The 143,763-nt window shown below is 36.7% G+C and overlaps 6 protein-coding genes and 1 long non-coding RNA gene across 10 annotated transcripts in view; 3 read left to right on the top strand and 4 right to left on the bottom strand.

Moving 5' to 3' along the window:
• Nucleotides 1-10,984: 10,984 nt before the first annotated feature.
• On the top strand, nucleotides 10,985-12,355 carry LOC308694076 (uncharacterized protein). The gene is made up of 3 exons (XM_081371335.1): nucleotides 10,985-11,051; nucleotides 11,178-11,290; nucleotides 11,448-12,355. The coding sequence occupies exons 1-3, from the start codon at nucleotides 11,049-11,051 to the stop codon at nucleotides 12,106-12,108; spliced, it is 777 nt and encodes a 258-aa protein (XP_081227461.1). The 5' UTR covers nucleotides 10,985-11,048; the 3' UTR covers nucleotides 12,109-12,355.
• Nucleotides 12,356-20,440: 8,085 nt separating this feature from the next.
• On the top strand, nucleotides 20,441-23,797 carry LOC308693709 (uncharacterized protein; the record flags this gene model as incomplete). The annotated part of the gene is made up of 3 exons (XM_081370808.1): nucleotides 20,441-20,491; nucleotides 22,823-22,944; nucleotides 23,067-23,797. The coding sequence occupies 3 exons, from the start codon at nucleotides 20,441-20,443 to the stop codon at nucleotides 23,677-23,679; spliced, it is 786 nt and encodes a 261-aa protein (XP_081226934.1). The 3' UTR covers nucleotides 23,680-23,797.
• Nucleotides 23,798-42,090: 18,293 nt separating this feature from the next.
• epha4l (eph receptor A4, like) lies at nucleotides 42,091-82,709 on the top strand. The gene is made up of 17 exons (XM_081371334.1): nucleotides 42,091-42,327; nucleotides 43,214-43,281; nucleotides 48,094-48,757; nucleotides 63,252-63,407; nucleotides 64,840-65,175; nucleotides 70,343-70,467; nucleotides 70,689-70,848; nucleotides 72,304-72,418; nucleotides 72,742-72,794; nucleotides 72,895-73,008; nucleotides 73,091-73,276; nucleotides 78,110-78,171; nucleotides 78,618-78,827; nucleotides 79,389-79,538; nucleotides 79,738-79,931; nucleotides 81,006-81,167; nucleotides 81,265-82,709. The coding sequence occupies exons 1-17, from the start codon at nucleotides 42,231-42,233 to the stop codon at nucleotides 81,377-81,379; spliced, it is 2,967 nt and encodes a 988-aa protein (XP_081227460.1). The 5' UTR covers nucleotides 42,091-42,230; the 3' UTR covers nucleotides 81,380-82,709.
• A 173-nt stretch (nucleotides 82,710-82,882) lies between these two features.
• Nucleotides 82,883-92,557, bottom strand: LOC308693710 (NACHT, LRR and PYD domains-containing protein 3-like; the record flags this gene model as incomplete). Its single annotated transcript, XM_081370809.1, has 8 exons — nucleotides 82,883-83,039; nucleotides 83,164-83,337; nucleotides 84,385-84,558; nucleotides 84,672-84,788; nucleotides 84,875-85,031; nucleotides 86,076-87,433; nucleotides 87,929-88,171; nucleotides 92,505-92,557. 8 exons carry the CDS (start codon nucleotides 92,555-92,557, stop codon nucleotides 82,883-82,885), a joined length of 2,433 nt encoding a protein of 810 aa, XP_081226935.1.
• A 2,548-nt stretch (nucleotides 92,558-95,105) lies between these two features.
• LOC308693711 (uncharacterized protein) lies at nucleotides 95,106-120,380 on the bottom strand (the record flags this gene model as incomplete). The annotated part of the gene is made up of 23 exons (XM_081370810.1): nucleotides 95,106-95,301; nucleotides 95,453-95,626; nucleotides 95,706-95,876; nucleotides 96,376-96,549; nucleotides 96,687-96,779; nucleotides 96,876-97,046; nucleotides 97,265-98,948; nucleotides 99,959-99,993; nucleotides 100,182-100,289; nucleotides 103,621-103,767; nucleotides 104,479-104,649; nucleotides 104,734-104,907; nucleotides 105,021-105,137; nucleotides 105,240-105,381; nucleotides 105,921-107,278; nucleotides 113,892-114,032; nucleotides 114,180-114,353; nucleotides 114,877-115,050; nucleotides 115,750-115,917; nucleotides 116,030-116,194; nucleotides 116,269-118,023; nucleotides 120,002-120,106; nucleotides 120,328-120,380. 23 exons carry the CDS (start codon nucleotides 120,378-120,380, stop codon nucleotides 95,106-95,108), a joined length of 7,650 nt encoding a protein of 2,549 aa, XP_081226936.1.
• LOC308694078 lies at nucleotides 110,492-111,447 on the bottom strand. Its single transcript, XR_014030552.1, has 3 exons — nucleotides 111,432-111,447; nucleotides 110,796-110,893; nucleotides 110,492-110,540 (listed from the first exon to the last, which is right to left on the bottom strand). It is a non-coding gene; the product is annotated as an uncharacterized lncRNA (long non-coding RNA).
• Nucleotides 120,381-140,601: 20,221 nt separating the features above from the next.
• pxylp1 (2-phosphoxylose phosphatase 1) overlaps nucleotides 140,602-143,763 on the bottom strand; it is a 16,430-nt gene continuing 13,268 nt past the window's right edge. For 3 of the 4 annotated variants that reach the window (XM_081370378.1, XM_081370379.1, XM_081370377.1), the window contains 2 exons: nucleotides 143,648-143,763; nucleotides 140,653-142,768 (listed from right to left, as the gene is read on the bottom strand). The exon at nucleotides 143,648-143,763 is cut by the window's right edge and continues 24 nt beyond it. In XM_081370378.1, coding sequence (XP_081226504.1) covers nucleotides 141,753-142,768; nucleotides 143,648-143,763 — 1,132 coding nt within the window. In that variant the 3' untranslated portion in view covers nucleotides 140,653-141,752. Of the gene's footprint in view, nucleotides 142,769-143,647 lie in introns of all 4 variants that reach the window. The other variant, XM_081370376.1, reaches the window with a different exon arrangement.

Here is a 143,763-nt window from a genome sequence, read left to right on the forward strand (position 1 = left end):
GAGTGTAAATGCAATTAAGAAAAATAACATTTAAATGATCATTTTGCTACAGTTTTTGCTTGAAAATATCTAATCATTTCTGTAATACATTTTCATTTTGCAACATGTTGCGTTAAAATATGTATTCAATTGACATCAAAACCTAGTGTATGAATTGGCAAATGTAAATTATATAATTTCATTTTCATTTTTCACCAAACGTTGCATAAATGTACATTTAAATACAGAAATGCATTTTACATATTGCATTTCAAATTGAATATTGCTACTCATATGCTTCCATAGAATTCATCCACGCTTGAGTAGTCTATAGACCTTATGCGGCAAAAAAACGAGGGCGCCGCCAACTATAGAATATTGTCTTTGAACTTCCGTTTCAGAGTTCAACCAGCTCCGTGGTGGTGCTGTTTACAGGACTTCTGGGTCATCTAAAGAGAAACATCTGACAGCATCCTTATTTACTATTAAAAAGTTTGCTGTATAATTTAGGCTTTTAACTTGTTTGAGTTGGCAAACTTTTTTAAGTGTAGAATGTTTACCAACTAGGCTATATTAATGGGACTCTACAGGTTGAATATGATGATTATGATGCCTAATAAAATGCAAATGAATGGTTTGTTATAAATAAAGACAAAGGAAAGAGTGTTTTCATTTCAAATCAAATCTCAAATCAGTTTGAACAGGTGTGCTGAGCTCCCAACCCAAAGGGGAAACAGGAAAAAGCTGGAATTTACCCATGGCTGGCCAATTTCTTTCAGGAATTACGTTTACACTGAAACACCCTGTTTATCAGGAAACTTCAGGGCTGCATTTCTCAAAAGCATCTCTGTCTTGAATGTAACAAATGTTATGTTTGCTTGTATGGCATGTGAATGTATTACCCAGTTTTAAAGGCAGGGTAGGTGATTTGTTCCAGAAAATTTTTTTGTTATGCTGTTTAAAAAGTCTCTTCACATCCTGATAGCAATTTTTTTAAAACATCTCGCTGCACGGATATCCCTAATGCAAATCATACATAAGTTTGAGACATTAATTTGTCTTAAATCAGATGTGATCTGGTGCTGGAATGTGTTGTTTTTGAAATCATGCCGAGTGTTTGTTGCCGCTGTTATCAGTGGCGCTGATACTGTGTTCTCTTGTGGCTCATGCACACTTCTTTCGCATCTTCCTTCCAGTGAAATCACAAAACAAAATGCACACAAACGTGTCCCTGCTCTTGATATACAATCACTGATGAACATCTTTGATTTTAATGAGAAAAAATATATATATAAGAGGACAGATTTAAACCCGGAACCTCGGACACACTTAACAAAAGTTCTACCACCAGATCATTATAGGAAATACAAACCCTGATTGCGGATCTATGTATTTATTCACTAACATGAAGAATATTAGGACTATATATATATATATATATATAAATGAAACTAACATATTAAACAAGAGTTATGCGTCAATACATTAAACTCAGTGTGTACTATTTAAATTGATTTCTGGACATCATAATGTTATTTTTTGCTACAATTGTTATTGCACACACTTTTGCTACAATTGTTATCACACACACACACACACACACACACACACACACACACACACACACACTTCTGAGTTTGGCCTGTGTGTCACTTCATATTTAGAGCTCAATGAAACAGGAAGTCATGACTCATTACTTACCTGTAAGTGTTCCTGATCACTAAGATGGACATAATAACACACCATATGAATATACAATAACACAATATACAATACAATACAATATTTGTATTTGTTTTATGATAAGAATTTGACTTTAATTAAAGGTTAGATTTGTGTGAATTCTTTTAATGAAAGACTAAGAAGAGAAATTGCAAAAACAAATTTTCACAGTTTTGCTCATAATACAAAAGGTGCCAGTATCTGTGACTGTGGAGCCCACTGTGTCATTAAAGACAAAAGTCTCTTACAATGTTGCCAGAAGCTCGTTGTAACAATTTTTACAACAAACAAAACAAACAAAAAATTCCAGAAGTTCCAAAAGTTTTTGTGAAAATTTTGGAATTAAAAAAAAAAAAAAAAAAAAAAAAAGAAACAAACATTTTTTAATTAAATGTCATTTGAACAAGAACACAGTGGCTCAGATGAGCTTTTGTATCTTTGGCTCCGAGATTAAAAATAATATAATTCATTGTAATAGACATGCACATTCTCAAAAGAGAAACGAATGAAACATGTTGACCGGTGATTTGCTTAATTAGTAAAGACATTCTTTAGTATTAAGGTGGCAAATTATAGCTGATTTGCCCTCAAAAGTATGTTTGTGTTTGGCCATTTGACATTTGGGTGGGGGGTGAATTACTCAGGAGAATTACTCACACAAGGAGAAGTTTAAACCCTGCCAAAGACTTCTGTAAAAGAGAGAGTGGTTATGTGGATACTCTCAGTCCAGGGTCCAGGACTATAAATGACATCTACATCACTTACATCTTCACTCTTGCATCTGAAGAAGACTCACACATCATTCCTGGACCTTCAGCATTAATGGTCAGTAATATTCATATTTTAATACTTAACATGATCAACCTGTTTTTCATTCAATGTGTGTTAGAGGTAGTCATTTACTCTTAAATGATGGCACTGGTGGTTCTATGAAGAACCTTTATCATCCATGGAATCTTTACATTCCTCAAAAAGATCCTTATAATGGATAAAGGTTCTTTAGATTATTAAAATATTCTTCATATTAAGATTTTTTTGTTTGTTTGTTTGTTTTTTAGAACTGTTCTCTGAAAGGTTATTGTTGCAATTACTTGTACTTGTTCAGTACTTGTTGAAATTGAGCCAGACTTTACTCTATGGATCTAACCCTAATTAAAATGTGATTAATTTTGACAGGTACGAGGACAATGTTTAGATCAGTGCTGCTATGATTTTTGCAGCTAAAATTGACATAAGGTGTTTTTTTCTTTTTTTAAGCGTGCACAAGAATTTCCCATTGCTCTTTTTCTCCACAGGGTTGCTGAATGATGCGCCTGCAATAGGTGTTGTTGATGTATTGTTAGTCTTGATAGGGAAAGATGATATTGTGTTTAATGCTGTTGTTTCATTTAGTGTATCTCCATGTGTTCTCTATCCTCTATATCTACCTCTATATACTCAATAGGAATAATAGATGCTGTCTGGAGACTATGCTGAATACATTCAGACAATCGGGTTGCTGTTCTGAGTGACACCTGATGATTAGCATTGGAGAAGCAGCATTCATCAACTTTTCCTAGATGATCCTGGTGTCCTTGCAATATTGGGTGCCACGTCCATTGCAAAGCCTTCTCTTCCTTCATTTGAATCTGACACCTCATCGGCAGTAGTGGGGGTGTGGTACGGCCAAGAAATCCTCTTTTGAAACCCCACTCACGGTACAGGTTTTGTGATAAATTTCCACATTGTGACTGTAATCAAAACGGCATCTATCGATACGCATTTATGCACCTCGTTCCCAATACTTGAAGAAAATGGGTTACTTTTGTATCGTCACCATCGTTATATTCCTCGTCGCCACAGGTCAATCTAATGATGAAGGGCTGATCCAAGTCTTCAAACATTTCCATCCTTTGACTGCCATTCAGGCAGCACACCAGGATAATCTATGGTGGAGATTGCTCAACTACACTGCTGTACATGAAGGGTATTCTGAATGTTATGTATGTGCAAACTCTCCATATTCTACAGACAAACCATTCAGAGTTCAACCAGTGTCCATTCAAGAGACTGAATTCAAATGTTTAATGTGGTTACAGGCAATGATTTATTATCTTCCACAAGTTCCTTGTTCAATTTTGTTGTCTAATATTAGTCATAAACTGATCACACTCGGTATTGACATCGATATTTTTAAAGAATGTGCTTTAACTTGTGAGTATATACACCCCCGTGACTCTGTTCCAGCAAAGGCACACGTTAAAGCTAATAGAGACGACGCCATGCCTAAAGCTATTCAAGTTTATGTTAAACCAAAATTTATAGCTCCAGTGTGTGTGTGTCAAAATTCTGGAATTAAATATAAGTGGATTGGACATTCACGTTGTGCCAAACGATATGTAAATAATAATTCTTTCTGGGGTCCAACAACTTCCTCTGGAAATATGTGGTCAATGACAAAATCTATAAGTTATATTTTAATTACCAATGATGGGTTTGGAAATTTCTCAGTTTACGCCGATTCAATCATTCCAACCTCACAAGAACAGTATGGATTGTTGAATAATAAATTCTGGATTTGCGGTAACAACGCTTACTCATGGTTACCACCGCAATGGTCAGGGTGTTGTTATATTGGCTATCTCTCAACCTCACTGACCTTCATTCCCCCAAATGATCAAATTGTAAATAAGAAGTTCACTAGACAAAAACATGGAACATACAAACCACAACTTAGACTCTCTTCTGGAGGAAAAGTTTTGGGAGGCTTTTTTCCTTGGTATGGAACAGTGCAGAATGCGTATCTCATTGATAATATTAGCATGGAATTGGAATCTTTTGCTAATTATGCTATTGAAGGATTTAATTTACTGACTGATCAAATGAAAAGTCTGAAATTAGTGGCCTTACAGAACCGAGCGGCTTTAGATTATCTCCTTGCAAAGGATGGAGGCGTCTGCGCAGTAATCGGAGATCAATGCTGTACGTATATCCCAGATATAGACCATAACATGACTGATGTGATCGAACATATGACTCGGTTAAGGGATGAAATTGAAAACAGTAGTGAGCCTTCTACTGATACTGATTTATTTTCTTGGTTTGGAAATACGATTGGCAAATCTCTTTGGAATCTTCTTAAAGATTTGGGTGCCTGTTTTGCTTTAATTATCGCCGCTATACTCCTTCTGTATTTCTTTATACGTATTACTATTTGTATTTGTACTACTGGTTTTAAGGAACATGGTTTTTACTCACCTGCTAATACTAACACAAATGATAATGTGTATGAGGAAATGTCCAGGAGGACTTAAGTGTGTGTGTGTGTGTGTGTGTGTGTGTGTGTGTGTATATATATATATATATATATATATGCAAAGCTCATGATTGATGACCAGTTCCACATTTGAGCTAAACACACACACGTATGTATATATATATATATATATATATATATATATATATATATAGACTGATTTATGTATTACCCCTTTGATACTTACTATTAAAAACTGATTATTACTTACAAATTTATTTTACCATTTATTGCTTTATTATTAATGTTATTCTTTACAAAAAAAAAATGTATCCATCACTTCTTCGTGTGACTGGATCTCGGTGCATCAGTTCAAGGCGGCTTCAGTCTGTTGTGGAAAAGCAGAGGCTGACAATAACAGAAATATTTGAGTGTGGGGTTGTTTAAAATGTATTTTCATTCATATGTATCTTCACATTACATTTTAAATCAGAAATGCTGAAATGAAAAAAACTGAAAGCGAAAATTGTTTAGAAAACTTATTGAAATCAGTGTGATTATACTGAATTTAGATGGCAACTCTCTTGTAATATTTACTGAATATTGCTTGATAAAAAATAAATATTTGCTTAATAATTGTTGTGCATTGATTTTATTTCGGAAAAATTCATGAACAAATGCAAACACAGAGTTCTATGACGAATAAAAAGGAAGAGTTATTTGTAGTCTTTCCCAAACTCTCGTCTCAGAAGTGGCGATAATTTCAGAAGAGATGACAGAGTGTGAAAGCCAGTCAGATAGTCATGCAAGTTTGATCTAGACAGGACACACTCGTATCTGAAAAAAATACCTTAACACACATCTGAACTAACGCACATTCTTTCAGGTTAGAAAGTAAATTCTGTTGCACTGAAATCAAAACAACTTATGTTGCGTCACTGTTAAAGGGGGGGTGAAATGCTCATTTTCACTCAATCTCCTGTTAATCTTGAGTACCTATAGAGTAATATTGCATCCTTCATATCTCCAAAAAGTCTTTTGTTTTATTATATTTTTAATTGAAAGATTGACTGTACCGAGTCTCTCCGGAAAAAAACGAGCGGCTGGGGGCGGGCCGTGTGGGCGAAGCTAAAGCTGTGCTAACGCGCCGAGCTAACAACACACAGAGACATTTGTTCAACAGTTTTACTCACCGTTCCAACGCACGACCGCGAACCTTTATCATTGTGACTGCTCGATCCTTAAGCATTAGACGATCTGCAAATCCGTCGATCTGGCGTTTGTTTATAAAACAATCATCGTCGAAATGCAGGGAACAACAGTCTTACACAACTCCGTTTATGCTCAGGAAAACAAACTCCATCCACGGGTCCCTTAACGCCGGGTTCTTTGGGAATCTGTGCAGGGTTGTCTTGCCCTGGCAACCAAAAACACACTTCTTTGGTGACATTGACTTCCCAAAAGCCGGGCAGGGCGCTTTGATGGGCGAACTGCTTTCACTCTCTTGCTTTGGTTTACGAGTGCGCGCGCGCCCGCGATCTTACCGGAGAAGTGCCCTTAGGACCCATATAAGGAAATTCCGCCCTCTCTTACGTAAGACAGAGCCATACTCGAAAAAAACTTTCCGAAACTTGTGACAAACCGGAAGGAGTATTTTTGGAACAAAAATACTCCTTCAAACGTACAACTTAGTTTTTGAAACTTTGTCCATGTTTAGCATGGGAATCCAACTCTTTACCAGTGTAAAAAACTCAGTATGCATGAAATAGCATTTCACCCCCCCTTTAAATTAGCTAAAATTTGCATGCTCTGTATCTTTCTGTATGAAGTCTTGAAGAAATCCATAATTGTTACAGCCGCCTTAACCTAATGTTAGGCCCTGGGGCTGAGAGGTTTTGTAGGCCACCCATCCCCTCGATTTATAGAGTCTCGTTTTAAAAAAGTGTAATATATAGTTAATCTACATCACAGTTGAGAAATTTCAACTTTATGCAAATGAGAAGTTATTTTCGCGAGCGACAACAAATAGGAAAGAAGCCTTTCAGTGGAGCTCAGCTCCCGTCACCGTCTCGAGTGCAGGAAAGACAGAAGAGTTCGAGGGCGATTTCACTGTTTTATATCATTTGACTGTAACTAACCACAAACATGGATATAATAAAATGATGCATGGAAAAGAAACTGTCGACAGTCTCAGTGAGTTTCATTCATACATACATTCATACTTCAAGTGTTGTAGTTTTATGATGCAAGTTTAGCACTGCTGCAGTTCATTTTACAGTTTCCCCTGCATTATGTTGACTATTAGGGACAAGGAAATTGATTATTTGTCAAATTCAGATGACGTTTTAGTAATTTATGACAGAATGAGTGAGTTTAATTTGTAGATTGATCAATCGTCAATCTAGTAAATTATTTAATCCACTGAACACTGCTGTGGTAATATAAAAACTCTCTCCCAACAGCATACTGTTTCTTTTGAGCCTAATTCCTAGTCAAATCAAAATAATATAGTTGTATCACTTGTGATGGTGTTTTGTATAGACAAAGTGGCCAGACGAGCAGTCTACCAATAACATTAGAGCAACAGCACTACGAATGCCCAAGCGACTTCACAGTATAGAGACTAGCGACATACAGTGATAACATCGCTGGCTGTGTGAACAGGGCTTATGGGACTCAATCAGAAGAAATGTAACGTTCGATTAGAGTGATTGACAGAAAACCTGACAAGTTACAGTACAAAACAATATGACCTTTTCAGCTCATCATGAACCTGAACTTGGGAGCCCCCTGTGCTTCAGCCTAGGTAAGCCCATGCATTAATGTGGCCTTGCTTATATTTAGTAGTCCAATTGTGTTGGACTTTCTGATGGACCATTCCTCCGAAGGAATGCAGTAGAGAGGACATAGTAATGATATTTGAGTTCATATTTGCAGACTATAACTGATATGGACTGAATTATATGCAAATGTCAAACAGTTTATTGAACATTCACACAGCCTCGTCTGTTAAAGATTGCAAGTAGTTTATTTGCATATGACTGATCACAGAAAGAATATTCTCTGACTCAGACGGGACCAAACACATCATCTCTGAAGAGCTCAGAAGCGTCTCCCTTCTTCTCTAAAATTCATTATGGTAATTATTTTCATCATGGCTTTTTCTGTTTTGTTGCTTGTGTTCTTTTGTTTATCAGGTTTGTCGTTTTAACTTTAGGCGTCTGGCGCACTGAGGATGTTCATGTTCTGCCTGCTTCATCTGTGTATTCAGTGCGATCAGGAGCAAGTGAACACTGACGTTCTTGTTAAAATGATCCAGTATTTTGATGACAAGTAAGTCTTTATTTGCACAATTACTGTAAAAATAAGTGAAATGTGTTAATGCTGAATGTGCATGTAGCAAAGTTAAAGGCTCAGGGGAAGAAGGAGGCGGGAACCGGAAAATGTTTAACATAAAACTTTAATCCAAAAATAAACAAACTCAAAATGAAGGTAAAGCGGCAGCCCCTCACGGACGACTACCACACAAACATAAAACACAACATGTCGGTTCCGATAGCCTCGTGGGTAGAGCGCCGACATATAGCACCCTTGCACTTCGGGCGACCTGAGTTTGAGTCCGCTGGCTCCTGGACCTTTTCCGATCCTGTCCCCCTCTCTCTCCCAGTTTGCTTCTTGTCTACTCACTGCCCTATTATAATAAAGGCAAAAATAAATCTTTAAAAAAAATAAACCCTCCAGATTAGCTCTACTCCCACGGTGGCCGCAACACCTAGGGGTGAGGACAGACGAAGTGAGAGAAAAGGAGACAGAAGGATGAGGAGAGAGAGGGGAGAGAGTAAAAGAAAAATAAATCTTGGTCCGGTTCCCAAAACGCACTGCCATCCAGTTCCCCACCAGCTGGACGACCTCCTCCACAATCCACAATGTCTGGTGGTGGTGCTGGATAGCCCTCGGTGGACGACCCTCTAACTCCTCAAACACATGATGAGTGGCGACCAAGTCTCAAGTCCTGAAGAGTGAAGCCAAAGCATCTTGATCGCCCCCAGGTGGCTGGTCCCAGTATAGGTCATAAACCCCGCCCACCCCATGAAGTCTAATGGACGGAAACTAAGCAATCAAATTACAGTTCAAATACATTTTTTCCAAAGATATTTTTTCTCATTTTATGTAGTTTTTAACATGCTGGTGTTTGTTAGTGTAAGTGTTTTTTTTTTCTCTTTTTTTTTTTTTAAATAAGAATGGTTTTAGTTATTTGGTGGAATAAAAACGGAAATGTGACGTCATGATTGACACCGACATAATGAATGCAGTAAACCGTTTCTGTGGGAGTGAGGGCGGGACTGTGATATCGGGCATATCGAGGTCGATGTGGCGCACAGGTGACGCTCATAAGCAAACGCACCGCCGGCCCAGCTCTGTTCCCACGGCTCTCGGCCTCGCCCTGCTTGCCAAACATTTTTTTATTGATTCTGTCTCAGAAACAAGTTTTAGTTTTTGAAAACTGCAATATTTGTGATTTTTGTCTTCTAGGTTACAGCCAAGCAACCATGACAGGTCTTATCAGTATTCTGTAGTCATCAGGGTCCCATATCAACAGTGTACAGAACAGTTTAGTCTTGATTCGGTTTTCAACATGAACGAAATGGAAAATGCCTTCGATGATTTCAAGACTAATGGTCAGCGACGGCTTTGTGAAGTCACCCAAGACTTATTCAGTCTCGCTGCTGCAAAGCCGAGCTGGATCCAAATGGCCAGTTCTTCTGGAAAAACATTGCATTCTGAATATATTCTTATCTATCCTATAGATGCCACATATACATCTCCCCTGGACAAAATTTTGAGAATGCCAAATGATGATCAATGTGTTGTTTTGTATACCTACTACTCACCTTGCATAGAAAAGTGCATTAACGATGAAGCTGACACTATTTTGTATGACTTTTCAAACTGGCTAAACACACAGAGAACTGGGATTAAGGCTTTAGTTTTCCAAGAGATCTGGCACAAAGACTGGACTGGTGTCAGAGATCAGTTTGCAAAGATTAATAATCTAGTGCCTCTCTATCGTTGTGTGACGGAAAATAGCCAAATGAAATGCTATAAGTGTGAAGATGCTGGCAGTGAGACGTTAAATCAAAATTGTGTGTCTTAAAAAAACTATTAAATGACAATAATCATACTGCATATTTTCAAATCACTGTATTTCTTGCACCTAAATAAACTTGTTTTGTCCATGCATTAATGGCACGAGATGAAAGATCACTTTGTCTGTGTTCGTCTGAAGAGTTTTGAGTGATTATAATTGTTGCTGCACCTAACTTAATTTCAGAGAGAATCCCATCAGCAAAAATAATACAAAAGTTTTCATTGTAAAGATGACAGGATAGATTATTTTTCATACAATATGATTGGTTCTTCATATATATAAATCAGCAAACCATTCTGTTACTACTGTAGGTAAAAGGAAATCTGGATAACTTAAAATCATGAGTTTATTAATGTAGTTAACTGTCTGGTTTCATTTCCCCTTTTGTTATATTCGGACATGATTCAGACACACACACTCTGACTTTGGCCAAAGGACACTTGGGTTTCAAAAGCATATAAATATTAATCCTGCAAGGAAAATAAATGTTAGTTATGATTAATAAAAAAAAAAATCAACAAAAAAATCAATCACTCTGTACATTAAATAATTGATCAAGTCGACACTGAAAGTGACACAATAACAGCCGTGATTGTGTGAAATAGCCTTGATGCTGCTTATATCAGCCAAAGGTTAAAAAACAACTACAGTGAAACACTCGGTGTATTGTTGCTCTTCAGTGAAACTGAAGGTTGATAAACAGCTAAAGGTAAATATTAATCTTTCTGATTAGTCTCAATGTCATTCAGGTCTAGTGTGAAAATGTTCAGGAACTGATCTGTGCATTCACTCAATCTCTCAACAGTTAACCAAATGTTTGCAATGTTAATTGATTAATCGAATTTGTCTTGACATTCAGGTCTTTATATGTGCTTCATTTCCTCCTGATCATCAGAAGAGAAACAACAGAGCTTCAGATCTGAAAATAAAAGCATCTTCTTCCTCATAATTCAAGCAGTCACAATGGTAAGTTTCAATTCAATAAGTAAACTTTCTTTTCTTTTCTAAACACTCTGGTCCTTCAAATCATCTTCTGCATGAATTTAACTCAAGTTTTGTGCTGAAAATAATGATTTTTTTTTTTTACTTCAGGCATCATTGAAGTGTGTCGTCGTCCTCTGTCTGCTTCATCTGTGTGTTCAAATCATTCAGGGCGATGTAAACCCTGCCGTCCTTGCTAAAATGATACAGTATTTTGATGACAAGTAAGTTTGTTTATACAGTAGTCAAATAAATTAAAATCAATATTTAGTTTTCAGTTAAAATGCATTGTACAAAGTGTTGAGTTGATGAACATAAAAAGGAACAAGGTAAAAAAAACATTATTTCTTGAAAACTGTGATAATGTCTTATGTCTTCCAGTGTCCAGCCAAAGACCAAGCCTGATGTTCAGTACGCAATAGCGATTTTTGTCCCACAGTCTCAGTGCACACAAGAAGGATCTGATATCCAGACTGTGTTCAGCAAGGAGGATGCAGAAAATGTGAGAAATATTCTCACTAGTGGAGAGAAATGTGTGCTCTGCACTCCATCACAAAATGTCATTGCTGCACGACCAACACCAAAACCAGTGGAACATGCTGAGCATTTTCTGCTCTTTCCTTTAGGCAATTCTCCAATGGACAAACTTCTAGCAAAGACAGATCAGAATAGCTGTGTAGTTTTCTATTCGTACAACTCACCTTGTGTGACGAGGTGCATTCAGAGTGATGACAATATTTTGCCAGGTCTGGAAGAATGGAAGAATATCCGAAAAGAGGCAATGAATGTTTTTGTGTTTGAAAAGATCTGGCAGAAGGACACCTGGAGGAAGGATATGGAAAAAGATCTCCTGAAGATTCATGCAGAAGTGCCTCTTTATCGGTGTAACATCAACGATAATGTGATGCAGTGTCAGAATTGTGTGGAGAAAAACACTGGGAAGGTGATTCCTTTCTGTCTGCCTGAAAAGAAATCACTACTTTTCCATTTCCGAAAAATGCTTTTGTCAATGATGAAACGTGCGTGGCGTGTTAATGAATGATTTGAATATCATATCTTTCATTAAACAGTTTTTGCCCTGCAAACATTGATTGGACTATGAAATCAGAATTCTTACTCAGCAAACACATACAGTTTTGCATGATTATTTTTTTAACACATGTTCTGTGTCTAATAAAATGTAATCACACTTGTGTCCTTTGTCTATTGCCAATTTATTATGTAGGCCTGTTATTATGTTATTATATGTTATTATTACTTTGCAAACATTAAATTCTGCTCATGAGTCTAGTTATATAGTTTATTTGCTCTTGCGTGTGGCAATAGAAATGGCAAGTAAAATACTAAATTAGTCCTAAACGTGACATTTTGAAGTAATTGTAAACTAAGACAGAAATATTTTCTTGTAACGTTTTATTTACTACAAAACTGCATCTTCAAAGATTTGGTGCCACTAATTTGCAGTGCAACACAGAGCCTATTAAATCTTAGAGTCAGGAAATGGTCACTAGATGGCAATGAAAGATCAGTGCATAATTCATCGGCCCTTACTTAAATGGCATTATTAGATGACCAAGAAAAAGCAACAAATACAGATATTGACTCATATAGAGAAGTAATCTTATCAATGGAATCAACACATTAAGTGCTATATCAAATTAAAGGCTAGGCTAATAGATAAAGGCTATCACCAAAATCACATTAAATCAAAGGTTTGAATAAACTTATCACAAATATATGCAGATATGTATCATCAAGCATTACGCAATGAATAATTAACTTACAGATGATGCTTTTACAAACTCAAAACAAAGGATGGCATCGAAGTTGAGCAGAAGATGACTGCATGAGAAATATGATTAATTATTTCCTGAACTGCCACTAGAGGGCCACAAAACTATAAAAGTGACACGTAAACTTGAAGCAGAACAGTAGCTTCTAAAAATAGTAAAATAGCAAAACCCAGCTCCTACAGTTTTTTTACAATCACTTTGTTACTTTTCTCAGAACCTTGATGTAATTTTTCACAATTCTAGACACAAAACTCACAACCAATGATCAAAATGCACATTTTTCAAAACTCTAACCCTTTTCTCAATTGCTTGGATACAATACACATAAAACTTAGATCATTTGTTCATTCAACAAAAATCACCTGTTCAATATGACACAACTTAACATCAAAGTACTACTATTTCAAAAGGCAATTCACACATTACATTTCAAATGAGTGTCTATTCATTTCCTTACAATGATCTAACTATCAGTTGATACAACTGCTCAAAATGATAAGTAACTGTTGCATTACTCTTAATGCATAGTTGTATGGAAACAGACAAACAATCTTCCATGTTTAAATCATGAAAGTTTCAAGATAACGAGATTCATTGTCACCAATTAGCATGAACCAATTAGACTACAATATCCATGGATGTAGCCTAATATTTTATCATAATGCTTCATCAGACACTGTGTCTATTGTCTCAAATACTGTACCACCTTTTCAGACTATTTACAGTATTGACAGTACTGCACTGTATAGATGCAGGCGCTTGTAATTGCTTGTCCAATTCTGCCAACTCGTTACTGATGATTGAGTGCACATTGTGGAATGAGTTAAAGAGTTGATTGGGATCCAATTGCAAGAGCATAGTGATACGTAACATGAAGCCAGCAGGTGATCCAGGTCACAATGGAGGTCAAGCAGTGGTGGGAGGAAGACGAGTTGGTCAAAGGAATGGTAGAGGAAAGGCACCACTTCTGAGAGGTGGTCGTGGGCCTCGTTTGAGGCTATGGACCAAGACAGCGGCAACAACAGCATAGTGTCCAATGAAATTCGGGCAATAGTTGTAGACCATGTCATAAATCATGGCATGACAATGACTGAGGCGGCTACAATGACACAACCAAACCTCAGAAGGTCAACCATGGCCTCAATAATCAGAACTTTCCGCAATGAGAACCGATAAGTTATCAGCATGCACTAAACATTATGCTACTCTCAATTGTCAAATGACTGCATACCAATATGTATCACAGAATAGGTGATGTGACCAAGTGTCTTCTTACTCTAATGTGACCTGTAGAATTGTGACCAGGCCAAATAGTGGAGGCAGAGGCCAAATTCTAACTGACCAACAAGAGCAGGCTGTGGTCGATTTGGTTCGGGACAGAAATGATATTCGCCTTACAGAAATTCACCAGCATATCTTGGACAATGAAGACATGTTCAACAATGTGGGATCCATAAGTTTGCCGACTATTGCACGCACACTGAAAAGGCACCAGGTATCTATAAAACAACTATACCGTGTGCCTTTCGAAAGAAATGCAGACAGAGTGAAGCAAATGAGGACTGAGTATGTTCAGGTAAGTTCAGTTTCAAGATGGCTGTTGTAAAAACATTCCCAAAAATTCTACATTGTACAGTATTTCTAAATCTCTTTCCAAAATGTATTTTTAGAGGGTGATGGAGCTGGATGCTGATGACGACCATCACAAATTCATATTTGGATGAGGCAGGTTTTAATCTGGCCAAGACAAGGAGGAGAGGTCGGAATTTCATTGGCCAGCGGGCAACCATCCAAGTGCCTGGACAACGTGGGGCCAACATTAACATGTGTGCGGCTATATCAGAAGATGGTGTGGTGGGACGCAGACCTCATATTGGATCATATAATGCAGCTCTCCTTGTCACCTTTCTTGATGAGCTCGATCAGGTTTGTAGAGCTGAAGGTGTGACCTATGTCATTGTGTGGGACAACGTCAGGTTCCATCATGCTCATGTGGCGCAAGCATGGTTTCAGGCCCATGCACAATTTACCACCCTGTATTTACCCCCATACTCTCCCTTCCTTAACCCGATTGAGGGATTTTTCTCCACATTGAGATGGAAGGTTCATGATCGGCACCCTCATGAACAAGTCACTCTTCTCCAGGCTATGGATGACGCCTGCAATGACATCACAGCAGACCAGTGTCAGGCCTGGATTCGCCATGCCCGAAGGTTTTTTTCAAGATGTTTGGCCAATGAAAACATCCATTGTGATCTAGATGAGAACCTGTGGCCAAATCCACAACACAGAGTTGATGACAATGTAGAAGTACAGTAATCACTCCTGTTTTGTTTCTTACAGTACAAGCAAGTTGAGGAACACTGCATTTGATGTTTTACAGTACGGTCTTTTCTTTTCTATTTCATAGCTAATTATTTTTGCTTTGATTCAAATAAACCTATGTTGTGATTGTACAGTAGTGTTTTGCATCAATATATTACAAACTTTGTTCAATGATTCCACTGTGTCTGTAGTATTCTCTCTAGTACTTTTACAGAGATGTATTTACTGTACATGTAGTACCATAATGAAACCTGTATCACCTATTTTGTTCTACAATATGTAATGATTGTACGAACAATGACACAGTGAAACTATCGGTTGCTTGTGTGTGGGTGATCTATAGTTATGTTTCAATGGTGTTTCACAGTAAATTTGTTTTTTGAACCAATGATTGTGCAAGATTTCTTTAAAGATGTGAATGCACAATGCAATGTTTTGAACATTAGACAGCCTGTGTTACAAGTGATAACCGTTTTGTGTCTAGAGTTTTGAAAAATTATCAAGAAAATCAAGGTTCTGAAAATATTAGCAAAGTGATTGTAAAAAAAACTGTATTAGATGACCAAGAAAAAGCAACAAATACAGATATTGACTCATATAGAGAATCTTATCAATGGAATCAACACATTAAGTGCTATATCAAATTAAAGGCTAATCTAATAGCTAAAGGTGTGTGTGTGTGTGTGTGTTCCACTGGTTTGAGTTAAAGTCTTAGGTTAACTGTAATAGTTATTGTTAGCACAACAGCTTTGAGGGATTTTGGTAATCATAACAAGTAACAAAAGATTTTACATGGGCATCTTTGCAGGACTCTATGACTTCACATCAAAGACATTTTAAAGAGGTCAGTTCTGTTTTATTAAAGTGTGTGGTTAAACTATGGACTATTTTCTAGAAAGATCAGTGTGAGTGGAAACTTCACACATAGTGAGCACTGAGAAGATTCACACTTCAACCATTCACCAAATCATTTGCATGTCTTTAAATAGAATCTTGACTGGTACACAGGTAATTCTCCAACGGACACACTACTAGCAAAGACAGATCAGAATAGCTGTATAGTTTTCTATTCGTACAACTCACCTTGTGTGACGAGGTGCATTCAGAGAGATGACAATATTTTGCCAGGTCTTTCAAACTGGATAAATGTAGGCTACGAAAAGATGGAATGAATATTTTTGTCTTTGAAAAGATCTGGCACAAAGACAACTGGAGGAAGGATCTGGCAAAAGATTTCCAAAAGATTGATGAGAAAGTGCCTTTTTATTGGTGCAACAAAACTGATGTGATGGGATGTAAAAATGTGTGGAACATAATAAGAAGGTCGAGCCTTTCTGGCTGCTCAATTATAAGTTATCACTTATTCTTTTCCTGAAAATGTGTCGTTGGTGATTTCCTCATAAGAAAACACTTCTTTTCCCCCTGATTCAAGTCTCTGAAAGTTCTCTAAGAATGTCAATATACCACATATGATGTATCTTGTGAATCTATGGTCTGAGAAGGTCCAAATCCTTTAAATGAATTTTTTGTAAATTAATTACTTAAAAATCATACAGTGTGATTTTCTGGATTTTTGTTTTAGATTCCGTCACTCACAGTTGAAGAGTACCTATGATAAAAATTACAGACTTCTACATGCTTTGTAAGTGGGAATACCTGCAAAATCGGCAGTGTATCAAATACTTGTTCTCCCCACTGTATGTGTAAGTGAATGTGCTTTGTGGTTTAAAACCTTTCTAATGATAATGTTAGATGATCTATAATGCGTGATGCCATGTTAGTTTGACCCGCAGTTCAGAGAATCGTATCTGCCAGATTTACAACACATCAATTCATCCACTTCTCTCAAAATGCATGAAAGTAAGTGGCCGGTGAACTGGGAAAAGAATAGAGTATACATTATAGTTACACAATGTGTATCTGATATGAATAAAACACCTTGTCAATTTATATTTGAATGGATTGTTATCGTCGCTTCCATAGACATATTTACAAATTGTAAATGTATTGTTTTGCAAGTACTTATGTGTATCACTATAAATAGTTGTGACATGACAGCGCTGAGTGCATCCGTCTCTGGCTCAGTGCCAGCCAAAGCGCGAAAGCATGTTTGCATTTAGCAGTTTATCATGTGATGCACTGAACGTTCTTATCACGCCGGTGTGATCGTACACATCAAAGGTTTAAGTGACTCATTTGGGGGGATTTTTTTTTATTTGAGAGGGAGTTGGGAGGAGCAGTAGCACAAATAAATGCAATAGATTATTAAAGTTATCACTAAAATAAACAGTTCAGTTAGGTCTAACAGCAGTATTCAGGCAAATAATACTACACAAATTGAATAAGGGATCAAATGTAAAATAACTCTGTAATCTTCCCTGAATAAATTAAATACAGATTGATCCTTACAATTAAAGTTACAAAAGTGGTTCAGTCAAGAGCAGTAAGTGATTTTCGCTTTGTCTTCTTGTTTGATTAACATTAATGACATGCATTAGGTATATTGGGCTGCTGTCACTTTAAGACCAAAGCACGGATCCAATATACTGTTACACATACGTTTTCTTTCTCAACTGTTTACGCTTTGAGGGGTGTATGAGTGCACCATCTCTCAGAGAATACACGAGTGCTGGATGGTTTAAAAATGTTTGAATCTTTAAATTGGCGAGATTTAAAAAGATGTGCATAAACATTAGTGACGATGTGACACTGCCCTGATTGTGCAAGTGACAACTCCTTCAACTGTGCAGCTCGCTTAGTGTAGACGCCATGTGGTGATGTGAAGCCATTAGTCCATTTTGAGAGTGAGAGTGCTGCTTCACTCACACTGTTTGTTAGATAACGTCTCACAGAACATTTACTGTTTTGTCAAAAGTTACTTAATTATGTTGTAGGAATTGTACATCACCTTCAGATTTATCATTATTAGACACCGCTGCAAACATGTCATATATGCCATACCTATCCACAGCAATTTGTAACTATGTTTTGCTTAATTAGTGACTAATTCGTATGAATTCGTACGATCTCACTTGCACGTAGGCCTATATGTATGATCTGTTTACAGTTTTTCTCGATTGTTTACACACATTTTTTGGTACTTGAGACACAATGACCACAACATGTAACCCATTCACCAACCCCCTGAACCAATTCTGCTAAACTACAAGCACAATTCCTGCTTTACACTTAAATTGCAGTTCTAAAACACACTTTTTTCAAAACACTACACACAATTTTCTGCTTTTGGCACAATTTTCATGCAGAAAATCTCTTGTTTTCACAAGGAACACACTGCCATTCAGATATGCACACTGACTCATCACACGGGCAAACACCCGTCACACAGTTTTACAATTAGCAATCAGAGCTTTAGCATAAAAGGGCAACAGGTGAGCTCTTCAGTGGAGCAATGGATGCCAACATTGGATTTTTTTTTTACTGTAACTGTATACAGTCAATTCTTCTGTTGTTTTGTATGTAGACCACTGTATGTGCAGCTTTGTGTTGGTTGGGATGTACACTGTGTACATTGTTTTTGTGGGAAAATAAAATATATTCGTTACCGTGTATTTGTGTGTTCCGAGTATAAAAACAATATTCTCAGATATTTTACAACACACTTATGTATGTACTGTCTGTAGAAAGTGTAACACTGAACAAAAAAAGGTCATTATGATGAATGGAGAAGAAGTGTTTTCCATTCATCATAGTGTTTTTACATTGAGCACATCAGTGTTCAACTGGTTCTTATAAATGTCTATTCATATGATGGTTTGTGTGTGTCATTTGAAAACAAAATACCTTTTTGAGAAGAAATAACATTGTTTTGAATGTAAAGTTTCATTTTGCAGGAGAATTGAGGGGTTTTGCCCATTGTGTGTGTTTTTGGATTTGTGTGTAGAGTTCTGAGAATATGAGGCATGCTTTCAGAAAATGTGTGTAAACAATCGAGAAAAACTGTAAAGAAGTGTTTGCCATTTGATGCAAATGCTTCATTCTGACTTGTGTTTATGGCATTTTGAATGCAGTGTTACATTTTGAAGGAGATGTGAGGCATTTTGCATTTTGTGTGTGCATTTTGGGGTATTGTGTGTAGAGTTTTGAAAAAAGGAGACATAGTTTTGAAAACGTATGTAAGCAGTTGGAAAAAACTGTAAGATATTTCTTTCACAGTAATGTCCAAATCCGCAGTATGTTGAATGCAGCTGTTTTTCCCTGATGACCAAAAGGCTTGTGCGGCACGCTTGGTGCAGATGAATATGTCTCTCCTACACCTCATAAAACATTCACTAGACTTAAGAGATAAAACCAGTTTAGATGGAAAGAATCTCAGGCTGACTAACTGAAGACGTTACAGTAGCTTTACCCATTAAGAGACATGCTACTTTTTAATTATACCATGATTTACTCACCCTCAAGCCATCCTATGACTTCTTCATTCAGACAAACACAATCAGAGATATATTTAAAAAATATCCTGGTTCCTCCCAGCTTTATAATGGGAGTGAATGGGGGGTGAGATTTTGAAGCCCGAAAAAATGCATTCATCATAACAATAATCCATGTGGCTTCCAGGGGTTAATAAAGGCCTTCTGAAGCGAAGCGATGGATTTTTGTAAGAAACATATCCATATTTAAAACTTTATTAGATAATAACTAGCTTCCGGCAGACGGCCGCACGCAATGCGTGCGGCGGAAGAGTGACCTTTGACCCGACGCATGACATATTGACGAACACAGAAACGCAGAAATCTTTTTTTTTTTTCTTACACAAACGCATCGCTTTGCTTCCGAAGGCCTTTATTAACCCCTGGAGATGTATGGATTACTTTTATGATTATGGGTGCTTTTTTTTTTGGCCTTCAAAATCTCACCCTCCATTCACTCCCATTATAAAGCTTAGAAGAGCGAGATAGTTTTAAATATAACTCAGATAATCTAATCTATGTTTCTAATGCAATGGCTGAGGGAGTGAAAAAAAGAAAGAAAAAAGATATTGTATGCAATGTGACTGCAATTAGGCCTACAATTACTTAACATTGTTAATTATTAAATTAACAATGTAAGATCATAATTCATTTTCATATTTATGTTCCTGCACATTATTTGGGGCCCAAGGCAATTGTCTGCCTTAAATCCGTTTCCTTGGATCGCTTTACTGGAGGAACCCATGACAGTTTTTAGAGTTGTTGGAGGAATTATTAATTGATTTATTTCTTATTGACCATTTTGAGGAAGTCCAACATACCGTACATGGCGAGACACACAAAGATGCTCAGTGATATCATTAAAGGAGTCAGTGATGTAAGTGTGAACAGTTTTAATTGGTCTTTCATGGTGTTGAAGAAGAGGGCTGGTCGAGTGTCAGAACAAAAAGCATCTTCTTCCTCTTCCTCATCACTCCTGCTTCACTGCAGATTCACACAACATCTCTGAACCTTCTGATCTGAGCAACAGATAACATGGTAAGTCATATTCATACTTCTTCATCTCTTATGCATCATTAGTGGAGTTAAAGCAGCATCACTATTGTTCACGTTGTTTAGAAAACTGGTCTCATCCAAACAATGCTTTAACATAAAAAGCCTTAAAAGAAGACTTCAGAGAAGCACAGAACACAGCAAACAGAAGTACTTGCAAACAGAAACAGAAGTAGTAAATACTTAAAGATAACAAAAGTTTAAAGTACTAGGGGCCTGTTTAGCTTTTGTTTAATGCCAGGTTCTGGGACAACTTACCCAAATATTGTGTACCTTTCAATAATTTGATTATGGTTTCAGCTAAGGGTGCTCTGATCAAGATTTTTGGGCCGATACCGATCAAGAATCTGATCATGGGGTCGATTTGAAGACTTCTTTTTATCATGTATAGCATTATCTATAGTGATGCTCTAATCAGGAATTTACAGACATTTCGTTTTGGAAAATGGGGGGAATTCCCCCCCTTGTAATATATTATAATATAATATATTCTAGGTTACCCCCATGAGTTTTTTTAAGGCTATTGCTATTTTAGATCATATCATCTTGTTCATGGCGACACATAACACACCGTTTTTAGATCTCTTGGAGTTTTCCTTTTTATTCACAATATTCACTAACTTTTTGACAATGTCATCGTCTATGATGTTCCGATTCTCAAATACGTGTAAGTGAATGTTTTTTTTTTTTTTTTACCTTTATAATGATTATGTTAGATGATCTATAATGTGTGATGCCATGTTAGTTTGACCCGCAGTTCAGAGAATCATATCTGTCAGATTTACAACACATCAACACACATTCATCCACTTCTCTCAATACACTTACAAAGTAAGTGGCCGGTGAACTGGGAGAAGAATAGAGTATACATTATAGTTACACAATGTGTATCTGATATGAATAAAACACCTTGTCAATGTATAATTAAATGGATTGTTATTGTTGCTTCCATAGACATATTTACAAATTGTAAATGTATTGTTTTGCAAGTACTTATGTGTATTTAAAAGTCTAAAACCTAAAATAAACCTTATGTGGTTGAAAACAATAAATAGTTGTGACATGACAGCGCTGAGTGCATCCATCTCTGGCTCAGTGCCAGCCAAAGCATGAAAGCATGTTTGCACTTAGCAGTTTATCATGTGATGCACTGAACGTTCTTATCACGCCGGTGTGATCGTACACATCAAAGGCTTAAGTGACTCATTTGGGGGATTTCTTTTTTTATTTGAGAGGGAGTTGGGAGGAGCAGTAGCACAAATAAATGCAATAGATTATTAAATATATCACTAACATAAACAGTTCAGGTAGATCTAACAGCAGTATTCAGGCAAATAATACTACACAAATTGAATAAGGGATCAAATGTAAAATAACACAGTATAATCTTCCCTGAATAAATTAAATACAGATTGATCCTTACAATTAAAGTTACAAAAGTGGTTCAGTCAAGAGCAGTAAGTGATTTTCGCTTTGTCTTCTTGATTGATTAACATTAATGACATAGGCCTATAGTCTCACAGAACATTTTCAAATTACTGATTTGTCAAAAGTTATTTAATTATGTTGTAGGAATTGTACATCACCTTCAGAATTAACATTATTAGACACCGCTGCAAACATGTCATATATGCCATACCTATCCACAGCAATTTGTAACTATTTTATATTTTTCTTAATAGTGACTAATTCGTATGAATTAGTACGATCTCACTTGGCGTATATGTACGATCTTTTTAAATCCAAATTATGGGTACATTTAGGGGCGGGATTAGCGGTGGTCGTAATTCCCAAAATCAGTGCAGAAAATGTTACCGAATTATCAGCTATCATTGAACAAAAGTGTGAACCACACAATCCCACCAATGCACTAATTACTAATTACTTCAACACTAATAGAATTTGTGAATTATAAACTTACAGTTGGGTCCCAATATATGCCTTATTTCCTCATAAGCACTATCAGGAAAGAAACAACTGCACTGCAGCTCTTAAAATATAATAATCTTCTTCCTCATAATTCTTCAGTCACAATGGCAAGTTTCACGTCAATAAATGAACTTTCTTTTCTTTTAAACACGCTGGTTCTTTAGATGGTCTCCTGCATAAATTTAACTCAAGTTTTGTGCTGAAATGAGTGATGTTTTCACTTTAGGCACCTATGGTACGACTGAGAGGTCTCGTCTTCCTCTGCCTGCTTCATCTGTGTGTTCAAGGCGTTCAGGGCGATGTGAACACTGCTGTCCTGGCTAAAATGACACAGTATTTGTATGACAAGTAGGTCCATTTGTACACCACATTACAGTCAAATGAATCAATATATGCAGTTTTTAATTAGTAAAGAGCATTTAATGTTTATTGAGAATTATGATAACCTTATGTTATTCTATGTCTTTCAGTGTCCAACCGAAGACCAAGCATCAAACTGATGCTCAGTACGCAATAGCGATCAGTGTCCCACAGGATCAGTATACAAAAGAAATATTTAATATCGAGGATGTGTTCAGCAGTGATGATGCAAAAAATGTAAAAGTGAAGCTCAGTGAAGGAGAGAAATGTTTACTAAAGGAAGGAGATGGATGCACATCAGGCAATGTCATTGCTACAAGGCCAGATATGAATAAAAAACCAGAGGAGCATGCTGAGCGTGTTCTGCTCTATCCTCTAGGTAATTCTCCAATGGACAGACTTCTAGCAAAGGCAGGTCAGAAGAGCTGTGTAGTTTTCTATTCGTACAACTCACCTTGCGTGCAAACATGCATTCAGAGCAAAGAAAACAATATTTTAGAGGGCCTTTCAAACTGGATAAATAAAAATAAAGATGGAAATAATGCATTTGTCTTCCAAGAGATCTGGCATAAGGACATCACAAAGAATCTGCGAGAAGAATTTCTAAAGATTAATGAGAAAGTGCCTCTTTATCAGTGTAAGATAATCAGTAATGTGATGAAATGTCAGAAATGTTTTGAAAATAACATTGTGAACGCTTTCTGTCTGCCTGGAAAGAAATAAGTAATTTTCCTTTTCTTGAAAATGCTTCTATCAGTGATCAAACTGTGGCATAATAAATCTTTAAAGTATCATTCTTGAACACCTGTTCTGTACCTAATAAAATAAATTATTTTATCCTGTGGAACTGGCATGATTTATACAGTAGTTCACTATATATTATGTTGTGATGCTTTAAAAAAAGCCTATATTGCAAAATATTGTGTTTATAAATACAGTGTATTTTCACTGTATTTTCTTCTAGTCCAGCGTGCAACACATAGCAAAAAATGGCTGATTCTGCTACTCTTGCAGTGTGAATACAAATGTGCCTTTTTGTAGGTTCCATGGAGACAATATTCATGCATTCAGTAGAACATGGTGTCATGTAAATGGCACCAAAGATATTTTGTTTTCCCACTCATTTAAATTTCTGAAGAAGAAGTTGGGTGTGACTGAAAACTGGCAGTGTAGGCTATGTCTCATCCTGTAGTCTCACAGTAATGTATTCATATCATTCACACATACTAAACTGAGTGTCAAACAGACTGCAAGGCCCTGCAACACATTGCAACACTGAACACAAATGCTGCTTGCACAAGGCAAATGTGACATGGAAATAATGTGTTTTATCAGTAACTCATAGCAAGCATTTGAGTAAGTAGAATATAGGTTAATGGGTTCATAGTAAGGTAATTTTGCCATTCTCATAGTTAAATGGTATATATTATGGTTAAAGTTGTTACTGTTAGTTGCAGCAGTTACAGTACAGTACTTTTTTATTTCTTATTTTTCATGTGCAAAATGTCATCCTAACAACAACAGCAGTAAATGTGAACAAGAGTGTTGTAGTTACTAGAGGGCTCCAGCAGGGGGAACGTGTGAGCTATGTTACGGTGCACCTCGCGTCCTCCCTTCAGTCATTACACACATGGGGTCCGTTCTTCGTACGTCGCTAACTCACTTAGCTGGATTTGATTGTTGGCGATTTGGCATGATCTTGGATTGTTTGGTTCTTCAACGCTCATCCTGGACTTGCTGTCATAGCAACATGTGCGCAAACTTAAACCTGCTCGGGAGCAGGCTTATTTCATGTTAACAGGATTAGATCCCGGCTTCATAAACGGAGCTGATAGTGATACGGGAAGTCCAGCGCAGCGCGATAGTGCACTTTCTTTCTGAGATATATATTTTTTCTAGTGATTCGTGAGATTGTCGTTTTTTCGGTTTTTTATGTTTAAAAAACAGTTTTAGGTTTTTTTTTTGTTTTTTTTTTGGCATTTCCAAGCCACTTAAGACCCAATGTTGTAAAGCAGTTTTTTTTTTTTTTTTTTTTTTTTAGGCTATCATAATTTTTTATGAAGATCATACAATCATGACCATGCCGATTACAGATATGTCACTCAGGCTTCACTAACGTGATTTGTACCATAGACTATAGGCTACCATAGATGCCATCAAGGCTATGAAGGGGATTATGTGAACAGAAAGGGGATTCACAATGTAAATGTGCAGCCCAGTTACTATTGTGATTCTTAATATTCCAGATTAGTAATATTATATCAAATAAAAAAAATGCAGTTGACTAAAATCTTCCATATCACAAATGTGAAAGCAAAATGGCCAGGATCTGTGCATGACTTAAGCATTTTCAGAGATTCACATTTATGCCTTATTTGAAAGTGGTAAGAAAAGTTCCACAATTAAATATCAAGCTCACTGTATTACATACACTTATGCTGATCATAACAGAACTGCATTTTTTCATAGGTGATTATGACATGTTCCTGCAGACAGGTGTTTTATGACCCCATTCCCTGACCCAAACCAGTTACAGTGCAGCTCTAGCCAGGACAAGGGCACACAAATGAACTTTGGCTAACTAAAGGGAAAATTTCAGTGTCTGAAAAGTCTGAGGGGTTGCACACCTGACAGGGCCTGTGACATTGTTGCATGTGCCATATTACACAACACTGCAAAAAAAAAAAAAAAAAAAAAAAACTTTTCATTAAATGTTTAATAAAAGACAAATATGCTTAGTTCCTTGAGTTTTATTTCAATTGTTCTTTGTAAAGAAAAGCCAGTGGTCAAGTGCCTGCAACAAGAGATATTAGACACATGCCTCATGCAACAAATAAAAAGGAAAAGTTGGCTATATACTGCCCACCTGTAGGTCTATGTCTCCTCTGTCTGGGCAGACTCTTCTGTAGGCCTTTCTGTAGATGTGGAATCCTACAACTTATATTGCAGCCATAAAGCATACAAGTATAAATTAAGTAAAGTTATTTATGCACTCGTAGGTAGGCTAGTTCCTCCATATGACAGTTATCTGAGAGGGTTTATTCACTGTCCAGTGCAATGGAAACAAATGGACATTACAAAGTCTTATATACTTTCTTTCCTTTGGAAAGTTAGAAAATGTCCACTTACTGCACATATTTCAGCCACCACTTTCTTGGGAACAGATACAAGTGTTGGTGTATTGTGTAAAAGTGCACAAAAGAGGAAAACACAGTGTCATTACAATGAACTACACTGGGGAAAAATGTGATCAATAACTCATGGCAAAATATTTTTACATTAACATAAGTTTATCAGTTTTCACTTTCACAAGTCAAAGCAATTCATCATTACTCAAGATTTAACAGTTGAAATGACTATACGGCCTTAATTTAATGCAGCAAAAATTATTTTACAGTGTAGGCTACTAAGATCTTTTCTATTTTTTTCTCAGCCTTTTTCTTGGTTGCTTTTATAAACCGACAACCATTTATTTAACAGTGCCTTTTATAAAAGAGACTATAATATAACTAAAAATGACCATTATGTAGAATATTTTTGTACTTCACTTTTATTTGTTCCCATGTTCTAGTATGGTGACTGACATTACAATGCACAAAGTAATTATGCAATTATTAAAATACAAAAATATAGGCTAATAAGTGATAAAAACATCTAACATGGCCACTTACGGATTTAAATTGTCTGCTACTTTTTGCCAGCCCTCTCTCCTGGCTTTTGCAGACTTTGAGGTGTCCCCTGGCGTTTTAATTAAACATTAAAATTCCGAATAAACTTCGAATTTTAGTTCTTGCTCTGCTGAGGAGAAAAACTGAGCGCGCTCTTTGGCCACGCTGAGCAGCCAATAGCAGCGTTGCTGATCAATGTTTCTACTATCGATACATATCCCCTTTTAAACCAGCGCATGAACGCGCAATTATCTCAGATAACTCAATCCAGCGATACTAATCATATCCGGCAAGTGTGTTCGAAGAACCGAGTTAGCCAGATCATGATTCGCGCGATGATATCATCTTGGATGTGTCATTTGATCTCGGATGTAATAAGCAACGTACGAAGAACGGGCCCATGATCTGAGGAAAGTTTGTGTCTGTGTTTTTCATTCAACTATTCCCCTTTTCAGGTACAAATTTTTTATAATACGTGTTATTAGTTACCAGGGTATTATGTGAATGTGTACATAGTCGAGGAGAGTGTTTTTAGCACAGTTAGTCGAACATTGTGAAGTTTGGACGTCAATAGGGCTTGGGCGTCGTGACGTCATACTTGGCGTGGCGGCCATGTTGATGGCCTCGCGAATGTAAACATACAGCAAGTCGAACGAGGAGAAGCAGAGTTGGGAGAAAGAAAAAAGATGTTAAAATCCCGAAAAGGATGTGGATTTTACGGGGATACGTTAAATAGGGAAGCCAGGGACCAGTATGTGGACAAAATCGGCAAAAAAAGTGTATATCCTCGTATAGTCCTCGTGACCCACTGCTCTGCACATTTTGTATGTCTCTCTTATCTGACACAATCAGTTCAGTTCATGGAGTCTCTCCTAATGAGCTGATGATCTGGTTCAGGTGTGTTAAATAAGGGAGACATACAAAATGTGCAGAGCAGTGGGTCACGAGGACTGGAATTGGGAACCACTGTTCTAGTGGACTAGTGATGGGGATGAGACCGCCTATGCCGAGTCCGAGTCAAGACCGAGTCTTTGAAGGGTCGAGTCCGAGTCTTTGAAGGAAGTCCGAGACGAGTCCAAGAAAGCAGAAATCGGTCTCGAGACCGGACTCGAGTACTACATCACTAGTATTTACTCTGTAGTTAAAAGTGGGAAATATTTCTACAGGTATAATTGCTGACCAGAGATAATGTTTAGAATTGTATGCATAACGTATGGAATATTATTTTTTTATGTAAACTGTACTGACGTTGCATATGTTTTTCTATATTCAGTCATTACACACATGATCTGAGGAAAGTTTGTGTCTGTGCATCTTTCATTCAACTATTCCCCTTTTCAGGGCTTTTACACAAACACATCCTGATCAGCCTGTCTAAATGGTGCATCAAGAATGTTACTGTTCATACATGAACTCTCTTTCTGCATCTGCTCTTAAAACAGTAGATAGTGTAGTCGATGTTAAAAGATGTTACAATTCTAACAATGTGATTCTTTGTAAAAAAAAAAAAATGTTAGGTTGGAACAAAAATGTGAAATCTACTGATAATAAAAAAATAAATAGAAAAAAATGTCAAAAGTCTGTTAGCTGTCATGACAGTGCAATATCAACTCTAACGATATAATAATAATTATCCACTTTGCTTTTAGTCGTTTAATTGTCACAAGAAGGTTGTGGTTTGAGTCATGCAGTCGCATCATGTGTGGTTGTTGGTTCTGGAATAGCATCAGAGGTGTCAAAAGTATTCACATTCATGACTCAAGTAGAAGTATAAATAGGAGGGTTTAAAAAGACTTCTGTAGAAGTTGAAGTATCAACTCAAGCTTTTTACTCAAGTAAAAGTGTAAAAGTACTGGTTTCAAAACTAAAAGTATAAAAGTAAAAGTAATGTAAGGAAAAGCTTAGGCCCACAGGGGTCTATAGTGCACTATACCCACCTCCTCAAAAAAAAAATTTCTAAAGGCCATAATGACTATAATGTTATATTAAAATGTTAATGTTGAACAATTTGGGATGCGCTAGGCTACCTGTTTCAGCTGCACATATGCCCATTGAAAATGAACACATTTTAGTACAATGCAAACATTAAATAACCATATATGTGTACTACTGATCATTAACGTGTTTGGAAGATATGATGACTAGTTGCCTATAAGTATTGTAGTGGTGCACAGTGTTGCCAGATTGGGACAGTGATTTCCAGCCCAAAAGCTCACCAAAACCAGCCCAATCCAAGATAAAAAAACGCCCAAAATTTTACTGGTTGATAAGCACCATTTTTATCTCCTTAAAACAAAATAACGATGATAAAATATCAAGGAAAACAGATCAAAACAGGGCAATGATTAATGAGAATTAGCAAATATGACTAAAATGTCCAGGTGGACACTGTCAAAACGGCAATCAAGAAATGAACCGATGACTTTAACCCTACATGTTGCAGAACATAACGCAGAATTTAGCAGTCAAAACTGATTCATCATTGATTCAAACTTTTTTCAGCAGCTGCCAGGGACAAGTAGAGTGTATGCAGTCTGGACGGTGTAAAAGTTAGATGTCTGGTTAGGCTAGTGTGCACATGACCATGGACAGGAGTCGTCCCATATTCGATTTCAATTCAAGTCATTCAACTGTGCTCTCCTCTCAGAGTTATATTCACCATCGAGTCATCTCCCACCACGTGTACGGCATTGGCATTAGCGATCACTTAAATATAGAGCTACAATTTATCGCGCTAAATCGCGTCTACCTGCTGATCGCTGATTGGCTAAAAGTGCATGCTCTGTGACGTCAACACCAACGTCAGCTGACTTTGCATGGGCTTGTCACAAAGAGATTTGAAAATCCAAATGCAAGCAAGCAGTTTGACAAACGGGTTGTACAGATGGAAACACTCAAAATGCCACGATTAGCAGGCGGGCGACCTGGAAGCAGATATACAGGAGAGGATGAGTGATATGAATAGTCCTTGAGCGGATGTCAAACGGTAACTGGAAGAAGAGGACTCCAACAATCTCCAGAAGTCTGGAAACACAGACGAGATCAATCCCATTCCATTATTCCTAGCTGCGGAAATAATTCCATCAGGAAACTCAGACACCGGAGCTGGGTAAGAGAGCATACACAAGAGTAACAAGAGTAACAAACTGACAACATGCAATAATCACTCCCGCTAGATATAGGCAGCTAACAAACAGAATTAACTAGCTGCAGCTGCGGACTGATTAAGTGATAAGCTGGTTTCTAAGCAACAAACAAGCAACACACATCCAGAGCCCACACCCACAACCAGATACACAAAACCAGACACTGTGACACTGTGACACGGCTCGGCAGACGTGACGTGAGCAGTCTCCGGCTCGGCAGACGTGACTTTAACAGTCTCTGGCTCGGCAGACGTGACTTTAACAGTCTCTGGCGCAGACGTGACGTGAACTTCAAAGGTGTGCACAGACCATCGACACCATATGGCTGTGGCCATAATGGTTAGTGTAGCAGTCACTGAGGGCTCAGGATTACTCGGCGGCGGCCATCTTGTCCGGAGACACTGGCTCGGTAGACGTGACGAGAAGTGTCTCTCGATGGGCAGACGTGACGAGAACAGTCTCTGGATCTGCAGACGTGACGAGAACAGTCCCCGAATCAGCAGAACTCACCTGCCTCCTCCACGCATGCACAACAGCCAATGCATATAAAGTGAAGACAGCCCTCTTGGCCGTGGCAGGACTGATGGTGGACAGCTCTGGACCAACAGACCTGACGTTAACAGTCTCTGGATCAGCAGACGTGACATGAACAGTCTCTGGATCAACAGACGTGACCTGAACAGTCTCTGGATCAGCAGACGTGACCTGAACAGTCTCTGGATCGGCAGACATGACGTAAACAGTCTCTGGATCGGCAGACGTAACGTGAACAGTCTCTGGATCAACAGACGTGACCTGAACAGTCTTTGGATCGGCAGACATGACGTAAACAGTCTCTGGATCGGCAGACGTAACGTGAACAGTCTCTGGATCAACAGACGTGACCTGAACAGTCTCTGGATCGGCAGACGTAACGTGAACAGTCTCTGGATCAACAGACGTGACCTGAACAGTCTCTGGATCGGCAGACGTAACGTGAACAGTCTCTGGATCAACAGACGTGACCTGAACAGTCTCTGGATCGGCAGACATGACATGAACAGTCTCTGGATCGGCAGATCTAATGATGGTCGGTTCGTTCTGTCACAAAGAGAGTCGAAGATCCAAATGCAAGCAAGCAGTTTATTGACAAACGGGTTGTACAGATGGAAACACTCAAAACGCCACGATTAGCAGGCGGATGACCTGGAAGCAGATATACAGGAGAAGGATGAGTGATATGAATAGCCCTTGAGCATATGTCAAACAGTAACAGGAAGAAGAGGACTCCAACAATCTCCAGAAGTCTGGAAACACAGACAAGATCGATCCTTTTCCATTATTCCTAGCTGGAGAAATAATTCCATCAGGAAACTCAGACACCGGAGCTGGGTAAGAGAGCATACACAAGAGTAACAAGTGTAACAAACCAACAACATGCAATAATCACTCCTATATATATAATCAGTCGCTAGATATAGGCAGCTAACAAACAGAATTAACTAGCTGCAGCTGCGGACTGATTAAGTGATCAGCTGGTTTCTAAGCAACAAACAAGCAACACACATCCAGAGCCCACACCCACAACCAGATACACAAAACCAGACACTGTGACAGGGCTTGTGAGTTTAGTAGGCTAATGTCATGATGACTGATTTTACAATCTCGCGTACAAACCAATAGGTTGTTGGAATGGTATATATTTATACTTCTCATCCAACCACAATCAAATTCCCTCTATCCGGATCGCACAATTTATCTGGATAGTTTTTTTTTTTTTTAATTTTAACGATGACAAGCCGGAATGAAAACAAGCCGAAATGATATAGGAGTAACAAGGCTATTTTTAAAATGTAAGGAGTAGAAAGTACAGATAATTGCGTGAAAATGTAAGGAGTAAAAGTAAACAGTCGGCTGAAAAATAATTACTCCAGTAAAGTTGTAACGGAGCAGGCTCCCGTACCGCCTCCTCTCCACCACCGGAGGTATCCGTCTCCAGAATATTAAACACCCTCATGAACTCAATATCCCATCATGCCTCTCACCTGGGACTGATTGCGCAACACACCTGCACTGCACTGATTGTGCACACACCTGCACCTCACACATAAAAGCTACTTCCACTCTCCACTTCTCTGTGAAGTATTGCATTGCCCCGGCTTTCAATTCCAAGCGTTTATCTCTGTGTTTGCTGATCTGATTACTGACCTTGGACTGTGTATCCCGACCTCTGATTGTTCTCCGCCTGCCTTGACCCGGATTGCTTATTGGACTTTGCCTTTTGCTGCGTGCCCTGACTTCTGCCTGTGACCCAGATCTGCTCTGTGTTCTCTCCGTTGTTCTGTCTGCTGTTGATTTACCCTGCCTGTTGACCATTCTAATAAAAAGCTGCAAATGGATCGCTCAGCGTCTGCGACATCATTACAAAAGTATAGATACCCAAAATTTCTACAGTGCGCAATTGATGTTGAAAAGACATCAAATTGATGTCAAAATCAACGTTAAAAAAAATGGTCAAATATGCAAATCAAATTGACGTCAAAACCAATCCATGACATTGATTTGATGTAAACTGAATGTCAAACATATTGACCTGACTGCTCTCGTCTGCTCGGAAGGACGTTGGGACCGCTCCGATCTCAAATCGGGGATATCCAACATGTTGGATTTTTTTGGCCTGATTTCTCCTCGTGTGTGGTGTCCCCAGGGGACAAACGTGCACGCAGCCTGTGGACTGTGGCATGCAGCCAATCAGAAAGCGAGGTGACGAGGCGGCGAGGAAGCACCGGGAAACAAAATCAAAACAGCCGGCGGCATGGCGCACCAGAAAGTCCGGTGGACGAAACAAACTACAAATTGATTTTGCCGTGTGGCTGACAACCACACACTGTACGACCAAAACTGTTAGACCCGTGATTTTTTTATCGCCGTGTGTGGGGTCTCTCAGGTTTGGAAAATCGGCCGACAATTTTAAAATCGTCCCGTGTGAACCAGCCTTAATTACCACTGGAAGACATTGCCTTTCAAACTGACCTTAAAATGATATGCAGTATCTTGATCAAGTCTTGACTAACTTTTGACGTCAAATCAGAGTGCCTGCTGGTAACGAAGTATATGTACTTCGTTACTTGACACCTTTGAATAGCATTAAATTTTCATGACCCCAGACAAGGTTCATCTGAACATCTCTAAAAAAAACTGACCTTTTTTTTACAGTTCATGCCTTATGGTAGCGTGAATTAATTTATCTCAATTCAATTTAAGATTATTTTCACATTCAAAGCTTATTAACAATTCTACAGCTTTTCTTAGTGCTCCACATTAAGAACTTTGATGGATTAGACATGTAAAGATACAGTGGGCCCTATCTTACACCCAGCGCAATTGACTTTGTACACCGACGCATGTATCATTCCTATTTTGCAACCGCGCACAGCGGACTTTTCCCTCCACAGACGCACGTCGGTAAATTAGGGAATGAACTTGCACTCCCGGGGGTGGTTCAGCGAAAAGAGGAGGCGTGTTCCGGCGCAAACGTTCCCTGGTGCTATTTTGCAGGTTTAGAAAACAATTCCGCCACTGACCAGGAAAAACCTAGTCTAAAGTCAGTGGCGCGTTGAACTTGCGCATGTTATTCATATGCTATTTTAAGGGCGCATGCTTGGCCATAATCAATGTAGCATGTGCACAACGCGCATACACTTTGCTTATCTCATCTACACACAGATGCAGCAGTTCTCATTTTTAGAAAACCATACATTATTACAAGGAAAAATATTAACACACAAGGGAAATCATTGTTGTGTCCATTAAGATGTGAAAAAATAGGTATAAATCTAGCTTACACATTTACCCAAATTATTTTACGCCTGTTTAATTATACGCCTCCTGGTGTGCGCCTGGCAAATCTGGCGTTATAATAGCAATCCGCCATTGAACAAGCGCGTCTGCTCTTAAAGGGAATGTGAGATGTCGCTCTGATTGGTTTATTTCATGTTACGCCCAAACCACACCTATGAATAATGAAGCTACTTCAGACCAACCCATTTTAGATTTGCGTCGGGAACAAGAGTCATTTATCCCGCCGGTATAATAGCAACAGCACCCAAGACCCGCCCACAGAATTACTTACGTTTCACACTTGATACTTGCATTACAGATCGTTAAAATAGGGCCCTGTATGTGTAAAGATATTTCTTTCACATTAATGTCCAAATCCGCAGTATGTTGAAGGCAGCTGTTTTTCCCTGATGACCAAAAGGCGTTTATAATAATAATAGACACTGTTCATTCATTAACATCTAAACAATACCCAACTCCTAACAGCCTATTTCAATGCTATTTCAAATTTTTTCTTTTTGTGTATACGTTTTGTGCGTGTGTGTGTGTGTGTGTGTGTGTGTGTGTGTGTGTGTGTGTGTGTTGTATTTGCTGTAGGTTCTCACTGAGGAGGAGCTTCATTATCATTATGCAAATATTTTTAAAGGTACACTATGTAAATTTTGGCCCTCTAGTGGTTCAAAACAAGCATTTTGCGGAAGAACATTGCTTATGCTTCGGCTCTGCGTGACTGTGCAGATGAATATGTCTCTCCTACACCTCATAAAACATTCACTACTAGACTTAAGAGATAAAACCAGTTTAGATGGAAAGAATCTCAAGCTGACTAGCTGAAGACATTACAGTACCTTTACCCATTAAGAGACACGCTACTTTGTGTCGCTACTTTGTGTCACGGTACTTTGTGCTGATAAGCCTGATGGAAAGAGCTGTGGAAACATGTCTGGTGTTTAACAGTGACACGTGTATCAAGCAGAAGAGCATATTCTTCTTTGGCAACTTGTACACAGACAAAGACATCGTACCAGCTAAAGTCCACGATATACAAAAAATGCCAATCCAGCAGTCATCCTCACACTGGAGGTAGAGGCGTCACAGAGAGGCATTGGTGTAAAAGACAACCGTTGCTTTCGGTTCAAAGACACTGATTGAATGTTAGTCAAACATATAAGTTTAAATATAACTCAGATTGTGTTTGTCTGAAAGAAGATAGTTATATACACCTAGAATGACTTGAGGAGTAAATCCATTTAATAACACTTCTACAAGAGTGTTTCTAAAGAAAATGAAAAAAGATATTGTATGCATTGTGACTGCAATTACAATTACTTAACATTATTAATTATTCAAATTAACAATGTAAGTTCATATTTCATTTTCATATTTATGTTCCTGTGCATTATTTCGGGCCCAAGGCAATTGTCTGCCTTAAATCCATTTCCTTGGATCGCTTTACTGGAGGAACCCATGAGTGTTTTTAGAGTTCTTGGAGAAATTATTAATTGTTTTATTTCTTATTGACCATTTTGAGGAAGTCCAACACACCGTACATGGCGAGACACACAAAGATGCTCAGTGACTTCATTAAAGGAGTCAGTGATGTAAGTGTGAACCGTTTTAATTGGTCTTTTCATGGTGTTGAAGAAGAGGGCTGGTCGAGTGTCAGAATAAAAAGCATCTTCTTCCTCTTCCTCATCACTCCTGCTTCACCGCAGACTCACACAACATCTCTGAACCTTCTGATCTGAGCAACAGATAACATGGTAAGTCATATTCATACTTCTTCACTTTATGACATTATTAGTGATTCTAAAACAGCTTCACTATTGCGTTTTTCCTCCTGTGATCTTCACACAAGTCTAACAACTGATAAAAACTGCTAGATCATTCACATGTACAAAGGTAAATGTCAAACAGAGCACAAGGCGCTGCAATACATTTACTAATACGATTTACTAAATTGTTCCCGCGATTTATAAACCAGCAAATCGATTCAAGGAATAATAAACTGTGTGCACGATTTTTCCTGCATGTCATGTGTAGGGCTCCGTAATTATAGAATACTAATACTAAATAATAATAATATTTTTTTTCTTATAATATAATATAATATAATATAATATAATATAATATAATATAATATAATATAATATAATATAATATAATATAATATAATATAATATAATATAATATAATATAATATAATATAATTAGTCTATGATACAAATGTCAGATGATTCACATGCATGATGCACCAAACCCACTGTCAAACCGGTCCTTTTACAAATCTAACAGCAACATTTTTAAACATATCATTTTTTTTTTCATATTTCATCAATTACAATCAGCATCAGGTATATTATAGGCCTAGTAATACAACTGTGACTCTTCATAATTATCATAATAATAATAATAATAATAATAATTATTATTATTATTATTATTAAAATCTTTTTAAACAATATGCTATTTTAATATTTTAGAATTTTTAATTCCAGGACAGGCCAAAACTACAATGAAAGGGATAACCAGGAGTTATAGAACAATATGTTTTGGAACGTAACAAGGTTGATGTTACGCTGTTCAATGAGAGTTTAAAGCACAAGCCACTTAATACTTTCAATTTTTACTTATTACTTACTGCTTATAGCCTATATATATATATAAAAAAAAATAGCAAAACTTAGCAATATACCGTATAAGTTATGAGAAAAACAATTTAATACAAAATATTACATTTCACAAACTATGTTTCTTGATTAAAAATACTTGTGTAATGTGATATAGATGTGTAAATATAGAGTCATATTTTAAGGATCTAAGTGCATGGTCTAAAGCGTATGGTGCAAGTGCACTTAGTGCGTGTCCTAATCCACTTTTGCTAGTTTAACACGGGAAAATGGTCGGCGCATGTTGTCACTATTCTCTTAAAGAGTAATGGGTTTGTTTTGGGCGTAACGTGAAATAAACCAATCAGAGTTTTATCTCCCATTTCCTTTAAAAGCCACTAGCGCTCGTGCCTTGGCGGATTCGCTATTTACATGATTTGATAATAGAAAAACTGCTTCTCCAGAGTGCAAACGGAACAAGCCGGATACCACAATAATAATAAAATAAAATCATTTTAGTTATTATAATAATTATTATGATATAATAATATAATATAATAATTATTATAATTATCACAGTTTATAATAAAACTACCAAAAAACACTTGCATCGCGCCTGGCGCTGCATTGTCAGCCTGATCTCACGGCAATTCATACGAATTCTACGAGGTGGCTAATTCGACCTCACTCGTACGAATTAGTACGATTTTTGCTAAATCGTACATATTTTACGAATTGCCCAATTCGTATGAATTCATACGAATAACCTACCCCTGACCCCGCCCCTAAACCTACCCATCACGTGGGTTTAGACAAATCGTACAAATTCGTACGAGTGAGGTCGTACGAATTCGTACGAATTAGCCACCTTTTTATCACTCGTACGAATTCATACGAATTGGTCGTGAGATAGCGTTGGCATTGCAGGCCCACATGATAGGGCCCATTATAACAATACTTTAAGAATTGTCTATAAAGAAAGATTAATATTTTTAGCTAATTTGAAAGCTAAATTAATTGAAAATGCCTTTGTCACCTGCAGTAGAATATGTCAGATTTTAATCTCTCTCATAATCATGTAGGCAACTTAACTATTGTGAACAACTCTCTGTTAAACACTGTTATTCTCCTCTGCTCCATATTGTCCATATCCATCATGTTAATGCATGTTCTGTTCTGGAGACAGCAGGTTTGGGTTAGGGTTATATGACAGTTTCCTTTACAAGCATAACACTGATTCTCACTCACAGCAGAAGAGAGGAATATGAGCCACAATCTGCTTAAATTTAGTCGGAATATCTTTTCCAGTGTTCCACCACAGAGAGGAGAGTGGGAAATGGACACGACTCAGATCATTCTATGGCCTTTACAGAAATATTACACTTAAAAAAAACACTTTATGGTTACAATTTCTTTACATTTTAAAATAAACCAATATGTTATTTGAATAATTACACCTTCTTGAGCCATCAATGTGGCAATATTTAATTTTTAATTAATTATATAGAATTCCAAGCCCCACAGAAGTGCTCGTCCCCGGAAAATGCTTTATTTTGAGGTCAATAACAGATTTTTATACCATTTAAAATACAATAATGTATACATAACGATTAAATATATTATGTAAATGACATAAAAAAAAAAAGCCGAATAAATATTATAAAATTTATAATGAAAGTAGTGGTCCCCTGCAGTTGTGTCACTGGTGTTACCGTTAAACAAAAATCTCTTATTTTGAAATAGAAATCACACTGATGACATCACTTGACTTCCTTCTTCCAAATTCCTGAATATCTATGAAGAAAGGCCCTAGTAAATCCACTGTCTCTTTTCAGTTATCAGAAATTTTCTCATTTGTCTCATAATTTCATATGAAGCTTCTAGTTGAACTCACTGGTATGACCTACTTTATTTTTAGGGAATTGTAAAAATTTCGAAGACAAATGAATTATACTACGTAATTTAGTTAGTATATCATGATTAACAAGATGTGGTTTGATACCTTGCAGCAGCTTTTGTTTTTTTTATGAAATTTTCATGTAAATTGTCACTGGTTTCACTTTTCTTATGGGTAACACCAGTAACACCAGTGACCTCCATTTATAGATAAACTTTATTCAAAACTATTATTTTAGATTGTATGCCAAATGTAACAATTTAGTCTCGTCTACTTAATTATAGTTGAAGAATAATGATCTTTGGTCTTATGCATGTCATTGGTGATTCATTGTGTCATTAATGTCTTTTTTTTTTCTGTCACATTAAATAAAATGTCATATGTGACATGATAATAATTTTACATCCATTTATTCTGCTACACTCAAAAGTTAAAATTGAAAGGATTGCATTCAAGCACACTTTTAACAAACCTGATTAAAATAAATAAAACACAATCTCCTTATTTGTTGCATTGTATTTCTGTAACTCACATGTGCTGTAAAAAAATGAAATAATATTTCATAATATTGCAAAAGAAGTAAGGTAACACCAGTGACAAAAAAAAAAAAGGTACATGCAGTCTTTAAACAAATGCACAAAAAATATAAAATATCATTAAGCTGTCATTTATGTTTATTCATAAAGTCAAAGGGTAATCTAATAATCTGGTCTAGGTTTAAATGTTAGAAAAATAAATCAATTTTAACACATTTTGCCATACCAAAAGTGGACGTTTCTGTAAAATGATATTACACAGAGGAAAATTACACTGTTGATTATTTTTGCTCTTTTAAGGTTTCCTCTGTGCGTTTGAGGATCCTTCTCGGGATTATTTTGCTTTCCTGTATTCAAAGTGTGGTGAATCAAAATGTGGACCAAAACACACTTTCCAGGATTCAGACATTTTTTCATCGCAAGTACGTTTTCATGTTGCTGTATGAAATGAACGGGTAACACTGTACAATAAGGTTGTACTTGTTAACGTTAGTATTTGCATTGTTGAACTAACAATGACAATGTGATCTCACTATCATAATAACTAAAATGTGTTCCTATAGCACACATACATTTTTATATGATTGTAGACACATAAAACATACATTGAGCACGAGTTTGCTCTACTTTTGAAGTTTTTCTGTTACAGTCCCAGCATCCTTGTTTGATTTCTTATTTACTTTGCATATGTAAATGGTGATAATTATTTATTTTCTTTTTTTAACCAGTTATCAAACCGGCAGCCAGTATGCAGTAGCCATCAATGTCCCACAGAGGCAGTGCCAAAGCGGATTCTACCCCCAAACAAACAACTTTCTGACCCATGACCCATCAGCAACAGTTAAACCTTTCATAAACCCTCACAGCATGGATGTCTACAGAGGCACTCAACTCATCGCTGCAGGGTTTCATGGAAATGCGCATTCAGAGTATTTACTGATGTATCCTCTAGATGATTCTCCTTTGACACACTTGATGAACATAAACAATGGTGGATGTGTGATTTTCTACACCTTAAACTCTCCCTGTATAAACAGATGTCTTAACAACGATATTATACCAGGTCTTGATGAATTAGGCGCATACCAGGGAATTAAAGCCTTTGTTTTCACATATATCTATAGATTTGACCAAAATGAAACAAATCTCAGAGATGAACTACAGAAAATTGCTGATCGCGTGCCACTTTACCGCTGTATCCCTGGAGAATGTTTTCTTTGTGGGCGACCACGTTTAAACAGAGCAATGAATAACCGATGTTTAACATAATAGATCTCACATGCTCACTCGTTTTGAGTTTCTTGTTTGACAGCGATGCTTTAATTAATCGATGAGCTAGTTCTCTGCTGAGAGTTTTCATATTATAACCTTTCATATGCTGGCTTTTGCTTTTTCTTTCAAAAAGGACAATTCTTACAAATGAGTAAATTCCAACGTGACAGTAAATGTTCACCTTTCATTTGATTAGAGAAATTACTGTTTTATGAGTGACTCTAATAATGAATTGGAGCTCATATCAAATTTACATTTTTGAAACCAATTTTTATTTTATTTTTTAAATAATAAGTAAATTAAAGCTATTTTTTCCCAGAAACATCTGCCATGATGAACAGAAGGGTTTACTGCTGTGTGAACCACTATGTTAAAAATGCTAATTTCTTTATTCTTGGGTGACAATATTTTTAATGGTTTCGTAAACACTTTTCTCATAAACACATTTTGCTTGGGAAAATAAATACATTTCTATGCACCAAACTTTGTGTCCTGTTCTTTATTGCTATTCTGCTATCCCTGTGGTTTTTTTAAGGTTAAAAAAATAGAATATCTGAAAGATGGTTAAACTTATTTTCTGTAAAAATACAAAACCAAATTGGGCCTTTTTTAATGTTAACAATATTTGAGATATGAGAAGACAAGCCTCATATGTTGTTTTTTAAAACGGATTGTTTTCTCAAAAATCTCAATTCTGTCATAATTTACTCTGTTTTTTTTCCTAAAGCTGTTTGATCTTTCTTTTTCTAAACACAAAAGGAGACATTTTTAAAAATGATCCTGGTAGTGCTTGATCATATAGCCTACCTAGAGAAAGGATGCAAAAGTGACCATTAAAAGTAAATATATATATAACACACACACACACACACACACACACACACACACACTCCACAGGTTCCTCTCAGTGGAGGTCAGGATCCACTCATGGAAACTACTGGATTCACTCAGCTGGAGATTCAGCATAATATTATTACCCTGAGGAAAAGAGAGACTGTATGAGGACAGATGCGTCTGGATGCATGAGACTGAGGGGAACCGGGTGTCAGGGGGAATTCAGTCAATACGAACATTTAACTTCACAATGAGATGAGTATAAAACAGGAAAAAAGTTTAATAAAATGTCGCGGGTCTATTTGCTGTAAACCCCCAGGATATTGTATTGTATTGAGTCCAAACAGATGCCAAAATAATTTCTTAGATTTCACTAACAACAAACAGCATAATATCGACACATTGGGTTTCTTTTATTTGTGTCTTGAATGTGACACGTCACCCACTCGAGTGTGGATAAAAGAAATGAAAGAACATCCCACGTCAGACGTAACGGTTAATTTGGCGCTGGTATGCGTGAAATGTATTATTATTATAATGCTGTTTGATAAGCTAGATGCTCGGTTTACATGTCGGTAAATGAACACTAGATGGCGATATAAGATCAGTGCTCAATTCAATACGCCCGAAGACTGAGCATCCGCTCTTCGCTCCTCAAAATGTTCTGCCATTCACTGCTATTCATAGTAATAATATTGAAATACTTTAAATAACATTATTTTCATCCATAACATTATCATCTTATGTATTCATATATTCATTATTTTTATTCCTTATAATATTATTGGTCGATGAATATTTTAAACTAAATTTTACAATATTTTTAATAATTATAATAATAATTGAAATTATTAAATGTTTAAAATGAAGATTGCATTGGTATAATAATTATAATTAAATAATTATATTTAAATAACAAAATATTACATATACACATATAGGCTATATGTAATTAATTGTAATTATGTAATTAAATTATTGTAATTTGAATCCATCCTAACGCAATTTTAACTCTATTTTTTTACCTACAAGCATAAACATTTTTACATTATTATTATTAATAATAGTTATTATTATTATTATTATTATTATTATTATAGACAATATACTATTTTAAATATTTTTCTTATGTGTTATCTACATATATTATTATTATTAATATATTATTATTATTATTATTATTATTATTATTATTATTATTATTATTAATGCTTAAACAACAATAACATAAGAACATTGCCAAGGGAATACATAGAATTAGACAAATACAAATAAAAAAACGATACAGAATTTCTAAATAATATATACACACATCGATAACTTAAATAAATGAACACTTCTTTCTTTCTTGATTGATTGACTGGTACGTCACTACAGATGCCACGCCCCCTCCCGCAGATCTCGCTGAGTGCGCGTCTCGTGCACCTCAAGATCAGTCGCGCGGAGCAGCACGAGGAATAAACAGGAATAACGGAGAGACAGTTACTGGACGAATGGCGCTCATGGCCGGGATTATTTACGCGCTCACCTCACTTTTCCTGGGGATTTGTGCAGGTCTGTCCGCTCCATGGAATTATCCGGCGAACGAAGGTAAGAGGGGTGGAATAAAAGAGGAAAAGTTTAGGGCGCACAGTAAAACTCAGGGGCACATGCAAGTAAAACGGTAACGATATGTGGCCAGTTTAACAAATCCCTCAAGTTATGAAAAAACGCTAAGTTTTTTTAAATTTTAAGGAGTTTTAAAGAAGTTTAAAGAAGTTTGTTGCAAGTGATGTCCTAAAATATAATAATGTAGCCAACTATATAAACACAGCAGGACAATTGACATGTTAATAACTTTAAAACAAAATACTATTCATATAAAGTTAGAGATATGCCACAGATTTATTATCCACATTTTAGATTTTTTTTAGATCTTTAATTATTTACTATTCTTTTTATCCTTCCCCTAATTAGTATGTATAATGTCATATCATATGTCTTAAATTTTAGCTTGAATGTAAACTGGGCCCTTTTTTTGTCTTGCAGTCACAAGAATGAAATAATAATAATTTGATTTCTGGAAATATAAACATTATCCTACATATAATATCACATATCATAATAATAACTGTTGCTTTATAATTATTATCTCTTGTGTAGTCTGGAGTTCTCTTTGTTGAACGGAAATGTTTTAGTAATTTTCAAGAAAAACAAAAACAAATTTTTATTCAAGTCTTTATATTTTGATCATTCTTTTGTCGATTACTGTTGTTTAATGATTTATAAACCATTTTCCTACTCAAGTCAGTGCTCTCAGATCAAACCCTTGTGCACTTGTCTGTCACTTTTTGGCCTCCTTTGCAGCTGTTGTCATTATTTATCAGAGATTTAAGCCTTCAAAACTTCATCCTAGCATCAGTTTTCTCCACTATAGGGTAAAACACACAAGTTTTGGTGATCTCATTCTCAAGTCTTCTGTCTCTTTCTCCATCAGTCCCGCTGTTGGATTCCAGATCAGTGCTGGGAGAACTGGCATGGGTCGCCAGCCCGACGGAAGGAGGGGTGAGTCAAAAAACCCATCTCTCGCTCCCTCTTTCTCCATCTCCCGTTCCAACTTGATCTCTTTAGTATTCATACGTATAGTTCTAGCACATTTCAATACATTTAGATAGATACAATACAATATGCAAGATAAAAACACTCCTAAAAATAAAGGTTCTTTATTGGCATAAATCGTTCCATGAAGAACCTTTAACATCCATAGAATGTTTCCATTGCACTAAAGGTTCTTTAGAGTGAAAATAGATTCTTTATGGAACCCAAAATGGTTCTTTAATGACATCACTGCAAAAAAAACAACCTGTTGAAACCTTTATTTTTATTAATACAATATCAATGTTTTGAAAGCGTCTAAATTGTTAAGCCTAAAAGGACATACAAATGTTTGCAAATCATTTGAAGTTCATAGAATATTAAATTCATAGGTAAATTGCATTGAATTTTTATTTAATGAGATTAATTAAATATGTTAAACGCCATCACATTTATTTAACACATTTACAGATGTACCAAATATGTTATAACATCAGTTTAATTTTTGTTCTGCTTGGAAGATTAAACACTACACTAGTGTAGGATTTACTTTGAAACAATTTTCACTCAGAACTTGCTACTAAATTTCTCAAATAATGACAAGTAACACATTGAATTAAAAGTGAAATTTGTAAGTAGAAAAAGTATTTTCTGGTAAAACATCCTCCAATAACCTTTGTTTTATTACTTTGAAGAGTTTCAGAGTGCAGATAGCTATTTTTGTTAGATCCATGTGGAGTTTTTTAATAAATACATTTTCAATTTATAATGTCTTTTTAGGCAAAGTTTCTCATCCTTCACTCAGAAGTGCCATGGGATTGTGTTTAAGTTTTAAACTCACTGTTTCAGTATAACCAGTTTTCAGAGGGATTTATAGACTTTTACATATCGTATGTATAAGCATTTACATTTTTGATACTGTCAGTAAGTTGATATTCTACGTTTCACTGTCCAAAAACGTTCATGTCACGTATGAATACCTCCAAATACGAATGAGATCACCCTGCTCTCTCCACTTCTCTCGGATGTAAATTTTGGAAAGCTAGGTTACAGCGACGGGCGTCAAATTTCCTAAATAGTAGAGGGAGACAGAAATGCCCTTTGTTAGGAAACTCTATCCCTTTTCTCTCAAAAGAGGTAGGGGGGAGAGACTTGGCAACCCAGAGGCAGAGAAAAGGTCTGTTTGAGTGTGTGTGTGTGTGTGTGTGTGTGTGTGTGTGTGTGTGTGTGTGTGTGTGTGTGTGTGTGTGTGTGTGTGTGTGTGTGATTTCAGATTGAGGGGGTCAGCGGGTTCTGTCCGATAATGTATGCTTCTTGGGATCTCTGCACTTTTCGGAGCCCCTCATCACCAATTAGCCGTTTAACATCTTAAGATCAGGTGGATCTAAATTACCACATCAGCGATTCAATAAAACACACAGAATTCCCTTTCACTACAGAGCAGCTCGGCTTCCTTTCGCATCGATCCAAGTTTCATTGAGCTCCTGAGTTCCTCTCCCTCTGTGATCTTGTCCGTGATGGACAGGCCTTTGGCACGGACGGTGGGCGGGTATTCAGACTTTAATACGGCCAATTAGCTCTTTTCTCCTCTAGTCCTGCTATCGGCAGCTCCGGGTTCTTATCTCTGCGCTGCTCCTCTGGGCCTCCGTAGTTACACGGATGAAGGGACGAGCCGAACGGAGACAATCACGGTTCCTGACGGATGCCAGATCACTGTCAGTCTTATTATCCCACAAACGCGCTCAATTAGGTTTAGCGCACGATGAATAATTCCTGGAGATTATTAAGGGCCGTCAGGATGGTCTTTGTGGGACTGTGGCTACTGATATCACAGGAAGAAATTAAAAAATATTACGGTATTGTGCATATGCATTCAGTGGACATCACACTACATAATGCCTATTTGGCACAATACATTTTTGACTAATTGTTTTTTGCTTTACAAAAATTTTAATCACTTGGTAAAATTGTAAAGCAATCTGTACTTATTAACTGAGATGTGCACACTTGTAAGTCACTTTGGATAAAATCAATAAATCAATTTTCTCCTAAATCAATAAATGCACATAAGTCAAATTAATAATGCACTTACACTACCATCAAAAGTTTGGAAATAATTATGATTTAAAAAAAAAAATTGTAATTAGAATTATCATTAGAATGATTTTTGAAGGATCGTGTGACACTGAAGACTGGTGTAATGAAGCTGAAAATTCAGCTTTGATCACAGGAATAAATGATATTTTGAAATATATTCAAATAGAAAAAATAAATAAATTTGAAAAATATTTCACAATATTGCCGATTTTACATTTTTAATTAAATAAATGCAACCATGGTGAGCGTAAGATACTTCTTTCAGAAACATAACATTTTTTTAATTATTCCAAACTTTTGACCGCAGGTTAACATGATACCCAGTTAGACTCTTGGGTATTAGCATGTGTTTAGAGTGTGTTCGTTTGCTGTAATAAAAGTCATTACTGCTGATTAGATGATGAAAACTCAATGAGTCCAATCAGTGGCTGTAATGCTGGTTTAGCAGACGCTGAGAAGTGTTAGGCTGTACAACATTAACGACTGTCTACAGTTGTTATTGTATCTGAGGCTAGTCGAAGAAGAATACGCATTTTCTGAGGTTAGTTCAGGCAAACGTATACTCAAGCCTGTAAGAGTGAAACAGATGTTATGTTTCAGATCTACATTTACTCTACAGCTTCCCATGGTTCAGTCCCGTTTTCACTCTGGATGACCTCATGTTTGTTTAGTTAAATGATCGGTTGTTTTCTGTTTCTTGGGAGTCTGGCGAGTATCATACTTTATGTTAGGGATGCACCGATTTGAAAATTTTGACCGATAAACGATTATTCTTTATATTTGAAAGCCGATAACCGTTATATTAGCCGATAAATCTAAATCCAAATTTTTAGATCATTTTCGAGAGCCTGATTACAAAAACAAGACTCACCATTTAAAGCCATGTCACAAGCCCCAAATTATAATGTTCTCATTATAATTTTATGTAGCCTATACGGCAGACTTGCGCTGCACATGTTGCACTTGACTGTATTTTGCTTTTTGAAGTGATTCCCATATATTTCAAGCAATTCAGAACTCAGAAATAATACATTATTTATCAGCTTTAATATATCGACCAAATTTTCTTATCTGACCGATAACGATAACATTAAAAATCAACATATCGTCCAATATATCATGCAGTATATGCATGATAGTCATGAAGTTCTTTCATAACTGGTTGACAAAATACACTTCTTTGATTTATTGATAATCATATAAATAAGCAGAAAAGTACTAAATTAAATAAACATTTTCAATTGACCGAATATAATATATTCGCTTACACAAAACATTATCCATATTAGGATACAAGAGGACATACAGTAGCCTTAGCTTAAAGTTCAATTGACATAAAAACTACTCACAGGTGAAATTAAATTATTTTCATTGTCATTTGCATCGTTTGAATTATTTTAAAGGGGTGGTTGATTATGATTTCACTTTTCTAACTTTAGTTAGTGTGTAATGTTGCTTTACAACATCTGCAAAGTTACGACGTTCAAAGCAAAGGGAGATATTTTCTTTTACAGAAATCACTTTTTAAGGACTACAGCAAACGGCTGGTAGGGACTACACGAGCTTCCTCCCGGGTTAGTGACATCACCAACCCTAATATTTACATAAACCCCGCCTCGCAACAAAGGGCTCTGTATGGCTCTGCTAAGAATGAGCTCTTGAAGCTCCGCCCCCTCTGTGCCGGGAGCAGCAGCTCATTTGCATTTAAAGTCCCCATGAAATCAAAATTGACCATATTTACTTTGTTTGCCTAAATTGATCGTTTTGTGGTGAACAATTCATCCATGCAAGTCAATCCACACAAAAAAAATGTTTTGGCTTCGTAATCTTTAATCAAAATCTGAAAATGCCCCTCCCTTCTGCTTTGGAAGACCTTCCCTGATGACGTAGGTTTGAGGACTTGGGTTGTGAAACGCTTAACCACTCCCCTCAAACCGTTAGTCTGTTATGAGCAGAGATGGAGAGGAGGAGCGCTAGGATAAAACCCTGCCCTCTGTGCAACATTCCTTTTCACTAGGAAATACGTCACAACACTGGAGAAAAGTCGTTTGCAACTTCCGGTTCACGTGGACTTTAAAGAGCCCACACACAAAACGTTTTTGCTCACCCTCAAAAAAGGACAATTTTAACATGCTATAAAAAATTATCTGTGGGGTATTTATAGCTAAAATTTCACGTACACACTCTGGGGACATCAGAGACTTATTTTATATCTTGTAAAAAGGGGCATTATACCACCCCTTTAATTTATTTTTAAAAAGTAACTTGTGACTTTGTGTAAATTCATTAAAGAACCGACTCGTGTATTTGTGAATCCAAACGAGATGCGCTGTTTCTGATTCAGTAAAAAGAACCGGTTTGTGAATCGGAAAAAAGGACAACAGTAGAAAGACTTGTTTTTTGTCATTATTTCACTGTAGACTTTGTTTCTTATCTCATTACATTTCATTTAATCACATTATTCTCTATAGGGCACAGCTTATTGGTTCCTGCTGTATCAGTAACCAATGAGCTCACTGCTCAACTTTCAAATACTTTTGAAAGCATTTGCAGCGTGCTTTCAGAAACCCTCCACCTTCCCCAGCTCCACCTGTATCTGCTACGGAATTGAGAAGGTCTTATAAATAAATGATTTTCATAATTTTCTTCTCATTCCTAACATTATTCTTGTGCTGTCTCATGCAGTGGGAAGAGGTGAGCATCATGGACGAGAAGAACATCCCCATCAGAACATACCAGGTGTGTAACGTAATGGAGCCCAGTCAGAACAACTGGCTCAAGACTCACTGGATACGGCGTGGCCCGGCCCAGCGTATCTACATCGAGATTAAATTCACCCTGCGTGACTGTAACAGCCTGCCCGGCGTCATCGGCACATGCAAAGAGACGTTCAACCTCTACTACCTTGAGTCTGACTCTGATAACGAGCGGTACACTCACGAGAGCCGCTTTGCTAAGATTGACACGGTGGCGGCGGACGAGAGCTTCACGCAGGTGGATATCGGTGATCGGATCATGAAGCTGAACACTGAGGTTCGGGATGTCGGCGTTATGAGTCGCACGGGCTTCTATCTGGCCTTTCAGGATGTAGGGGCTTGTATCGCGCTGGTTTCTGTTCGTGTGTTTTACAAAAAGTGTCCGTTAGCCGTGAGGAACCTAGCGCAGTTTCCTGACACAGTAACTGGGGCAGACACGTCGTCCCTGGTGGAGGTGCGCGGCTCCTGTGTGAATAATTCGGAAGAGCAGGAGGTTCCCAAAATGTACTGCGGCGCAGATGGAGAGTGGCTGGTGCCCATCGGGAATTGCCTGTGTAACCCTGGATATGAGGAAAGGAATGAGCAATGTCAAGGTAAGACACTTCTGATGTTACAGTCAAACTAGCACAACCGATCTTGGGCAAAATTGTAAAATAATTCAGTTCTTGAGTTGGAATTTTGAATTGAATTGTCCACACCCACAGGAAGTTGATTGTTCTGTCATTTTCTCTATCTGTAAGGCTTATACGGGTCATGCACAAAAAACTTCCACATTCTGTAAAACAGGTCGCATCGCTTCAGTTCTTTAGAACATGCTACATTAAATATGGAGCTGCTTTTCTTAATATGCCTTACCTACCAAAGATGAGCAAAACTAATGTTCATCGCATATGCAGGTTGACTTTTTTTTTTACACATAAAAATTATATGTAATTTAACCATAGCTATCGCAATCAGTTCGTGCTGCCGTTAACACTTTCTCCATCTGACACCAGTTTTCCGGTCTGTTCATGTGATGTTCGGCATAAAGCCTATAGAGTGCAACAGTCGGGTTCCAGAAGATTTTTTTTTCTCCATAATGGAATTGATTTTTAATAATAACTTGTAATTATGTAATAATTGTAAATATAAAAATAATTGATGGTTTATGCTTTTGTTGAAGCCATCAGGCTGCATTATTATCATCAAAATTCCTGGTGATAAACTACATTACCCATGAATCTCCACCTATCATTTAATCTCTTAAATAAATGTATTTACTGCTCGCCCACTACCATGAAGCACTGCGAAGGACGTAGAGTCAGTTTCCCTATGCTCTCAAATTACTTAACGTATAATATATTGTATCTGTATGTATAATCAACATCTTTGAATACATTTTTTATTTGATTATGCCATTCGCAATGTGATTGTAGTTCTTTCCCTCGTTAAAGCTTGGAAGTACACAGTCTTGTGCCTTTGCATTTTGTTCGATTTTGCTTTTGCTTTTTTTGCTTCAAATCAAAGTTTGTAATGTTTTAATCTCAGAGCTGGTTGACTTGGTTCATGGCCTAGCCTAGTTATAACTCTTAAATTAAGACTTTTTAAAAAATCCCTATGGGAGAAGTGGATGGGAAAAATACTCCCAGATCCGAGGCTGCTGAAAAAGTGGGTGGTGGTGTCTGTGTTGCATTCTGTAAAGTTTCAAACATCTAATTAAACTTTTTTCAAAGTGTTTCTATTTAAAAATTGCAGTTATGAATTTCTTAAAAATTTTAATTAATTTTAATACTACTTCCTTACATGCAAATTGCAATTCTGCATCATGTTTTTTAATTTCAAATTAAGCTCAAATTCACTTCTGAATGACGCACAACACTGCCATCCATCCATCCATACATCTTTTCCCTTCTTCTTTCAAGCGTCTGTCATCAGGTGGTAATAATAGCACTTCTGATTGGTTTATCAGCATTTGTGGTCGTGTAATAAGGAGGACTGAGATCGTTCCTCCCATGAGACCGTTACGTGAGAACAAGAGATGCTGATTACAAACAGAGAGGACGAGAGGAGAGTGCTGTCCTCAACCAAGCGTTCTCACGGAACTAAGTTCATTATAATCATACTAGTTAGGCTCTGGACTTTGTAATTAACAGATTTTTGGCAACTTCATGCCACATAATAGGATGTGACTCACTGTGGATGTGTGTGTGTGTGAGAGAGAGAGAGAAAGATGGAATGAGTTGAGGCATGTTATCAAGAATCTAAAAATGGCAGAGGGCCCCGAGTGTGATGAATGGATCCTTGGAGGAGAAAAAATGTAATTATCTTTAAAACTGACATCTCATTCTGCCATAGATCAAGCCAAATAAGAGCCTGTGACAATAATAAATACGTGTCACACAGAAGTGTTGACAGAGAAAGGGAAAGTAGGACTTCTCTTGTGCTTAATGACTTCTAGACATGTGCTGCCATTTGTAGATGTGCCGCAAAGACGCACTGCAAACACTTTTCGTGGTTTCCATCGTGATGATGAGGGAAAGCCGGGGCCACCCTTGACCTTTGCCCCGAGAGGTCACAGATCAAAGGTTACGTTCTCGATCAGGCCGCAAGTGCAGTCATCTGGATCTGCTTCAGGTTTCCTTAAGTGTGCGTCAAGTCCACGATGAGTTGAATTTTCTTGGAGTTTTTGGAGGGGAATTGTGTTACAGGCCGAATAATTAGTTATTCAGATTATTAGCTTGCATGAATATTGATGGCATTTAAATCCACATTAATTATTCTGAAAATTGAAAACTAATAGCAACATTTTATAGATTGTTTTCACACTTTGCATAGATATTTTTTGTGACATTTCCAGTATTTCCTACTATGGATGTCAATGTTAATTAGATTAATTAATCGCCACATTGTGTTACTAATATATAATAAAATGTGTGTGTGTGTGTATATATATAGTATTATATATTATTTCTTTAAGAAACAGTTCAGTAAACAATTCTTAACAGTTGTTGCATTACTTTTTGTCTTCATCAGATAGTTGAGACACTCTTTTCAAAATGGAAATGCTTTGCTTGACTTGTATGTTGCTGTTTTTTATTCATACTGTAGTTTTCTGGTTTCAATGTGGACAGTTTTTATTCTCCACCATTATATCGCAGCTTCTTTCTATTACTTTAAAATGAAGCGAAAACTTAAAATGGTGAAACGCAAGACTTTTGCACACCAGATAGCCATGTCTAACAAAGCATCTCACACACATTTTAGAAATCTGTATGAGGACAATTTATTGCTAAAAACATTCAATTAAATGCGTGATATTATTTAGAAAAAGTATGTACAGTAGCAGTACTGTGTTGTTGGGCTTCTTCAGGGTTGACGTTGCGCTGAAAGGAATCTGCAGTTGCAATAGAGTCTTGGGGTTCTGTGAGAGTTTTTGGGGGTTCACTGGGGGGGAGCTGAAGAAGAGGTCTCGGGCAGGTCAAAGGTCACTGACTCTTTCATCCATCTCTGACGCTTGGCTGACAGCTGGAGAGGAGAAATTTATTAAGACTTCAAAACTCTTGACAGCTGAGGTTCCACAGGATGCCATGGAGACTCGGGAGCTGTGATCTCGGCTCCCGGTCTCTATATGGGCCCGATGGGGGACGGCAAGAGAGAAGCTGCTGTTTGTTCTGTGTGATTTAAAGCCGCCTGTTGCATGATCAACAACACCCACAGGACAGATGCATCTTTACACTCTCAATTGTTTTTTAGACAGAAGTTATATTCAAGGGAGAACAAATAGGGATTTATACTTATTTCTTCTGCTTAATCTTACGTGTCTTGAGTCTTAGCAGAGACTGTAAATTAGATTTAGAAATTACAAGGATAAATACTAATACAATAAAACATAAATTATGAAAAATAATGCAATATAATCTTTGTCTGTCAGTTGGTTCTGTCTTTTCCAGAACAGTTTCTCTACTTTTGGCTCGGAGGTTTACACTTGGCCTGCAAATGTGATCTCTTTAAAGGTGACATATTATTCCCCTTTTCAAAAGATGTAATATAAATCTATGGTGTCCTCAGAATGTGTCTGTGAAATTTCAGCTCAAAATTCCCCCCAGATCATTTATTATAGCTTGTCAAATTTGCCCCTTTTTGGGTGTGAGCAAAAACTCTGTCCAGAAGACGGCTGATCCTTTACACGAGCTTAGAGGATAGTCTGTCAATAACAAAACAGTGAATCTCACTCATCCAAAATCTCAGAAATAACCAGTAGCAGAGTGCACCGGAGAGACTCAGGAAGATGTTGCAACTTTCTAGAGATGCACCTCAATGTTTCTGAATGGTGAGTGGATACATTTATGTAGTTGTTGTGGAGTTACATTGATTCATCTCATCGACTTGCATGTACAGTCATGTTTATCTTTTACACAAGTTTACACAGTTCCCTGAGGTCTTTATAAGACAGCTGTGACATTTTTTTGGTCAAATAGTGTTCAGTGCTCGTCTGTGCAGCAACGACAGAACAATTTGCATGCTTTCCTCTGAAGTTTTGCCATTGCGTTAGAACTGGTTACACTGTTGTCGCTTGAGCGTGTGAAATACTTTTGTATTTACACAATAGTAATGCAGTAGTGTTATAAATGAAGTCCATATGGCTATGATGGCTTAAGTTTAAAAGTATCCATTTTATGTTTGATCTAATCTGAGCTATAAACGAGCATCTCTGAGCCTTAATATTTCCTCTGGGTAATGAAGGAAAGGACAGGAGCGGAAGGAATCAATCTCTCTCACCTTTTCTTCATCACTTTCCTTGTGCTTTTTTTCTCGTGCCATTTATTTGAGCTGAGGGAAAGTCGGTGTTCCAGCTTTTTGTGGCCTCTTTTTTTTATTCTCCGACATGCCTGAACGGTTTAACCACACACCAGGCTAAAAGGAACAGGTCAGAGTTTACCTCCGCCTGAAGAGCTCGGGACAACCCAACCCAGTTCCTCACCAGAGGAAGCAGAGATAGAAAGAGTCCTGTGTGTGTGAGTCGAACATCATTACAGAGGTGTTGAGAGCTGTTTCTGGTCTGGATGGTGTTCTGTTCCCTCAGTTCTTTATCTCCGACTGTCTCTCTCAACGCCGGCTCTCCCCCCTCTAAAAGGAGCGTGACAGAAGCGAGAGGGACGGCACCACCGTAACATTGATATAATGTTGCAGCCCGCTGACAGTCCCTTATATTAACCAGACTTAATGGACTCTCTGGAAGTCTTACAAGGGAACGACAGGAGACGTGTGTTGCCTCGGCTGACCTGAATTTCTCTCTTGTTTCAGTCAAATTCAGCTCTGATTCAGCTCTGTTAAAGGGAAAGTGCACCCATACATAACCTACTCACCCTCACGTTGCTCTAAATAGGGAGCATCTATCAAACATCTTATTTCTTAATTTAAGAGACAAAAAAGAAGCATAAAATTATCCATATGACGTGCTGTGAATTTCAAGTCTTCAAAAGTCATACATTTTTAGTCTGTTATCATGACTTCAGAAAACTTGGTAGCCTATATCGTGCAAAAGTTATAATATTACTTTTTTTTTGTAGTGAGAGGATCCTTAATTTTTCACTAACAATTTCACCCAAGTAGATTTAAAATGTTTAATGCAAGAAGTTAAGTACCAAATAAGTATGCTTGTTTATGCTTGTACAAATTATACTTGTACTTTCCACACTGTTTATACAAATTAGGGTTTAAATATTGTTATACATAATATATTGTTTATAAAATACCATATTTAAACCTGGCAGTGAATATCAAAAAAAATGTAGGCTGTTTCTCACCCAAAGTTCAAAGTTGATTTCAGCAAACTTGGTATATAGTGCATGATAGTATTTGCTTTTTAGGTATTTTGCCACCTTTTTTAAAGTTTGAAACTTTGTAGTCCCTATTCATTGTTACTGGATGGCGACTAGGACATTATTTTTTTGTTGAAAATGTCTTATTTTGTGCTTCATGAAGGAAAAAAAGTCATATGTGCTGTTTTTGAATGAAAACTGTGTCGCTGCTTTAGTCATTTCCGATAATGTGGTTTGCCATTAGAACAAGTTGTAGTGTTTTAACCATCAGTGTTGGGTTTCGGTATCTTGCTGGAAGTTCTGTATTGTTTTCTCTCTCTCACACACTTTCCTTCTGCCTTTGAATTTGTCTTTTATTTTCTGTCAAGAGGGGGTTAAAAAAGACAGAGAGAGAGATAGACATGCAGTAAGAGGAAGGGGGGACAACAAAAGACAGAAAGACAGCGAGAATAAAGGAGGTGATCGCAGAGAAAAACAGATTTGTCAGCACACAGGGAAGGTCAGCGCCCTCCTCTCAGACAGGAAAAGACGAGAGAATGAAAAGGAGCTGATGTCTAGAGAAAGAGAGGTTTTTAGGTGGTCTTTGATTTCTTTTCCTCATCATTCACTTCGCGTTCCCTTTAAACATCCCTTTGATGTGATGACAGACGCTGTCTCTTTCTCTCTCTCTCTCTCTCTGTTTCTCTCTTCGCTCTCCTGTAACAATGGGCTGTGATTGCAAGGTTTTGAGTTGTAATCTTAAGCTCGTCAAACCGTAGGAGGTGTGTAGGTGGTCTTTTCTCAGTTTTAGTCTTCTTTGTGATGGAATGATGGACGTAAAGAGGTGTAAAAACGTAATGCGTTAGATAGATACTCTTTTAATACAGTGAGAAAGTCTGTTCCCAAACCTAGTGAACTCCCTTGCTGTTCTTCTAAGGCATCATCATATCTGGTATGTAACAAAGCAATAGTAAGCAATAATAAATAAATAAAAACATATTACACACAAATATCACTGAACTATTTTATTTGTTCTTTCCAGAATATTGCATTTTCAATGCAAAGCATGCATGTACATTTAATGTACATGATACAGGCTATCTTTTGGAGCAGGGATAATATCCAGATTATTTCTATGATGTCCTAAAATGATGTCCTCGCTATGTTCTGAAACAGATCCATACTAATTTGTTGCACAAACGGACATCAGTGGTTTAGCAATTGACCCACTGAAGCTTCAGGCACAAAGATGTTCGATATCATTATGACATATTTATTTCAGCCAATAATTTACTGTATCAACGTAAACTGATCACATAGTGTTGCTGTGTGTGTGTGTGCGTGTAAAAAAATATTATTGATTTTTTTGGCAGTGCAAGCATAACTTTTCACCAAAACATCCATTGAAGCCAAGACGATTCAAAATATTCAATGCAAGAAGTTAAATATAATAAAAATTTGCACCATAGACATCTGTTGTATACTTTCCACTCTGTTTATAATATAATATAATATAATATAATATAATATAATATAATATAATACTATTTAATTATATAATTAATTATTTTATATAGAATTTTTTATTTTTAAATAAAAAATTATATAATATTTACATATTTATATTTATGTAAGACTCTGCGACTTGACATTGAGTTATGATGCAGTCAAATAGATTTTGAATCAAATAATTGAAATTAATCAACTTGCTCAACTCAATGCTCAGCCCTAATGCACATAGTCCTTGACAACATACCATAGACTTCTATTGTTTGTCTTCTGTTGTTATAGAGAAACGGCTATTGAATTTTTAGAATCACTGAAACATTTTTTATTATATTTATGAAGGATTTTTACCTTTGAGTATATCCACATAGTAAATTGATTGAGAGAACTGACCACATGTCTCTGTGACCTCATTCCTAAAGGTCAAGAGAAAGTTCCATAGGTTAAAGGTCAAAATAAGAGAGTTTGTCATGTAACTGCTGCCATATTCTTCATGTTGCACCGCCACATGAATTACATTCACGTGTACGCGTTTGTACTATAGGTGTGTTTTTTTTTATTGTGTGTTTATTTTCCCAACAAATCAATAGAAACGTACCGAATTCTCTCCCACTTCCCATAAACACGCACCTACACACACATGCACAATGGAAGGTGTTGCAACTCCAGACAGTCTGTCGTCCTGCATTTCCAGAGTTTTAGATAAACAAACTAAAAATACACACCCTTATTTTTTTACCCTGACCCTATAAGTCACATACACACATGGTGTCAAAACAGAAAACTCATCCCATTATATATCATGCTATCATTGTCTGATGGTTTTTTTGTAGGCAATGTCAGAAATGGTTGTACATGAAGAGTATTTATAAATCTCTCTCTCTCTCTCTCTCTCTCTCTCTCTCTCTCTCTCTCTCTCTCTCTCTCTCTCTCTCTCTCTCTCTCTCTCTCTCTCTCTCTCTCTCTCTCTCTCTCTCTCTCTCTCTCTCTCTCTCTCTCTCTCTCTCTCTCTCTCTCTCTCTCTCTCTCTCTCTCTCTCTCTCTCTCTCTGTGGATATGTGTGTGTGTAACTCATTTGCATATCCTCCAGTGCCTAAACTTCCTGTATAAGAAAATCCTGCCACAACTTTTCATGTTGAACAATATGTGCAGACCTTGCCAGACACACACTCATCTCTCTAATCACTCCATTCTTTTCTTTTCTTTTCATGGTAGCTGCTATTAAAAACCTGTGGTTTTATTAATTGCGCTCGGATTTTAAAGACCCCTGCAGACCTACAGGGTGTACGTGATTTTACCACAGATAAACGCGCAGTAAATTTTGGGAAATTCCTCTGGTGGCTGAATGGTGGAAGTTGGTGTACGTGTTCAGGGGAGCGTGAAGTTCAGGTCATTTCAGGAAGTCTTGCATCAATACATCGAAAAACCTGCCAAATCTGTTTTTTAAAACAACATGCTTTGACACAATGATACCAACAGCATTGTGGTTTCATAATGTATATTAATAAATAATTCAGCCGCACCTTTGATGAGGTAAATGATGTGTTCATGTTGAGTGTTGTTGAGGAGAGGTCAAGCTCAGGTGACGTCAAATTTACACTGCAAAGGTGGCATAAGCGCACTTCTGAAATAGCATTTTGGTGTCTTTAGTTTACACAGACAGTTGCAGCTCAGATGTGGCTTAAATGCATTTACAAAGCAATTCTAACTATGAACTTTTAGTTCTAGGGGCTAAAGTGGGTCAGAGCAGGCATAATTTAGTCAGGCTTTTACGTGGCATTACGTCTTGACTCCGAATTTTGAGCAGGCACAGAGCAGCCTTAGGCCCCTATCACACCAAACATGTTTTTCAGGTTCGAAAACGCGAGGCACGCAGGACTGCCAATCGGCCCCAATCACACAGAACTGGCAGTGCGCTGCGTTTTTTTATGTTGCTAAGCAACCACTGAGTCAGCAGTCCTGTCAGTCTAATAGCGAGCGCTCTAAAAATAAAAAAACGTGATGAAGTTGGACGCTTTTTCTGCTCGAAGTTGCTTTTTTTTCAACTGCAAAAACACGAGGCGCAGCAGGCGGTAAAACGTGAGGTGCCTGGGCGCATAAACAGCGCACAGAACGCTCACTGCCATAGGAAAACAATTGAAAATAGGCGCCTCTCACTGCAAAAAACGCGTTAGGTCGAAAACACGAGGCGCACATCACTGCCCCGATCACACAGAGCGAGCAGTGCGCTGCATGTTTTATGTTGCTAGGCAACCACTGAAACAGCTGTCCTGTCAGTCAAGTAATCAGCCTTTTATTAACTTTATTTACTTTCTGTTAACATTGTGGTAGTTACGGTTCGTGAAGTCGTTAAGCTGCTGGTAACCCGTGAGAGCACCACAAGTTTATCCTCCATCATCGCACTCTTCCAGGCGCTCAAAGCAACTGTAGCTTTCATCACTACAACGGAAGGCCTTCCTCTCCATTCATTCGATTGGACAGTGGAAAAAAACGTGATGACGTCGGGCTTTTTTTTTTTTTCAACTGCAAAAACGCGAGGTGCCTGGGGCGCATAAACAGCGCGCAGTACGCTCACTGCCATGAAAAAAGGCACTTCACACTGCAAAAAAACTTGGTGTGATCGGGGCCTTAAAGGTCCTTGCCTTTATTTATTCGTCATTCGGTGGCTCTGAATTGTCAAAACACCTCTCCCAAAATGCTTGCTACAGATGCAATAAAACACAGAAAATCGAACCCGATCCGAATTTTTTTATGATGGACGAAAGTTTTGGAGGCAGTGTGTAAATGTGATTGAAACAATGTGAGGTCGTATTTATTTTTAACGTGCGAAAATTTCGGACCTTAACTCAGCTTTGTAAGTATGCCTTTAGAGTCATATTCAGCCAACATACATACAGTAAATTAGCTTTGTGTGAAGAACATACAGTACCAAAATGAAATGGACCAGGATTCACTGAAAATCTTTCAGTGAAATCTTAATTTGAAGTTTTTCAAATTAATTAAACATTTTAAATAGACTGCAGCTAACATTTTTCTTTAGAACCTCTGGCAAAATACATTGTTTTGTTTAGTTGTCGATTCAGAATCATGATCTCAGTTTAAAAACAAACAAAATATGCAAATTTATTTTCTAACATAACCAACAACTTCAGATTTACCAAGCAAATTGGTTGGTTACTCCACCCAGAGAATATTTTGTATTGCTCAGAGGTTGTTCTTTTATAGCTCAACAAACATAACGGAGTTCATAATTATGTTTCATTTAAGTACTAAGGTTGTGTCAGATGATTCTTGACCAAATAGTACGATTTTAGAGCTAAAAAATAAATGTCAATAGCAGCTCAGAAATAAATAACAGCTCCGATCATTTGGTGAATTTGATGAGAAACATCTGAGTTCATACTGACATCTTGCTAAATCTGAATCTCTGTTGAAACCCTACAGGAGATGCATGTGAGAAACTGAGAGTCTTTATTTGCTCTCGATTTAATCTCATTGCTTTCTAGGAGCAGCAGTCGAGATATTACGAAGATCTCATGTGATGTTTTTCTCTGCTTGGGTAGTTAAGATGCCATATGAGGACCAGCATCAAAGACTCCACATGACCATCGATATCTACTCAAGAGTTAAAGGAGATGTGCTTTAGTTCAGGTTAATATTATTACTAGAGCTCGTCGGAGGCATTGGGAGATGGACGACTTCCTCTGGTAATGAGAATAGAGTTTGTTAAGGTGAAGTCGGGCTTGTATGAATCGGTTAGTGTTGTAGGCCTCTGGGTGGGGTCAAGGTCAACATGTGGAGCGAGTGAGTCATCAATCAATGTGATCCCCTCGCCCTCCGCATGTTTGTCATCAATCACACTGATGGACCCGTGTGTGTGTGTGTGTGTGTGTGTGTGTGTGTGTGTGTGTGTGTGTGTGTTGGGAGGGGGGGTCAGAGGTAATTGTTAATTAGTGACTAAACCATGTAGAACAACAGATGCCAGACCATGAGACAAAAAGCCAATTGATGTTTCTTTCACTTTGTGTGTGTGTGTGAGAGAGAGAGATCTTCCATGCCCTCAGGAGAGGAACCTGATCTTGATGTTTTTGTCTAAAAAAATCCTAGTGCTCTGCAAACCATCATTACACATAGACACACACACACTTATCTAGCTATTTAAATTGAGACTTCCCATTGACTTCTGTTTTTCTTAAAGGGATAGTTCACCTGAAAATGATCTCATCATCATATCACACCAAATTATTAATTTTTTTGTGGGGAAAACAATTGTTCATCTTTTCCATACAGAGAAAACAACTTAAAAAAAAAAAATTTAATCGTCCATATGTTCTTTTGGGGACTTAAATTTCAGTCTGTTCCTCAAAGTTCTGTTCATCAAATAATCCTTTAAAAAAATATATCACGGTTTCCACTAAAATATGAAGCGGCAACAATTGTTTTTAATATTGATAATAATAGTAAATTTTTCTTTAGTTTACTAAAAAGAAAGGTTTTGTACGACTTACTTTATCAGTTAGTGTTTCTGGTGGCTGAAATTTTGTCAGTCAAAAGTAGTCGATCTCCGAATGCAACGTCATGAACTGACTCCATATGAGGAAATGTCATGAACTTTGGGAATTTGAAATCATGTAATTTCAATGAAAAGCATGATAACTTCGATAAAAAATTATCCGTGAATTTATATGGAAACAAGCTTTAGGAGCTTTCCATCTTTACTCCCCTCATGTTACGTTGCATTCGGAGATCGACTACTTTTGACTGACAAAATTTCAGCCACCGGAAACACTAACTGATAAAGTGAGTCGAACAAAACCTTTCTTTTTAGTAAACTCTGTGTACACAAACAATGTTCTCAATGCTGGAGTTCATGTGTAGAGCCCCTTGTGATACTTCAAGCAAAGTTTCATGTTGTGTCGAGCCTTCTTAGTGTTTTAAAAATAGCGATTTTGATGCTATCATAGTCGTGCCCCAAGCACTCCCATTCAAAAGGCAGTTTGACTGAAAACGAAAATACAGTCAAACTTAAAAGTGCCGTTTCCATTCTAACTATGCTTTTACACAAATGTTTGACTCGGGTATATTAACAAAAATAGCCTAGGTTGCAATCTGGCGAGAGTTACCCTTTAACATGAGCGTCTGTGTTGTATAGGATGAAGACTTAGAAATGAGTGACAACAGTTTTAGAGTAGATTAAAGAAAATAACGAGAAGAGAAAAGATGATCAGAACAAGACGAGACATTCACGATGTTGTTTAATAAAAGTGTAAGTGTGTGTGTGTTTGAGTATTTTGAGGAGTGATTTTCAGTCCACCCACTGATGCAGTCCGTCTCTCATCGTGACTCGTCTGTCTCTCAGCGTCTCACTAATGGAAAGACGTTGATTTTAGGGGTCAGAAATGTAATTATAAGCTGCTCTTCGTCCTGCAGAAGTCAGAAAATGCTGGAATGTGTGTTGGAAACCAGAAGACGCTTTTCTTTGTCCCCTTATCTCAGAGCGTCTTGTTATGTAGTGTGCGTTTGGATGTCTGAAAAGGTTTTTCTCTACAGAAAAGCTCATTCAGTTCAGTGAAGATTAAGTTCAGTAGGAAGAGCGCATGAGAGATGATTTCCTCTTCCTTTGGCGTCTCCTGCATCTCTGGATCAATCTTAAACTGAGATTAGAGTCTGAGATTGATGGTGATAATCTGTTTCCTTCATTAGGATTAGCAGAGGAACATCTAAGAGCCTTAGGAGATCCTTGTGGCATTTATTTTTTTCCTTCCAGTTTCTGTTTTATTTGTCCTAGAAGGTTTCTAGCAACATTTTAACCTTGTAAAGTCTGTTGTATTATATTTGATACATGGACTTCTCTAAACTCTTTGCTGAATCTGTTGCACACAATCTACTGCATGCCTTCTGTCGTCTGATTGATAGTTTATACGTTCTTATCAAGTAAAAAGCATTCTAGAAATGTCCACTTTTGGGTCATGGTTCATGTGTCTTTTTGCTGTAAAATCTGATTTTGTAAATGTAAGAATAACTTTTATATTGTAATTAATATTATATATATATATATATATATATATAGAATCATGTTCAAATGTGAACTAACAAATATAATACATTATAGGCTTTTGAGGAATGTTTTATTTGAACATCTTTCAATCATCATTGTATTGCATTGCATTAAATGTTTTGCTCCTCAAAATAAAATTACAGAGCTTTGATGATACAATTTAAGCATTTAAATATCATCTTACTAAGACATATTATTGGGAGATATAGAGTAACCACTGATATGCAGTTTATGCATGTAAAATCAGAATTTAATTTTACTTTTTAACCATATAAATTACAACATCTGCATCAAATTGCATATTTTTGGGCCTCTGAATAAAGTTTAGGTGTTTTTTCCTCATCTCCATATTCTCACTATATCATAATACTACAGTATATGATCCATAAAAGCCTAACATTTCAAATATAATTATCAGCAAACAAACAAAAAGCATATATAACGTTTTTTTAAAGATTTTTTTCTCTAAAGGTTCAATAAACTCTTTCATTTTTAAACAATTGGATTTGTATGTCATATGTCAGGCTTTACAAGGGTAAGTATGCATGAATGATTCGCTGTGTTCGTATTATATGTAATATTGTTTAATATTGTAAATAAAAAAATAAATTGCATTAATGACTGAAATAAGTTATTTAGGGGCCGTTTACACAACACAGTTTTCAACTAAAAATGGAAAACTTTTTATGCGTTTTGGCCGTTCATTTATTTTACACGACATTTTGGGGTCCTGAAAATGCAAACAAAATGAAAACAGGCTTCAAAGAAAACAATACCGTTATCATCTCTGTGTAGACTACAAAAACGTGAATTTTGTGAAAACCGCAACGTCATGCGCATGCATATTACATGTTCAGTCAATAGACGCGTAGTCCTTGTGAACAAAGATCATTATGAAAGCGCTGTCGTCTACGTGAAAAATGCAAAGGAAAAACGTTTCCATTTTTAGTTTATCGTTGTCATGTAAACACCTTAAAATACATGACTTTTGGGTGGCTGGAACTCATTTATTTGACTTTTATGAAATTTATCTGTTTGCATTCCCATTCATGGCTACTTTTGAATGGTTATTAATGCAAAAAAAATTTCATATGTTTTAGTTAGCACATCTACCAGCAGGAGATAACAGGATCATGCTAACCAGCCAAACCTTGACCTCATGTTCCCATTGTTTCTGTTTGGTCTCTGGAGTCGGGTGGAAGTTTATAGTAGTGTGCTGGAGTCTAAGGCATCTTTCATCCTCCCAGTTTTCATCCATATGTAAACAGACATCTAAACACTGAGCGATGTGCACGCGCATGTTTGCACATAAATGAGTGATAAGGACGATGAAAAACAGTGATGTTTTTCAGGCAGGGAGGAGTAGGAGGAGATTATTTAAACATCACGCATTCTTTATTTATGATGTCAAAACATGTTTTACTCAGATATATGGATGGGAGAATTAAAGGTGACTGGTGCATGCTGGGAAAACACCCAGAATTCCTCATTCATCATCCTCTGGTCTGTCTCTCGCTCTCTTGACTTCACCTCCCTTTCCTGGCTTTTCTCTCCATCATAAATGCATCACTGTTTCGTGCGTGACGGCTTTTCATGTTCCTTCTTTGCCTGCTTATATACTTTATAATCATTTCATGATCTAATCATTTAATAATGACTCATAATAATGTGATTCATACACGTTATCTGGGTAACAGTAATTACTCAGAGTTAACGTCATCCTGTATCTCTCTTCTCTCGTAGTGTGTAAGGTGGGCTACTACAGGTCTCTTTCTTCAGACGGTGGTTGTCGTAAATGTCCACTGCACAGTTACTCCATGAAAGAAGGAGACACTTCCTGTGATTGTGACCAGGGATATTACAGATCGGAGACAGATCCGGCTGCCATGCCTTGCACACGTGAGTTGAATGCAAACATACGCACCAGTTTGAAGTGGGTGTAACATGTTTTTGGAAACTGCTATGATGGTGATTTACATGGACCTTGGAGTACAAAATGGGTTTTTGAGTGAATATTAAAAATTTATTTTATTGGGTCAAGTGGTAAAGTTTCCATTTAATAAACATCTTTATTAATAAAACAATTATAAATATATTTGGTTACACTTTATTTTAAGATGTCATTGTTACAGTGTAATTATATATTTAAGTACTGAGTAATATTAAGCAACTACATGTACTTACTATAGGGTTAGGGTAGGATTAGGGTTTGGTTCGTTGAGGGTTAGTTGCATGTAATTATGCATAATTTACTGTTATTAGTTTACTACGGTAAGTACATGTAACATATGTAACAAGGACACTGTAAAATAAAGTGTTACCATATTTTTTTTTTTTAAAACAGATGTTCCCTCTTGAACAATTTATAGCTGCATAATGTCATTTCATTTCAAAATTTAATTTGAATTAATTACAAATTAGCTTTAAAATGAAAAAGGAGCTGAAACATATTGTCTGAAAAATGTAAATATAAAGAAATAACTAATTGAAAGCAAAATGTCTAATGTATGTTGTGCATGGGCATGTGATTATTTCTGTTTACATCCTTTCATGTGCAGCAGATGTTCCTCACATCAAATAAATTAATTTAAATGAGACTGTATCAGTCTCACTCTACCAGCTGTCCGTCTGTCCTCTTTCTCTCTTTCTCTCTTTCTCTCTCTTCCATACTAATGACCAGCTCTGTCTCTTTGTGTAACAGACGCTGTTTTTCCTCTCCTTCTGTTTTAGTTTTTTCTCTCATCCTCCTATTCATTGGGGATGAAAAGTTTGAAAGTATACAGAATGGTACACACACACTAATGAAATGTAACTATGAAACAATAATAAGTGTCGCTCATTCAATCAGAATTTACATAATTCGGATTGTTTTACAATAAATATTTACAGTAAAATATGTATATGTAATATGTAAATTCATATATATAAGGCTGCATTAATTTGATCAGAAATACAGTAAAAACAGCAATATTGTGAAAAATTATTACAGATTGAAAATAACATTTTTCTATTGCAATATATTTGATAATGTAATTCATTCTGTGATCAAAGCTGCATTTTCAACTTCATTACTCTTCAGTGTCACATGATCATTCAGAAATGAGCATAATATGCTGATCTGCTGCTCAGGAAACATTTCTAATTATTATCAGAGATGAAAACAGTTGTGCTCCTTAATATTTTTGTGGAAACATACATATGTGCAACAATGTTATTTAAAAATAAACCAATTTTCCAGTATATCTCTAGCTAAATGGAATTGCAGCCTATTTTTATGTGAGGGATATGCACTCAGACTCTAAATCTATCTCTCTCTCTGTGTCTATCGCAGGTCCTCCATCCGCTCCACACAATCTGATATCTAATGTCAATGAGACGTCGGTGCTGTTGGAATGGAGTCCGCCCCTCTCCTCCGGAGGCCGTCAGGATCTCACCTATAACGTGGTGTGTAAGCAGTGTGTGCGAGACACACAGAGATGCGCGCTGTGCGGGGACGACGTGCGATACTCTCCGCAGCGTCTGAGTCTGCGCTCCACGCGGGTGTCCGTTCACCAGCTGCAGGCGCACACCAACTACACCTTCCAGATCTGGGCCGTCAACGGGGTGTCCAAACACAACCCCAGCCTGGAACAGGCCGTGTCCGTCACACTCACCACCAACCAGGCTGGTAAGTGTGTGTGTGTGTGTGTGTGTGTGTGTGTGTGTGTGTGTGTGTGTGTGTGTGTGTGTGTGTGTGTGTGTGTGTGTGTGTGTGTGTGTGTGTGTGTGTCTCCAAACATGCTCAAATTTAATCAGACGTCATGTTTGCATGTGACACACTACTGGCCAAAAGTTTAGAATAATTAATATTTTTTAATGTTTTTAAAATAAGTCTCTTCTGCTCTCAAAGGCTGCATTTATTTGTTCAAAAATACAGTAAAAACAGTAATATTGTGAAATATTATTACAAGTTAATATAACTGTTTTCCACTGTAATATATTTTAAAATGTAATTTATTCCTGTGATGGTAAAGCTGAATTTTCAGCATCATTGCTCCAGTCTTCAGTGTCACTTGATCCTTCAGAATTCAGTATATTATGATGATTTGCTGCTCAAGAAACATTTATGATTATTATCATTGTTTAAAATGGTTCAATATTTTAACATTTCAACATCTGCCCAATATTTTAGTAATCGATCGAAAAGTGAAATTGATCAAAAGTGACAATAAAGACATTTATACTATTGAACTTTCTATTTGGCAAGGAATTTGATTTTGTTTTTGTATACATTATGAAGCCGCAAAAACTGTTTACAACATAAATAATAAGAACCATTCACATTTGAGCACCAATAGTAATTGAGCAAATCAGCTTGATTTGATGCTGAAAATTCAGCTTTGATCACACGAATAAATTACATTTTAAAATATATTCAAATGGAAAATAGTTATTTTAAATTTGAAATAATATTTCACAATATTACTGTTTTTACTGTATTTTAGATCAAATGAATGAAGCCCTGGTGAGCAGAAGAGACTTTTTTTTTTTTTTTTTTCGTTTTAAAAAAAACTTCATTATTTCAAACTTTTGGTAATCTACTATATTTCTCACCTAATCTTCAGAGAAAACATTTCACAAGGTTCAATTTCAATCGCCTAATCACCTACGGAGAACTTCTGCATGACCTTTCTGCTCCATTACAAACACACACATGTAGAGCGTCAAATACACTCTATTTTGATTCATGACTGTGTGTGTGTGTGTGTGTGTAATTGCCGACTTGTGATATGCGGTCTGTGCTCTTGATGGTGTCTTGGGTTTCCATCGGAATAGAGCGTTAGCTGGAGATCCGGAACTTTCTGTGACAACCCAAGCCTGTAAATCAGCCTGAGGGATCGGAGTGTGGAGTGTAGGGTGTAGGGTGTAGGGCGTAGTGTGGAAGGGTGGGGTTTTGTCATGCATTGACGTGCCTTTGGCTACAGAACAGAAGACCTGAATATATGTGTCCTACTTAGACGTGCACTGGGCAGTTGTGTGTGTATATTTACAATAATTAACATATGCTCTTTAACGTAGATGCTACTGACGTGACATTTAATACACAAAACACAATATATTCTAGTGGTGGTGGGAGAAAAAATCGATCCATCGATGCATCGCGATTCTCTCTCCAACGATTCTGGATCGATTCTGAGAATTTCAGAATCGATTCTGAGCTTAGTTTATAACCAGATATGACGCAGAGTTTGCTTTAGAAACACCCGTCTTCTGCTTGCCAACAATTCCCATTCCCCACACACGTACCTTCAGTAAAATAATATTTAATAAAGTTCGGAAAGGTTGAAACGAATTAAAAGGACATTCACAGGCTTCATTGTACATGATGCGCTGTGAGAGACGCGCGCTCTGTTTGATGTTACACTTGAAGTGTGCTGTCTCGCGCGTCGATATTCTCCTTAAAAATGCTCTACGAAGTCATCGTTTATGTGGTTTGGAATGCAGTGGACTTATATATTTAAAATATGAACCTCGCTAACAGAAGGCTGCTTTCAGTTTCAAATGCTGATGCGCGCTTTGTGTTGACTGCTCGCGCATGCGGCTGTGCGACTCCGTGTAAGTGGTTTATACTTGTGCAAAATGAACGTAAACACAGCAAGTTATGTCTTAAGGGATTAAACGGTGAGGACAAACCACTTTACTACTTGTATTTAAAAAGAGATCTGAGCGTGAATGCAGCTAAATAGATATCTAAGATATCTCAGTCTAAAAAGATGTCAAAGTAAAAAACAAAAGTATGATGAAAATAAATCACTCACAGTTCTTGAATGGAAAATGTTCAGATAATCTTAAATACTGAAAGCACTCTTCTGTTTCTTTGTCATTTGTTTCTATGCTTCTCTTTATTATTTGCTATTTATATGGTTTGAAGTTATATTAGTTTAAAATTCTTAAAATAAAACTGTTTTAATGTTTTATTTATTTTATTTGTAATTATAAAAAAAATAGACTACTTAATTACTTATGTAAACTAATGAATTAATGGGGGGGGGGGTAGATAAAGAATCGTTCTGGAATCGGATCGTGACTCCCAGAATCGGAATCGGATCGGATCGTGAGATGACTGAAGATTCACACCTCTAATATATTCCTGCTGTCGTAGTCAGATTTTTTTAAGTTTCATGGAATGGGAAGCTGCGTAAAACCTCCTTAACCATGGTAAAAAATACTGTAACATGCTGTTTGTTGCTTTATAAATCTGATTCACTTTTTAAATCATTCATACGCCTCTAATAAGAGTAAAAACAAACAATTATTTTGTATTACAGATAACTGTTTGCTAACAAACGATACAGCATCACTGCAGCGCATAATGAGACTTTTGTGACAATATATGCAACTTCTGAACAATTGTATTTGTGTTTATTTTGAAGAAACCTTTACAACCAAGTCTGATCAGTTATCAAATATTATTATAAAACTTTGTATGTGAAATTTGTATTTGAGCAATGAAGACGCATATCATATCGCTCATCTGCTGGGTGTTTTAAATTTTATACACAGCAATTCTCAGCTTATGTGTTTCTATAAAACAATATTATAAATAAAAAGTATGTATTATGTAAATTCTGACTCTCCCAGCATGTTCTAAAGGCTTAAACAAATGAGCATATAGTATGATGCTCCTAAATCATTTGTACTGAATCTTAACATAAATCTTAAAGCTTGAGTGTTAATGATGAACGAGCGCAGATTCTCATCTTTCCTTTGACGTTATCTCAGCCAGACACACACACACCCACAACTCCATTACGGCCCATATCTGTCAGAGCAGACGGCATGATGGATGTGTGTTAGAGATGAGTGTGTTAGGTGGTTGAAGGGGGGCGGTGACCCCTGTGTTTTTGGCTGGAGGGGGTCGTCTCCGAGTCCCCCGAGGGACGCCCCTAAATCACGTTTAGTCTGTCGGGCCTGGCAGAGGAAGACGGATCTGTGAGATGGAAGAGGGCCGCTGTCGAGCTGCTGCTACAGCTGGCGGGGGATCCAATTGTTTAACAGTCACACACACGCTAATGCATGAAACTCTAGCTTTAGCACTTGAATTTAGGATGTTAAAAGGTAGGCCAACAATGAATCTGTGCACTTTTTGTACATTTTCTGTGCTGATTGTGGGGGGAAATTGGTCTGGATAGTAGGGCGCTGCATGATTAATCAAAATAAAACTGAAATCGGGTTATGGCTTAGTGCAATTATTAAATCACAAAGACTGTAATCTAATTAAATACATTCACAGCATGTTTCAGAGTGGAGCACATCACTGTGTTCATTTACACGTGCAGATCATCATCATGTGTCTTTAGTGTCTCAGAGCGGCTCGGTTCACAGTAAATGCTGCTCCGCATGAACTCATCTCTGCATTTGCTCTGAGTTTGGGGCGTTTATAATGTGCCAATCATCTTCCCAAACTTTTAATGAGCGCTTATAAACCAGCTGTTGTCAACAAAAGTGAAGCTTTAAGCGCTTCCTGCAGTTTTCCTTCAAAATAAAAGCTTGATGGTTTAACGTTTGAAAATGAAAACTTAATACAGGTAATGAATATTAGTAGTGCAATTTTAATAATATTATATTTTATTTTAATTAAATACTAGATTTTTATTTTATTTTACAGTGAAATATTACAAAAGTAATATTTCTTATTTAGTTTATTATTTTAATAATAACAATATTTAATTATTTATTACATTTTTTTAATTGTTACATTTATTATTTTATAGTCTTATTGATATTTAATCGCACAATTTTTGGCTGAATTGTGCAACCCCTACAACAAGCTTTTTTTTCAGTTTAGATTAAAATGTTTAAATTAGACAATATATGGTAAAATATGTTAAATAGAGATAATAGTTAGATAGCTGAAAGTCATGCTAGTTTGTTTGCATTTTCTTTTCTTTTTTGAAGAAGAAGAAGAAAGTGTGAGTTTGCCCATGTAAAATTGAATGCTCTAGTTTGTTCCTAAGTAGTTTTTAGGAACTAAAACTACTTGAATGATGTAGTTTTAGTGATTGATTGAATGCTCTAGTTTGTTCCTAAGTAGTTTTTATATTTCACACTAGAGTATTATGCACATAGAACATCTAGCACATGTAAAAAAAAGTAATAAAAAGGTAATAAAGTCACCTGAAACGTTGTGAAGACAAAAGATCACGTTTTCTGAAACATTGTGGCCTTAGAGTTAGAAGTTTGTTCAACTCCAAATATGAGCAATAGTAATAGACATGCTTGATTTAACGAACACCCTTAATTAGCCAAAATACACAGAAGGGGATGTGCAGGACTTCGCCAAAGACAGCATTTGGATTCTGTGGAAATATGGCAAGCTTTCTGTGGTTTAGATATCTGGAGTTCTTCTGTTTGGTAGAGGAAAATAATAGATGGAGCTTTTCTTCTTCTTCTTCTTCTTTCTTCACACCCCCCAGTTCTGTTTTCACTTTCTTTTGCTGTTTTTCTCTTTTATTATTGTGTTTTCGACTCTGTGTGATGTGTCTTTGGAAAAGCAGAGAAGTCAATGCACATCTCTGTTGTGTCTGATTCTGTCTGTTTGACTTTCTCACCCTCAACAAAAACAGCTTCGGGGGGAAAAGAGACCAAACAGACAATAGCGGTCTTAACTCCAAATCCGCGGTTTAGAAGAAGAAAAGGTCTCCTTGTCCTCTGGGTTTATCCTTTCTCTCTCTGTTTGTTTCTGATGTGATAGACAGAAAGAAAGACAGATGTCTCAGGAAAACCTGACAAAAGTCAAATTTAGTAAACGTAAACCTTTTATAAAAATATTAACTCCTTCTGTCTCTCTTCAGCTCCCTCTACGGTCATGACTGTTGAGAGTAAGGACATCACCCGCCACACGCTCTCTCTGTTCTGGGACGAACCCGAGAAGCCCAATGGTGTCATACTGGAATATGAGGTTAAATACTACGAGAAGGTGAATTATGGGAAACATCTTCTATTGTATTTTAAAGTTCATCCTGAATTTAAATTTTAGGTGCCCTGTTCCTTTAAGAGACAATATAGCAATCCCCTATGGACACTTGCTGTCTGGATAAACAGGAAGTGAAGTTTTATTGGAGTTAAAATAGCCCTCAAATGCTCTTACCTTCCTCTTGTCTTCCGTTCTCTGTCTCTCTCTTTATTTTTAAATCTCAGGATCAGAATGAGAGGAGTTATCGCATCGTAAAGACGATGTCTCGTAATGCTGATATTAAAGATCTGACCCCGCTGACCTCCTACGTGTTTCACGTGCGCGCTCGCACCGCCGCGGGCTACGGAGAGTTCAGCGCCCCCTTCGAGTTCAGCACCAACACTGGTGGGTGTACAGATCATATTCAACAGTGTGTTTTTGAATGAGTTGGAATGATCTAGAATCAGATATATTTAGACTACTCAAATAAAATGAATAAAAACTATATTCGAAATCTGTTTAATTGCTAGTCACTGGCATTGGAGGCTGACTAAACTGATGAAAAGTAGGAAATATTTTAGGCCTGACATTTAAAAATAAGACACACACTCTTAAAAATAGGCTGCATGATGTGGGAAAAAAAATCAAAAATTATTTCTGATAAAAATTACATTTGCATTTTAGAAAGCTGTTTAAAAAAGGGCTTATTTGTAAGACTACAATTTGGCTAATAATGTTTGTTAATCGCATCTAACATAAAAGTTTGTGTTTTGACAGCCCTAGTTTGATTATATATCAATATTACTATAAAATAATAATACTTCTTCTTATTATTATTATTATTACTTTTATTATTATTACTAAATAAAAAGAATACACAGGATCATGAGCTGCTCAAATGTAAATTACCACAGTTCTGCGCTTAACTCTGAAACATGCAGCGCATGTGTTTATTTAAATAAATCGCAGACTTGTGATTTGATAATTCCTCTAAGCCATATCACGATTTCAGTTTTATTTTGATTAATCGTGCACCACTAGGTTCTTCATAGTGACAAAGGTTCTTTAAACAGTTTTTCATACTGAGAACAGAAAGTTTTTTTTTTGTTTTTTTTTTTAGGTTCTTCCTAGCACTTTTTTGTAGGGCTGTCACTTTACGTTCGAAAATCGATTGCACAATCGATTGGACCAACCAACGCAAGTTTCGAAAACGACAATAGGGAATCGATTTTAACGGTCTTTTCTCGGAGCGCGTCCAGCTCGTCACATTACTGCTACGCCCGCAGCGAACGCGCGTCAGACAGCAACTGCAGGCTCTTACAAACACGCATAACAGCAAATTATCTTTCTGCATAATGCGTCTCTTTTTACTACAAAACTGTGAATTCTGCCGGTATGCAGACAGTCTCATGCATTCAGATACAAATTCGGGCTACGCGTCTACAATCGCCTACGTAGGTGAAATTTGTTTGACATTTCTAATCGTAAACACAGCCATGTTGAAGACTGAGGCAATGTTTTTCATTTATGCTATGGCAGTCCACTCTGCTTATTGTTTTTCGAGAATGTTGCACTCCTGTTTGTCATTGTGCACGAAACTTCACACCAATAAATCATCAGGAATATTGCAGACTTGTGCGCGTCTCAAGCGCCCTCTTTACGTTCGTCCTAATGCCTGTTCGTTGTCCGTGGATTTGCCCATATTTTGCATTTAAAATGGAAACGTCTTTAGACATGGAAAATCGATTATACAATCGATTCAATGAACACTTATGTCTCAAAAATCGAACAGGATTTTTTCACCAAAGTGACAGCTCTACTTTTTTGTGTATATGAATGCAGTGTTTGTGTCTCTCTCAGTCACAGCTCCTGTTGTTGGAGGATTCATGAGCTCTGCTGTGCTGCTGCTGCTGGTGGCCGGATGTGTGGTGGTTCTCCTCCTCATCCTCATCATTACCTTCATCATCACCAAAAGGTGACAGAACATCTGCTATTTTTTCTGTACCAATAGACCAGTGTTGATATTGTCAAATAAAACTACAACTATCAAAATTAACTGAAATAAAGCTGCAATAAAATAAAATATGAATTTTAGATAGCATTTTTAATTAAACTTACTGAAACTGAAATAAAAATATTCAAAACAAAACATTGTCATAATAAAAATTACAAAAGCTCATAATATTACTAAAACAAACTAAAATTAATAAATATTATCTAAATAATACTAAAACAACACTGATAGACCTACAGTATAAAAGAATAAATGCTAAATAATTGTGTATATTTTCATCTCAGGAGGAGCAAATACAGTCAAACTAAACAGGCAGAGGAGAAAAACCTGAAGCCAGGTAAGCAAACACCTTTTATTAGTCCACAGCTGGAACAAAAAATGAAAGTTTTCCATTCTCAAACCTTTTTGAAAAAAATAATAATAATAATTGCCAGCAGGGGTGAGAATATATGTGGACCCTTTCACCTACGAAGACCCCAACCAGGCCATCAGGGAGTTCGCTAAGGAAATCAGTACCTCCTGTATCAAGATCGAGAAGGTGATCGGCATCGGTACGTTAACAATCCTTTTATGTCTTTAGCATGTCATCTGTTGATGAGAGATACATGTAAATATGACTCACTGTGACTGCAGGTGAGTTTGGCGAGGTGTGTAGTGGCCGTCTGAAACTTCCTGGAAAGCGTGAGATCTGTGTGGCCATCAAGACGCTGAAGGCGGGGTTCACCGAGCAGCAGAGGCTGGACTTCCTGAGCGAGGCCAGTGTCATTGGCCAGTTTGAACATCCCAATATCATTCACCTGGAGGGCGTGGTCACCAAATGTAAGTCAATGTTGACATCAAGGGCTTTTATTTGTCTTCTGCAGTCATTTTTAATTTGGGATGTCTTCATCAGGTTTGACTTGCCTTAAAGGGATAGTTCACATCATTTACTCACCCTCATGCCATCCCCAATGTATTTGACTTTCTTTCTTCAGATAAACACAAACAAAGATTTTTTTGATAGTAATCAATTTTTGTGAGTCCATATAATGCAAGTGAATGGGTGCCGCTCGATTGACGCTTGGGTTTTTCATATGACTGTAGATCAGAAGTGATGATTTATAGTTCAATTAGTTCAAATATTAGGGCCAGATTTACTAACAGCTTGCTCCAGTGCAAACCCTTAAAAAAGACTAGACATTTCGACATCTTTAGACATTTAGCGCTGGAAAGGTGTGGACACAGTTATTTTGCGGCTGACCTTATTGCATATGCGTTTGTAGGAGTTTCCCTTTTAGACGCAAAATTTATGGGAGGAGAGTATTCAAATGAATCATGCAAGGTGATTTACGAAGGTTTGCGCTAGTCAATTTACTGGTATTTGCGCCATTATTTACCGTCCTAAAAAAGCATGTCTTAAACCAGACACTAACTGGTAGATTGCGTTGGTCATTATGGAAATGATCCGACTGCGTCTGTGTTCTTTCATTTCCTCGTCGTCAGTAGATCACACACAGAACTTTCCATCTGCACTTTTATGGGATTGCACTCTCGTGCTAATTTTCCCTGTTTAATAGGGGTGTAACGATTCATCAGCTACATCGATGTATCGATTTATATTCTTATGATCCAACTACATCGATCTGTGCTCGGCAAGTTGGCCTTCCGGATGACATATATCGATCTAACATCGTTTTAAAAGGCAATGAATCGATTGTATCGATACTAGGAAATAACGCATTGGATTTAAGCACGTCAGACTTTATATGGATGTTTTTTCTTAGCACTTTTAATGATAAAGGCGTTAAACGTTACTCGATTCAGTCTGCCTATCTGTGACAGCAGCAGCGCGACAACAGTCAAGCAGCACAAAGTCTCTCACCTCAGAAAAATGGACTTTCCTGTCCTCAGCCGCTATACTGCAGTAGCGCGCACTCTTCAATTGCACGCGCAAATGTGCCGGCGTGCGCTGTATCACTTCACTAAAGCGCAAAAGAAATACGAGCATGCAACGTCGTAAATTAGTAAGTTACGTTATTGGTACATCATGTGTGTTGCTATTTATCAGGAGCAGTTTCCATGTTTCTTTACCAGTTCTTCTAAGTATTGTGTATCACCCCATGGTAGCCTAATTGTTGTTTGTTTCCATAACAAAATGCCACTTACTGGTTATTTTGTATATTTTTATATGACTGTGGTGGCTCATACCAAGATTGTATTAACAAAAACTAGTTTGGGACTGCTATTTAATAGCTCGCAGTGCCTATTGTTTATCAGTATTTGTCATATTCGTACTATTTTTTTTATGTTAAGTAAAGGGGGCCAGAACTTGTGTGTCAACAATTTTTGTGTAAACAAATGTATTATAATAGGCCTATATAATTCCTAAAAAGGTGGGTCGCGGCTTGATGACCATAGGGAAATGTGGGTCCCATGGCCAAACTATTCAAAACATCATTCAATGTTGTAATAATCGTAATTAATAATCACAATTACAATCACAATTGTTTATTTGTTTGTTTATATCCATAATTAATTGATACCTGATTCCCTTATAAGAATTTTTGGCTAAAAAGTCACTGAATCGATTTCAAGTCACTGAATCGTTTCGGATCGTATCGTTCTAAATGAACCAATATCGTCATTGAATCATATCGACAACCACGAATCACGATACGAATCGAATCGTTGTTAAAACGAATCGTTACACCCCTACTGTTTAGTAATTCTGGCCCTTAGGATTGTTCTTACACACACCTATTGTTTCGCTTCAGAAGATACAAATTTTTCCACTAGGGATTAACGTCATGGATACCATCATCTACCGTTATGGATTAGCTGACCAGTTTTTGGACTTATAAAGAAGTTTTGAGTTCTGAAACTTACAGGATATTTTTATAGTACAATGTCCTCTTATATGTCGAAAGATCAAGGAAATTTTGATTTCTCAATTCTCAATAATGACCCCTTTAAGTAGAATTGTATTTAATGGAAACGTATTTTTGACCATTTGTTACGAGGCAAAAAAGTTACAATCAAGGATAAACAGCATTTAAACACAACATCTGCTCAAGTACTTGAAGTCTGCTATTGGATCATTGATGGTAAACATCATAGTATGCCCCTACATTAACAGAGAGCTTACCACCTTCTGGCTACTTTCTGCCTTAAGAACAAATGGTGCAACCAAATAAAGTACAGAGTTAGTTACAAACTAACTAGTTGTTACTAAGCTTCTAGGTTGTACTTTACGCTCCAATGTAAGAACTTAGGAATGGCTGGTGAAACCCTATCCAGAACACTACATGGTCATAAGTGTGGATATTAAGTAGGCTTAAACCTCCTAAAGAAACCGGCTGGTGATGTCGTTTTCCTTTTGATGTGCTAATGATCATCATGTGTGTTTATGTATGCATGTCCAGCTTATCAGTGTGTTTGCTTGCTGAGCGTGTCCTGACAAAAACTGCTGTGTGATGCACACACACTCACCCTTGTGGTCTCCAGATGGAGTGGGCCGCTCCGAGGGGCTAATGTGAGCTAAAAAGCACAGCAGACTCATTAATCACTTCGTCAGGCCTAAATGTGTTTGGGGGTTAGAGTGTCACCCTATATCTCTAACCTACAGCCACTGCTGTGTGTGTGTGTGTGTGTGTGTGTGTGTGTGTGTGTGTGTGTGTGTGTGTGTGTGTGTGTGTGTGTGTGTGTGTGTGTGTGTGTGTGTGTGTGTGTGTGTGTGTGTGTGTGTGTGTGTGTGTGTGTGTGTGTGTGTGTGTGTGTGTGTGTGTGTGTGTGTGTGTGTGTGAGATAGAGAAAGTTAGCCTTCACACCCTACACATTTGACTTCTTATTCGTCTTGGCTTTCTTTCTACTTTATTTTTCTGTTTACTCACTTTTCTTAAAGTCATTTCATGTTTAGTAAACCAGCACTAGTTTATCCCTAAGAGAATGTAATAAAAAAATAAATAGTTTAATTAAAAGATTATTTTTTGCAATGTCACAAACACAATGTCATAACATAAATTTAGATTAAATATAAATATATTATATTATATATTATATTATTATATTATTTATAAATTGTGTATATGAACATATATAAAAGTTGAATTAAAAGATTTGCAATGTCAGAAACAAAATGTCATTACATATATTGTGATTTTTATATTGTTTTTAAATATATATATATATGTGTGTGTGTGTGTGTGTGTGTGTGTGTGTGTGTGTGTGTGTTTGTATTTATTATAATCAACATATACAAACAAATATATTATAAAATATAAAAAAGTTCAAATATGTTTTAAAAATGTTGTTAATGTTATTTAAAAATATGTTCAAAATATATATTTTAATATAATCATATACACAATTTATATATAATATAATAAATTGATATATATATATATATATATATATATATATACATATTAAAATATATATTTTTAATATTTTATAATATATTTGTTTGTATATGTTGATTATAATAAATACAAACACACACACACACAAATATATATATATATATGTTATTTATTTGTGTATTATGTGTTTATTTCCCACACTCGGCTGTACATGCTGAAAGAAACTTCATGTCTTGAGCAGCAGGCGACATCAAAACCATTGATTTATAATTCCTTAGTAAATTAAATTGGTGGGAGACATTTCTAACAGGTGAATACCTCGTCTTAAGTCTCCTGCTTTGTGTTACAGCAGAGTTAATAGAGTTGAATACTTCATTTGCATAATGTAAATTAGTATGAAGTAAATATAAATATGTAAATAAGGCAATGTGGTATTACTGGGCCTCTCAGTATCTCTCATCAATGATTCAACAGCATTTCTTTGCGACTATTTGACGTATAACTCCTGGTACTCTTTTTTTCCAAATGCAAGTTATCAGTGTTTTTGTTTTTTGAAATTATGAGTAAAATATTTATGTTTTGATGGAGATTCTAACCCTTGTCTTGCAGAGTTCATTGTCAAACATACACATACTTGTAGGCACAACCATACACGCAAAACTTGACAGAGTCAGTAAACACCTCATTAGCATTCTAATAGGGTGGGCGTAAAGGGGCGGGGCTGGGAAACTCAGACAGTGAGTGTGAGGGGTCAGAGGTCACCTGCTCCTCAGGCACTCTGGAAGAGCTGTCAGTCAAACTCGCCTCAAGGTCATCAGAAAGGCCAGCCCAACAAAGATGGCCGACAATGTGTCTGGTCGAGCTTTATTTACCGCACTTCCTCTATAGGAAAGGACCATTGGTGAGTGTCAATCAGCAGGCCTGCTGTCAGTGTGTGTTGGTTCTGTTTGAATTAATGAATTTCATGTTCTGTGCCTAGTGTTTACATCTGGTTGGTTGAAACTGAGTTTTGTGCGATGTATGAGAAGTTTCAAGAAACGGTGTTGCATACGCCCAATGCATCTCTGGCATTCAAAAACTGTCAGTGGGAAAGTTTTAGTGCTTTTTAAATAGATTTACATGTATTCAATTAGCAGTCGCCTTTATTCAAAGCAACTTACAAATAAGGAATACAACAAAATGATTCATCCTAAGAAGGCATTAACATGCTATAATACAAATCTCCACGATTGTTCAGGCTAGATTTGTTTGATTTATATATAAACTTGAATTTATTTAGTTTAATTGTTCTCTTTTTGTCTCTCTTTCATTGCAGGCAAGCCAGTTATGATTATCACTGAGTACATGGAGAACGGCTCACTGGACATGTTTCTCAGAGTAAGATTGTGTTTGTGTGTCTATTCAGTATGTTTCTACATTTAAATTAAAGATATATCTTAAATTCTGCATTCATTTTCAAATTCATTTAACATTTTTTACATTCTCTGGATAAAAAAATATATATATATATTTAGGCTTACATACATACATACATACATACATACATACGGATGGATGGATGGATGGATGGATGGATGGATGGATGGATGGATAGATGGATAGATAGATAGATAGATAGATAGATAGATAGATAGATAGATAGATAGATAGATAGATAGATAGATAGATAGATAGATAGATAGATAGATAGATAGATAGATAGATAGATAGATAGATTGTGTTTCTCCCCATCCTAAATAACTCAAAAGTAATCGCGAGTAGAGCAACTTTGATTCTTGTCAAGGTGTCACTATTTAGGTCTGAAGTGTTGCTTCCTCTTTCAGAAGAATGACGGTCGCTTCACCGTTATCCAGCTGGTGGGCATCCTGAGAGGAATCGCGTCCGGTATGAAATATCTCTCCGACATGAGTTATGTTCACAGGGACCTCGCAGCACGCAACATCCTAGTAAACAGCAACCTGGTGTGCAAAGTCTCGGATTTTGGGATGTCCAGAGTGCTGGAAGATGAACCAGAAGGAGCTTATACTACCAGGGTACGAGTGTTTACATTTATTCATTTACAATGTTACATTTATAGGTAACAACACTAATACTTTACAATAAGGTCCTAATCATTAATGTTAGCTAATGCATTAACTAACAATGAGCAATAAATTATTATTATATTATTTCTTTTATCTTTGTTAAAGTTTAGTTAATAATAACACTGGTTCCAACACAGTTATATGGAATTTCAACCTTCTGGGAATGTCACTTATTCAAATTAATTGATCGGAATTTACTGTTGTATAAAGGCCCGTTCACACCAAGGATGATAACTGTGATGATAATGATAAAGATATAGTTTTATAAATCATTCTAAATATAGAAGAATAGCAGAGTCGACACCAGAACTATAACAATAACGGCACATAGAAACAATATTGTTGGAATCACTTTCAGAACGATTTCATCCAGCTGATGAACGATAAAAACATTGACAGCCAATCAGAATCCATCCTGCTTTAAAGATGGGTGGTGTGGACTCTAGTTATAGTTATGGTGTAAACAGGCTTTAATTCTGTTTAACATGAACATGAACCTGTCAATCACAGGGAGGGAAGATTCCAATCCGCTGGACGGCTCCAGAAGCCATCATGTACAGGAAGTTCACCTCGGCCAGTGACGTGTGGAGTTACGGCATCGTCATGTGGGAAGTGATGTCATATGGCGAACGACCATATTGGGACATGAGCAACCAGGATGTAAGTGGCACTGTACCACAAATCTAATTAATTACGACAGCTTGTCATGCCTTCTGCGCTGGCGTTCCCATGGTACACTTAAAAGAGTATTAATACTTTGCTTTATCGTGCTATTGTGTGCCATGCCAAGTTATACAAACCAACTGAAAGCGGTAGTTCAGAAAGATCAGCCACTCATTTCCTCTCTCCTGTTTCCTAGGTGATAAAGGCAATAGAGGAAGGCTACCGGTTGCCGCCGCCCATGGAGTGCCCGCTGGCTCTGCATCAGCTCATGCTGGAGTGCTGGATGAGGGAACGCGCGGATAGACCCAAATTCAGCCAGATAGTCAACATGCTGGACAAACTCATACGCAATCCTGCCACGCTCAAGAGGACGGCAGGAGACGCCAACAGGTGCACATCAACACTTTTATTCTCGTTGGTACTTTACATTCACTTTTTTTTTTTTTTTTTGCTGTTGTGGGTGTATTTTGGTTCAAATCCTATAATATGTGTTTGGCTTTTGTAGATATTTATTACAAGAAAAAAAATCCCTTATGAACTTTTATTAGGTTTATCTATTCTTCTGGGGATTTATCGACTTATCTTTGTTGTACATTAACTCTAAGGCCTGCAAAATTTAATCTGCCATTGAGGCCCAAAATGTTTCAGAAAGCATTTTAGTTAACTTCTGTTAAATCCCGTCATGAGTAACAGTTAAAAGAGAACCCGGTTAGCAGTATGTAAAATGGGACCACGTTTTTGTAATACATGCATAGCATACATATGTTTGGAAATTAATACTTTTATTCAGCAAGGATGCATTAAATTGATCAAAGGTAACAGTAAAGACATTTTTGTTATAAAAGATTTCTATTTCAAATAAATGCAGGTTTTTTTTTTTTACTTTCTATAAAAAACAATAAATAAAAAAGTAGTTTCCACAAGAAATATTAAGCAGCACAACTGTTTTCAACATTGATTTCTTGAGCAGCAAATCAGCATATTATACTGATTTCTGAAGGATCATGTGACACTGAAGACTGGAGTAATTATGCTGAAAATTCAGCTTTGATCACAGGAATAAATTCTATTTTAAAATATATTCAAATAGAAAAGTAATTTTAAATGTGTAATTATAATTCACACTTTTTTAATAAAACAAAATGCAGCCTTGGTGAGCATAAAAGACTCAAAAAACATTTTAAAAAATCTAACCAACCCTAAACTTGTAACAGTAGTGAACAGTAGTTTGTGTCAGTTTTAACCCTAAAATGAGCTTTTTTTTTGTCATTTGCTTATAAAAATTATGATTTTATTCAGTTCCTTTATAAAGTTTAATCAGGTTTTGCTGTTGGGGCATTTTGGAAATGTAATCTCTATGAGAGTAGCAAAACAAGCAAACACGCATAATGCCACACACACACAAATTCTGGCAAGTTCATTTTCCCTGGAATAAAATATACTATGTAATGTTGTTGCCCTCAGGCCCCACCCATCCATGCTTCACCACGCCCCCTCTGAAGGCTCTGCCCCCTCTTTGGGTTCTGTAGAGGAATGGCTGAAAATCATTGGACTTGACCAATACAGAGAAAACTTCAACACAGCAGGATACTGCAGCTTAGAGAGCGTCATACCCATGAGTCATGAGTGAGCATCACAACACATTACAAACCTAATTACACATCCTGATGAGCTCGAAGATGACTATAGCTTAACAAATATCCCCTGTGCTGCTCTTTTACAGGGATCTGGCCAAAATGGGAATCTCATGCAGTGCACATCAGAGGAAGATCCTGAGCAGCGTGCAGGATTTATTGTCTGGAATGCATCGAAGACAAGACACAAAGATTCCTGTCTGATCTGTGACGAAGGCAAAAAAACAATGCATCATGTTGGTTAGCATGAATTACAAGAGAGACGGAATATTTCACATCACTCTTGCACTTTAATGGAATATGAATGGTATGAAGATCAGAATGAATGAGCTAAACTGCACTTTTCTGGACCGCTTTGTGCTTTTATGAGGATGTTTTTTTTTTCATTTTCTTCCCTGATTGTCTTCATGATGTCTAAGGATTTTTAAACTGGCCTTTTGCCGACAATTAAAATGAATTAATGCATCTCTCCGGCTGAGATGTTTCTGACCCTCTTGATCCAGGCAGCAAGGCAGTATTTTTTGACAGGAGAAAGTTTGGGAAGTGTTCTTGTGTAAGTGGAAAAAAACATTTAAACTAAGTGCAAACAGACAACGACGCCTTTCTCCTCAGGATCTTTTCAGGATGGCCGATCGTCATCATCAGCGGGAAGGAATTGTTCCCTGTGGATCAAATTTGAACGTTAAATTCAAACGGATCTTTTGCCTCGGGAGATTTTGAGCCATTGTAAACTAATCTAACAGACCTTTTGGACAGTGTGTGTTTGTTTTATGAAGGCCAGATGGAGCTTTTAGAGGCATTGCTGAATGGAAAATTAATTTGCTTTATTTGTTGAAAAAAATAAAGGGAATGAGAAGATAGATCCAGATAAGATTTAGTCTTGAGTTACTCATGTTCTGTGTATTCAATCTTTGCATTTTTGAAGTAGCAAAGTAAATGACTTAATCTGACGGTTCTTCCTGGTTTCTTTTTGTCAATCCTTTAGTCATTTTATTTTCCCCTCTTTTCAATTTCATTTAATTTACTTCCATGTCTCTACCTTTTGAGTACCATTGAATCTACAACCAGAGGTCATGCGCAAATAATTAAATCTGTGTATGTAATTTGATAAAATGTTCGAAACTGCTGAATTGAATCATTGCAAGAATTTCATAGTCACAGATCTATTTTTAAAACTTTTTTCACTGTACATAATCTAGGATTTTGTTTGTACATATGATGTTTTTAATTGTTTTCTTCATGATGTATATAATACCAGCACTCATTTTCATGTACAGCTTCTAAGTTCTGTCATTTTCTTCCTTTTTTCCCCTTTACATGTGCAAAAAGATGTTAACGTAATGTATTTAATTTTCACAGTGAGCATAATAGTCATGTTGCAGTAAATTTAACATTGTAAAACAGCAGTACATTTAAGAATGGTTTGGTAACAGGTTGAGGAATCTCACAGTTTCTGTATTTCCACATTTAGGTGCACCTAACTTATGAGCTTTATTTATGATCTTTTTGTATCTAGTTCTTAAAATAAAATTTCAAAGAAATTGTTTGTAGTTAACGCTCTATAATTATCCAGAAAAAAATGCATATCCATTGTACAACATCCATATATAGTAAGTATGACATCCTTTCCATGAGTTGATGATGGTTACTGTATTTTATGAGTTATCCCACTCTTTTTTTAAGGGTTATCTTAAACATTAGTGTTTTTTATGATGACTTTTCCAGTATCACGGAGATCACATTCAAGTCTGACTCTTCCAGATGATTCTCAAGCAGATCGATCTCTTTCAGGTGGGATGGATTTGATTTCAGAGCTTCGGTCAGTGCCGTCACACCTTCATGTGTAACACTACAGTTGGACAACCTGAAGAGAGCAGAGTGGATTTGTAAGCACAGATATTGTTCTTTCTTAGCTTAACAGTTGCTTAATCTGTTTTGAATGGCTTTGATCTGATATTGCAACACATTAGATTTTTCCATACATTTACCTCAGCTTCTCTAGTTTACAGTGAGGACTTTGCAGGCCGACACAGAGCTTCTTCACACCTGAGTCTCGTAGATCATTAATACTCAGATCCAGATCTGTCAGATTGGAGGTCTTTGAGCTGAGAGCTGAAGCCAGAGCAGTGCAACTTTTCTCTGTGATTCCACATTTGTCCAACCTGAGAAAGAAATTTATTATAATATATACTGTTCCAACTTCATCAAATAGAAATGTGTTCACTGATTTCTGCAGTATATCTTAACCTCAGTGTTTTCAGTCTACAGTTTGGATCATGGAGAACAGCAGACAGCAGCTCCACTCCCTGATATCCAGGTCTGTTGTTGCCCAGGTCCAGCTCTCTCAGCTGAGCGTTTGACATTAGGGCTGAAGTAAGAGATCCAAAGCCTTCTGTTTTAAATTTGCAACATGAAAGCCTATCGAAAGAAAGTAAAAACACTCATAACTCTAGAAATCCCAGTGTATTTGATTGATTTGATATAGTGAAATATGTTACGTGTCCTACAAGACTGTAAACAGAAGATTTAGTCACACGAAGAAAGTCCCTTTAAAAAAAACGGTTTAATCTTTCTGATATCAATGGAATGTGGTTCAAACAGAGGTACATTTCTCTCATAGACTGTATCAGTATTTAATTATTCAATTAGTTATATTTGACATTTCTTAGTGGTGTTATTGGTGGAAATATATTGGCTTTTTAATTAAAAATCAATGTAGTGCTGTAGGGTTAGTAACTGTAATGTTTAAGTTAAAGAATTAGCCATTAAAAAGCCATATTTGTTGAGCACTGATCTGAATCTTGCAGGAGGAGAATACAAGAAATTTATGTAATTTTGGCCTTGATCATAAGCTGTAATTTTAAATTAAAACACAAATTGCACATGGAGCAATATTGTTTAATGGGGAATTTTCTTTGTACTGAATCTACCACAAATATTCAGAATCATCTTGCCTCAGGATCTCCAGTTTACAGTGAGGATGACGCAGCCCAACAGAGAACAGCGTCACACCAGAATCCTGGAGCTCATTCTTGCTTAGAGAGACTTCTTTCAGGTTTGAATCTGTTTCTAGTATTGAGGCTAATGCTGCACAACTTTTGTGTGTTATATTACAGTCATTTAGCCTGTTAATAAAGCAATTAAAGATATTAGTCATTATTAACCTCAAATCATTTCTCAATTCAGTATATGTGCTCACTATAACTCACTTCAGTGTTTCCAATGCACACTGAACTTTCTCCAGAGCAGCACAGAGATGTTTCACTCCTGAGTCTCCTATTTTATTCAAGCTCAGGTCCAGCACTTTCAGATGAGAAGGGTTTAAATTCAAAGCTGAGCTCAGGAAAACACAGCCTTCTTCTGTTACTCCACAGTTCTTCAGACTACGGAGAAGATAATACATGTTATCTCAATCTACTGGCAAAAACCCATGAAGCACAATTTGCATGATGAGGACTCATTTAAAAGTTTTCTATTAAGAGTTAACAGAGCCTACCTCAAAGATTCCAGTCTACACTCTGTGTCCTGTAGTCCAGCAGTTTGCCTTATAAAATCTTCATACTTGCGTAGATTGTTTGGATCATTTGGACTATTGTTTAACCATTTGTTAAATCTGTAGTGACATAGAAAGATTTAATTAAATGTCTACATTATGTAAATTGTGTATTAGTAATATAATGTTGTAATATTTCACTGTACTCCATAGAAGCGTACATGGGTCCGGCGTAGTATGATTTTTTTGCTCCGATACTGAATATTTCAACTCCTGTGTCCTGCAGGTTGTTGTGGCTCAGATCCAGCTCTCTCACATTTGATTTTGATGACAGAAGCGTAGACAGCGTTATACAGCCTCTTTCTGTAATATTACAGTCATGCAACCTGGAAGAGTTTATTTTTATTTTTTTTTATTTTTTTTTTCTCTTTCATATGGAAGCCATGAACCGCAACATAAAAGAAAAGAAAGAAAAAAATCTGTAAAAATCAAAACATTTCTAAAAAAGACAATAAAGTCGTCTCATTTCAAAATATTTCAAGATTAAAGTTGAAATATTTCGAGATTAAAGTCTTGCCTTTTATTGAAAGGCAAGCCCAGATAAAAGTAAAAAGCTACTATTATATTTAGATCCATGTCCGAGGCAGTTCGACTTCACAAGCGCATTTACTAAAAGAAAAAGAAAAAAGAACTTCAATGAAAGACTGTAGGCTATTCTCGTAATTTTGACTTTATTCTCAAAATATTACGACTTTGTTCTCGAAATATTTCGACTTTAATCTAGAAATGTTGTGACTTAAATCTCAAAATGTTTCGGCTTTAATCTCGAAATATTTCGATTTTATTCTCGATATATTATAATATATTTATTTATATATATTTTTCTCCACTAACTTTTTTTTTTTTTTTTATGTTGCGTTTCAGGGCTTCCGTACTTTCATTATGTATCAACAATTTTTTTGCACTCACACATAATATATAACAAAAGTACTCACCAAGCCTTTGTAGACAGCATGATCACACAATGTAGCCATTCAAGGATTGTTTCTGATCTACCATATTTATGTAGTTCAAACTCATCAAACTTCTCATCTGATGTCATTAAAATGAACATTAGAGCAAAACCAAGTTCTTGGGACTGTATGTCTTTAACTTTTCCTGAGGTTATGTATTTTTGGATTTCATCATTTAGAGAATGATCATTGAGTTCATTTAGACAGTGGAACATAAGGATACTCGTTTCTGGACAACATGTTTTTATCTTTTCCTTGAGATACCCAGTAGTTTTCGAGGTGTCCTGGGGGACGATTGTTCTTTTCTTAAAAAACCTTTCTGTTAGGATCTGGTTTAACTCCATTGAAAGTCCCATGAGAAAGCGAAGAAAGAGATCAAGATGTCCAGTCTTACTTTCTGATGTTTTATCAATGGCACATTTGAGTATGGTTGGCACTGTCACATTCATATCTGATTCATTTGCTTTGCCTTCTACAAGAACATTTTTGCCACAGTTGTGGAAGGAGAGATGCACATATAGAGCCGCTAGATGTTCCTGAACACTCAGATGAACAAAGCAGAAGACTTTCCCCTGATACCAGCCAAACTCCTCTCTGAAGATCTGAGTGCACAATCCTGAGTACACTGATGCTTCTGTCACATCAATGCCACACTCTCTCAGGTCTTCCTCATAGAAGATCACATTGCCTATTTCCAGTTGCTTGTATGCCAGTTTCCCCAGTTTGAAGATCATCTCTTTATCTTTGTCCTCATTGTCATTGTACTTTGTGTCTTTGATGCTAATCTGTGCCATCAGGAAGTGTGTGTACATCTGAGTGAGAGTCTTGGGAATCTCTCCACTCTCTGCTTCGCTCAACATCTTCTCCAGAACAGTGGCTGAGATCCAGCAGAACACTGGGATGTGGCACATGATGTAGAGGCTCCTTGATGACTTCAGGTGTGTGATGATTGTATTGGCCAGACTCTGATCACTGATTCTCTTCCTGAAGTATTCCTCCTTCTGTGGATCATTGAAGCCTCGTACCTCTGTCACTCGATGGACACACTCAGAGGGGACGAGATCGGCTGCTGCTGGTCTGGAGGTGATCCAGATGAGAGCAGAGGGAAGCAGATTCCCCACAATGAGGTTCATCAGCAGCACGTCCACTGAGGCTGATTCACTTACATCACACAACCTCACATCGCTCTGAAAATCCAGAGACAGACGACACTCGTCCAGACCATCAAAGATGAACAAGACTTTATATTTGTCACTGGATATTTCTATTTCTGTAGTTTCAGGGAAAAAGACATGAAGAAGATCTGAAAGACTGAGTGTTTTGTCCTTCATCAAATTGATCTCTCTGAAAGGAAGTGGAAATATGAGCTGGACATCCTGATTCTCTTTCTCTTCAGCCCAGTCCAGGATGAACTTCTGCACAGAGACTGTTTTTCCAATGCCAGCGACTCCCTTTGTCAGCACAGTTCTGATGGGTTTGTCTTGTCCAGGTAAACGTCTAAAGATGTCATTGCATTTGATCGGTATTGTTGCTCCTGCTGCAGCCTTCAGTGATTTTTCTATCCTTTTAATTTCATGTTCATTACTGATCTCTCCATTTCCACCCTCTGTGATGTAGAGCTCTGTGTAGATCTCATTCAGGAGTGTTGGGTGTCCCTGCTTTTCCAGTCCTTCAAAAATATACTGATGCTTCATTTTCGTGTAGGATTTTAATCTTTGATGGATGTCTTGATGTGGAATTTGTGCATCATGTCTGTAAAAATATAATTTGTACATAAGAAAATAATAGTACCGGTTTCTTGTTTTGGCTCTATGGAATTAAGTGTAAGCTTGAAACCTTTTTCATAAAATTCAAACAATATCAATTTTTATATTGACTCCGTAATTTCACTTAAATGGCAATTAATAGGCAATCTTCATTGCCATTAAAGTGAAATTACTTAACTTAAATATACGAGCTTGATAAAAATGATCATTCTAGAAGAAAATTTCAGATGGCACTTAGAGGCTTTTGCATCTGGACTCTTCAGTTGGATGTTTGGGGACTGAAGACACAGTAAGAGACTGGTTTCTTCCACGACCTTGATACCTGTGGAGGTTGGGAAAAAATGGCAATCCCAGAAGAGGATTCTTATTGGAACTTCTTGTTTCTTGCTTAATTTAGTTACAGCATAAGTCACAACCTCCATAAGCTCCTCATATGCAGGAGTATGGGGTGGTCCTCAATATCCCCTGCGTCAACACTAACAACATCCAGTTCCACAGAACTGGACAGTTGTAGTACTGGTGCCTCACCCCGAGGAGAAGAAACCTCAGCGTGTGCTTCTCCCTGAGATAAGGCACTGGATCAGGCAGGTGAAGGCTGAGATAGGTCTGGGCCCATCTCAAACCCCTCTGCCAAATCCATCTGCGAACCCCACGATCTGAGCCGCCTCTCTGCCTCAGCAGAAGCGGGACCCAAACCGTGAGGAACGCGTGCCGAAGCGCCCTCCTTGAAGAACGGACGGATAACTTATCACAATGCTCACAGTCAGCTCCCTCGAGAACTGACGGGGCATGCTCCACTCCCAAACAAGCAACAAAGCTTGTGTGTATCCCCACCCATAAGGAAGCGTGGGCAGGAGAAACCACACGGTTTGAATGCTGTTTACTAGCCATACTCCTGTATAGTGTGTAACTTGACAAAAAACTCCAAAAAGACAGCGACGATTCACAAAGAGCGCTTGCTGAAGACACAGAAGCGTTTTAGCGATTCTGGGTATGCTTTATAGTTTCCAGGGCCCGTATTCATAAAGATTCTAAGAATCCTCTCAGAAAACTCTTAATTTAGCTTAAAAACTTTTATGTAGGAGTCTTAGCTTAAGAGCGATTTGGGACCGATCTGAGAGCAACTCTGAGTAAGGAAAATACAAAAACTTTTATCTTAGTGAGGAGGCGGGGTTGACCCCGTTGCTATGTATGACACAATCTTTTGAAGACTGTGATTGGTTGGTTGTCCAAGAAGGAAAAAAAAAAGTGATTTTAAGTATAGGGTCTATTCTAAGCCTCCACTTTGAACTTACATGCGTAACTTACATCCTATAAGGTATTTGATTGCTTAGAATGATAAAAATTGTTCCACTCTTTCCAGTTACACTGATTGCTGGCATGTCTATTTAAGCAGTGGTTTGAATGTTGGTTTTAATGTATCAAACATGGAATTTTCCCAGTTGCCAAATATCGTAATGTAGTGATTACTTTCATTTCAGGCGCTATGGCATTTCTGCACTGTGTCGGAGATGTTAGCGCGTCTCTAAAAAGATCAGTCACAAACATGATCCCTGCACGATCTAATCTATAGCGTCTTATTAACTCACTGTCATCCATTGTCTGCAACACATTTCTTCTCCCTCTTCGTCTTTCTGCCATTTTCTCCTCTGCTAAAGAAACTCTTAAGCCTCTTAAAAGTCCTCGTCCGTGCTCCTAACAATTTTGACCTTAAGACCTCTTTTAAGGGTTAAGATGCTTTCTGAATTACTTTTTTCTTTACTAGGAGTTTTTCTTTAATTTTAAGAGTAAACGCCCACATTTCTAAGAATTTTCTTAGAATTTTGTCACTAGGAGCTACTCTTTGCATTAAGATTCTTTATGAATACGGGCCCTGGGCCCGTATGTATAAAACTTCTAAGAAATGCTCTTAAGAATAGTCTTAAGCTTTGACTTAAGTGTCAGAAAATACTTAGTAAAGAGTAGGACTTTTCTAAGAGTAGGAGACTTTTATAAAGCAGCTAAAAGCAACTTTCAGTAAAGTATAAGACTGATTCTTAAGTGCTGACTGAAGTGGGACTTAAGTGTTGTGAACTAAGGACTACAGTGATGTCAACCCAAAATGGCCGCCCTCAACCACTGATTCAGCCAATAGTGAGCCTGCAAGGGCAAGGTCACTGCAGCATGACACCAATCATTTAATTTTATTATAATAAAATCATTTAATTAAGACACTTTAATATTTAAATGTATTTAAAAAAAAATGTTTTGCATTGTGCAAAATTTTCGCAAATTAGTATTTATGCTGTGGAATCCTCTTCTATTGATGTGTGTCTCCTCATTTATAATTATGCAAACATGAGTTCCATCAATGGATCCAACAACTCAGGGAAACCCCGAAATACTCATTAAAGTGGCTTTATTTTGCTGCGAGATTTGCAAAGTCAATGAACTGCCATACAGTAGTGGCCAAAAGTGCAGGCAAAGGAAAATTGTCAGATTCACCCTTTATTCAAATATTAAAAATGTGTAAAAGATTTTGTACGTGTATTGTGTAGTTGTGCTTAGAGTCAATTGTTTATTTGTGATAACACAATGAAACATGCCAAATTGTACAGACATAATTTTTAGCCAGGCTGTCAAACAAATGAACAAGAGAGGACAATGAAATATTAATAACTGACTATGTTACAGACAATGTATGATTTCTTTTTTCTCCTGTAAGCTTTTTTATTTATTTTTTTTTATTTTTTTTTAAACCTGTAGCTGTAGTTAGGCCTTTTTTCAACAATATTATTGATCTGCCTGCATTGACACCATTGTCTCTGAACTGAACTGAACTGAGCTGAATGAAGACATCGCTGTTTTCTCCAGAGCGACTGTATAATGAACTAAATAGATAACTAATGACTAATGATCTTTTACAATGGAAATGAATCATCATCGAACTTACTTAAGCTGTACAATGGCACTATGTTCTTCTAGAGCTGCTGTATAGCCCAAACTAACTTTGTTGCATTATTTTCCTGTTATCACTTTAAAGCTGCTTTGAAACAATCTGTATTGTAAAAAGCGACTTGACTTGAAATTATTTAGTCAGATAAATATCTTCACTAAAGTTTACTTTTATATTTATATATTGAAAAAAAAAAAAATATGAGGGATGAACAAAACACCATTTTCCTCATATTTTGATGGTTTAAGCAAACTTGTAGGGTCATTAAAAAATTAAAAATAAAAACTCCGTACATCACTTTTAGCCACTACTGTATTTGATGTGGTCAGTGCCACAATAGTGCTATTGAAACCCTGCTTACAGTGGACTGATGAGCTCAAGTCATCACCAGTGCACTGCTGCTTTTTTCCAGTCAGCAACAATGTAATTATTATTTTTCCTTTAATTTCATTGCTATAAAATTTCTTAAAAGTCAGTTCGAAAAAGGATCCCTTGATGATCAAACTTTTATTGTTTGATCAACTCCGTCATCATTTACTGTAACTCCAATTTTCATTGAAAAGAAACAATTTTTTCATTGAAAAGTGCGTGGCCTCCTCCTCTCTGCGGCCATCTTGTTTCTCCTAACTAGGTTAAGAGACCTCTTCAGCTCTCTTAAGTAATTTAGGAGCTGAGACCTAGTCTTGACACTTAGGAACCTTTATGAATCACACTTATTCTTAAGTCTAGGAATAAAAGTAAAGTGACGTCATTCTTAGAATTTTGAGAGACTTAAGACAAAAATTTTACTCTGAGTGGCTTTATACATACGGCCCCTGGTCTGTAATGTCACCCGCCTATGATGTTCTGTCACAACATTAGACTGATTTCACACATGCTTCACAATGCAATCACGCAGGGGCGTTCCCACAGCGTCTTGACGCAGATCTAGTTCTCTTGAAAGGGAATCTGTTTTAGTGTGTGTGTGTGTGTGTTTTGATTAAAGCTTTTTTTAACATTCACAAAAAAATATTTATCACTGTACAGCTACAGTTATCACAGCTATACCATGTGCAAAGTTTCGCAAACATAAATATGTTTACCTTTGATCAAATAGAGAATCTGCTCCCTGAAACTCAATTGGTATTTTCTTTAATTTGTCACTTTTCAGGGACCAAACACTGGGATCAGGTGAATGTGGTCTCTCCAAAGAACTGAAATAAGACAACATAATCCATCTCACCATAGATCAATATTAATATTTTCTAGAAAATAAAAGTTGATGTCAAAGACTTTTAAGAAATATATAATTTGCAAGCAAATTTCTTGTTTTGTCTATCTCACAATTGCACCAAAACCATAGGTAATATATAATGTGTCACATGAAACACAATAATTCTATTTACCTTTGATCAAATAGAGAATCTCCATTCTTAAAGTCAATTGGCATTTTCTTTGATTTGTCACTTTTCAGGGACCAAACACTGGGATCAGGTGAATGTGATCTATCCAGAGACCTGAAAAAGGCAACATAATCTATCTCACCATTGGATAACAATGATTTGTGAAGGGCAGTACTGTAATATTTGCAAGCTAAATTTTTGTTTTAGCTGCCTCATAATAGTCAAACACCAACAGGAAATATTTATACACAAGGAAAATATGGGGACTAAACAGGTACAGCTGGACAAAGATTAACTAATCAGTAACCGTAGAAACTAAAGAGAACTAATACAGAAATGACATGTCATGACGTGTCATTTTTTTTCATTGATTTCTCATTCTTCATGGATAAAACACAGAGGACAGGTGAATCTGATCTCTCCTGCTGAACACTTTCAGATAAAACACAATCCATCTTCATAGTTCAGAGCAATTCAACATTGCATTCACTCAAATTATCTTAAGATTGTCAATGCCTTTTGTAATAAAAAAAGTAGTTAGTTAAATGCTATGTTGTATAATTTAGCAGTATAATTTAATCTCCAACATTTCTCTGAGTCGGTTTGAACTGAATTTGCTTTGATCTATGACTAAAGCATGTAAATATAAAGAATGTGCTTCTTCAAAATATGAATTTATATTTGATTTACATTTCTATAAATTGTATAGATGTACAAATAATGAAAAACATTTCTCTCACCTTTTCTCTCCATCACAAGCGATGTGATAATCAGTGTCTTCTTCAGCATTCATTTTGGTGTTTGTGTTTTCCTAACTGCTAAAAAGAATTATTCTGAATTCTATTTCCATCACAAACAAATGAAGACAATTTTTTTTTTTTTTTTTTAATAGAAAAAATTCTTTTACTCTCTCAAAGACTTCATGCAATTAAAGTCCCCATGAAATCAAAATTGACCCTATTTACTTTGTTAGCGCATATTACTATTCTTGTGGTGAACAATTAATCCGTGCAAGAAAATATTTAAAAAAAAAAATTTTTACCATGGTAATCTTTAATCAAAATCTGAAAATGCCCCTCCCCTCTGCATTGGAGGACCTTCTCTGATGACGTAGGTTTGAGGAATTGGTTTGGGAAACGCTTAACCACTCCCCTCAAACCGTTAGTCTGTTATGAGCGAGAGATGGAGAGGAGGAGCGCTAGAGTAAAACCCTGCCCTCTGTTCAATATTCCTTTTCACTGGGAAATACGTCATAACACTGGAGAAAAGTCGTTTGCAACTTCCGGTTCACGGGGACTTTAAATGACTTGGAATGTGGAAAAATCAAGAGCATGACTAAAACTGTCTTCAAAGGCTGGTTTGACAGCATGAGTAAAATACCTTCCTAGTTATATGCTAAAACTTTACAATACGGTTTCATTGTTTAACCACTTTAGTTAACATGAACTAATAATGAACTGCACTTCTACAGCATTTATTAATCTTAGTTAATGTTAAATTCAATATTTATTAATACATCAAAAGTTGTATTTATTAACACTAGTTATTACATGGCTTGGCTGAATTCCAATGTAGAATGCGGTATGTTATTTCTTGATAACAGACCGATGCGAACTATAACAGACCGTTGCCATGCAAAACAGCGCGTTGCTATGGACGCGGAACGGACTATTTTCTTTAGCGGAAGCAATACAATCGTTTTTAAATCAATAAACTCCTTTTAAATAAATAATTTGTGTCAATTTATTTATTTATTTTGTAGGTAGCCATGTAATAAGCGGGATAATGTATAGTGAGCCGGTTGTTATAGTGAATAACAACCCCTTCAGGCTGATTCAAGATCCCTCCGCTTCGCGTCGGGATCCCGTTCAGCCTGTCGGGGTTGTTATTCACTATAACAACCTGCTCACTATACATTATCCCTTACTTAATGCACTGTAAACTAATATAAACAATGAACGAATGACGGATTTTCCTAACATTATCAAAGATTAATAGATACTGTAACAAATGAATTGTTTATTGTTAGTTAATACAATATAGTTAACAAATTATTGTAAAGTGTTCCCAGTTATAAAGTTTACATGCTTTCAGGTTGTGTAAGGCTTTGTCAGTATCTTGCACACATTTTGTGATCATAAAAATTAGATACAAGTTGTAGTGGAAGCATAGCATTTATTTTATGATTTTTAACAGTTGAACGCACATGCGTTATGCAAATAAAATAACTGAAAAGCTTCAGATTAGACCTTGTCAAATGTATTTTAGTCTTTTCTCTTTAATGAGTAAATTACATTTTAATAATGATCTTTAATGATTTGTAATCATCCTAATGTAATCTATCAAACATTCGTCTCTCAGTCTGTGCAGTTTTACTCACCATGTGTGCTCTGGATTCCACTTGCTGTCTTATGAAACAACAGAATGATGGTGTTTTTTGTTTAACCTGCTCTGTGAAGGAGGAGCTAAATCTATGAAACTGACAGGTTTGTGATTCATCACAGGAGGAGGAGATACTGTATGAACCACATTACCAAGTTTGATTGAGAACCACTGCTATAAAGCATTAAAGCAAAAATGTTGCTACTTGTGGAGACCGCAGTATTGAGTTTACTGTTTTGTTCATCTAACAATGTTTGTAAGCCTTTGAAACATTTTTATTCACACAAGTTTATATCATTAACAGATAAGTTAAAGGTGAAGTTTGTAGCCTACAATTTTTTTAAATGTTAAATACATATGCTATGCACGGTTATCGTCATTAAGCACAGACGTTTCTTTCTTACCTTTATAGTCTATTCATTGTGAACTTAATAGTACAGTGACAGTCAGCAATATGAGGATGCACAATGCGAGCCCTGTGGTTCGCTTGTTATGGTTATGGTGTTGCTGTCTATGGGGGGGTCAGGAAGCTCTCGGATTTCATCAAAAATATATTTATTTGTGTTCCGAAGATGAACGAAGGTGTTACAGGTTTGGGATGACATGAGTGTGAGTAATTAATTACAGAATTTTCATTTTAGGGTGAACTAACCCTTTAAGGTCCGAGGATATTGGCCCCGCCCGGCACTTTGTTAGTCCTGGCTCCCATTGGCCGGAAATTGGAAGAGGTAGCACATAAAACCAGGTAAATTAGTTATTTTCATTGTCACGGTTTCTATTACTCCTTTGGTACTTATATGACCATAAATGATGTTCTTTTGTGTGTAGATCATAAAATAAAATAAAATAAAAAATAGTTTGCATATGGTATACTTGATGTTTATTAAACAAATTGTATGTGTATATATATACATGTGTAATATAATTCAGAATACAGTTTATCCAAACAATCAAAGCTTTCATTTTGCTAAGATTTGTGTTAGTGTTGTTTTTTCTGTTTTTAATGACTTGTCCAGTATCATGGAGATCACATTCAAGTCTGACTCTTCCAGATCATTCTCAAGCAGATCGATCTCTTTCAGGTGGGACGGATTTGATTTCAGAGCTTCGGTCAGTGCCGTCACACCTTCATGTGTAACATTACAGTTGGACAACCTGAAGAAAGCAGAGTGGATTTGAAAGCACAGGTCAGTGGTTCATTATTACATTTTAGTTTAAGAGATGCTTAATCAGATTTAAATAGTTTTTGAATCCAAGTTCATAAGTTTTCCAAAGAAATGCAAGTAATAGTTTTCCAGACATTTACCTCAGCTTCTCTAGTTTACAGTGAGGATTCTCCAGTCCGACACAGAGCTTCTTCACACCTGAGTCTCGTAGATCATTAATACTCAGATCCAGATCTGTCAGATTGGAGGTCTTTGAGTTGAGAGCTGAAGCCAGAGCAGTGCAACTTTTCTCTGTGATTCCACATTTGTCCAACCTGAGAAAGGAATTAATTGTAACATATGCTTGGTTTTCCAACTTTATCAAAAACTATGCACTGATTTCTATATCTTAACCTCAGTGTTTTCAGTCTACAGTTTGGATCATGGAGAACAGCAGACAGCAGCTCCACTCCCTGATCTCCAGGTCTGTTGTTGCCCAGGTCCAGCTCTCTCAGCTGAGCGTTTGACTTTAGAGTTGAAGTAAAAGATTCAAAGCCTTCTGCACTGATTTTGCAAGTTGAAAGTCTAACAAGTCAAAAAAGTTGTTAATTATACAAATTATAGTACACAATATTACTTTAAAGGATTTAGTCAACCCAAAAAAGTAATTCTGTCATTTACACAAAATAACTTTTTTTTTCTCCATTCAAAGTGGAGGGTAATTTTAAAACCGTAGTATCATATAAGTAGACCACATTGATAACATTTAACTGAAATGTAGTTTTAAACATAACAGGAGTTTAAGAGTCTGCTGTTGCTCTTTAAAAACATTCCGAAACCGCAACCACATTATAATGAATATCCGATGGATAAAATAGTCCAACCTTACTTTTCCCACCGAATATCCTGATTCAGTAGGAAATAATTTTATGTCGATTTTTATTGGGACAAATGGAATTGTTGCAATAGTAGCTTTAGGGCAGGTCTTCTCTCCATTGACTGTTTATACTGCATAACACTTTTTAAATTAATCAATGATTCAGATAAAGGTCAAAACTTACTAATTAAGTTTGTTGTAACTTACTTTAGAGTTTCCAATGCACACTGAGGTTTCTCCAGAGCAGCACAGAGATGTTTCACTCCTGAGTCTCCTATGTTATTCCAGCTCAGGTCCAGCACTTTCAGATGAGAAGGGTTAAAACTCAGAGCTGAGCTCAGGAAAACACAGCTTGCTTCTGTTACTCCACAGTTCTTCAGACTACAGAGAGAAGAGAAAAAAAACATCATTCTTATTAAGAAGGTAGGCTATAATTTAAAGTATGCAAATACTATCTATGAATTTGTAAACTTGTAAACCTGATAATACAATATCTGGAGCTTAGAGAGTAAACCTACTTGAGTGATTCCAGCCTACACTTTGTGTCCTGTAGTCCAGCAGTAGGAAGGACGATAAGATTGGGATCACACTCATCAGAACCCAGACTCCTCCTGACAATGGATTTATATCTTTGATTAAAACCTTTAAATGTAAACAGGGCTTGTATAGACATTGTTTTTGTGTTTTGGTTCACTGAAAACTCATACACTAATTTTTTTAAGTCGTAGTGTGATCTTTTCAATCCAATACAGAGTATTTCCACTCCAGAGTCCTGCAGGTTGTTGTGGCTCAAATCCAGCTCTCTGAGATTAGATATTGATGGAAGAACAGCAGAAAGCACCGCACAGCCTTTTTCTGTGATATTACAGTCATGCATCCTGCCAGAACAAATATGTTAATATCAGCATCAGCTGTTTAGACTAAGGTAGATGCTATTTATTGTGTATATAATGGTAGATACTTTTGCACCAAGTATAAATGGCATAAAATAGCATCTTTAAAATAGTGATTTACCCAGTGTAAATAGAAGTAATGTGCTATTTGTTCTCAAGGTAAAATATTGACTCTATGTAAGCAAGCAACTACATGTTCTCACCAGATAATTTTCGACAACTTGATCACAGGAAGCAACCAGAACACAGCTGTGTCCGATCTTCCGTATTTACAAAGTTCAAACTCATTGAACTTCTCATTTGATGTCATTAAGATGTACACCAGAGCTGACCAGAGATGTGGGGACAGAGTTCCGCTGTTTATTTTTCCGGAGGTCAGGTAGCTTTGGATTTCAGTAATAAGGGAATGATCATTCAGTTCGTTCAGACAGTGGAACAAAACAAGAGTCATTTCTGAGCAAGGGATTGTTTTTATCGTTTGCTTGAGATACTCTATAGTTTTCTCTCTTTCCAGGGAGCTTCCGGTCTTCTTTACCATAAGCCCTTTTAGTAGCTTGTGATTTGACTCCAGTGAAAGTCCCATGAGGAAGCGAAGGAAAAGATCGAGATGTCCATTCATAATTTCTAAAGATTTTTTGACTGCACACTTGTGTAAGCTGAACATTGTCACGGTCGTTCCAGATTCATGGGCTTCAAGCGTGTTTTTGCCATTGTTGTGGAAGGAGAGGTGCACATATAGAGCCGCTAGATGTTCCTGAATGCTCAGATGAACAAAGCAGAAGACTTTCCCCTGATACCAGCCAGACTCCTCTCTGAAGATCTGAGTGCACAATCCTGAGTACACTGATGCTTCTGTCACATCAATGCCACACTCTCTCAGGTCTTCCTCATAGAAGATCACATTGCCTCTTTCCAGTTGCTCGTATGCCAGTTTCCCCAGTTTGAAGATCATCTCTTTATCTTTGTCCTCCTTCTCAGTATACTTTGTGTTTTTGATGCTAATCTGTGCCATCAGGAAGTGTGTGTACATTTGAGTGAGAGTCTTGGGAATCTCTCCTCTCTCTGCTTCGCTCAACATCTTCTCCAGAACAGTGGCTGAGATCCAGCAGAACACTGGGATGTGGCACATGATGTAGAGGCTCCTTGAAGACTTCAGGTGTGAGATGATTGCATTGGCCAGACTCTGATCACTGATTCTCTTCCTGAAGTATTCCTCCTTCTGTGGATCAATGAAGCCTCGTACCTCTGTCACTCGATGGACACACTCAGAGGGGACGAGATCGGCTGCTGCTGGTCTGGAGGTGATCCAGATGAGAGCAGAGGGAAGCAGATTCCCCACAATGAGGTTCGTCAGCAGCACATCCACTGACGCTGATTCACTTACATCACACAACCTCACATCGCTCTTAAAATCCAGAGACTGACGACACTCGTCTAGACCATCAAAGATGAACAACACTTTATATTTGTCACTGGATATTTCCATTTCTTTAGTTTCAGGGAAAAAGACATGAAGAAGATGTGAAAGACTGAGTGTTTTGTCCTTCATCAAATTAATTTCTCTGAAAGGAAGTGGAAATATGAGCTGGACATCCTGATTCTCTTTCTCTTCAGCCCAGTCCAGGATGAACTTCTGCACAGAGACTGTTTTTCCAATGCCAGCGACTCCCTTTGTCAGCACAGTTCTGATGGGCTTGTCTTGTCCAGGTAAAGGTCTAAAGATGTCATTGCATTTGATCGGTATTTTTGCTCCTTCTGCAGCCTTCAGTGATTTTTCTATCCTTTTAATTTCATGTTCATTACTGATCTCTCCATTTCCACCCTCTGTGATGTAAAGATCTGTGTAGATCTCATTCAGGAGTGTTGGGTTTCCCTGCTTTGCAAATCCTTCAAAAATGTAGAGATGCTTCTTTTTTATGTGTGATTTCAACCTTTGAATCTTGACTTCATGTGTTTCTGAATCATGTCTGTTGAATATATTTTTGTTAGTAGCAACAACTACGCACAAATTCAGACACTATAAATGAGTCTTGATATATTTAACCTACTGATATCCAATGCATCTTCCAGGAAAGCTGCCATTCTTCTCAGCATCTTGATCTGATTTTCTGTGTAAATCCCTTATAGACATAAAAAAAAGTTTGATATCGGTCACTTAACTTCACTTTTTATCTTCACTGAATTTACTAGAAATGGTTAACACTTTTAAAACATGACCAGCATTCACAGGAGACCATCTTATCTTGTCTTAATCATTCTCTTGTTTTTTTCTGCCCATGACCTTTGATAATCTTATTTGAATCTTTTCTCTTACATAAACTTACAACAAGCCACAAAGAGAAACTAAAATAGTTCAGCCACGCCACAATGACTGTCAACTTCTCGTCTGTCAAGTCAGTGTAAAGTACTCTGATGCTTTCTCATTCTTAAAATGCTTAAAGTATTTGTTTGTCTGAGAACTATAGAGACTTTGTGTGCATCTGTCTGTCTACCACAGCACTGCAGTTCTGACTACCTTTAGCATAAATCGTCATTACCTTTTTCCAATGGGAGCTAATCCATTTTTCAGTTGAATTGGTATTTTCATTGATCGATCGCTCTTCATAGACAAAACGCTTGGGGCAGGCGAATCCGGTTTCTCCTGCTGAAGACTGACAGAGAAAAAAAAAACTAAGCAAAGTGTTATTGTAGAGTTTAGAGAAGTTTAACAACAAACCATTGAGAAGAGGTGAACAGAAAATAATTGGAAACTCCTTCCTCCTTTATATGAATGTGCAGTACTGAAGCTCTGACTACCTTTAGCATAAATTGTCATTACCTTTTTCCAATGGGAGCTAATCCATTTTTCAGTTGAATTGGTATTTTCATTGATCGATCGCTCTTCATAGATAAAGTACTTAGGGCAGGCAAGTCCGATTTCTCCTGCTGAAGACTGACAATGAAACAAACAAAAAAAACAGTTTTAAGTGAAGTGTAATTGTAGTGTTTTAGAGAAGGTTAACAACAAACCATTGAGGAGAAGAAGTGATCAAAAATGGCTGGAAACTGCATTCTCCTCGTGAATGTGCTTTTTACCACACTACTGCAGTTCTGACTACCTTTGGCATAAATCGTCTTTACCTTTTTCCAATGGCTGATCCATTTTTCAGTTGAATTGGTATTTTCATTGATCGGTCACTCTTCATGGACAAAACACTAAGGCCAGAAGAGTCTGATCTGTCCATCAAACTGCAAAAGGAAACACAAGATTATGTCATGTTATATTATGTAAATTAAGGTTAATGTTATCACGCTCCATGTGACATTACAGCTCAAATAGCAAGCTCATTTGACTGAAGAAAACTTCACTTTTCTGCTTTTAATCATTGATCCTGCATGACTTTTTACATGCCACATATGCTGTCTTCATTAATATAAAATTAATTAGGGTCAATAACCCTTAACATTTCTTGCATTTCAGCACTTCTAAATAGCAGATTATTATAATACACAAGTAAACAGAAAGTGTCTGTGTGTTTCTTCATTTGGTTCAAATGTTCCCTGTAAGGATGATTAGAAAACTTGAAATGATGTAGTTTTTGAAGATATGTTTTATTACTTCAGTGAATTGGCATTTGCATTGATCTGTCACTCCTTCTGATAGACAGAACTCTGAGTGCAGGTGAATCTGATTTTTCCTGATCAAAACTGTCAGATGCGACATTAAACATTACATCACGATTAATGGAATTAGAAATTAAATTAAATTGTTAAATAATTTAGAATTCTGTAAACATATAAATTCATACAAAATAAATGTGTTTTTCTCACCCATTCAACCCACTGACAGAGGTGCCGGAATCATCGTCACCTTTAGTATTTATTAGAGACATGCTGTTTGTCCATATGTCTCACCTTTGTCTTTTAGAAGATAATCTGGAAAATAGAAGGCTTTTTATGCTTAAAGTTTTTGCAAATATGCTGGGAAAGTGAAAGAAACATTTTGTTATGAACGCAAGCGTTCTTTTAAGAACTGGTTTTACTAGATTGTTTTTCACACAGTTGAGACTGAAGTGTAACAGGTTTAACCAGACAATATTTGACTAAACATAAAAATACAAATATAGTTTGTGGTCATTCAAGATGATTTGTTTAACTTCCCAGAGAAAGCATATAGATTATTCATGTTTTTTAACATTTAATTAACATTTAATTCAATGTTTTGTGAGATTCTCCAAATAAGATTATTGAAAACATTATCATTCTTTAAATCACAGTGTCAGGTGTTTTTTAGCTTTTATCTCAAGAGTATCCATTTTGCCTGTTATCTATCAAACGCTGCAGTGGTACTTACCATGTGTCTTCTAAATTCAACTTGACGGTCCTCTGGAATCAGTCGAACTGAACAATGTTTTTTATTTTTTCATGGCTAACCTGCTCCTCCACATGTGATGATGTTGTGGCATCAAGGAAGTTGGCAATGGCCCATAGTCTCAGCCTCGGCGTCACTCCCACTAACTAATCTAATTGGCTGGTTTTTGGTAGCGTGAATAAGGGCACACCAGTCTGCCTGGAAACAAAGTCATGTTTACAGGATACCTGTGACGAAGGGGGAACTCAGAATCAAAGGAGATCCAAATGTATCCAAATGTAGTGAGTTCCAGTGACAAACACGAAGACCAGAGAAAGAATGAGTGCACTAAACATAACATCCATGTAGGAACTTGACAAGGAACACAAGAAACTAATATAAAAACACAGCCGGCTAACAAGGGGCTGAGAAGGGACAGGTGTAGGTGATTAATAGTCATGGAAACCAATGAGGGTAACTATGGAAACAAACAACTAAGCAAACATGAACTAAACACAGGAAGTGATCACAGTCACAAATAGAACCATGAACCACCATTATTAGATTTTTACCCCCTTTTATCTTTTGCCTTTTTCTTTTTTATTTAGTTTACACATACCTCAATACTTAAAAGGATAATTTAAAGGCGACCTATTTTGCCCCTTTTTACTGTAAGATGTAAAATAAATCTCTGATGTCGCCAGAGAGCGTGTGTGAAGTTTTAGCTTAAAATACCCCACAGATATTTTTTAATAGCATGTTAAAATCACACTTTTTTGAGGTGAACAAAAATATGCCGTTTGTGTGTGTGTGTCCCTTTAAATGCAAATGAGCTGGTGCTCCCAGCCCCTTTTTGAGAAGAGGGCTGAGCTTCAAGAGCTCATGCAACAACAAAACAGGCCAATCTCACACACTGAAAATGTCAGAAAATGCCAGTAACAGTGCTCAGCCTCATATGTTCGACCTGGATTTGGACAATGATACCTGCAAATCCAGAAAATATATGCTGCATGGAGATAGAGCAGGTGTAACAATGAGGCAGGGACGAAGTGGAGAGAGAATCCACATGCAAGCACTACTTTAATAAAAATACAAACAGGTAATCCAGAGCAAACAAAGAAACTCAGAACAGGAACATGGTACAGCAAACAACAACTGACAAACTACAAGAGTAACACAAGGGCAATTTATACATAAGCTAACAAGGTAACAAGGCGGTGTGGTTGATTGTCATGGGAACACACAAGGGTAACCAAGGGAACTAACAGGACACACTTGGAGAGACTAATCAACATGAAAAACTACAAAACATGGCACAAGACAGGAAATAACACAAAAGTCCTCACACAAGACATGAACACAGGCTGAGATTGTGACAGCAGGTATAGTTTAATTACGATATAACTTATGTTGTTGTCATCTTGCTTTTATCCACAATTAGTACAAGCCTGTTGTAGCGGACCCCGATCAAATAATGGTCAAAACTTTACTGATTAGTTTTATGAAGTTTATTGTTCATCACACAAAAGATGAAGCATCCATTTTCAGTCTAGAAAATCACTGAAAGAGCAGAATAAAGTACAAGAAGAGCTCTTTAAAATCTTATCCATAAACTTTCTCTCTCCCTTGCATTATCATCAACATACACAACGCATTACACAGAACCTACAACTAACAGTAAACAAATATATAGAGAGAGTTTTCATTGTTAATTCATGTTAACTAATGTATTTAACTAATGTTAACAACTGGAACCTTATTGTAAGTTGTTATCGGAAATGTATATATAATGTACTTTAAATACAGTATATAAAACCATAATATCTGTAATGTTGCTCCCTGCTGTAATCGCTCTGACATGCATGTTTGAAGAGCCGTCTATAAGGATGCCAGTAGATGTGGATATAAGAACACTTTTACAACTTTATTTAGGCCTCATTCTCCCTGGTCGCATACAGGTGACTCACACACGTACACTGTGTGGTTGGACATCGCCTTCTTACGTCAACACAGAATAACTGAAATGCTTATAGATTACACTATCCAAACTTTCAGTCCATACAAAATGTGATTTGCCTTTACCTAAAGTTAGATTATAATATCATGATTTGATTTGCAAAAACTTCTTAATACATTTTTCATTTTTACAATTGTGTGATTTCTGCTCATTGTTCAAAGCTCAAGTTTTTATTTCTAGAGATGTCTTAAGGATTGGGTTTTTTTGACGACTTTTCCAGGATCATGGAGATCACATTCAAGTCTGACTCTTCCAGATGATTCTCAAGCAGATCGATCTCTTTCAGGTGGGATGGATTTGATTTCAGAGCTTCAGTCAGTGCCATCACACCTTCATGTGTAACATTACAGTTGGACAACCTGAAGAAAGCAGAGTGGATTTGAAAAATGATACCTTTAAAAAAAATGGTTTAATCTTTCTGATCTCAAATGGAACAAATGTTTCTCTCACAGTTTTTATCAGTATTTCATTATTCCTTTAGTTTGTAGTTATATTTGTCATGTCTTTGTGATGATATTGGTGGAAATATAGCTTTTTTTATTATTATTATTAAAAATCAACATAGTGCTGTAGGTTTAGGCTTAGTGTCAGTAACTACAGATAACTGCAAAACAGTAATTTGTGTTATTGACCCCTAAGATAATAACTAATGATCTTCGCAACAGAAGTGAATAAATCAATCAAAACTAACTTTAGCTGGACAATAACTTTATCCTAGAGCTGCTGTAAAAGCCAAAACAATCTCTGTTACTGTAATTTCCTATTATCACTTTAAAGCTGCTTTTAAACAATTCATATTGTTAAAAGCGCTATATAAATGAAGGTGGCTTGACTTGACTACTTTAGGATTGAGGGTGATAATTAAAGAATCAGCCATTAAAAGCAATATTTGTTAAGCACTCATCTGAATCTGAATATTGCAGGAGGAGAATACAAGAAATTTATGTAATTTTGGCCTTGATCATAAGCTGTAATTTTTAATTAAAACACAAATTGCACATGGAGCAATATTGTTTAATGGGGGATTTTCTTTGTACTGAATCTACCACAAATATTCAGAATCATCTTGCCTCAGGATCTCCAGTTTACAGTGAGGATGACGCAGCCCAACAGAGAACAGCGTCACACCAGAATCCTGGAGCTCATTCTTGCTTAGAGAGACTTCTTTCAGGTTTGAATCTGTTTCTAGTATTGAGGCTAATGCTGCACAACTTTTGTGTGTTATATTACAGTCATTTAGCCTGTTAATAAAGCAATTAAAGACATTAGTCATTATTAACCTCAAATCATTTCTCAATTCAGTATATGTGCTCACTATAACTCACTTCAGTGTTTCCAATGCACACTGAACTTTCTCCAGAGCAGCACAGAGATGTTTCACTCCTGAGTCTCCTATTTTATTCAAGCTCAGGTCCAGCACTTTCAGATGAGAAGGGTTTAAATTCAAAGCTGAGCTCAGGAAAACACAGCCTTCTTCTGTTACTCCACAGTTCTTCAGACTACGGAGAAGATAATACATGTTATCTCAATCTACTGGCCAAAACCCATGAAGCACAATTTGCATGATGAGGACTCATTTAAAAGTTTTCTATTAAGAGTTAACAGAGCCTACCTCAAAGATTCCAGTCTACACTCTGTGTCCTGTAGTCCAGCAGTTTGCCTTATAAAATCTTCAAGCTTGTCCTTATTGTTTGAATCATTTGGCTCACTGCCGAACAATTCCTTAATTCTAGAGTGACATAGAAACATTTAATTAAATGTCTACATATGTAAATTGTGTATTAGTAATATAATGTAATGTAATATTTCACTTTAGTCCATAGAAGCGTACATGGGTCTGGCGTAGTATGATTCCTTTGCTCCGACACTGAATATTTCTATTCCTGTGTCCTGCACATTGTTGTGGCTCAGATCCAGCTCTCTCACATTGGATTGTGATGAAAGAAGTATAGACAGCATTAGACAGCCTCTTTCTGTGATATTACATTTATGCAGCCTGGAAGAGAAAGAAAGGTTTTTTTTTTTTTTTTTTTTGCTCTTTCATTATATATTAACAATTTGTTGCACTTACAAATATAATAATTTATGAAAAGTTCTCACCAGGCCTTTGTTGACAGCTTGATCACAGGATTCAGCCAGGTAAAGAATGCATCTGATTTGCCATATTTATATAGTTCAAACTTATCAAACTTCTCTTCTGATGTCATTAAAATGAACATTAGAGCCAACCCAAGTTCTTGCGACTGGATGTCTTTAACTTTTCCTGAGGTTATGTATTTTTGGATTTCATCATTTAGAGAATGATCATGAAGTTCATTTAGACAGTGGAACAGAAGAATACTTGTTTCTGGACAACATGTTTTTATCTTTTCCTTGAGGTACTCTGTAGTTTTCGAGGTGTCCTGGGGGACAATTGTTCTTTTCTTAAAAAACCTTTCTGTTAGGATCTGGTTTGACTCCATCGAAAGTCCCATGAGAAAGCGAAGAAAGAGATCGAGATGTCCAGTCTTACTTTCTAATGTTTTATCAACTGCACATTTGAGTATGGTTGGCACTGTCACATTTATTTCTGATTCCTTTGCTTTGCCTTCTACAAGCACATTTTTGCCACAGTTGTGGAAGGAAAGGTGAACATATAGAGCCGCTAGATGTTCCTGGATGCTCAGATGAACAAAGCAGAAGACTTTCCCCTGATACCAGCCAGACTCCTCTCTGAAGATCTGAGTGCACAATCCTGAGTACACTGATGCTTCTGTCACATCAATGCCACACTCTCTCAGGTCTTCCTCATAGAAGATCGCATTGCCTCTTTCCAGTTGCTCGTATGCCAGTTTCCCCAGTTTGAAGATAATCTCTTTATCTTTGTCCTCCTTCTCAGTATACTTTGTGTTTTTGATGCTAATCTGTGCCATCAGGAAGTGTGTGTACATCTGAGTGAGAGTCTTGGGAATCTCTCCTCTCTCTGCTTCGCTTAACATCTTCTCCAGAACAGTGGCTGAGATCCAGCAGAACACTGGGATGTGGCACATGATGTAGAGGCTCCTTGAGGACTTCAGGTGTGTGATGATTGTATTGGCCAGACTCTGATCACTGATTCTCTTCCTGAAGTATTCCTCCTTCTGTGGATCATTGAAGCCTCGTACCTCTGTCACTCGATGGACACACTCAGAGGGGACGAGATCGGCTGCTGCTGGTCTGGAGGTGATCCAGATGAGAGCAGAGGGAAGCAGATTCCCCACAATGAGGTTCGTCAGCAGCACGTCCACTGGGGCCGATTCACTTACATCACACAACCTCACATTGTTCTGAAAATCCAGAGACAGGCGACACTCATCCAGACCATCAAAGATGAACAACACTTTAGATTTGTCAAAGGATATTTCCATTTCTTTAGTTTCAGGGAAAAAGACATGAAGAAGATCTGAAAGACTGAGTGTTTTGTCCTTCATCAGATTGATCTCTCTGAAAGGAAGTGGAAATATGAGCTGGACGTCCTGATTCTCTTTCTCTTCAGCCCAGTCCAGGATGAACTTCTGCACAGAGACTGTTTTTCCAATGCCAGCGACTCCCTTTGTCACCACAGTTCTGATGGGTTTTTTTTGTCCAGGTAAAGGTCTAAAGATGTCATTGCATCTGATCGGTATTGTTGCTCCTGTTGCAGTCTTTAAAGTTTTTTCAATCCTTTTAATTTCATGTTCATTACTGACCTCTCCATTTCCACCCTCTGTGATGTAAAGCTCTGTGTAGATCTCATTCAGGAGTGTTGGGTTTCCCTGCTTTGCAAGCCCTTCAAAAATGTAGAGATGCTTCTTTTTCATGCAAGATTTTAATCTTTTGTGGATCTCTGGATCAGGATTTTGTGCATCATATCTGTAAAAATATAATCTTTTAAGTCGCAAATAATAACACTAAAGAGCCTTAGCCTATGTAGGCCATTAAGTGTAACTTTTTTTTTTCATTATAATCAAACATCAATATATTTATAACATAAATCGTAAACACTATGATATCATATGTATTTTCCTTTTTTGTAATATCTTTTAATATAATGTTTGTGGCTAATTTAATTAGAAAGCTTTTTTTCTACAAATGAAGACTGTGGCTAAACAAATTGGCAGAATATGAGTAATGATTCTAATAAGCAAGGTCCATTATTAATTGAATAATGACTTAAATAATACTATGTGTAATTTCTTAGATCATGTGAGAGATCTGCATGATGGCAACTTGTCACTGAACAAGGAAGTCAGAGATGCTCTGCTGTTCATTGCTGAAACCTTGCAGCTGGTGGGAGTTAATGGCTAATCATCTCTACTCCTAATTCATTGTGTTTGACATTGTGAATGAGATCAGAATGATACAATACCTCTGGTGTGGTATATTTGATTCATCTTTAATTTGTATTGCACTGGGATCAGGTGAATTAGATATCTCTAGATATCTGAAAAATACATTATTCATAGAAATGAAATTCAAATCAATTTGAGTTTTTTATCTATTGCTTAGATGCATTTCTTAAAAATAATAATAATAATATTTGGTCATCTATAAACATTCTCAAAAAATGTAAATAATAAAAAACTTTATTATAAATACTCTCTGTTCTATCAAAACTTTGGCCTCAGATTCACAAAAATCAACCAGTGACCAGTTACTTAGCTAGTGAAGAATGTGTGTTGTTTGAGATTGGTTTATTATATCTCAATCCATTACTATTTCCTCCTGAATGAGACTGAGGTTAAACCTGTGCTTAATAAAGACAGTTCTGTGTAGACCACTGTGGAACATTCAGGAATTTGGAATATGGGAAAATATGGTGAAAAAAATGGTGAAGAATATTTATAGATTTGAGAAATGCATCTTTGTTTTCTGAAATAAAGTAATGGTTTGAGAATAATAGAATATGTTTAGTGTTCAAGGGATTGTGGAAAAAACCTTTTAAACATTCACGAATAAAGTTTTTATTTATAGCTGGAAGGCTACAATTATCACGACAATAGCATGTGCACATAAAAGATAACTAGATATACCTTCGGTCAAACTGAGAGTATCCATTCTTTAATTGAATTGGTGTTTTCATCGATTTGTCACTTTTCAGGGACCAAACACTGGGATCAGATGAATGTGGTCTTTCTTGAGAACTGAAAAAGACAACATAATCCATCTCACCATTAAACCACAATGAATATGAGCTTCCAAGTAAAATTCAGTGTCATCAAGATTTGTTCAGGATGATACTATATCATTTAAAAGCAAAAATCATTTTGATTGAATGGTTTTGATGCCAAAACCATCGAAACTACGTCACATAAAAATAGTTATTCACCTCTGATCAAACTGAGAATCTCCATTTTTTAACTGAATTGGTGTTTTCATCGATTTGTCACTTTTCAGGGACCAAACACTGGGATCAGATGAATGTGGTCTTTCTTGAGAACTGAAAAAGACAACATAATCCATCTCACCATTAAACTACAATAAATTATGTGCTTCCAAGTAAAATTCAGTGTCCTCATGATTTGTTCAGGACAATACTGTATCATTTAAAAGCAAAATTCATTTTGACTGAATGATTTTGATGCCAAAAACATTGAAACTCTGTCACATAAAAATAATTATTCACCTCTGATCAAACTGAGAATCTCCATTTTTTAAATGAATTGGTGTTTTCATCGATTTGTCACTTTTCATGGACAAAACACTAGGGACAGGTAAATCTGACCTCTCCAGAGACCTGAAAAACAACAACCTTTTCCCCGGAAAGTTTATGTTCTTGTCAACAAAGCATTTGGTTTCATTAATCTATATCTCTCTAAAGTTGAATATAATTTTCAAGTAAATTGAAATGTTGGTTTCATTAATCTTTAGTAAAAGATTAGTAAAACATTATTTTAGAGGTGGGCATAGATTAATTTTTTTAATCTAGATTAATCTAGATTAATTTTGAAATTAATCTAGATTAATCTAGATTAAAATGGCTCATTTGAATTCTGCCGAAGAAATTCAAGAATATGTGTGCTACCCAAATAATGAATATAAAAGTAAGTCTTTGAGAACGGGTTTCTCAAGCCAGGTGGCGCATTAGACCAGGGGCTCATCTCCTGTTTCCAAAATGCATCACAAACTTCTTTAGAAAGCTGTTCTACTCATAGACTGTAAAAAGTTACTAGCCTACTGTACTGTTGCTGTCCGTAGGCAACATTAGGTAGGCCTATGTTATTATCAACTACTATAGGCTATCAATTAGGGATGGGCGATATGGCCTAAAATCCATATTTTGATATACATTGCAGCCTCTTGCGATAACGATATTATAATAAAACAATTTCAGAACAGGTTACACAGACCCTGCTAAACAACTGCTAAATGTTTTTTTTTTTTTTTTTAAGAGTGCATGTAGTTTTGAGAACATATATTGTGCAAAACTGTAAGTATACAACATCATTTTGCAGATAAATAAAATTTAAGTACACTAGCTGCAGAGATTTAAGTAGGTCTAATGTTTATTAAGGCTTGGAGCTTATGAAACCCCAAATTTAAAATTAGAATATTCTAACGGATGTCTTTTCAGTTAAAAAGAAACACAACAACGATTCTTTAAATCGGGCGCAGACAGAGATTATGTTCTACACCACTCAGATATATTGGGAATAATACGCGCGCGCTGGTATTCAGTGATATGTTTCGTTTTGAATTTGAGGTGGTAGAACGGATTAGTCGCGTGTTAACTTACCGAACTGTTACACCACACAGTCTACGTCGGACGGATTAAATCCGAACCAAGTCCAAATAATGGATGTTGCACCGATCTTTTACACCAGCTTTAACTTTCAGCCGTGTTTACTTAAGATGACGACGAATATGATGCGTTGCAGCCGGGTGTACCTCGCAGCCGCGGGTAGATTGCGTCATCATAGCTTGTGTAGCTTGAGCCAGCTCCCAACCCAACTTGGAGAATAGTTTAACGGCGATATTTTTTTTATCGCGCGATAAGAGTCTCGTGTTAACACGCCGATAACGGCCCACCACTATTTACATATTGCTACAAATGCAACACAACTATGAAGGCACATGCAAAAATAAATGTAATTGGATTTACCTTTGTTTAAACTGAAACCTGAGAACTTCAGAACTGAAAAAAAAATCCATCTTCATAGTTCAGAGCAATTCAAAATCACTTTCACTCAACTTATATTAAGATTGTCAAAGCATTTTGTAATAAATTGTAATTAGCTGTACTGAGTTATAAGCGGTAATATTTTATCTCAAATTGTAAACTGTTAGTTCGAAGTGAATTTGCTTTGATCTGTCACTTACATATAAAGAACATGCTTCTTTAAAATATTAATTTGAATACATATGATTGATTAAAAAATATTTATCTCACCTTTTCTCTCCATCACAAGTGTTGTGATAATCAGTGTCTTTTTCAGCATTCATTTTGGTGTTTGTTTTCCCAACTGGTGAAGAGATTTATTCTGAATTCTGTGTCCATCACAATCAAATAAAGATAAAAACAAATCAAAAACAAACAAAAATATATTTTACTCTCTCAAACACTTTATGAAATCAAAGTACTAGTAATGAGGAAGAAAAACAAAGAAGGACACAATCACAATCACAAATCATAAATCAAGCTGGTTTGACTGGTTTTTGAGTTATTTCCAGGTTTAGTTAATAGTTCACATACTTTCAGGTTGTGTAAGGCTTTGACTGTTTGTCAGTGTCTTACTGAACATAAATACATAGCCTACATTTTGTGATCATACAAATATATAAGTTGAAGTGGAAGCATTGTGTTTATTTTGTGCTGTTTATAAAACTTAAACTTTATGCATTCTGCAAATAATATAACTGAAAAGCTTCAGATTAGACAGTGTCAAATGTATTTGAGTCTAACTCAATAATTTAATTTAATTATAATAGAGTAATTATGTAATAGAGTAATTTAACTCAAAATGATTCATCCTGCGTAATGTAATCTATCAAACATTCGTCTCTCAGTCTGTGCAGTTTTACTTACCATGTGTGCTCTGGATTCCACTCGCTGTCTTATGAAACAACAGAATGATGGTGTTTTCTGTTTTACCTGCTCTGTGAAGGAGGAGCTAAATCTTATAAGAAACTGACAGGTTTGTGATTCATCACAGATGGAGCAGATACTGTATGAACCACATTACCAAGTTTGATTGAGAATCACTGCTAGAAAGAATTAAAGCAAAAATGTTTCTGCTACTTGTGGAGACTGCAGTATTGAGTTTACTGTTTTGTTCATCTACCAATGTTTGTTGGCCTATTTGATTTATTCTTAATAAAGTTTTTATAAGCTTTCTCTTAATTTGAAAGCCTGTTTATTGTTACTGTGTTTATCTAATGACATACTTGATGACATTCATCCCATCTCCTCTAAACCCTCTAAACCAGACAGAGGGGTTAATTAGCTATTTTTGAATGTTGAAATATGACTAAATGAAACCTATATAGAAAAAATAAGATATTTGCTCATGAAAGTCTAGACAGAGTTTATATCATGCAATCACAGATAATCAGTCACATGTCAATAAGTGTCCTAAAATCTAGATAAAGGGCATACCTCCATGAATACTTGTCAAGTGGATCTTTAGAGAAAACTGTAGTCACAGTGTGTTGTTTTGATAATTTTTTTTATATATTTTACTTTTTTTTAAGTATTTTACAATACATCTATATTTGAGGTATAGATCAGAAAGTTTCAAAGCTCATAAAGGCGTTTAAATAGCCTGACTTTGTCATACTCATATTCTAGGCAGAATGTGAGTCTGATACTGCTCCATAGAGATTTGATTATGAGGCGTGTCTTAACCGAACCAGGAAAAAAATAAACTCTGCACTCAATTGGATAGACCTACAACCAATCAGAGCAACGCAGTAAGTTCTATTTCATTCATGATTTGTTATTAAGAATCATCAGCTGAAATCTGCGCAGATTATCAAAAATACGACACATTTATAGGACAGTAAAGGGTCTCTGCAGCAAAAGTGAAAGTAAAAGCACAGAAAAGCACCCATTTCAATAAAAGGATATGTCAAAGTTTATATAACAAGGTTGGGAACAGACCATACACTCGCACATCTTGTATAAAAGTGAAGTCAACGCATCTTGACCTCGTGGGTTTTTCCCTGAGAGGAGTTTGTCAAAATTAAGTCCTTCCACAGCAGAGAAATTTATATTTTTTAATAAAAATCTATAAAAAAGTGAGACATTGTGGCTTGATTTATTTTATTAATATTCATTTTTCATGACCAAAATAACATTATGCACAGTGAGGAGCCTACAGGTTACAAGCTTCACATATTAGAAAAATACAATAATAAAAAAAAAAAACACATTTTTAATGGCTCGTCAAGGTTGTTTCAGATCAGCATTTGAAAGTGTCACCCTGAGACGGGTGTCGGATTGTTTCAAAGCCTCGACACAATATGGCACATTTGCTTCAACTGTTTCATTGTTTCACGAAGCCTCGATCTGCCCACCACCAGCTCTCTGTTCGTCTTTTAAAATGAATGCGCTGTCGTTTTCTTTTATAACAGACACGATAGCGGAATCTAAACATCTTAATTCTCCAGCTGCAGTCATCTTTGTTGAAAACCAATTCAACCCAAGCTCTCTTTGATTACGTAACTGCAGATCATCCGTCTATCATCGATTAAAGCCCGCCCAGGCAATTTGATTGGCTTGGCCTTCTGGGAGCCGAGCATAATTACTCCTCAACGGATCGTCAATGGTTATCGTTGTTAAGCATGGTAGTTTATTTCTTACCTTTATAGTCTGAAAAATCCATTCACTGTAAACTTGATAGTACAGTGACAGTCAGCAATATGACGATGCACAATGTGAGCCCTTTTGTAAATAGGTACGCGCAAAAAGTATTCTCGTCGCTTTATAAAATGAAGGTTGAACCACTGTAGTCAAATGGACTATTATAATTAAGTTTTTGCTACCTTTCTAGGCCTTGAAAGTGGTTATGGCTCTCAGATTTCATCAAAAATATCTTAATTTGTGTTCCAAAGATGAACGAAGGTGTTATGATTTGGAACGAAATGAGGGTGAGAAATTAACAGCAGAATTTTCTTCTTAGGGTGAACTAACCCTTTAAGGTCCAAGGATATTGGCCCCGCCCGGCACATTGTTAGCCCTGGCTCCCACTGGCCCGAAAATTGCAAGCGGTAGCACATAAAACCAGGTAAATTAGTTATTTTCATTGTCACAGTTTCTACTACTCCTTTGGTACTTATATGACCATAAATTATGTTCTTTTGTGTGTAGATCATAAAATGTAACAAATAGTTTGTCAATGGTATACTTGATTTTTATTAAACAAATTGTATATATACAGTATATACATGTGTAATATGATTCAGACTATAGTTTGTCAAAACGATCAAAGCTTTGATAAGATTTGTGTTAGTGTTGTTGTTTTTTTAGTTTTTTTTTTATGATGACCTGTCCATGGAGATCACATCCAAGTCTGACTCTTCCAGATCATTCTCAAGCAGATCGATCTCTTTCAGGTGGGATGGATTTGATTTCAGAGCTTCGGTCAGGGCCGTCACACCTTCATGTGTAACATTACAGTTGGACAACCTGAAGAAAGCAGAGAGGATTTGTAAGCACAGGTCAGTGGTACATTACTTTTTAGTTTAAGAGATTCTTAATCAGATTTGAATAGTTTTTGAATCCAAGTTCAAAGTTTTCCAAAGTAATGCAAGTAATAAGTTTCCAGACATTTACCTCAGCTTCTCTAGTTTACAGTGAGGATTCTCCAGTCCAACACAGAGCTTCTTCACACCTGAGTCTCGTAGATCATTAATACTCAGATCCAGATCTGTCAGACTGGAGGTCTTTGAGCTGAGAGCGGAAGCCATAACAGCACAACTTTTCTCTGTCATTCCACATTTGTTCAACCTGATAGTAAGAAAAGTTTAATTTAATTATTTTCTTTTTTTAATATCATTTTTTAATATAATTTAATATAATTTATTACATGGCTTGGCTGAATTCCAATGTAGAATGCGGTCTGTTATTTCTTGATAACAGACCGCTGCGAAGTATAACAGACCGTTGCCATGAAAAACAGAGCGTTGCTATGGACGCAACCATAGAGACGGAACGGACTATTTTCTTTAGCGGAAGCAATACAATCGTTTTTAAATCAATAACCTCCTTTTTAAATCAATATTTTGTGTCAAATTATTGATTTATTTGGTAGGTAGCCATGTAATAAGCGGGATAATGTATAGGGAGGCGGTTGTTATAGCGAATAACAACCCCTTCAGGCTGATTACGTTCAGCCTGTTGGGTTTGTTATTCGCTATAACAACCGCCTCCCTATACATTATCCCTTACTTAATATTGACATTATTAAAGACAATACAATTTGGAAGACACCTGTTATTAACTCTTTATATAAAATTGTGTTATAACTCACTTAAGTATTTCCAACGCACACTGAACTTTCTCCAGAGCAGCACAGAGATGTTTCACTCCTGAGTCTCCTATGTTATTCCAGCTCAGGTCCAGCACTTTCAGATGAGAAGGGTTTAAACTCAGAGCTGAGCTCAGGAAAACACTGCCTGCTTCTGTTACTCCACAGTTCTTCAGACTATGATGAGAAGAGGTAATACGTTTGACACCTCAAGACATTACATTTACAATTTAATTACAGGTCCTACATATATTTGTGCCATATAAATGTCACCCTGTTTTGTAAAAATATTAATGCATGATTAACTAATATTAAATAGTTCAATTAGATTATTATTTGTTCAGAAATCCAAAATCACGGCTCATGCTGTATTTGTTGTTATGTGCATGAAACAGTGCCACGCACTCTGAAGATGTAACTAACACTACTTAATGAGATTATAGCTCACAAAACTGAATGTGGATGCACATGAAGCTCCTGCCCGGAGTTTACAGAGGGAACAGCGGGGCCAGTTGAATTAACTTTGCCAATATGTTAAGACTGTTGCTATGTGGTAGAAATTGCATACTGTATAGTAGGTACTAAATTTTGACTTAAGCTTGTTTCTCGACCATTAAAAAGTATGTTCTATATATTATGATTGTATGTATTCTGTATAAAATGGAGGGAGGCATATTCAGACGCAGGGTGTGTCTTAAGAACTAGTCTGACTAGCAAGCAGTTAACCAAACAATAAACAGTCTTATTTTTCAGATTCAAATTAGACCAATCTACATTTCTGTGTAACTGACTTAAAAAAGTTATGACCGATCTTAAAGAACATAATTATTTGCCTTACTTGTTAGACCATTATGCAACCGGCCATGGAGAACTTACTTCAGAGATTCCAGGCTGCACTCTGTGTCCTGTAGTCCAGCGGTGCTGTGAATCGAAAGAAACTCATTTTCTTTATTCCCATGATTATGCAGGCTTTTATGCTGGCTATGTGAACCACATCTTGGTGCTAAAACTGTCTTGTGCTTCTTTCTTTCAATTTCCTTTATCCTGATATGAGAAACAATTTATTACATTATGTAAACACAATATACAGTATAACAAAGTATAATTTGTAAGGTAATAATATTCCTATATTTCTCTTAAATTAATCTTAGCCTACAGTGATGCTCCATGGGGTGATTTCTGTACTCCGACAGAGAGTATTTCTACTCCTGAGTCCTGCAGGTTGTTGTTGCTCAGGTCCAGCTCTCTCACATTGGATTGTGATGTGAGAACTACAGTCAGCAGTGCACAACCTTTATCTGTGATATTACTGTCATTCAACCTGACAAAATACTTTGTATATGAATAATTCTGCACAGACATACATTCAAAAAAATAAAAAACAAAAATGCTCACCGGGCCTTTGTGGATAACTTGATCACAGGATGCAGCCGTTCTAGGGTGTCATCTGATCTGCCATATTTTTGAAGTGTAAACTCTTCAGTGTTTTCATCTGATGTCGATAAAATATACATCAGAGCTGGCCAGAGATCTGGGGGAATGTTTTGTTTTCCACAGTTCATGAAGCTTTGTAATTCCTCAGTCAAAGAATGATCGTTAAGTTCATTTAAACAGTGGAACAGAACAAGACAATCATTTGGACAAAACTGTTTTTTGGTTTCTTGCTTGAGATACTCAATGGTTTGGTCTCTTTCCAGGGAGCTGTCTGTCTTCTTCAACAAAAGCCCTTCTAGAAGGCTGTGATTTGACTCCAGTGAAAGTCCCATGAGGAAGCGAAGGAAAAGATCGAGATGTCCATTTCTGCTCTCCAAGGCTTTTTTGACTGCACACTTGTGTAAGCTGAACATCGTCACATGCTTTCCAGATTCATGGGCTTCAAGCTTGTTTTTGCTGCTGTTGTGGAAGGAGAGGTGCGCATATAGAGCCGCTAGATGTTCCTGAACACTCAGATGAACAAAGCAGAAGACTTTCCCCTGATACCAGCTAGACTCCTCTCTGAAGATCTGAGTGCACACTCCTGAGTAAACTGATGCTTCTGTCACATCAATGCCACACTCTCTCAGGTCTTCCTCATAGAAGATCACATTGCCTTTCACAAGCTGCTGAAAAGCCAGTTTCCCCAGTTTGAAGATCATCTCTTTATCTTTGTCCTCCTTCTCAGTATACTTTGTGTTTTTAATGCTAATCTGTGCCATCAGGAAGTGTGTGTACATTTGAGTGAGAGTCTTGGGAATCTCTCCACTCTCTGCTTCGCTCAACATCTTCTCCAGAACAGTGGCTGAGATCCAGCAGAACACTGGGATGTGGCACATGATGTAGAGGCTCCTTGATGACTTCAGGTGTGTGATGATTGTATTGGCCAGACTCTGATCACTGATTCTCTTCCTGAAGTATTCCTCCTTCTGTGGATCATTGAAGCCTCGTACCTCTGTCACTCGATGGACACACTCAGAGGGGACGAGATCGGCTGCTGCTGGTCTGGAGGTGATCCAGATGAGAGCAGAGGGAAGCAGATTCCCCACAATGAGGTTTGTCAGCAGCACATCCACTGAGGTCTCTTTGGTTTGATCCCATAGAATCTCATTGGTGTGAAAGTTTAAGGGAAGACGGCACTCATCCAGACCATCAAATATGAAAACGACAGAGGAGTTTTGAATCAGATGTAAACTTGTCTCTCCCATAAAGAAGGTTTGAAGAAGACCAACTAAACTGAACTTTTTGTCCTTCATCAGATTGATCTCTCTGAAAGGAAGTGGAAATATGAGCTGGACGTCCTGATTCTCTTTCTCTTCAGCCCAGTCCAGGATGAACTTCTGCACAGAGACTGTTTTTCCAATGCCAGCGACTCCCTTTGTCAGCACAGTTCTGATGGGTTTGTCTTGTCCAGGTAAAGGTCTAAAAATGTCATTGCATTTGATCGGTATTGTTGCTCCTTCTGCAGTCTTTAATGTTTTTTCTATCATTGTAAGCTCATGTTTATTACTGATCTCTCCACTTTCTCCCTCGATGATGTAAAGCTCTGTGTAGATCTCATTCAGTAGTGTTGAGTTTTCCTGCTTTCCCAATCCCTCAAAAACATACTGATGTTTCATTATGATGTAAGATTTGAATCTTTGGTAGATCTCTGGATCATGTGTTTGCTGGTTATGTCTGTAAAGAAAAAGTCTTTTCATAAGTAAATAATAAAACCACAAAGACTTTCTCATTGTTAGAAAATGCATGTGTTCTGTACATAGTTGAGTGTAAACTTGAAACTATAATATTCAAGCAACATTAAGTTATTTATTGCTTTTCAAATAGTGAAGGCTGTGGCTTTTATATTTTGTCTAAGTGGGTTTGTAACAACATGTATATAAAGTTGCACTGATTAATGTCATAGACAAGATATTAATTGAAAATTAACCTAAATTGTGGTTTGTTCCTTACACAAATCTATTCAAAGAATTTGGATTAACTACTCTCCAGTTTTCGCTGTTGTTCATTATGTGTTATTTCAAATCAGCTGAGAGGAACTGAGATAAACATGAAGGCAACTTGTCACTGATCAATAAGGAAGTCTGAGATGATCTGCTGCCTTGCTGAAACCCTGCAGCTGGTGAGAGTTAACAGCAAATCATCTGTACTCGTCCTTATTCACTGCGTTTGACATGGTGAGTCATCAGATCCCCTTCTCTGAACTATAAAGCACAATAAGTGCACTTCTCTAGCTTAAATCAACACTAACAGGTGAACTGATGTGCTGTGAAACAAGACCTTTGGTGTGGTAAATTTGTTTCATCTCTCGATTGAATTGGGATCTGTACTTCCCTGGAATCAGGTAAATGTGATTTCTCCAGGGAACTGAAAAAGACAAAATAAACTTTATTGCAGTTTACTCTCCATCACATGCATATCATCAAAAAATAATTATTTCAAAACCAAATGCTTCACTCATAAACACTTTTTCTTCTATCAAAACCATGTTGGCCTAATTTTCACAAAAACAGTTTTGCTACTTAATGGAGAATGTGTTATTTGAGTTCATGTTGTTATGTTTATATTCAGAGCTATTTTTTCCTGAAAGAGAATGTGGTTAAACACATGCTTAATTAAAAGAGGTTTGGCAGAGGAAAAAAATATTTTTTGTAGTTTTGAAATATTCCTTTGATTTGAGAATTCATTAGTTTGAGATCCATAGAATCAGTTTAAGTGTGTAAAGAGTTGAGGAAAAACTTTAACAAAATTGTATTTATTGCTAGATGGATACAATTATCACTGCTATACCCAGTGCAAACATAAAGGTAAGTAGATTTACCTTTGATCAAACATAGAATCTGCATCTTTGAACTGAATTGGCATTTTCATTGATTTGTCACTTTTCAGGGACAAAACACTGGGATTTGTCGAATGTGATCTTTCCTTAGTACTGAAAAAAAACATAATATTATTTTCTAGCAGACATCTCAATAACATTAAAATTTAAGGAAAATCAGTTGAAATTTTTAGTTTGTATCTACTTCACTACAGCACCAACATAATAGGTAATGTAAGTTATGTCACATAAAACATGTACTGTATGTACCTTTGATCAAATCCATCTTTGAACTGAATTGGCATTTTCATTGATTTGTCACTTTTCAGGGACAAAACACTGGGATTTGTCGAATGTGATCTTTCCTTAGTACTGAAAAAAAAAAATCATAATCCATCTCACCATAGTATAAAATAATTATTATTTTTCTAGCAAACATCTCAATGACATCAAAATTTAAGGAAAATCAGTTGCAATTTTTAGTTTGTATCTACTTCACTACAGCACCAAAATAATAGGTAATGTAAGTTATGACATAAAACATATACTGTATGTACCTTTGATCAAATCCATCTTTGAACTGAATTGGCATTTTCATTGATTTGTCGCTTTTCAGGGACAAAACACTGAGATTTGTCGAATGTGATCTTTCCTTAGTACTGAAAAAAAAAATCATAATCCATCTCACCATAGAATAAAATAATTATTATTTTTCTAGCAAACATCTCAATGGCATCAAAATTTAAGAAAAATCAGTTGCAAGCTATTTTTTTTAGTTTGTATCTACTTCACTACAGCACCAACATAATAGTCACATCAAACATATACTATATGTACCTTTGATCAAATCCATCTTTGAACTGAATTGGCATTTTCATCGATTTGTCGCTTTTCAGGGACAAAACACTGGGATCAGGTGACTGTGGTCTTTCCCGCTGAACACTGTCAGAAACAACACAATCCATCTTCATGGTTCAAACAATTCATCATCGCTTTCACTCAAATTATATTAAGAGAGACAATGGCTTTTAAAATGTATTTAGATATGTTAGGTTATAAGCAGTATGATTTAAACTTTAAACTGAGCTGTTTTAACTGAATTTGCTTTGATCTGTACAATTTTGAACAAATAAAACTTTAAACTTAAAAAATATTTTGCTCACCTTTTCTCTCCATCACAAGTGTTGTGATAATTAGTGTCTTCTTCAGCATTCATTATGTTTTCCTAACTGCTGAACAGAGTTATTCTGAGTTCTGTGTCCATCACAATCAAATGAAAGAGAGCGAATGAGGAAGAAAAACAAAGGACATGACTAAAACTACCTTCAGAAGCTGGTTTAACTGGTTCATGAGATGTCGGTAAAGTACCTTTCTGGTTTAGTTACTTCACATGCTTTCAGGCTATGTAAGGATTTTTGTTTGGCTGACTGAACATACATATACAAATTTTATGATGATGAATTGGAACGTGATTGCAGTAGAAGCGTAGAGTTTGCTTTTAACACTTAAATTCATTCTAAAAATAATATAACTGGAATAACTTGAGATTTTGCAGCATCAAATGTATTTAATTCTTTATAAATCTAGAATTTATCCTGCCTATAGGCTCTCAAACATTCTCTCAGTCTGTGCAGTTTGTGCTCTGGATTCCACTCACTGTTTCCTCATGAAACAACAGAATGATTGTGTTTTCCTTTTTCTCATGCTTACCTGTGAAGGCGAAGCTAAACAATCTATAAAAAAAAACTGACAGGTTTGTGATTCATCAGCTTACATATGGAGCAGATATTGGGCTACAGTATGAATATGAACCACATTTCCAAGTGACAGATGAATTTGCACCACAATACAGTGAAGTTTGATTGAGAACCATGCTTTAAAACATTATGGCATGGTTTTACAGACAGGGCTTAGATTAAGCCAGGATTAAGCCTTGGTTCAATAAGGACATTTAAGTAGATTTTTTTAAACGTGCCTTAGAAAAAAACATTACTGAAGTGCAATGTTGAGACAAAACAATGGCACTGATATACCAGTGCAAGTTGTTTTCAGTGAAGACAGCTCTAACATGCTGGGACTAGCTTAAGCCTTGTCTGTGATGCCGGCCATATAGCTATGTGTAGACTATACAGTATTAAACTAGTTTGATTATTTTTGTTCGTCTTCTGATAATTCTATTTTAAGTAGATGTTTTAGCAGCATTCTCCTAATTTCTCTTAAAACTGATTTATTGTGAACATAATCTTTATGATTTAGCTTACTCCCCTCTAAACCTGAAAGAGAAGGGTTCATGAGCTTTTTTGAGTGTTGAAAAAATTTACTATTTTGTGTTTTCCAAACAAAACTTGTAAAAAATAAAAATAAAATTAAAAAAACGATAAAAAAGGCATTGGTCTAGACAGATTTCATGAAGGTCTAGACAGATTTTATATCATGTTATCATAAAATATAATCAGCCATACTGCAGTAAGATCTAGATAGAGGGTAGACCTCTGTGAATACTTATCATGTGAATTTTCAGAGACTGCTTAGTCACAGTGTGTTGTTTTGATCAGTGGCGTAACTTTGTTTTAAAAAGTGATATAGATATATATACAAATATATACAATAACATTACGATGTCCAACAATCGATTTAAATAGTAGCCTACATGGGGGTTTCATTTGTCGTTAATGAGATGTAATACATGTTGTCAGTGGCAAGAATTTTCATGTGAATAAATACATAAATCCGCGTCGTGTATTTATTGTGTACTTTAATGGTCCAGTGGTAGAACTTTTGTCAAGTGTGTCAAAGGTTCTGGGTTCTAATCCGCATTCGTATAGCTTTTTTTCTCCTCAAAACCGATTATGCTTATCAGTGGTTGTATATCAAGCAGGGACACGTTTGTGTGCATTATATTTTGTGATTTTGTGAAAAAATACATTTCAGCGCTAGATCGTCTCTCACATTCGTGCCGAATAGATCCGATAGCTTTACATCATTTGTTGTTGTGATAGTAGTTATTGCACAGCAGTGTTTTGCTTTAAAAATTCCTAATTCATACTGTCTCCCTTCAGAAACTCTTCAGTCGATTTTACTTTTACTTTTTACTTAAAGTTTCAAACCCCAGCTGAAGGTTTCATGTATGAAACCTACAAACACACACAGTCATATAATTAACAAATAAGTTAAGATCAATATACCTCGATGTGTTTTTGTAATAAAACTGGAAAAAAGTGTTTTGAATATGTTGTATTCTAAGATACCCCCGTTTACACCAACAACGTTATGCCTGCCTAAATATCCACCTTATTTTTCACCGCAAGAGCGGGCGCCACCATTTTTTTATTATAATGTGTTAGACTTCTGGTAAGCCACTTACGCTTAGTTGTAATGTGAATCCGTAGTTTTGACTGGCTAGCTATCTTTTAATATGGACTACAGACAGACTGGCATCCTTTGCACAGTTAGGGTGTGCCATAATAGCTGGTTCAAGCATAAAAAATACATGCAAAATATCTGTTTTTACCATAATCCATGCACCAGAACTGAATGTGGGCACCCCATGATCTGCACTGCAAGAAGCTCATCGGCATATAGCGAAATGGAAGACTAACACGTTAAAATGAAGTACGTCAGCGTATTTACTTCCGCGTTGCAAAATATGGTGAATAACGATAACTTTAGCGTACACAACAGCGGATGATATGATTGTGTTTATTCTAAGCGAGTCCATGTCTGCCGCTCATGTCTCGAGCTCATTACAGCAGGATGGATTCTGATTGGCTGTTCGTTTTCATCGTTCATCATCTGGATGAAATTGTTCTGAAAGTGATTCCAAGTTCCGAATTTTTGTGCCGTTATCATTATAGTTGTAGTGTGGACTCTGCTATTCTTTAATATTGAGAATGATTTTTAGAACTATATCTTTATCGTTATCTTTGTGTCCTTGGTGTAAAACACTTTTTTAGTTTATGTTTACAGTGTGTCTGTTGTATTTTCCCTCACGTGCAGCCTAGTTTTCTGGATTACAGACAGAAATTTGGGTTAATCAATTTTCTGGTTATTTTATGATACTCATTTGAATTTTACACAGCAGTCAAGCGTGGCTCATACCTGTATGTTTATTGCGCTGTTTTCTTCAGATGTCCATATTCATCATCTTTATGACAAGAGGCATGAGATCATTTGAATGATGTAATAATTCTCTCCGAATTTCCCAGCATGTTAATGCAAATAAGCTTCTAGTAAGGGTGTCATTATTAAATGCAGATGTATTTCCAGAAAAGGGTAACACATTATTTCACTGCTGCAGCAAAATAATAATAATAATAATAATAATAATTATTATATAAATGTATATATATATATATATATATATATATATATATATATATATATATATATATATATATATATATATATATAATTTGAATACAATTATATATTTTTTTAATTCAATTACATTTTCTTAGGATTCTAAGCAATTGTTTATACAGCTATAAAAATCTTAAATTATAGCCTCAGGTTTTGTCCTTTAAGTATAATTTAAAAACCTCTATTAAAACCCAAATTAAGAAGAAACATTTGTGCACTTTGAGAAATCCTCCTGAGCCCATCACACTCGTATTCATCTCTCCACAGGTCACTCCAGCGCCCTGCGGTTCTCCCCTGCAGAACCGTAATCCTGTTAGAACCAACGAGCAGCCAGGCGTGCTGGAATGTGCCGTGACAAGGAGAGATCAGGTGCATGAACGTTTGATTTTCCTCCTTTATAAAACAGCCAATTTGATAAACATTTGCATAATCCATAAATGTGGGGAACAGCAGGTGCATTCATTACAAATAAAGAGAGCAGCCAAAATGACTGTCTATATTTGTGTGAGCTGATGTACTGTGTCCACTATTAGTGTGTTGACTACACTTTGATGTGCTGGCTGAGAGCTGTATTTTGTCCACATTCACTCCTGCAGAATATCAGTCCAACTTTTATAACACCAAACAATCCATAAATATCCAACAAATAAACAAGCATCTTGACCGCCAGAACAGGAAATGAGCTTGAATTCATCTTTGTAATGATGGGATTCATAGGTTTGATGACCTTTGATGTTATCAGAGGTACATATCCTTCACTTAAAAAAATGAATTGAAGACAACTGATATGAGATATTAAGTCCTACTTTTAGAGAAATTTAATGAGGTTCATGCTTAAAACAAGGAAAAGTAAAGTTTGCCTGTGGGTTCAGACAAATAAAGCTCTTTTCCCTTTGAATTAAGTTTATTTTTCTGACCCTACAGGCAAATATTTCTTCATTATACATTTTTTAGCAAAACCTTATTAAATTATTTTTGGTAAACAACTTAATATCCTTCTCAAGTAAATGTGTCTTGTTTTATGCATGTTTGCATATTTATGCTAAAAAACAAGACTGATTTATTTTGTTGCAGTGTTCATTCTGTAGGCCTTGTGACTTTATAGTCAACATTAAACAGCATTTGCAACTCATTTTTCTTCAGTTGACATATTTTCGAGCAAGAGATGTACATTTAGAAATGTATTGAATGACGAAAAGTCTATGTGAGCTGGTAAATTAAGACAACAATTTCTGAAAGAAAAGTAATTGGCCTTCTAAAGCAAGTTAAAATACACTTTGATGACACATCAGACAAACATTTCTTTCTTTTAATCATCTACAACAAGAGCTGAAACATGTTTTTCTGAATTTGTGGAAGGCATATAGGTAACTGTAGATATAGATGTGCATTATTTGTTTTTTTTTAACACACACACACACACACACACACACACACACACCCACACACACACACACACACACACTCACACTTGCCTGCTCTGTTGTGTCCTGTACGACCTGCTGATTTTCAGTGGTCACATGCAAAATGTGTTGATTAGAGAAGAGAGGAGAATGCCAGATATACCACTGTGACACACACTACTCTGTGTTGTCTTTTGCGTTATGTGAAAAACTGAATCCCCATTTAATCTCAGTGGAGAGAGCTGTGATCATCTCTCTAGTTTGAGTTCTTGGCACATACGTTGCTCACTCCAACTTTCAACGGAATTTGATTACTTTGTTTCTGGTTCTGACTCTTGTAATCTCTCTCCTCAAATATCTAAATCTGTTGACAGGAGTGGAAGTCCTGGCCGAGTGAGCAGACTGACCTTTGACATTCCAAGGGAACTTTTAAGTGTAAGAACTTCCTGTGAAGAGGAAAACATCCCGTCTGTGTGATGAATGTTCTTTTCAACTTTTGCTTCATAATTACTCCAGCCAGGTGAGTACTAGTAGCCTCAGACGGCAAACCATTGAGTTTCTGATGCAACACAAAAATGGCAAGTTTTCTCTCAAAACAATGAGTTCCAAAATGATTGGAGCTGTGCGTATTTTCCGGAAATCGAAGTGCACTTTTTATCGGTTCATCTGAAACATGTTTAAAAGGTACTAAAGTGCTTCAATACGATCTTCCAAGGAAGATCTCATCGCTGGATTCGACAAAATTTAAGCAAAGGTTTGTACCATTGTACTAAACATTAAAATGTAGTTAGACACTTAAAGGGGATCTATTAGGCCCCTTTTCACAAGATAAGAACATCTTAGTCTCTGGTGTCCCAGAATGTGTCTGTGAAGTTTCAGCTCAAAATACCTCACAGATCCTTTATAGCTTGTCAAATTTGGCCCCTATTTGGGTGTGAGCAAAAACACACAGTTTGTGTGTGTGTCCCTTTAAATGCAAATGAGCTGCTGTCCAGAAGAGGGCGGAGCCTTTACAGCTCATGCTTCAGATACTCCGGCAACAACAAAACTGGAGAATCTCACGCAGCCAAAATGTCAGCAACTGTCAGTAGTAGTGATGTTCAGCTTTATATGTTCGAACCGGAGTTGGACACTGATGGAGAGACTCAGGAAGAAGTTGCAACTTTTAGAATGCAACTGGTGCTTTGGTTAGTGGATAAATGTATGTAGTTGTTGTGGAGTTAAGTTGATTCAACTCATCGACTAGCATGTACTATCTAAAAATCTTTCAGAAACAACTTTTGTGCAAATCAAGCGCTAAACTATGGAAGCTTGTTTCCGCCACAAAAAAAAAAAAAAGATAATTGCGACTTTTTACCTCACAATTGCGAGTTTACATCTCGCAATTCTGACTTTATTTCTCAGAATTGGGAGTTGTAAAGTCAGAATTGCGAGATATAAAGTCACAATTGCGTCTTATAAAGTCAGAATTCAGACTTTTTTCTCGCAATTGCGACTTTATATCACGCAATTCTGACTTTATATCTCACAGTTCTGACTTTATATCACGCAATTCTGACTTTATATCTCAGAATTCTGACTTAATATCACACAATTCTGACTTTATAACACATAATTGCGAGTTTATATCTCGCAATTCTGACATCTTTTCTCAGAATTGTGAGATATAAAGTCCAATTCTAAGGGGAAAAAAAGACGGATTATTATTTTTTTTTACCTTAGAATAGTTTATATCTCACAATTCTGACTTTAGAACACGCAATTGCGACTTTATATCATGCAATTCTGACTTTATATCTCCCAATTGCGTGATATAAAGTCAGAATTCTGAGATATAAAGTCAGAATTGCATGATATAAAGTCGCAATTGCGAGAAAAAAAGTCTGAATTCTGACTTTATAACATGCAATTCTGACTTTATTTCACGCAATTCTGACTTTATATCTCGCAATTCTGACTTTAAAACACGCAATTGTGACTTTATTTCACGCAATTCTGACTTTATATCTCGAAATTCTGAGAAATAAAGTCAGAATTGCGAGATGTAAACTCGCAATTGTGAGATAAAAAGTCGCAAATATCTTTTTTTTTTTTTTTTTGTGGCGGAAACAAGCTTCCATACTAAACTGACCCTCGTTTGTGAAGCAATGCGGCGTAAAATTATTTTAGCAAATATATAACACTTTCTTCGGCACATTTCCTTCATAAATGAAATTCAACCACAGTGTCCTCAGTGGCTCAGATGCCGGGAGTCTATGGAGACTCTTATGTTCGCTGGTACATCCAATAACAGAACATTTGTAATGTTTTTGGTGCAGACAACAGTAATGGCGACTGCTGTGGTTCATTTCGGATCTATGCTAATAGGGCAGATTGTCACTAGTTGTGGGCGGGGCTTATTCTTACGTAAGAGTATGGGGAAATCTGGAAGCGCTCATTTGGAGAGACTGTTTATGATTTATGGGGATTATAAAAAAGGAGTGGGTGGATTTTTACCATTACAGGCTGCTTGTGTACAGACACTGAGGACACACATCGGTGTTCAAACACCTTATAAAAGTGAATTTTGCATAATAGGCCCCCTTTAAGCGACACTTAAAATGTATAAATGGCATTATATTAGATTACAAAATATCGAATAATGTTGCATTTATTGGAAAGAAAGTCATTTTACATTTAAACATTTCACAATAATAATCTTTCACTTTCAAATCACCCTACAGTACATCTAAATATCTAAACTTTACATGATGTCTAAATGGGCGGTTCTTCTGCTGGTTGTCTGGCTAGATCTGAGTAGGTAAGCACAGGTGGGTCTGTTTATGAATATCGACTGTTTATGAATTGCTCAGCCTTAAATGTCTTCAAAGCATGTCTTCATGTCCACATAATCAAAATATCCATGAACACAAAGCACGGGTGTACTTCCAGACAGAGTGTGAGAGCGAGAGAAAGACATTGCAGAGTGGTGTTCCTCATCAATTTCCTCTCTAATCCCTCCATAATTCCCTCAGAGTAATAAAATATCAGTCGAGACAGCTTTTCCTCCTCTTCTGGAAAAATTCCCGACTGACTTTCGTGAGAGAGGGATTTGGGAAGATTAAGGAGTAGTATGTAAATGACATGAGAGGGAAGGATTTAGGAAGAAGGACCGTCACATTCCAGAAGCAGACTGAGATGGGGAGACGGAGAATAGATACAGGGAATTTCCCTTGGTGTTTTTGCGATTGCATGAAAAGCTGTGGTCAGCAGTGTTGTTGCGCAGTAGAGATTTGACATTTAGTGTAAGAGCCGTCAGGTTGCAGGACGCGAGAGCGCCGGTGACCACGGCAGGTCTCTGTGAGCTGTATGACCGCTTAAGGGCAGCGTAGCGGGATACAGGGAAGATGTGTTCAGCTCCAAATGCAACACAACTACGGACTGTTATACAAACCAGCTGTTCAGAATCCCAGCTTGTTGCCTTTTTTGGTAAGACTGCTCAAAATGCTTCGATCAGTGTCAAAGTTCTTGATCAGACCCTGAATAAAACAACAAATGAAACACGTTTAAATAAATTGGTCAATTTCTGGGGTGATGAGTCCCACAAGACCTGTCTGCGTGTCTGGAACATATTTCACCCAAAAATTATGTTTTGCTTAAATTATGAAAGCTATTTCTAGGACCATTAGGAGTCGTTTAACAATCTGATTTAATTTTAATAACAATTAAGCACATTATTTCTCCCAGTGTTCATTATTTAAAATACAAAAATGTTAATTTTAAAGCATTTTTTTATGTGGGTTTAAAACATCATTGTATTGTAATACAGTATTTTACTTTGTTTTAGTACAGAATGCGAATAATGTAAATAATGACAATTACGTAAAAGAAAAATGAGCATTCCTTAAGCATTTTCTTTTTTCTTTTTCTTTTAGGTTGAAATTTCATCTTGACATCTGAAGGCATTTTTTTTAACTCTGTAGCTTTCGTAGATATAAATATTAAGGCCAGCGATCAACTAAACTCAATCATCCCACAGTATGCACACGAGCATAGCACATGTTGGGACCTTCTCTGGCTCTTTCTTCTCCTCATCTCTTTCTCTCTTTCTTTCCTCTCCTAATTTCTCTCTTTCTTCACGGTATAGAGTTTTAATCAGTCCCAGCTGTGTGATATTGCACGGCCAATTAACGAAAACCATTTGGCTCAGTCTCAAATGAGACAACCACATGTACCCCTTTTCTCTCTTACACACACACATTTTTACTCCAGATTTCAAATGTAACCTTTTTCATTTTCTATATGTGATCATCTGTCTTACAAGATGCAGATAATTAACAAGCATAACTGACATGTTCTCCTTTGCAGATGCAGTGAAACTGAACGCAGAAACAAGGCGAGATACAAGCTTATCTTCCTCAACTCAAAATTTCAACATCCCTGAATAACAGAGTAACTGCCTCAGACACGTGAATACTGCCGTCTGATGAAATACCTCATTTAGGAGCCAAGACCTTTGCAGTTTCCTGTTGATAGTGGATCACAGCTGGAGGTCAAAGGTCATCTGTATGTGTGTGTATCTGTGTCGCCTAACACTCTGACAAAGTGTTCTTCATTTTTCATTCTGTCCAACATCCCTGATTATACTCTAAACAGACCTTTATAGAGAAGGGCTGAAGAGAGACATTTAAGATTATTAATATAATATATTAAGATTATTCATCTGTTTTATTTTTGCCTTTGCATGTTTGTGACAAAGCACGGGTCATTATGTCACAGTATCATAAATGAGTTTAGCCAGTCTCTATTTCTCTGTGAAACTCCTCAAAAACATGAAGATTAAGGCACCTTATTTTCAGTTTTGGTGGCTTAAAGGGTTGGTTCACCCAAAAATGAAAATTCTGTCATCCTTTACTCACTCTCATGTCGTTCCAAACCCGAAAGACTTTCATTCATCTTCGGAATACAAACAATGACTTTTTGAATCTGTCTCTCCATTGACAGCTATGAAAATACCAATTTAACGCTTCAAAAAGTTCATAAAGAGATCCTAAAACTAATCCATATGAATTGAGCAGTTTAGTCCAAATTTTCTGAAGAGACTCGATCGCTTTATATGATGAACAGATTGAATTTAGGCTTTTATTTACATATAAACATTCATCAACTCACACATCAGTTGTTGTAAACGGAAGCTTATGTTCGCTTGACGTGCGGAAACCACTGAGGTTCATTTACGTGTTACGCAGCACATTTGAGCTTCTGTAAGAACCAATGAGGTTCAGTCTCGTGTTACGCAGCACGTTTGAGCTTCAGCAAGAGGTTTATTCTCACGCATCAAGCAGGTTTGGTTGAGCTTCTGTCTATGTTCACTGATCATTGTTTATGTGAATAAAAGCCTAAATTCATCATCTGTTCATCATATAAAGCCATCATGTTTTTTCAGAAAATTTGGATTAAACCGCTGAATTCATTTGGATTAGTTTTACAATCTCTTTGTGATTGTTTTTTTTTTTTTTTTAAGCATCAAAGTGGTAGCGGTGTAGCTGTCAATGGAGAGTACAGAACTGGCTCGAGCCACTGAGTCACTTGGACTATTTTAAACATTGTCTTTACTAACTTTCTGGGCCAGCAAGTTTCAATAACAGAAGCCTATGGAGGAGTGAGACAGCTCTCAGATTTAATCAAAAATATCTTCATTTGTGTTCTTAAGATGAACAAAAGTCTTACAGTTTTGGAACGACAGTAATTACTGACAGAATTTTTATTTTTGGGTGAACTATCCCTTTAAAGTTTTCACTTAAGTAAATGCTGATAAAAGATGCAAAACAGATCACAAGACGGTATTATTGAAATCGCAAATTATCGTTCTTGTAATTACGTATTAAGTTATCAAAAGTAATAGCCAATTTATTCACTCAGCAAAGCCAATTTCACTTGCTGAATGTTCATTTTGGAGCATGTTTGAGCTCCACAGGTAGGCCTGTCCAGATGATTTCCAAAATTGCTCCTTTTATACACTGAAAGCATGAAGTATAAAACCCATAAAATGACTTCAGTTTCACAGAATGTTCTTACAAACTTCAGCCAAAAAAAAAAATCAGCTGGTTTGTGGTTTCACTTCACTTTGTCCTTTCAAGTTTTCCAGTGATCCGATAACAGAGGTGAGTCTACATCAGAGTTCTTGATTGTATTGTCATATCACGAGAATAACGCAAATTCATTTCAACATCTTTCAGACTGATGGAGAAGTTCAGTGTGGATCTGGAGATGTGGGGGAGGTGAAGGAGTATGTCAGGGAGTTTACACGTGACTTCAGTCTACTCATGTTAATCAGGTTCAGTTACACACAAGCACACTACGGCCTGGATCACATTGGACACGCAGATAATGTAAAGAATGAAACCAGTAGGGGTGAACCAGAAGAAAAGAGCGAGATCAAAGAGAGAATGAAAGTATGACAGATTCCTCCCCCTTATGTTTGTCAGTAAAGAGATATGATGGACTGTAAAGAAAGAAAAGAAGGTGCTGGAGGACATTTTGTGTTTGATGAATTTGTGTAAGCTAATGCTCTTTCGCTCTTGCTATTTCTGGCAGTTTCGCAGTCATACAGTGGGGTTCAAAAGCTTTAGACCACTGGTGAAAATTATTCATTTTCTAATTTCTAGTAAAAAAGTTATAATACTCATGTGTGAGCTTAATATGCAGAGATGGCTATAATTAACTGTTTTCCCCGCCATTGACAGAATTTTCTGACAATCCATGTTTTTTACTGTTGTGTGTATATATATATATATATATATATATATATATATATATATGAAGAGTTCAGATGCAAAAGCCTCTAAATGCCATCTGAAATTTTCATATAGAATGATAATTTTTTCAAGCTCGTATATTTAAGTCCAGTAATTTGATAATTAATAGGTAATCTTCATTGCCATTTAAGTGAAATTATTGAATTTAAATATACGAGCTTGATAAATATGATCATTCTATAAGAAAATTTCAGATGGCATTTAGAGGCTTTTGCATCTTAACTCTTCATATATATGTGTGTGTGTGTGTGTGTGCGTGTGTGTGCGTGTGTGTGCGTGCGTGCGTGTGTGTGCGTGTGTGTGTGTGTGTGTGTGTGTGTGTGTGTGTGTGTGTGTGTGTGTGTGTGTATATATATATATACACTCATTTACTTACGTTTGATTTTGGAATAGTGCAGATTCTTCTTTTACATCATAACTTGTATTTGTTTTAAATGTAAAACATGTTTTAAATGTTTGTCTTCAGGTTTAAATATGGTCTCAGTCTTGGATCCCACTACCAAACCAAATGACATCATTGTTTTAACACCTCATCACCCAACTCTGGACCTGATAGAGCTCAGTCTCGCTCACGTTCGTCCTTTTCCTGTAGGATTTGCTCCAGGCTCGTGGTTCGATGTGTTCCTGTGTCACCATGGCTGTCTGAGTGCTAGATCACAAACGCCAAAACCACTGGATCTCACTCATCTTTACGACCTACTAACAACCCCACGACTTCAGCTGCAAACACACTGGAAACTATCAAGGGTTCACCACAATGTAACGCTTTATATGTGAAAACAGATTAATTACAGACAATGTTTCTCCAGCTGCATGAGAGACGAGTCAGAAGTTTGGTTTCCTGATGCTAAAAGCATCTTTCTTTAGGAGAGTGGACGCCCTCGGGGAATTAGACGTCTTTAATGAACATCCATGCCACCGCAGTAAACCTTGCCAAGCGATTAAAATGTCACTAGCCCATTTTACAGTGCAGATTTAAATCATCTGAAGCCAGTTTAGTCACAGAGGGGGACTGTGACTCCTTGCTTTTCAGGAAACTAGTATTGAATTCTGTCTCATTCAGGACAGCCATGAGGCTTATGTTTTCCTATCATTTTATCGTATCGTTCTGTCTGTTTTATCATTCTGTCTGTTCCATTCTATCTATCATTCTATTGTTCTATCATTCTAGCTATCTGTTCTATGTGTTCCATTTATCTTGTTCTATCTATCTATCTATCTATCTATCTATCTATCTATCTATCTATCTATCTATCTATCTATCTATCTATCTATCTATCTATCTATCTATCTATCTATCTATCTATCTATCTATCTATCTATTGTTCTGTCTTGTTAGCTTGAGCTTTTTGTTTTTCCATTCCATCAATGTTTTGGTCTCACTTTATTTCACAGTATCCTTGTTACATATGTAACATGTACTTACCATAGTAATAACAGTAAATTATGCATAATTACATGCAACTAACCCTCAACCAAACCCTAATTCTATAGTAAGTACATGTAGTTAATTAATATTACTCAGTACTTAAATATATAATTACACTGTAACAATGACACCTTAAAATAAAGTGTAACCATTTAGTTTTTTTTTTTTTTTCCACCATTGCCTTCAGCTTCATGATATTGAATGTATAAAGCTGAAGGGAACTGAATTGGATATAAACATTGCACACACTCACACGGTTAAAAAAAAAATCAATTAGATACACGTTAGAATGAGAAAGACAGACTGGAACATTCAGATGAGCTTTTGGCAGTACCTGTATGTTTAATTCAACAATCCCAAACTATAACACACATAAACACACATCTGTCTTTCTCTCTCTCTGGCATTGTTCAGTGATTAAGACTTAAACTTAGTGATTTAAACAATGGACGCACATGTGCTGATTGGTGCATTTTTAAAATGAAGTGAATGTTAAACCTTCAAAAATGTGTTGTTAAATGTGTGTGCTGCACATTCAATGCTGTACTTATATGTGCATGTCCATGATCTCACCAATAATATTTCAAACAACATGCATTTTTCTGCTCAATAAAACACATTGGAAAATAAATATCAGTGACAAATGCTCCTCTGAGGGGCTTTTAAGATTGTGGATGTGTTTTCTGTCACATTGCTCTGAGTTATAGTGAACTACCAATGAGATACTGAGGCACTTTAAATGACCTACACACACACACACAATCCAACATAAGTCACATACACACTTCTTTTCAAGGCTTTTCCAGATGCCATGACCTCTTTTTGAAGCATTGGCAGTAAAAAGCCTGTCTCTTCAATGTCTATCTTTTGCATTTTTTCAGGGGGAGGCATTGAAATCTAAGATGACAGCATGACAGCTTGTCTAACAGGTAACTGACATTTTGATTCTTTTCCTTTTGTTTTTGTTGGCTCACAAACATTTAAAGTACGTCAGTGTGTAGGTCAGTCTGCCACAAAGAATCAACACACAGGATACCTCCATTCCTAGATTCATCTTTATAATTATATCAAGTGAATGGAAGTATACAGTAAATTAATTCTGTCAAATGGTTCTGGTTGAGCACAATCTCATGGGATCCCAAACGTGCAATTAAACCTTCAACCTTTGAATTATGAGCTCAGAAGGCAACCAAAACTAACTAGTTCATTCATATTTAATCTCTTCAAAGACAATAAAGACACGGTAACTCATAACTGGGATTGAACATGCAATGGTGTTTGCAACCTTTAAGCATTATAGTTGAATGTAATTTTTTGGTGTGTAGTTTGCTTTTGTAACAAATTCTTAAACATTCTTAGTGTGCTGCGTATGTGTGTTGCGGTACAAAAGACCTTATTGTGTGAGAAATATGTGTTTGTGCTTCGGTATTCCCCGAATATACATGTGCAATGTGTGTGAGAGGAATGTGCTTTTTATAGTTGAGTGTGTAGGCTCTGAAAGCATTAGAAGTGTGTTTATCAAGTCGAGAATTCTCATCATGTGGTATTTATTATTCTCAGTGTGTGAGATGCATGTTATAAGTGTTTTCACAGTTTGTAAATATTATTTCTGTGAGATAATGTTGTATGTTCAGTCAAAAACAGCTTAAACCTTGGACTTCGTCTGCTGCACTAATTAGGGGCCAAGCACTGAAGGTGAAATTATGTTGGCAACACTTTTGCAGAATTAAAGAAACATTTTGACCTTCAACATTTCATTTTCACCATGCCAGAAACTTGCAGTTTAAGACAACACTTACTTGGTCAAATGACTAAACCTGACAAATTTTAGTTTAGATTTCTAAACATATCAAAAGATAGTCTATTTGCCATGATTTTAATTATTCAAATGAAAGTTAATATATGACCATGGGACCATGCCCTGAGAGTATCACTATAAATTACTGAATTATAAAATAATTGAAGAGCCAAGCAACATAATCACTTCTTTGGATGAAGTGTGAAATTTATGTGCAACTAGTGGCACCAAATGCAATACCAAAATAAATCAACAAATACATGAATTATTTAAAACAATAAGATGAAAAAAAAAAGATTGTATCAGTCTACTTAATTTTATCTGAAATATGAATTCATCCACCCTTAAGAAAAGGAAAAAAATAAAACGGAGGGAAAATTTCACAGCCACCTCTGGATCCTTTCAGACAGATTTAGTGCAGTCTGGGAAGTCGTAGATCCTGCACCTTTCGATGTAGAATTATACACACAGAATGAGGGATATTTGACCTTATGCGATTTTCAGGTCATTGGTATTGCGTCTTGCGTGTCTGCGTTGATACAACATAACTGAACACAGTTTAAACACACTCTTCTCACACATGCACACACACTTACATTCACAGATTTCTTCCAAAACACTGAATAATGAGTGAGATACAAATGTACCGACTGACTGACTGACTGACTGTTTACTTGAGTGTTTGTGGGTCTCAAGCGGTTCAGTAAGTGATTGTGTTATTGTATTGCGATATGTGTGTGGATTTGTTCTGCCCTGGGGGTTCTGTGTCGTTTTGGCTCGGATCTGTTACACCCATCTGGTTTTGGAGCACAAAACTGAGAGGATCAGACCCAGCCAGAAATATTTCACTCGCTCACACACACACACACACACACACACACACACACACACACACACACACACACACACACACAGAGAGAGAGAGAGAGACACACACACAATGAAGAAACAGGGCAGATCATAAACAGAACTTAATTTTATATAAAAAAAAAATATTTCACATTAGAGTTATTTTTTCTTGCTTGCTTTCTTTATTCTGTAATAAATTAAATTAACTTTTTTTTTTTTTTACATTTTCTGACGACAATGCAAGTAAAAGTCACAGTAAGGTATTCTGAGCATTGTTATTGTTCTGGCTGGTTGCGAGGTTGTTGATTACAGGCCTCTATTGTATTCTGGTCTGTACAGCATGTACCAAAAATTCCAAGCGCAAAAATGTACTTTTACAAATCAGCCTTTAAATGTAATATCGCATGTCTCTTTAACCAGACATGATTTGTGGTATTGTTCCTTTTTCACAACATAAGTTATACAGCAAAGTTTAATACTTGAACAAACATCTTAATATTATTAATCTAAACAAATGTCATTCAGACACACAAGGAAATAGGCGATAAGAGAAAAAAATTCAAAGGAACTCTCTTTATGTGTGTGTGTGTGTGTGTGTGTGTGTGTGTGTGTGTGTGTGTGTGTGTGTGTGTGTGTGTGTGTGTGTGTGTGTGTGTGTGTCTGCAGGAGGTGAGCTGGTACGACCTGCAGCTCAGTGTGTGTTGAGGAACAGGTGGAGATGGAAGACACCACTGAGACTGACATGGGGGTGTTTGGGCTCAACCATGGCCGGGTTTCCCGATAACGATGTATCTTAGCTCTTAAGAGCGCTTTCTACGTGCAAGATTACGAACGCTCGCAGCAATTCCACGAGCGTTTCCCAAAAATGCACTTAACATGAACGCGCGAGAACGCGCTCTACGTGCTACTTAAGAGTCGCTGTCCATTCGTGAAGTTCTGAAACATAACCTTATATGGAATCGTATTCTGAACGTTTAACCTAATAATTGTCATCTGTTGTGGATTAGCAATCAAGACAAGTCTATATAAAGCACCTACAGGCGGAGGCACTGACAAAATGGCTGAAAAAAACACACACGAAAAGATACCTTTCAAAAAGATGAAATTAATGTCCTTTTAGAGGAGATAGAGCGAAACAAAGATGCAATTTTTAGTAGATTTAAAGGATTTCTTTTATTTATTTTTTTGTTCATTCATTTAATTTTGATTAAAATTATTAGATTAAATTTTTTCTATTTTTTTGTTTTGTTTTCTGACCTTTTTAATTATTTAATTTATACATTCATTTAACCAACAACAAAAAAGAGTAATAAAGTGTACAATAAAGTACAATCAAAACCTTATATTATAATCGCATTGCATTTGAATAAAGTTAAAGGTGTAATCTGCCGGTTGTCCTGCAGGTGTCCTCATAAATCTGTCTTCTTACGATGAACTTGAGGATGTACGATTACTCCAGAGCACTCGTAGATCTACGAAGATCTTCAAGTGCAACTTAAGCTACGATGCTTTTGGGAAACAGACCGTAATATTAAGATCAGTCGTACGATCGTTTTTACGATCAACTTAGTCTTGCGATGCTTTTGGGAAACGCAGCCCTGGTCATACCTGTGAGAACAGTGTGAATTGTTACTGTCTTCTATCCAACATAGTCATGCTAGTAATAATTGCTAGGATGTTCCTATTGCTAGGAAGTTGTTAGAGAGTTCAGCCAGTTGATAAAATGTTTTTTTTTTATTTATTATTATTGCTTGGAAGTTGCTAGGGTGTTCTGGGTGGTTACAAGGGTGTTTCTACCATGTTAACTAATGTGTTATTGGTGGTTGCTTTCGGACATTGCTAGGTGGTTGTTAGCATGTTGCTAGGGAGTTGCTAGGCTGTTCAGGCAGTTATTAAAATGTTCTAAACTGTTGCTGGGTAGTTGCTAGGGTGTTTCTAGCCAGTAATGTGGTGTTCTTTGTGCTTTCTAGGACACTATGTGCTAGGTGGTTGCTAGCGTGTTGCTACGGTGTTTAGACAGCATGCTAAAATGTTCTAAATTACTGCTAGGTAGTTGCTAGGGTGTTTCTATTCAGTAAAATGGTGTTCTTGGTGGTTTCTTGTACACTGATAGGTGGTTGCTTGGAAGCTGCTAGGGTGTTCAGGCATTTGCTGAATTTCTAAATTATTATTTGATGGTTGCTAGTGTATTTCTAGTCAGTAACTGGTGTTTTTTGTGTGGTTGTAGGCTGTTGCATGTGTGTTGCTAAGGAGTTCAGGCTATTCAGTTACTAGAGTTTTCTAAATTATTGCTAGGTATAGTTGATAGGGTGTTCTGGGTGGTTGCTAAGGGCATCACTATTGTGTTGTGTTTTCTATCATTCATGTCCATAGTACAAATGGTGAGTCGAGTACACGCTAAATATCAGAACTGAAAGTCTGTAGCTGTGTTTTGCGATAAGAACAACACTTTCACACACATTTGTTTACTAATTCCACCTCGTCTAAAATATTCAATCCCTCTGTAAGCGTGTTGAGGGAGGAATGGGGAGAGAAACACAAGGTTTGTCCTGGCTGATGAACTGCGTCTGGCATGTGGAGGTCAGGATTTCTGAAACACTTCATGATCACTCAGCACCAGCATTCACTCGTCATTCTTTTCCTCGCTCTATCACTCAATCACACACACACACACGCACGGAAAAACTCACAGTGCGTTAATGTTAATGTTCCATAGCTTTCTGCACCCTTTAAGTGTGTGTGTGGAGACCTATTCGCATTTTAGGATCTGTTTTTGACGGAGGAAACATCAGGTTGAAGAAAATGTTATGACAGAGCATTGAGAGAAGCATCACAGATGTGACCACACACACACATGCACAGAACTGAGAAAGCCTTTTATGAAGACGCGATCATGAAGGCAATCGTTTATTAACATTACTGGAGACCCGATGAAGGCCTCAATGGGGTTGCTCTGAAGAGGTCAATGTTAAGGGATAGTTCACCCAAACTAAGTTTGGAAAAACTTAAAGGTGAACTATGCCTTTAAATATGGACGTCGATAAAATATTTCACTGATACTGTTTGCTCAGTTCCCTTCTTTTATATAATTTTTTGTTATATTTTTCCCTTTCACTTTATCTCTCTTCCTGATAGTTCATCAGATTAAACAATTAAGAATCCTAGCCTCCATAGACATTGACAATGAACATGAATTTTGATTGTTGGTTGATTAAAAAGTGGTTTTCATTCATCAAAAAAACTACTAAACTTTGGTTTGTCTTGGTTTTAACCACGTCTCCACGTTAACCACGTTAACATTTATGCCAAACTTATCCACACTGAATGTGACGGCAACACATTTAAAATTTACTATAGGCTACTGTATAATTTTAGACCAATAAGACATCTTACTCATTTAACATACTGCGTTTTGCGTCCTATATAATAATAAGCATATTTCATAGAGACTCAAAATGGGTCCATACACACCAAAAACAAGCCATTTTTGGCGTAATTATGCAAAAGAAAGTGTTTTGTCTGGAAGCGTAATCATTTCTGTATCATGCTTAATTTGGAAAGTTAATCTCCGTAGTTTCTAAACACTCGCAGGCACACAAATACCATCAGAAACCCACACTCTTAACTCTCTTTAATTAAGATCGATTTCTCTGTCAAAGTCAGCAAATAAATGATCTTTTCTTTGGCAAGGAAGGCAGCGGCTAATTAAAATCATCTCGTAGAGATCACAAGGCCTCAGATTCCTTTACTTACATCCCAATACACACTCCTGGGGAAATTTTGGAGATTACTCTGGGACAGATTTTTGGCTGTTGTGATTGAGTTATTTGACAAGCAAGGCTAAAACTAGTCCGCATGATTTGCAATCTCATATTTAACAATAATGACTCAAATCCAAAGAGGCTTTCTGCATTTAGTATATGTATAATGCTGACCAATGAACTGATGCTTGCACTGCTTCTATCGTGCTGACTCAACCTGAAGTCAATTGACTGACTTCTTGCTCTCAGAGCAATGACCACAAGTCTCCTGCCACCTTGTGGCCATCATATGAAACACAAAATAAAAGTATAGAACTAGCCTAGTTTGGCCAGTTCAATATGTAGTTATTTAGCTAAATTGTATGCTCATATGAGTGAAAGGTATGACTGTATTTGCCAGTTACAATAGGATTTACCGGCTTTACACGACTTCAAGATCTCTGAAATCACTAGTCTGCTTCGAAAAACGTTTTGTTGTCAGGTTAATTCAATGATAAAAAACAATTGATTTACCAAAAAAAGTTTTACCAAAGTTTACCAAAATTAGTGGCATCATATCTTTAAAAATTTAGTTTGATAGCTTAATTGCCAGTAAACTAGATACGCCCATGCAGAATTATTCTTTGGTGTTTTCTGTACAGCTGGTCGTATACCAACACTGAAGGACAATTATTTGAATGAATCTTTCCACGTTGGACTGTTACTGTACTTATCAGGTATTTTAAAGAAACCCATGCCTCATCGCCATGTAAATCAAAACAAACTGTGTTTGTGTAACCGCTCCAATCCTGCTCGCCCCGCTCCGAGCGGGACTCAAACCTGCGTCTCTGGCATGGGAGGCAGGCACTAACAAGGATGCTAAAGGCCACAGTCTCTAGTGCTAGTTGCTAGTGCATTTCTTGAGATCAGGGGAGTGAGGTTTACTTATACAAGCACTCACTAGCTGGCCTGCATTACATTTGGGCACTTTTTCATGTCAGTCAGATAGTCTTGTCTGGTCTAAGTGAGTGGATTTTGAACAGAATAGCATACAATTTGTCTTAAAGTCAAAATTATATGTATTTTTCAGATAAACCTAAAACAAAAAAGTTTAGACAAAATGATTCATTTATTGAAAAATGTGCTTTGGAATGTGGCAGTACACTAATCATAAGAACGTCATAATACAAAAGTTAATTTGAATCAATTTTACAGTACTCAGAAATACTACCACTCCTTTCACCTTTACATTATACAAAAATAAAAAGAACAAAAAAGAAATTAAAAGCACACACAATGTGTGAGGAATGTGTCAGGACAACATGACTGCGCAAAACTAGAAATTCTGCTAATACAATTCAAGTGAGAACTCATCCGGGACGTCAAATGGAAGAGACGTGAAATGGAAATAACTTCCAATTCCAGATCACTGCAGAAACTCTGCAATAAAGTGGCGAAGTGCCCTATATCTAATACAAATATTTAAGAAATGTGGTAAAAAAACTGACTAAGTTTTTCTATTTAGCACATCCATTGGGATTGTCATGATGACTGGGCAGGATTCCTAGATCACTGACTCAGAATAAAGGCAAGAGGTGTTTTAACAAGTGACTGTTTGTGTGCTGGATATTTGTGCTTTGAAGGGTCGTTTGACATCACGTCACATTTAAAACCACAGTCGTCATACAGATGTGCATATTCAATCACTGCCAATCTCTGTAAAAATAAAAAATAAAAAAGTTGCTGTAAACAACTTCAGTTTTTGTCAGTTGATTTGATGTGATTAGCATAGTGTACCAATTTTTGTGCAGGACAATTATTTGGTCTACAAACTTAACACTACATCAAAAACATTAGCAGTAATCACTCTTAAAGGAACAGTTCACCCAAAAAATTTAATTCTGAAATTCTCACTTTCCAAACCTTTTTCGGAAAACAAAAGGAGCAATTTTGAAAAATGTTAATGCTGCTCTTGATCCATACAATGAAAACATGCAGTGACAAGCACCTGGAAACTCCATGGTATAAAGTGCATAAGTCGAATGGACTTTTAGGGAGATTTTCTTGCTTCTGTTTTATTGATCATTTTGCCATATGCATTCCACAAAAAGTCATATGGGTTTGGATCAAAATGAGGCAAATGATGACAGAATTGTCCAGAGTATTTGGGTAAACTATTCCTGTTCATCCTCCCTTGGCGCTCTGTTCATATATTACAGTACAATTTGGCGGCAGGCCTGCTGGTAACTCGTAGCATTAACAATATTGAACATATCCTTCCTCACAAAAGACAGGAAATTACCCAGAGGGCACAGTGGCTGAGCAGAGTGTCGATTGTGGTCACGGCAGAAAGCTGTGTCAAAGGTCAAGTCCTCTCCGTTATAAAGAACACGAATAAACATGTCGTCCAACCACTTTCCATGTTTCCTATCGTTCTTTCTCTCTTTCGCTTCGGGGCTATTCCACAGCTCAAACACCAGGCGGGCGGCGAACCGCGGAAATCCCGCCCCTTCCAGACCGAGCGCGCTTAGCAATGGCGCCATGGTCACGTCATGAGCAGATGCTAAAGCGAAGGCCGCCTCTTCTGTGCCTTTGCGCGTCTGGCTTCCTCTGGCGATCTTCTCCAGTCGCGCTGCGGTACGGTTTAGGTACGGATGAGCCGCGAGCACGGCGTAGCGACGATAAAGCCCCGCCTTCCGCCGCTCCAGTTCGTCGTCTTTCTGCTGCCGTCGAATCACAGCAAAGTGCTGTAGTGTAAGACACGCCCCCTCATCCGGAGCATTTGATGTAGACTGTGTGCTGGAGCACGGAAAGGGAAGACCGTGGCAAAAGTGACACAACAAAGCATCCACGGGATTGGCCGCCCTCAGAGTCTTAGTGGCCACACCCAACGTCTTGGCCATGGCGACATACGTGCGCTCGAGTTCGGTGTCGGCAGTCCTCTGGTGATACTGCCTGCGCTGCTCCTGGTCCAGGTACCGGTTGCGTGTGGGACAGTCGCACGAGGAACCGCAGAAAAGCGTACTCCACTGCTGTCTAACCGTCAGACGCGACCAATCGAAATGCGGGAGGAAGCCGAAGAGGAAGGCCAATCCACTCTGGAGGGTGCGGCTTTTACCTGTAGTCTCCACCCACAACTGACGCGGTGACCAATCAGCAGCGAGCAGATTGTGACGCTTGATGTAGGCCTGGCGAAGATGATCGCCGTTTTTCAAGTGCTGTACGACTCCTGACAGAGAGAAAAAGAGAAAGAAATGTTAGTAAGCATGGGCAGTAACATTTCACACCAGTGGTATTTTAGTGTCATTGATATATTACTACAGTTTTTGTTAATAATTTGAATTAGTTTTTATGTTTTTTTAATGTTTAATGTTGTTTTTGTCATTTTTATTCGATTTTTTTTAAAAATGATGTCTATAATTTCAATTTGTATTAGTTTTTATACCAAATTTAGTTATTTTAGTACTTAAAATAAACAAAAATGGGAAATTTTGCATGGGCAACTAAATTAAATAACATAAGTTTCTTTTTTTTATATATATATATACACACATTTAGATTTTTTTTCCAGTTGACATTTATTTCATTTCAAGCAGCACTTTTTTGTGATTTTAGTTAATGATAGTTTCACACCATGAATACAACATATATATATATATATATATAATAGATTTTACATAAATATTGCTATAAATAACTGTGGCTGCATCCGAAATCACATACTTCCCAGCTATATAGTAGGTGAAAAACAGTATGTGACAAAAGAAATATGTCTGATTTCACAGTACTCATAGAAGAGTGGGTAAAAAGTACCTGGATGACCTAATACTTCCGGTGAGATTCTGAAGTGTGCATATGATGGACACTTTACTATCCCATGAGGCCACGGGAGAGGATTTATGAATGGCAGTGAAGGACACAACTGGCGCTGGTAGGTCACATGATAATGATAATATAGCGAAAGTAGTAAATCCAGATTACATTCATACTACACACATTCATACTATATAGAACATACTTTCTTAGCGGTTGTGAAGTAATTACTTATTCAAAATAAGTACCTCCTCAAGAGAGTATGTGATTTCGGACGCAGCCGGTGACTGGTTACCTGTCTGTGTAAGCTCTCCCATTTCACAGGTGCTGTGACTGGGTAATCGGGACAGAGATCCCAGTGATGCGTCCCAGTGACCACGCCCACCAAGAGCCATGTGACTAATGAAGGTG

Source organism: Scardinius erythrophthalmus (assembly GCF_964197995.2).
Source record: "Scardinius erythrophthalmus genome assembly, chromosome: 7".
In the NCBI taxonomy this organism is placed as follows: Eukaryota; Metazoa; Chordata; class Actinopteri; order Cypriniformes; family Leuciscidae; genus Scardinius; species Scardinius erythrophthalmus.

Bases quoted from the DNA above. Each gene is read 5' to 3' on its own strand.
- LOC308694076 (XM_081371335.1), top strand. The intron at 11,291-11,447 runs GTAAGTTTGTTT...TATGTCTTCCAG, and splicing joins ATACAGTATTTTGATGACAA to TGTCCAGCCAAAGACCAAGC.
- epha4l (XM_081371334.1), top strand. From the start codon at position 42,231: ATGGCGCTCATGGCCGGGATTATTTACGCGCTCACCTCACTTTTCCTG. The intron at 42,328-43,213 runs GTAAGAGGGGTG...TTTCTCCATCAG, and splicing joins GAATTATCCGGCGAACGAAG to TCCCGCTGTTGGATTCCAGA. The intron at 43,282-48,093 runs GTGAGTCAAAAA...TGTCTCATGCAG, and splicing joins CCAGCCCGACGGAAGGAGGG to TGGGAAGAGGTGAGCATCAT.